This window comes from Coregonus clupeaformis, unplaced genomic scaffold (genome assembly GCF_020615455.1).
Source record: "Coregonus clupeaformis isolate EN_2021a unplaced genomic scaffold, ASM2061545v1 scaf0411, whole genome shotgun sequence".
In the NCBI taxonomy this organism is placed as follows: domain Eukaryota; kingdom Metazoa; phylum Chordata; class Actinopteri; order Salmoniformes; family Salmonidae; genus Coregonus; species Coregonus clupeaformis.
The window spans coordinates 245,001-370,000 of NW_025533866.1; the positions used below are offsets into that span (position 1 = coordinate 245,001).

Below are 125,000 nucleotides of genomic sequence, written 5' to 3' on the forward strand. Positions count from 1 at the left end.
ACGGTGGCTGGCTAAGCCAACGCAGAAACACGTCATCTGGTCTAATGGTCGTCTCGCACCGAACTGTGCATGTGCAGGCCTTCAAAATCAAAAGCACTCCTTCGATATAAAGTTTTTTTTGACAAAAATGAAAACGTATCAGTTTGTCACTTTCACGAGGCTGTAGTAACGACGTGTTCAACTAATGAAGACATTGGCTCTAATCTGTGCTGTGCCTTTACATTTTGAGAAGATTAACAACTAATGAAGAACCTTTCACTTCTCTCATAGACTTCTCAAACCCCGGCCTGGTCTGTTTGGTCTCTTTTCTCGATGTTGCGCCTCTGGGGTTAGAAACTCTGTGCTTACAGTGTATTTGGAAAGTATTCAGACCCCTTGACTTTTTCAACATTTTGTTACGTTACAGCCTTATTCTAAAATGTATTAAATAAATAAAAATCCTCATCAATCTACACACAATACCCCATAATGACAAAGTGAAAAGTTTTTTTTTTTGTGCAAATTTATTCAAAATAAAAAACAGAAATATTTAGACCCTTTGCTATGAGACTAGACATTGAGCTCAGGTGCATCCTGTTTCGATTGATCATTCTTGAGATGTTTCTATAACTTGATTGGAGTCCACCTGTGGTAAATTCAGTTGATTGGACATGATTTGGAAAGGCACACACCTGTGTAGATAAGGTCCCAACAGTTGACAGTGCATATCAGAGCAAAAAACCAAGCCATGAGGTCGAAGGAATTGTCCGTGAGAGCTCCGAGACAGGATTGTGTCGAGGCACAGATATGGGGAAGGGCACCAAAACATTTCTGAAGCATTGAAGGTCCCCAAGAACACAGTGGCCTCCATCATTCTTAAATGGAAGAAGTTTGGAAACACCCAGACTCTTCCTAGAGCTGGCGGTCCGGCCAAACTGAGCAATCGGGGAGAAGGGCCTTGGTCAGGGAGGTGACCAAGAACCCGATGGTCACTCTGACAGAGCTCCAGAGTTTCTCTGTGGAGATTGGAGAACCTTCCAGAAGGACAACCATCTCTGCAGCACTCCACCAATCAGGCCTTTATGGTAGAGAGGCCAGACGGAAGCCCCTCCTCAGTAAAAGGCACATGAAAGCCCGCTGGAGTTTGCCAAAAGGCACCTAAAGACTCTCAGACCATGAGAAACAAGATTATCTGGTCTGTTGAAACCAAGATTGAACTCTTTGTCCTGAATGCCAAGCGTCACGTCTGGAGGAATCCTGGCACCATCCCTATGGTGAAGCATGGTGGTGGCAGCATCATGCTGTGGGGATGTTTTTCAGCAGCAGGGACTGGGAGACTAGTCAGGATTGAGGGAAAGATGAACGGAGAAAAGTACAGAGAGATCCTTGATGAAAACCTGCTCCAGAGCGCTCAGGACCTCATTCTGGGGGCGTGCGAAGGTTCACCTTCCAACAGGACAACAACCCTAAGCACACAGCCAAGACAACGCAGGAGTGGCTTCGGGACAAGTCTCTGAATGTCCTTGAGTGACCCAGCCAGACTATTTAATCCATTTTAGAATAAGGGAGAAAAAAAATTATTGTAGCCTCATACCCAAGAATACTCAAGGCTGTAAATGTGATATTTCCGTTTTTTTTTTATAAAGTAGCAAACATTTCTAAAAACCTGTTTTTGCTTTGTCATTATGGGGTATTGTGTGTAGATTGTTGATGGGGGGGGACTATTTAATCCATTTTAGAATAAGGCTGTAAAGTAACAAAATGTGGAGAAAAAAAAATCAAGGGGTCTGAATACTTTCCGACTGCACTGTAAATATGTTTTTGGGGGGATGCCACTTCTTGCCACTGGGGGGCAGTAATACATAAGGTAATGCATCAGGCGATAGGTCAGGTTAGGTTTAAATTATACATTGGTTAATGGACCAATAACAAACCTCTCTACCAATGGAGAGCAATAGTAATAGTGTATTTCTGTAGGTACTAACTCCGCCATGGTTCATTGGACAAAGCCTATGGGGAAATGAATGGAATTGATGTAGTGTGGTTGGATAAAAGGCTGTCAATAAGGTCTGTGGTAAACACAGGCTTAGAAGATCTTATACGTTTTGTTCTATGAGATCATCTTCATCAGCTAACGCCATTTTGTGAAATTTGAAGCATTTATGTAATCAGACTTATTTTTTTAATTATTTTTTAAACACAAAGGCTTCATAATTCATAAAGGTCATGTTAACTGATTTATATCTCATAGAACAAGACATATCAAACTGCATTGTTGGTTAAGGGGCTTGTTAGTAAGCATTTCACTGTAAGGTCAACAACCTGATGTATTCGGCGCATGCGGCAAATAACATTTGATTTGATCTACAAAGCCTTTGTTAACCTCTGACCATATTTTCAGCGTTTATCCCAAAAACCCTATTATTTCCCATTCATTTTCCCCATAGGGAAATATACCATAGTCTGGCCAATATAATGGATAATCTGATAGAGCAGCCACCAGTGGCGGCTCCTGAAAAAATTCTCAGGAGGGGCAATTTTTCTGATGATTTAGGTGACCTACACACATTTAAAAAAAGATATGTCCAGCAACAACATGAAGACAGGGGCAGCATATAAGTCAATACCAGAAGCATTTATTGACTGATCTCAAAAGTGTTGGCTTACCAGGGTTGGTGGAGCCCTCAGTTTCATCTTTGCCTCGCAAAGCTAACTCAAACACTCCGCAAAACTTCACACACTGGATTAGCCGGGCTGAGGATGTGGCGGTTCTTGCTAATGTCGTAGTAAATATATTTGTTATAGTGAATATGGAATATGATATGTTGAGTAAAATGTTGTGCTAAGATCTATTTAGGTCAGGAGCTGGTTATAAGTTCTGTTCCTATCCAATAACAATGGACAAAAGGGTCCTATCTTGTCAGCCTTGTCAGCAGGTGGCCAAGGACAACACCCACGCCATAGGCCTCTCAGTTCTTCCAACTCACGAGTTCTTGCTCTGAGGAACACACACACACACAAAACACACACACACACATCATCACTGTTAAACACACACACACACACATCATCACTGTTAAACACACACACACACACACACACAAAAATCCCCTCTCTTAGGCTGAACATTTGAAGACAGAGAACCCGACTCAGAGCCAATGCAACAGTGACAGTAGCCTGCAGGGGACCTCGCCCAACTCATCAGGACCAATCAGAAGATCAGAACTACTAGATTGAACCTACTTCATTTATTGCATAAAATGTCTGCACACAATGTTTCGGGGCTCTCTTCAGATAATAATAATAATAATAATAATAATATGCCATTTAGCAGACGCTTTTATCCAAAGCGACTTACAGTCATGCGTGCATACATTTTTGTGTATGGGTGGTCCCGGGGATCGAACCCACTACCTTGGCGTTACAAGCACCATGCTCTACCAGCTGAGCTACAGAAAGTGGATACTCATGGATGCGCATTGCAATTGTAAAATGTCAACACAATTGGAGACACCACGTCATTTTTGGAGACATGTTATTGACAGTAAACTATTGTAGATGCGACTGCTAACTAAATAAAACATTTTAGCTGGCTAGCTAATCATCTTAGCTAAATGTGGGGCAAACAATTCAGTTATTTACCGTTAATTTGAGGGATTGGGGTGAAAGAAATCGAGTTACATAGTGATACTTTACGATATACTGTATTGACAATATCGCAATATTTTAGCGCTAGTTGGCTGTACCTGCACCAAAACACCATTATTGTTCCTTCATAGCTTGTTCTCAATCTTTTCACATTGGGAGCAAATTTGTTTTCAGCACTTTTATTTCCATGACTGATCAAAACTCGTTCTCATGGCTTTCTGATCCCTCTGCAACAGACATATGGTGCGCAATAAAATCACAGTATCGAATCGCAATACGTATAGAATCATGAGACTCGCAATGCTGATGCATATATCTTATCGTGAGGTTCCTGGCAATTCCCAGCCCAAGTTCATTTGCCACAACAAATCTCTTCGCTAGCAAACGCGACATGTCTTCTCCAAAACGGCAATGTGTCTCCAGCAATGTTTACTTTTTTGACGTTCTATGGCATCTCCACTTTCCAAGCATATATGACCACATGTAATATTTTGGTAAGTGATGCAAATAGTGAACTATGTAGGGCCAGGATGTAAAATATATGTAGCTGCAGCAATTTCTCTTATCTGATATGGTAAGTAATGGGGCTTAATTTATAGCTCCCTAAGAGTTTGACGAACGGGTCCGTGAACGCGATTCCAGATATATTTACCTCTGAATAAACTGCCTTTATTACACCATATCCACATCCAGTAAACTTGTGATTATCAACACTAACCTCATCGTTGTGGCGGCGGACAGCTAGCCTGTATCCCTCGTCATCCAGTTGAGTGAGTGGCAATGTCTTTTTTCGTTCGTACCAATTTTTGGAAAATCCTCGGGTGTAGGACTTTCCGCCTTTAGTAGAAACCTGTTGAATTATTAAATTTGGTCTGGGAGGTCCTAATTGTTTCGTTGCCAATTTATCTCCATTTGTTCGACGACAAAAAGGAACTTCTTTCAAACAATCCACTATTTTCTCAGTTACGTTCATGGTTACGTAACGTATGACGTAAAGCGCGTAAGTGCAAGCCCACAGACACCCATTGAGATTGTATTGAAGGCTCTGAAATTTGAAAAAAATAGATTTTACATGGGAGTCTATTACAGACTTCTGGGCGATTTTCAACCTGACTGAAATCGCCCCAAAAAGGGGGGAGCCATTTGAAGCACGACTTTAGCCTGATTCGACATTTAGTGGCAGTGTGGCACTGTGGCAGATCAGACGTATAGATTACAACACTGATAACTACTGTTGCCGTGATATAATTGATTAGAAAAAAAATCCCTTCCTTTTCCCGTTTGGCAGTGCGTCGCCCATATCGCCCTATTGAACAGGCCGCCCCTGGCAGCCACTATAGTACCTGGTCAATATAATGGATAATCTGAGAGCAGCCAGTATAGTACCTGGTCAATATAATGGATAATCTGATAGAGCAGCCACTATAGTACCTGGTCAATATAATGGATAATCTGAGAGCAGCCACTATAGTACCTGGTCAATATAATGGATAATCTGATAGAGCAGCCACTATAGTACCTGGCCAATATAATGGATAATCTGATAGAGAAGCCACTATAGTACCTGGCCAATATAATGGATAATCTGAGAGCAGCCACTATAGTACCTGGTCATTATAATGGATAATCTGATAGAGCAGCCACTAGAGTACCTGGCCAATATAATGGATAATCTGATAGAGCAGCCACTATAGTACCTGGTCAATATAATGGATAATCTGAGAGCAGCCACTATAGTACCTGGTCAATATAATGGATAATCTGATAGAGCAGCCACTATAGTACCTGGCCAATATAATGGATAATCTGTGCACTAGGGCAACGAGCGGATATAGCGGTGACGCGTCCCATTTCCGACTCCTTCTCTCTGTCATATATTATCTATGATATTGACAACGTGGCAGGTTAGGATAGTTAAACGTTAGCAGGTTAGAAGGAGAACTAACACAGCAGGTTAGGAGGAGAACTAACACAGAAGGTTAGGAGGAGAACTAACACAGCAGGTTAGGAGGAGAACTAACACAGCAGGTTAGGAGGAGAACTAACACAGCAGGTTAGGAGGAGAACTAACACAGCAGGTTAGGAGGATAACTAACACAGCAGATTAGGAGAACTAACACAGCAGGTTAGGAGAACTAACACAGCAGGTTAGGAGGAGAACTAACACAGCAGGTTAGGAGGAGAACTAACACAGCAGGTTAGGAGGAGAACTAACACAGCAGGTTAGGAGGAGAACTAACACAGCAGGTTAGAGAACTAACACAGCAGGTTAGGAGAACTAACACAGCAGGTTAGGAGGAGAACTAACACAGCAGGTTAGGAGGAGAACTAACACAGCAGGTTAGGAGAACTAACACAGCAGGTTAGGGAGGAGAACTAACACAGCAGGTTAGGAGGAGAACTAACACAGCAGGTTAGGAGGAGAACTAACACATCAGGTTAGGAGGAGAACTAACACAGCAGGTTAGGGGAGGAAAACTAACACAGCAGGTTAGGAGAACTAACACAGCAGGTTAGGAGAACTAACACAGCAGGTTAGGAGGAGAACTAACACAGCAGGTTAGGAGGAGAACTAACACAGCAGGTTAGGAGAACTAACACAGCAGGTTAGGAGAACTAACACAGCAGGTTAGGAGGAGAACTAACACAGCAGGTTAGGAGGACTAACACAGCAGGTTAGGAGAACTAACACAGCAGGTTAGGAGAACTAACACAGCAGGTTAGGAGAACTAACACAGCAGGTTAGGAGGAGAACTAACACAGCAGGTTAGGAGAACTAACACAGCAGGTTAGGAGGAGAACTAACACAGCAGGTTAGGGAGGAGAACCAACACAGCAGGTTAGGAGGAGAACTAACACAGCAGGTTAGGAGAACTAACACAGCAGGTTAGGAGAACTAACACAGCAGGTTAGGAGGAGAACTAACACAGCAGGTTAGGAGAACTAACACAGCAGGTTAGGAGAACTAACACAGCAGGTTAGGAGAAGTAACACAACAGGTTAGGAGAACTAACACAGCAGGTTAGAAGAACTAACACAGCAGGTTAGGATGAGAACTATCACAGCAGGTTAGGAGAACTAACACAGCAGGTTAGGAGAACTAACACAGCAGGTTATGATAACTATTACAGCAGGTTAGGAGAACTAACACAGCAAGTTAGGAGGAGAACTAACACAGCAGGTTAGGAGAAGTAACACAGCAGGTTAGGAGACTGAGGTTAAGGTTAGGAAAAGGGTTAGGCTTAGCTAAAATGCTACATTTGTCAACAACTGTTGTCCCCAACGCAACCACTAGACAGAGCTGTAGGCCTACTCCATCTAGCCACAACGGTAGAAATGTAAACAAACCATCGGAGTTGTGCCTGTTGCCATAGAAATAGAGGACTCATCAGGGATATAACCAGTTTTAGCATGGACATTGCGCTTGAGGCCTTCCACCATTTTAAAGTAGTCAACTGGATGGGGATTCCTGTGAGTTGGGGAGCAATCAGCCAATGAAGAAGAAGAAAATGTACTACTTTAAAATGGAGATAGCCTGAATGGCTCTGCCCATGCTGTCCCAGATGCTATAATGGCACAGATACAAAGATGAGTCCCTTTATCTCTATGGCCTGTTGTTCACACACATATCTGCCCTCTCATTGGCTAGATGGTCCCATCGAAAATGTATGCATAATCTTTAAGATGGAAAATGGTTGAAAAATGTATCTATGCCTTCTGATTTCCCTAAAACACAGACTCTTAGCTTTCATTTGATACCCAATTTGATATTCTCCTATGAACTTCACATGGTGCTCATGGGTCCTTTTACATGGAAATTACCTCATGCAGAAAAATGTCCAATGATGGAAAAGTTTGTTTGTCTGGCAAGTGCATTTGATAGTGCCGTTAGTGAACACCGTACCAAACCGTAGCAAAATGTTTAAACAACAAGACTTTCTATTGGACAAATTCTGGTAGGTCCCTAGTGGTGGGATGGGCAACTTTGATGTGGGTGGGTGCCACAAAAAAAAACAGAACTCATCATGGGGTGCCGCAGTGTCTCTGCGTACCCACATCCATAATAGTTTTCATGTTCATTTCCTGCAATTCTACACATTTCGCCATGAGGGCGGAGAGAATATTTCGCAATTTTCTAACTCATTTCCTGCAATTCTACACATTTCGCCATGAGGGCGGAGAGAATATTTCGCAATTTTCTAACTAATTTCATGCAATTCTACACATTTTGCCAAAGGGTGGAGGCAAATGTTTGCCGTTTTTAATATGATAACTGACGATCAATGGTCCCCACCCGCGGTCTGTAATTCAGTAACTTACCAATCTAAAAACAAATGTAGCTGACATGGGCTAATTGAGTGACTGCTGAGGCACAACCACATTTCGAAATTGCACCTCGTGTGTTCTATTATTCTACCGGTCAACAGCAAGTTGAGACCCAGACTGAGTTCCAAAACAACGTCTTTTATTATTGGTCCGCGGGACTACAAAAGGTGGGTCGCGGCCCGCCAGTTGCCCATCCCTGGTTTAGTGAATACACCCATGCAGCGCTTGAGTTCCCTTGAGGTGCGATCAGTTTATCTCGCCCGGGGCACCGGGGTTTTGCATTCAGAGAAAAGGTGTGCTGCCGATTCAACCTGTGGTTAACAATGCGCGTACGTGAGCCGGTAAATTATATCGAGCGCACCTGCTCATAACGGACCACCGCCTTTCTGTTCTGTCACCAGAAAGGTTTAAACTTAAAATTTGATTTAGCCCTACATTTAAATAGTTCATATGCACATTGTTGCACGTCACTTTTACTTGACGAGACATACTATTTTATTTAGTGGACAGCTTTACATAATTCCGATGCACGTCTTCTTTCAGAAAGTGAAAGTGCGCAGTTTCCACAGTCTTTCACGCGGATAATTATCACGATAATGTGCTGTCAATCGCCTATAACAATAATACCCATAATCATAGCCCTGTAGCCTTTCACATCACATTCGATCTTATCGATTAGGCTGATCACTAACACCAATGTTAATTAGCCTAAATTATCATTCATGAAAGCTGAAATCAATATTGTAATAACTTGGCGGATGTCTTATCCCCCTAAATCATCTCTCTCTTTATGATAGCATAACTTCTCAATAAATAATAGTCTACATTAAATTGTACAAGAACGCCACAAACCTCTTAAACATGTTTCCTCGACGACAACGTCCTTTACTTCCTTATACATGTATTTCCTATTTCAAACTAGAGATGGGTCGTTCGCGAAAGAACGGCTCTTTGTGAACGGATCTTTTTTGGTGAATGTCGGGAATCGAATTGCATCGGTGAAAGAGCCGTTAATTTGGTCTCCCTGATTTACATGCAGCTAGGAGGTGCTTTTTGAGCTCAAAACAACGATCACCCGCAGATAAGTTACACAATAATTATCTAAAGAGGGTGAATCCTTACTGAAGAAACAATAAATAGTGGGGAGAGCGCGTCATTCTGCTCCAGGCTTATGTTTGTAGTGCGTTAAAAATAAACTTATTTTTTAAGCAGGTGATCTAATAATTTATCCAGGTAAAAATGTATTTGAACGCGCATTTCACTATCTGACGTAATGGTAGTCTACCTTTTGACCTTTATATTGTAGATTTGCAATTAAGCATTTTAAATGAAGAGCCATTTGGGAGCCAAATGGTGGCTCTCTTATGTGAACGGAGTCAAATGAACCGGCTCACCAAAAATACTCATAGGTTTATAGCCTATTATATATTGATATTTAGGTCATGTAAAGTCTTCATACACTTAAGGCAAGTATCCAGCCGATACGTTCATATTCTATCTAGTAAAAGTCTATTTATATTTTGTATTTCATGATTTAATTAAATTAGGGAGTGGTCGAAATGCACGCAATTGTTCACAATGGGGGAGGGTCATGATCTTTCGCTTGGTCTCAATCACATGATCCATGGCCTCTACTGTAGGCCTAAGGCTATAGGAAGAGAATGCTCAGAGAAGAACAGCGCCAAGTTCTATTTCTAAGAAAATGTACTTCCTTTTCCGAGTTTTTGCACTGCTGCTGGGATGGTGTATACAGTGTTACACAGTGCAATGGATAGGTTATCCCAATCATGAGCCCTGTCCTACCCTGCTCTTGCTGATGTAAACCCTGGTGTGCTTCCTAATCAATGGATGTGCTGTGTACCGTGTGTCACGGTTTCGGCCGAGGCTGCCTCTCTCCCTTGTTCGGGCAGGTTTCGGCGTTCGTCGTCTCCGGAATTCTAGCTGCCACCGTTATATGTTCCATGTTTCCTGTTTGATTAGTTTTGTCTGTTAGCCACACCTGTCTTGTGTTAAGTCTCATTTAGCACCCCTATTTAGTTTCCTTGTTGTTAGTGTTGTGTTGTGTGTAATTGTTTCGTGTCAGGTGTTTGTGCGTTACCCGTGTTTCGGTACGCCAGTTACTATTTGCTTCCTCCTCGGTAGAGGAGAGTTTTTGCGCCCTGTGTTTGTGCGCTCGTGTTTGACGCCTGTGTGCGTCTGTTTGGCCTCAGGCCGTTTTTGGGATTATTTCGCTCACTAGTAAAGTCTTGTTGGACTGTACATCTGCTTCTGCGCTTGATTCCACACCACACCATTTAACCACCGTGACAGAATTACACACCCGACATGGAATCAGCAGGAACCGAAGCAGCCCCGACGAGACTGGAGGTCCAGGTTCGGGAACAACAGGACCAGATACAGCAGATGGGGACCGCCCTGCAGGAGGTGATCACCACGCTCCGAGGCTGGGGAGCGCCTCCACCACCTCCCTCACTGCCAGCACCATCGGCCAGCCCGCCCATTCCAGCGCCAGAACCCCGAGGAATCCGACTCTCTCTCCCGAGGGCCTACGACGGAACCGCGGCTGGGTGTCAGGGATTCCTCCTCCAGGTGGAGCTGTACCTGGCCACCGTACACCCGGCACCCTCGGGGCATGAGAGCGTGTCCGCCTGATCTCCTGCCTGTCCGGGAAGGCGTTGGAATGGGCCAACGCGGAGTGGAGGAAGATCGACGCCGGAGACGATCACCTACAACGAGTTCTCCCGCCGCTTCAAGGCGGTGTTTGACCATCCCCGGAGGGGAGAGCGGCGGGGGAGCGTCTGGTCTTCCTCCGGCAGGGGAGAAGGAGTGCCCAAGAATTCGCTCTTGAATTCCGTACTCTGGCGGCAGATGCAGGGTGGAATGAGCGGGCCCTCGTCGATCTATACCGATGCCAGCCTACGAGAGGACGTCCGTCGGGAGCTGGCTTGTAGGGACACCAGTCTCTCTTTCGACCAGCTGGTCGACATGTCCATCAGACTGGATAACCTATTGGCCACCGCGGGACGTCCTGAGGCGGGTCCGTCCATTTCACCCTCCAGCGCCTCCGAGCCGTGTCCTATGGAGCTCGGGGGCGCTGGCGCTAGAGAGAGGAGGAGTCGGTTGGTTAGGGGGTCCATCCACTGCACCAACTGTGGTCGGGGAGGACACACCGCGGCTAGGTGCTGGGGATGGCCTCCTAGGGGGGATGACGACGGGTCCCGCACTGGGGATTCCCTCCAGATGAGTAGGCGCCCCACTCACCCAGAGCTCACTGTTGCCCATTTTTGGATGCCTGTGCGTTTCCCACAGGTAGAACCTCATTCCCAGCATAAGGCGCTGGTAGATTCAGGCGCGGCTGGGAATTTTATTGATAAAAAGTTTTGTTTAGCGTTAGGGATTCCCCTTATTCCTGTTGATGTTCCTTTCCCCGTTCATGCCCTAGATAGTCGTCCGTTGGAGTACGGGCTTAATCAGGGAGGTCACGGCGCCACTTAGGATGTGTGCGCAGGGGGGTCATCAGGAGATGATTCAGCTGTTCCTGATTGACTCTCCTGCGTATCCGGTGGTGCTGGGCATGCCCTGGTTGAGTACCCATAACCCAGCTATTTCGTGGCAGGAGAGGGCTCTGATGGAGTGGTCTGCTCAGTGTGTGGGTAGATGTTTGGGCGTTTCCGTAGGGGCTACCTCGGTGGAGAGTCCAAACCAGGTGCCCGCATTGCACGTTCCCCCTGAGTATGGGGGATTTGGCTATTGCGTTTAGTAAGGCGAGGGCGACGTGGTTGCCACCCCATAGGCAGGGAGATTGTGCGATAGACCTCCAGGCAGGAGCTGCGCTCCCACGGAGCCATGTGTATCCTCTGTCTCAGGAGGAGAAGAAAGCTATGGAGATTTACATAGACGAATCTCTGAGACAAGGATACATACGGCCTTCCACTTCCCCTGCGTCCTCGAGTTTCTTTTTGTGAAGAAAAAGGATGGTGGTTTGCGCCCGTGCATCGATTACCGTGGTCTCAATCAGATTACGGTGAAGTATAGTTATCCACTCCGCTGATTGCGACCATGACTGAGTCGTTGCATGGGGCGCGTTTCTTCACGAAATTAGATCTCAGGAGCGCGTACAACTTGGTGCGCATCAGGGAGGGTGATGAATGGAAGACAGCCTTTAGTACCACCTCGGGCCATTACGAGTATTTGGTCATGCCATACGGGTTGATGAACGCTCCGTCAGTTTTCCAATCATTCGTGGATGAGATCTTCAGGGACATGCAGGGGCAGGGGGTGGTTGTGTACATTGATGACATTCTCGTGTACTCGCCTACCCGTGTCGAGCATGTGGCCCTGGTGCGTAGAGTGTTGCGGAGGCTGGTGGAGCACGACCTGTATGTGAAGGCAGAGAAGTGTCTGTTTTTCCAGGAGTCGGTCTCCTTTTTGGGTTATCAGTTGTCTGCGTCAGGGGGTGAAGATGGAGGTAGACCGGGTGATCGGCCGTGCGTAATTGGCAAACACCAACCACTGTGAAGGAGGTGCAGCAGTTTTTGGGGTTTGCAAATTACTACAGGAGGTTTATCCTGGGTTTTGGACAGGTGGCAGCTCCCATCACGTCTCTGTTGAAGGGGGTCCGGTGCGTCTGCAGTGGTCGGCCGAGGCGGACAGGGCGTTTGGGAGGCTGAAGGACCTGTTTACCTCGGCCCCGGTGCTGGCGCATCCGGATCCCTCTTTGCCGTTCCAGGTAGAGGTGGACGCGTCAGAGGCCGGTTTAGGAGCCGTGCTTTCACAACGGTCTGGCGCGCCACCTAAACTCCGCCCCCTGTGCTTTTTATTCTAAGAAGCTCAGTCCGGCGGAGCGGAACTATGACGTAGGGGACAGGGAGCTGTTAGCCGTGGTACAGGCTCTAAAGGTGTGGAGGCACTGGCTTGAGGGGGCTCAACACCCTTTCCTCATTTTGACGGACCACCGTAACCTGGAGTACATCCGGGCGGCGAGGAGGCTGAACCCTCGCCAGGCAAGATGGAGTATGTTCTTGACCAGGTTTACTTTTAAAATCACGTACATCCCTGGGTCACAGAATGGCAAGGCAGATGCGCTGTCTCGGCGGTATGACACGGAGGAGAGGTCCGTGGAGCCCACTCCCATACTGCCTGAGTCGTGTCTGGTGGCACCGGTAGTGTGGGAGGTCGATACTGAACTCGAGCGGGCGTTACGCACCGACCCTAGTCCACCACAGTGCCCGGAGGGTCGGAAGTACGTTCCGCTCGAGGTTCGGGATCGATTGATCTATTGGGCTCACACGTCACCCTCTTCTGGACATCCGGGTATCGGCCGGACAGTGCACTGTCTTAGTGCCAAGTACTGGTGGCCCACGTTAGCAAGGGATGTGAGGGTTTATGTTTCCTCCTGCTCGGTGTGCGCCCAGTGTAAGGCGCCTAGACATCTGCCTAGGGGTAAGTTGCTGCCCCTGCCCGTTCCACAACGACCATGGTCCCATCTCTCGGTGGACTTTATAACAGACCTTCCCCTCTCCCAAGGGAATACTACTATCCTGGTCGTTGTGGACCGGTTCTCTAAGGCCTGTCGTTTGCTCCCCATGCCGGGTCTTCCTACGGCCCTACAAACTGCCGAGGCACTGTTCACCCATGTGTTCCGGCACTACGGGGTACCCGAGGACATTGTGGCTGATCGGGGTCCCCAATTCACCTCCAGAGTCTGGAGAGCGTTTATGGAGCGGTTGGGGGTCTCGGTGAGCCTCACCTCGGGGTACCACCCGGAGAGTAATGGGCAGGTGGAACGCGTAAACCAGGATGTGGGTAGGTTTCTCAGAACATACTGCCAGGACCGGCCGGAGGAGTGGTCAAGGTACGTTCCCTGGGCCGAGATGGCCCAGAATTCCCTACGCCATTCCTCCACTAACCTAACTCCATTTCAATGTGTGTTAGGTTACCAGCCGGTTCTGGCACCCTGGCAGCAGAGCCAGATCGAGGCTCCTGCGGTGGATGAGTGGGCGCGGCGCTCGGAGGAGACTTGGAACGCTGCACACGTCCACCTGCAGCGGGCCCTCCGACGTCAGAAGGCGAGCGCTGACCTCCACCGCAGTGAGGCACCGGTGTACGCACCTGGTGATCGAGTCTGGCTCTCTACCAGAAACCTGCCCCTCCGCCTGCCCTGTCGGAAACTGGGTCGGCGGTTTGTAGGGGCCATTTAAAGTCCTGAGAAGGTTGAACGAGGTATGTTATAGATTACAGCTACCTGTGGAGTATAAGTGTATTAACCCCTCGTTCCATGTGTCCCTTCTCAGGCCGGTGGTAAGGGCCCGCTCCAAGAAAATGAGATAGGGGAGACTCCCCCGCCCCATTGGACATCGAGGGGCACCGGCGTACTCCGTGAGGTCCATCTTGGATTCGAGACGTCGGATGGGGGTCTCCAGTATCTAGTGGAGTGGGAGGGGTACGGTCCGGAGGAGCGGTGCTGGGTGCCGAGGAGAGACATTTTGGACCCGTCGCTCCTGACGGAATTCCATCGGGGTATCCGACGCGCCCTGCTCCACGTCCTCCGGGTCGTCCCCAAGGCCGGAGTCGGCGCACGTCTGGAGCAGCGCGTCAAGGGGGGGGTACTGTCACGGTTTCGGCCGAGGCTGCCTCTCTCCCTTGTTCGGGCAGGTTTCGGCGTTCGTCGTCTCCGGAATTCTAGCTGCCACCGTTATATGTTCCATGTTTCCTGTTTGATTAGTTTTGTCTGTTAGCCACACCTGTCTTGTGTTAAGTCTCATTTAGCACCCTATTTAGTTTCCTTGTTGTTAGTGTTGTGTTGTGTGTAATTGTTTCGTGTCAGGTGTTTGTGCGTTACCCGTGTTTCGGTACGCCAGTTAGGCAGTTACTATTTGCTTCCTCCTCGGTAGAGGAGAGTTTTTGCGCCCTGTGTTTGTGCGCTCGTGTTTGACGCCTGTGTGCGTCTGTTTGGCCTCAGGCCGTTTTTTGGATTATTTCGCTCACTAGTAAAGTCTTGTTGGACTGTACATCTGCTTCTGCGCTTGATTCCACACCACACCATTTAACCACCGTGACACCGTGGGACTTCAGGAGGCGAGTCAAAGGCTTCTAACGAAAAAATTAATTTAAAAAAAATGCAATATCTGTGTGTGCGGACTAGTCTTACTTACTTCCTGTTCAGTTTGAGAGGGAGTAGGTGAACAGGAGAAGGAAAACAGGAGGTAAACTTGCTACTGATGTAATTTATATGAATAAAAACAATATGTTTTGTTGCCCCATAATGAAGCTATTTATCAGAGTTATTGACCTCTCTTTACCATTTATATAAATACTACTGGTCTATGTATTAAATCCTGTAATATTCTTCTATATGCAGACTATACGGTTATGCGCCGACTGTTGACAAAGCTATGTTAGAGCTGCAATCTGATTTAGTTACATTACAGGAAGCCCTTGTTGATTTAAAACTCGTACTTATTGCGGGCAAAACTAAATATGTTGTTCTCATATTCACTGAATAAACTGTCTCCGATGGGCTACATATTCACTCATTGGAATAAATGGTGAAGCATTTGTGACACGCTACAGGCTGGCAGGAGCGCATTTCAACAACAACACTTCAACATCATGCCTATACAGTTAGCATTTATGCAATATAAAATTAAATCAAACAAATATCACTTAAAAATGCCTTATTAGGCTATACAGTCATTCTACACAGCCTTTAAATTCACTTTTAGAAACATGAGTTTGGCCAGTGTTTGGTTTGAGAATCATGTGGTTAGCTAGGTATGCCTAATTTGTTAATTTAGCCTAGCAGATGCTTTATTGTTCCCATGCGCTAATCACAGTCAACACAACTCTATTTCGTAACAACAATATCATGGAATAAATTAGAAAATGATAGTTTCCCAAATGAAAGAAAGTTCCAAGTGCATAAAGGCCAACCTCATGATACGCGGCTGCTGTGTTAAACAACAAATTGGTTTGTTTTTTTGCACATTCATTGATGATCAAATAGTTCAGTTGTAACTGGTTCTGTTGCACTTAATTTTTTACAGTTGGAATACAACTTTAGCACTGTTCCAAAACTTAAGACTATCCTCTTTCTTAACAACAGCCTGAATAGAAATCAAAACGTCTCCGGTGAACAGCCTGTATAGAAATCAAAACGTCTCCGGTGAACAGCCTGTATAGAAATCAAAACGTCTCCGGTGAACAGCCTGAATAGAAATCAAAACGTCTCCGGTGAACAGCCTGTATAGAAATCAAAACGTCTCCGGTGAACAGCCTGTATAGAAATCAAAACGTCTCCGGTGAACAGCCTGTATAGAAATCAAAACGTCTCCGGTGCTGCAGCGTGCGCTCATTCGTTGTCATGCTCTGTTGTGGTATTAAAATAGATTTCTGCTTGTCTCCAGTCATGTAAAATGACAAAGAATTGCATGAAATGCCTTTTATAAAAGCTATCTTTTCTTCACCCCTACCATTGTCCGTGGTGGTCTGCGAATCCACAACCTTCTGGCTACTTTGCCATGTAATGGTTACAAAACAACGAACAGTTTCTAAAACTCCATATCTAAAGGCTGTGGTCTGTCCTAGGAGTGAGGGTAATTTGGGGTATAGGGGAGGGTCACTTATTTTTTCCTCATGTTTTACAAATTCACATACACAGATAGACAGACACATAGATACATTCCATTCCTTTTAATTTAATCTATGAAATGTATTTGACAGGGATACTGCACATCAATCAACATTTCAGTAAAGGTGTCAGATTTAGCCAGCTAGCTAGTTTTCAACTGTAGTCCCTGGGCAGGTAGATACAAAATAAAATTGCCCTAGCACTAACACACCCGATACAAAAAATCAAGGGCTTGATGATAAAATTAATTAGTTGAATCTAAGGTGTTAGTTCTAGGACCAAAAACTAAAACATGCACCTCCTGGGGGCCCTGGAGGAGAGCTTTGAAAAAGGATGAGCCAGAATAACGTCATTCAAATGAAGTCATTATTTGTTAATGAACTAACTGACACGTTGTAGTCCTACATCAGTTGTACAACTTCAGTGTGGACTTTACAGGTCCCTATGGCTGTGTTTACACAGGCTGAACAATTCTGGGTTCTTTTCTTTCACTCATTGGCTTTTGACCAATCAGATCAGCTTATTTTGCCAATGAACAGGAAAAATATCAGAATTGGGCTTCCCGTGTAAAACGCAGGTGATATTCTGGGTTCTGATGGGGTACGACAGTTGAACTGAGCTCATGAGGCATTTATAAGTTAGATTCTGGGTTCTGATGGGGTATGACAGTTGAACTGAGCTCATGAGGCATTTATAAGTTAGATTCTAGGTTCTGATGGGGTATGACAGTTGAACTGAGCTCATGAGGCATTTATAAGTTAGATTCTGGGTTCTGATGGGGTATGACAGTTGAACTGAGCTCATGAGGCATTTATAAGTTAGATTCTGGGTTCTGATGGGGTATGACAGTTGAACTGAGCTCATGAGGCATTTATAAGTTAGATTCTGGGTTCTGATGGGGTATGACAGTTGAACTGAGCTCATGAGGCATTTATAAGTTAGATTCTGGGTTCTGAGTGTGGTATGACAGTTGAACTGAGCTCATGAGGCATTTATAAGTTAGATTCTGGGTTCTGATGGGGTATGACAGTTGAACTGAGCTCATGAGGCATTTATAAGTTAGATTCTGGGTTCTGATGGGGTATGACAGTTGAACTGAGCTCATGAGGCATTTATAAGTTAGATTCTGGGTTCTGATGGGGTGTGACAGTTGAACTGAGCTCATGAGGCATTTATAAGTTAGATTCTGGGTTCTGATGGGGTATGACAGTTGAACTGAGCTCATGAGGCATTTATAAGTTAGATTCTGGGTTCTGATGGGGTATGACAGTTGAACTGAGCTCATGAGGCATTTATAAGTTAGATTCTGGGTTCTGATGGGGTATGACAGTTGAACTGAGCTCATGAGCTCAAAAGTTAGATTCTTCAAGAATCAATGGGTACATACTGTATCATTAATCTATAAGTCAAAAAATTGATTTAGCAACTGCCGATTTACAGTGAGGGAAAAAAGTATTTGATCCCCTGCTGATTTTGTACGTTTGCCCACTGACAAAGAAATTATCAGTCTATAATTTTAATGGGAGGTTTATTTGAACAGTGAGAGACAGAATAACAACAAAAAAATCCAGAAAAAGGCATTTCTAAAATGTTATAAATTGATTTGCATTTTAATGAGGGATATAAAGTATTTGACCCCCTCTCAATCAGATAGATTTCTGGCTCCCAGGTGTATTTTATACAGGTAACGAGCTGAGATTAGGAGCACACTCTTAAAGGGAGTGCTCCTAATCTCAGTTTGTTACCTGTATAAAAGACACCTGTCCACAGAAGCAATAGATCAATCAGATTCCAAACTCTTCACCATGGCCAAGAACAAAGAGCTCTCCAAGGATGTCAGGGACAAGATTGTAGACCTACACAAGGCCGGAATGGGCTACAAGACCATCGCCAAGCAGCTTGGTGAGAAGGTGACAACAGTTGGTGCGATTATTCGCAAATGGAAGAAACACAAAATAACTGTCAATCTCCCTCGGCCTGGGGCTCCATGCAAGATCTCACCTCGTGTAGTTGCAATGATGATGAGAACGGTGATGAATCAGCCCAGAACTACACGGGAGGATCTTGTCAATGATCTCAAGGCAGCTGGGACCATAGTCACCAAGAAAACAATTGGTAACACACTACGCCGTGAAGGACTGAAATCCTGCAGCGCCTGCAAGGTCCCCCTGCTCAAGAAAGCACATATACAGGGCCGTCTGAAGTTTGCCAATGAACATCTGAATGATTCAGAGGAGAACTGGGTGAAAGTGTTGTGGTCAGATGAGACCAAAATCGAGCTCTTTGGCATCAACTCAACTCGCCGTGTTTGGAGGAGGAGGAATGATGCCTATGACCCCAAGAACACCATCCCCACCGTCAAACATGGAGGTGGGAAACATTATGCTTTGGGGGTGTTTTTCTGCTAAGGTGACAGGACAACTTCACCGCATCAAAGGGACGATGGACAGGGCCATGTACCATCAAATCTTGGGTGAGAACCTCCTTCCCTCAGCCAGGGCATTGAAAATGGGTCGTGGATGGGTATTCCAGCATGACAATGACCCAAAACACACGGCCAAGGCAACAAAGGAGTGGCTCAAGAAGAAGCACATTAAGGCCCTGGAGTGGCCTAGCCAGTCTCCAGATCTTAATCCCATAGAAAATCTGTGGAGGGAGCTGAAGGTTCGAGTTGCCAAACGTCAGCCTCAAAACCTTAATGACTTGGAGAAGATCTGCAAAGAGGATTGGAACAAAATCCCTCCTGAGATGTGTGCAAACCTTGTGGCCAACTACAAGATACGTCTGACCTCTGTGATTGCCAACAAGGGTTTTGCCACCAAGTACTAAGTCATGTTTTGCAGAGGGGTCAAATACTTATTTCCCTCATTAAAATGCAAATCAATTAATAACATTTTTGACATGCGTTTTTCTGGATTTTTGTTTTGTTATTCTGTCTCTCACTGTTCAAATAAACCTACCATTAAAATTATAGACTGATCATTTCTTTGTCAGTGGGCAAACGTACAAAATCAGCAGGGGATCAAATACTTTTTTCCCTCACTGTATGTACATGGTTTGAGTCAATTTCATTTTAATTCCAGTTAATTCAGAAAGTTAACCAAATTCCAATGCCAAATTGTCTTAATTGAAAAGCATTGAGGAGAATTGGAATTAGATTTTCAGTCTACTTCCTGAATTGACTGACATTTTAATGGAATTGACCCCAACCCTGACTATGTATTGGTTTACCAACCTTTCTCAATATATTTTTCAATGATGAATTCTCACACACAGGGGCCATTTTGAGGCAGAACCATTCTGTGTCAGTTTTGAGCCACAGCACTTGTCAGTTGCACTGCAGAGACTGGGTTAAGATGTCAACAAACCTGTCTTGGGGTTGATGAACATGGCAGGTGGCATGTTGAGATAGTCAACCTGTCTCTTAAAGTCGTCCAGTTCAGCAGTGGTGAGCTCCCTTCACTTACCTGGAACATTAAGTCAATATAGTGAATACACATGACTTCATTTAGTGAATTACATGACTCATTTCTTTATTTTATTCAGTTCAATCCAATTAAACTGAATCCAATCCAATTCAATTCAACAGAGTCCAATCAATTCAATTCCAATCCATTCAATATGATTCAATTCAGTTGTTACTGGCGATTTCCAGAGAGGTGTAGGTGTGTCCATGGATGGTGGTTGTAGTCTGGGTCAGATAACAGTCTGGACAGGTAGACAGGAAGATGGTGGTGGAAGAGACAACAAACACTGTGGAGACAGACAGACAGACAGACAGACAGGCAGGCAGGCCTAAAGTAGTGCACTATAAAGGGAATAGGGTTCCAGGTCTAAAGTAGTGCACTATAAAGGGAATAGGGTTCCAGGTCTAAAGTAGTGCACTATAAAGGGAATAGGGTTCCAGGTCTAAAGTAGTACTATAAAAGGGAATAGGGTTCCAGGTCTAAAGTAGTGCACTATAAAGGGAATAGGGTTCCAGGTCTAAAGTAGTGCACTATAAAGGGAATAGGGTTCCAGGTCTAAAGTAGTGCACTATAAAGGGAATAGGGTTCCAGGTCTAAAGTAGTGCACTATAAAGGGAATAGGGTTCCAGGTCTAAAGTAGTGCACTATAAAGGGAATAGGGTTCCAGGTCTAAAGTAGTGCACTATAAAGGGAATAGGGTTCCATTTGGGACAACATGTTCTACTAACTCCAGCTTAGCATGTGGTCTTCCAGAGTCAGGGGGAGGTTGTTACTACAACATCTGGAGCCCTGTCTAAAGGGGGGAGGAGGAGGAGGAGGAGGGAGGAGGAGGAGGAGGAGGAGGAGGAGGAGGGAGGAGGAGGAGGAGTCTGAGCAGGAGGAGGAGGAGTCTGAGCAGGAGTAGGAAGAGAACGAAAAGAGGTTAGTTCAATACCTGCTGGCGTCCAGAAAGAAAACAAATATTATTTCGGTAAGGTCTGGCAAACACACGTCCAAAACACACACGTATGTAAATACCAACACAGCGTGTATCCGCAAAATCATCACACACAGGCAAGTCGATTAGTATTTTGTGTAAATGGAGAATATGATGGACAAGCTTATTCATAACAATAAAAAGGTTAATAACAAGATGCAATCATTTGCCGTTAGATAATTACAAATAGACTGATATTTCCTAGGCTATTATTTATTTCGTTTCCATGATCATTGCATAATAAATTCCTCACCTTTTCTGTGATGGTTTCATACTCACGTGGTAGCATATAGAACTACAACAAGGTTACTGTTCCAACCATCTCTAGTTTAATTGCAAGTATTTTGCTCTATAATACCAGGGGTCTCATTTATAAACGTTGCCTACACACAAAATATGCCACAAAACATGCATGTGCCACTTTTCACGGAACTTGACCTGAGAATTTGCTAATCCTCCTGCAAACTTTAGACCATGCGTGCGCACAGTTTCTAGTGGTTGAAGTCTTGCATATTAAGAAGGCAAAAGTAGCCTAGTAAATTTTTGTGCAAATAGGGAATATATGACGAGACTCTTATTCATAACAAAACAACTGGTAGGCCTAGCTAAATACAATAACAAGATGCAATCATTTGCCCCTAGTGAAAATCCATTTATCTTTACATTCTAAAATAATTAGAAATAGGCATACATTGCCTGTTATTGCAGAACAAAGCCTATACTCGCCAAATAGCCTATAGGCCTACAACAAGTTAGGATTGGCTACCATTCGTCCCATCTCTCATTTAATAGGACCAACTTCACAGTAGTAAATAGATCAGCTACAGTATTTCCAGCAGCCTATTTTGCTCTATGCGATCCGATCCGAAGCGCAGTTTAACGTTAGAACAGACGATTCACCTTTTCCCTTGACGTTTGTAGGCGACTGAATGATGTAATGTGACATTTCTTGCGTAGAAAATATTTCATTTACAAACATAATACATTATCATAGCATAATAAATTACTCACCTTTTCTGGCCATGATGAGTTCATATTCCCGATGTAGCCATACAACAAATTACCATGCGCATTTCTCATTTAATTGGGCCTATTTACATTTACATTTACGTCATTTAGCTGACGCTCTTATCCAGAGCGACTTACATTATTATTTTCATACTGGCCCCCCGTGGGAAACGAACCCACAACCCTGGCGTTGCAAACACCATGCTCTATCAACTGAGCTACCTCCCTGCCTGCCATTCCCTCCCCTACCCTGGACGACGCTGGGCCAATTGTGCGCCGCCCCATTGGTCTCCCGGTTGCGGCCGGCTACAGCAGAGCCTGGATTCGAGCCAGGATCTCTAGTGGCACAGCTAGCACTGCGATGCAGTGCCTTAGACCACTGCGCCACTCGGGAGACACTATTAAAACATTACTGCATTCAAACGATCTGTTTACAGGTCCACAACAATTTGCAATTGTTTTTGTCTTTCAGAAACGGTCAGATAGACCTACAGCAAATGTCACTGTAAAATAAAAGATTCTGCCAACATCTTCAAAGACATTTGATCAAGTTCGCCATGGATATTTCCTTTAGATATACTGTCTGGGCCTAATTCCAATCCTTCCAAAGTATACAGCAAATAAGGGCGTTATTGTCACCATAAAAGATTGATGATGGGTGTATTTCATAACGCTAGTTCATGCAGGCACCGTTTTACAACAGGTCTGATTTATAACTGCAAACATGAATGCGCCAAGTTTATACATCTCAATGCTTTTGTGCACATTTATCAATTTATAAATATTGTGTAGAAACTAACCTAAAATACTACTTATAAACGCTATTTTAAATGTTGGTATGCATACAAAAAGTGTGATGTATCAACCAATCCTATGACGCAAACGTAGGAGGTCGCCATTGATAAATACCAGTTGTTCTCAGCCTCAGTTCTTGTGTATTACTTTGGCTATTTAGCATTTAGAAACGCCCCTAATTAACCAGATATGGTCAAAATCATCCCTTTAAAGCCCGTGGGGAATGTACAAAGCCGTACAATGAAATGAAACAACAAAAGCTACGAAAAAACTTTTCCTAGACTGAAATAGAGGTGCTAGTGTCGATATTTAATACAACCAAAAGTTTCTGCTGAATGAACAAGTCGCTCAACAGACTCTTACCCTGCCCCCACCACCCAACAGACTCTTACCCTGCCCCCACCACCCAACAGACTCTTACCCTGCCCCCACCACCCAACAGACTCTTACCCTGCCCCCACCAGCCAAGCCAACGGACTCTTACCCTGCCCCCACCAGCCAAGCCAACGGACTCTTACCCTGCCCCCACCACCCAACAGACTCTTACCCTGCCCCCACCACCCAACAGACTCTTACCCTGCCCCCACCACCCAACAGACTCTTACCCTGCCCCCCACCACCCAACAGACTCTTACCCTGCCCCCACCACCCAACAGACTCTTACCCTGCCCCCACCACCCAACAGACTCTTACCCTGCCCCCACCACCCAACAGACAATTACCCTGCCCCCACCACCCAACGGACTCTTACCCTGCCCCCACCACCCAACGGACTCTTACCCTGCCCCCCACCACCCAACGGACTCTTACCCTGCTTCCCACCACCCAACAGACTCTTACCCTGCCCCCACCACCCAACAGACTCTTACCCTGCCCCCACCACCCAACAGACTCTTACCCTGCCCCCACCACCCAACAGACTCTTACCCTGCCCCCCACCACCCAACAGACTCTTACCCTGCCCCCACCACCCAACAGACTCTTACCCTGCCCCCACCACCCAACAGACTCTTACCCCTGCCCCCACCACCCAACAGACTCTTACCCTGCCCCCACCACCCAACATACTCTTACCCTGCCCCCACCACCCAACAGACTCTTACCCTGCCCCCACCAGCCAAGCCAACGGACTCTTACCCTGCCCCCACCAGCCAAGCCAACGGACTCTTACCCTGCCCCCACCACCCAACAGACTCTTACCCTGCCCCCACCACCCAACAGACTCTTACCCTGCCCCCACCACCCAACAGACTCTTACCCTGCCCCCCACCACCCAACGGACTCTTACCCTGCCCCCCACCACCCAACGGACTCTTACCCTGCCCCCACCACCCAACGGACTCTTACCCTGCCCCCACCACCCAACGGACTCTTACCCTGCCCCCACCACCCAACAGACTCTTACCCTGCCCCCACCACCCAACAGACTCTTACCCTGCCCCCACCACCCAACAGACTCTTACCCTGCCCCACCACCCAGTTGTAAATGTCTACATATTATTATCATCTTTAGATTGTCTCATTCACTTCTCTTGATTTGATTTGATTTATTTTGACCTGCGCTGTTGGAGCCCAGAGCACAAGATTTTGCGTCCCTCTCCATGTGACTAATAAACTCATCTAATCTAATTAACGATGGGATTTTAAAGTGTTTTCTAAAATTGATTATTATAATATTATTATTATTATTAATAGTAGCATCATAAATAATGTTATTTGTATTACTGCTGTTACCATGACAACTGTCTAGTAATCATTACTTTCAATGCTGTTAACAAATGTCAGTGCTATAATATTATTTGTGCTATAAAGGCGGTTGACTTTATTGCTTTTTTCCATATTGTTAAACAACATTCTAAGTCACAATACATTCCTTTTAATTGACATGTACAACATGTATTTGACAGGGATACTGCACATCAATCAACATTTCTGTAAATGTGCCAGATTTAACTGTAGTCCCTGGGCAGGTAGATATACATAGAAAAATACAACGTTATAAAACATTTAGTAAAACATTGTGTATAGATGGGGGCTGATTGGTCCTTCAGCCACTCTCAAGTCATTGGTAAAGGGGAGAGAGGTTGAACAGCTCCTTATATGTCCTTCAGCCACTCTCAAGTCATTGGTAAAGGGAGAGAGGTTGAACAGCTCCTTATATGTCCTTCAGCCACTCTCAAGTCATTGGTAAAGGGGTGAGAGGTTGAACAGCTCCTTATATGCCCTTCAGCCACTCTCAAGTCATTGGTAAAGGGGAGAGAGGTTGAACAGCTCCTTATATGTCCTTCAGGCACTCTCAAGTCATTGGTAAAGGGGTGAGAGGTTGAACAGCTCCTTATATGTCCTTCAGCCACTCTCAAGTCATTGGTAAAGGGGAGAGAGGTTGAACAGCTCCTTATATGTCCTTCAGCCACTCTCAAGTCATTGGTAAAGGGGGTGAGAGGTTGAACAGCTCCTTATATGTCCTTCAGCCACTCTCAAGTCATTGGTAAAGGGGAGAGAGGTTGAACAGCTCCTTATATGTCCTTCAGCCACTCTCAAGTCATTGGTAAAGGGGTGAGAGGTTGAACAGCTCCTTATATGTCCTTCAGCCACTCTCAAGTCATTGGTAAAGGGGGTGAGAGGTTGAGCAGCTCCTTATGTCTGTCAATGGTCAATGTGCTCTCACTGAGAAAACTGCTGATAGACTGAGGTGGTTGTGTTGATATCCAGCCCCTCTCATTAACCTCTATCAGGCCAACACTGTACAATATATTCATAAAATACATTTCTGTGGTTTTAAGTTGAATGCCAAATTCTCAGAGCCATTTTCCCGGACACATTCACAGTGAGTATGCAAATATAGTAAGTAAATTCCAATAACATCACAATGCATGCTTACAATGCGTATACAATGAAATTTTAAATCTAAAGTTTAAAATACACAGACATCAGGTAGGTAGGTGTGTTGGTGTGAGAGAGAGACAGAGTTGTATCAACATGTTCTGCTAGATAGGGGTCCAGCTAGGTACCTAGTGGAGGACTAACTGATCCTCCTGCTAGATAGGGGTCCATACCTAGGTACCTAGTGGAGGACTAACTGACCCTCCTGCTAGATAGGGGGTCCATACCTAGGTACCTAGTGGAGGACTAACTGACCCTCCTGCTAGATAGGGGTCCAGCTAGGTACCTAGTGGAGGACTAACTGACCCTCCTGCTAGATAGGGGTCCAGCTAGGTACCTAGTGGAGGACTAACTGACCCTCCTGCTAGATAGGGGTCCAGCTAGGTACCTAGTGGAGGACTAACTGACCCTCCTGCTAGATAGGGGGTCCAGCTAGGTACGTAGTGGAGGACTAACTGACCCTCCTGCTAGATAGGGGTCCATACCTAGGTACCTAGTGGAGGACTAACTGACCCTCCTGCTAGATAGGGGTCCATACCTAGGTACCTAGTGGAGGACTAACTGACCCTCCTGCTAGATAGGGGTCCAGCTAGGTACCTAGTGGAGGACTAACTGACCCTCCTGCTAGATAGGGGTCCAGCTAGGTACCTAGTGGAGGACTAACTGACCCTCCTGCTAGAAAGGAGTCCAGCTAGGTACCTAGTGGAGGACTCACTGACCCTCCTGCTAGATAGGGGTCCAGCTAGGTACCTAGTGGAGGACTAACTGATCCTCCTGCTAGATAGGGGTCCAGCTAGGTACCTAGTGAAGGACTAACTGATCCTCCTGCTAGATAGGGGTCCAGCTAGGTACCTAGTGGAGGACTAACTGATCCTCCTGCTAGATAGGGGTCCATACCTAGGTACCTAGTGGAGGACTAACTGACCCTCCTGCTAGATAGGGGTCCAGCTAGGTACCTAGTGGAGGACTAACTGATCCTCCTGCTAGAAGATCCACACCTCCAGGAGGCTGCAGAAGGAGAGAGGCTGTGTGGCTGGACCTTTGGTTAGTTTATTGCTATTATAGTGGTCATGTTTGATTGACATTTTCTGTACATTTTTAGAAGCCTGAATTAAAGCAACAGACAACAAGACCATGTTGAACCACCCTGCCTGTCTATTCTGCCTGGTTTCCCCACACCCAGGGGTTGGCTACAACTTTAGATCTGAAGCTGTGACCAAAGATAGGGGTCCAGCTCCCCAAGAAGGTTGATCATCCTGGAACATGACTCAGTTCCTTTTCTCAACACCATGTCGATGATGTCACGTGCCTTCTCTGCCCTCTCAGCTATCACCTTTACTGACTCCATTTCCTCCTGGTTGATGACTGTGTGTTGCAGGAGTCCGTCCAGCAGACCATCCAGGACAGGTCCTGACACTCGTCTCACAAACTCTGTCCGTACAGAACGCAGCTGCTGCTCTGCAGAACCAGTCAGACTGCTCTCAGCCGGACGCCCTATCCCCAACACAGCACCTGAGAGAGGCAGGTTACAAAATAACTACATTTGTTAATTCACATTTACATTTCAGACATTTAGAAACAGACTTCTTTCAGAGTGACCTACAGTAAAAGTCTTCATTGTATTATTAATCTTTGCATTAAGAACACATTCTGTAACAATAACAACCTGCATCAATGAACACATCACACCACTACTGTTTCATTCATATTTAGGGTCGGTTTTCACAGACGTAGAAAAAGATGCTGGGGCATTCAGAACCAGGCTAATCTACATCACGTCCTGGAGGAGATGTCATTCAGAACCAGGCTAATCTACATCAAGTCCTGGAGGAGATGTCATTGGGGCATTCAGAACCAGGCTAATCTACATCACGTCCTGGAGGAGATGTCATTCAGAACCAGGCTAATCTACATCAAGTCCTGGAGGAGATGTCATTGGGGCATTCAGAACCAGGCTAATGTACATCAAGTCCTGGAGGAGATGTAATTGGGGCATTCAGAACCAGGCTAATCTACATCAAGTCCTGGAGGAGATGTCATTCAGAACCAGGCTAATCTACATCAAGTCCTGGAGGAGATGTCATTGGGGCATTCAGAACCAGGCTAATGTACATCAAGTCCTGGAGGAGATGTCATTCAGAACCAGGCTACTGTACATCAAATCCTGGAGGAGATGTCATTGGAGCATTCAGAACCAGGCGAATCTACATCAAGTCCTGGAGGAGATGTCATTGTTCTTGAAGACAGCCTTTTATAATCAGGACTAGTCCAACAGTAAACCATGTCGACTGGCCCTCAAGCCATTGGTTTGTACAGTGCATTTGGAAAGTATTCAGACCCCTTAACTTTTTCCACATTTTGTTACGTTACAGCCTTATTTTAAAATGGATTAACTACATGTTTTTCCTCATCAATCTACACACAATACCCCATAATGACAAAGCGAAAACAGGTTTTTGTAAATGTTTACAAATGTATTAAAAATAAAAAGACAGAAATACCTTATTTACATAAGTATTCAGACCCTTTGCTATGAGACTCGAAATTGAGCTCAGGTGCATCCTGTTTCCATTGATCATCCTTGAGATGTTTCTACAACTTGATTGGAGTCCACCTGTGGTAAATTCAATTGATTGGACATGATTTGGAAAGGCACACACCTGTCTATATAAGGTCCCACAGTTGACAGTGCATGTCAGAGCAAAACCAAGCAATGAGGTCGAAGGATTATGTCAAGGCCCAGATCTGGGGAAGGGGTACCGAAAAAGTTATGCAGCATTGAAGGTCCCCAAGAACACAGTGGCCTCCATCATTCTTAAATGGAAGAAGTTCGGAACCACCAAGACTCTTCCTAGAGCTGGCCGCCCGGACAAACTGAGCAAGCGGGGGAGAAGGGCCTTGGTCAGGGAGGTGACTAAGAACCCGATGGTCACTCTGACAGAGCTCCAGAGTTCCTCTGTGGAGATGGGAGAACCTTCCAGAAAGACAACCATCTCTGCAGAACTCCACCAATCAGGCCTTTATGGTAGAGTGGCCAGACGGAAGCCACTCCTCAGTAAAAGGCACATGACAGCCCGCTGGAGTTTGCCAAAAGGCACCTAAGGGCTCTCAGACCATGAGAAACAAGATTCTCTGGTCTGATGAAACTAAGATTGAACTCTTTGGCCTGAATGCCAAGCGTCACATCTGGAAGAACCCTGGCACCATCCCTACGGTGAAGCATGGTGGTGGCAGCATCATGCTGTAGGGATGTTTTTCAGAAGCAGGGACTAGGAGACTAGTCAGGATCGAGGGAAAGATGAACTCAGCAAAGTACAGAGAGATCCTTGATGAAAACCTGCTCTAGAGCGCTCAGGACCGCAGACTGGGGCCAAGGTTCACCTTCCAACGGGACAACTACCCTAAGCACATAGACAAGACAACGCAGAGAGTGGCTTCGGGACAAGTCTCTGAATGTCCTTGAGTGGCCCAGCCAGAGCCCGGACTTGAACACGATCGAACATCTCTGGAGAGACCTGAAAATAGCTGTGCAGCGACGCTCCCCATCCAACCTGACAGAGCTTCGAGAAGAATGGGAGAAACTCCCAAATACAGGTGTGCCAAGCTTGTAGCGTCATACCCAAGAAGACTCAAGGCTGTAATCGCTCCAAAGGTGCTTCAACAAAGTTCTGAGTAAAGGGTCTGAATACTTATGTAAATGTGATATTTCAGGTTTTTTTATATATACATTTGCAACAATGTCTAAAAACCTGTTTTTGCTTTGTCATTATGGGGTATTTTGTGCAGATTGATGAGGGGGAAAAACGATTTAATCCATTTTATAATAAGGCTGTAACGTAACAAAATGTGGAAAAAGTCAAGGGGTCTGAATACTTTCTGAATGCACTGTAACTCATGTTTACTTACTTGTTGAATGGGTGGCAGTGATGTATTCATCTGAAAGATAAACAAAATGAGGTTATATCACTCTAAATAGCATCTGTTACAAAAGTACAAAGTTATGATTGACATATGCTCCTACCTTGTGATACCACTTCTTTCCATGCAATCCTCTCATCATCACCCGAATAACTCCATCTCAATGTCAACCCCTGTCATTTTCAAAACCGCCTGAAAAAGCTTGGTGTGGAGTCTCTATGTATGAGATGAATCTTCTGGAGAGAGATGGAGAGAGCGAGAGAGAGATTGCTTGCAATGTAAACATATGTTTCCCATGCCAATAAAGCCATTTGAATTGAGAGCCATCGAGCGAGAGAGAGCAATGGATAGAAATGTGACTTAAATGTCAGATTCATGTTCTTAGTCTACTAAAACTGTACCGGTGGATTGATGTAGGTAGAACAGGGAATGTTCAGTCTGAAGTAACTATTCAGTTTGAAGGCCTGCTCTGGTCTTGAGATGAGAACCCTTGAAGACCCTTCAGACTTTTCCTGTTGTTCCACAGCCTGCGAAACGAGGCATGAAATACACAGCCAGTCAATGTATAGTCTTATTCAAACATTATTCAGAAAACTAGCAACACACTATTATCTTCATGTTATGAGTGTCAACATAAACCGTACCACTGCTTAGTTAAGGTCACCTCTAAAAGAATGGTACCTCACCTGTATTTGGCTGGGGTTACTGGGGAACAGGTATAGACGTGGAATTAGTGTTTGCTTTTTCACTGACAGATAGAGCATCAGCTCACAGTGGACATCTATGTTCCGCGTAAAGATATGGCTCAGTATAACAGAGATAACTGAGAACTTGGGATGGAGAATTTTGGCATGGAATCTGGTGACCTCATGCACTTCCTCAACAGACACTCCATGTTCCTCTACATTAAGAATCTTCATCTCATTCCTCAGGGAAGGGTTGGTCCCTGAACAACACAATAAAAAGAGACAGAAAGACAAATATTGTATTATTCATCCAACTAAAACACAAAGAATATGCAGTATCAGATCACAGTAAACAAACTCCCAGAATATTCATTCAGGAAGTGAAACTCAGTTACATGGAAATGTATTTCTGAATACTATGTCTATATGGTTTTACCTAAACAGACAAAGTGTGGCAGATGAACTTCCTCCAGTTCACCTAACTCCATAGTGATGTCCAGCAATGGACCACCTTGTCCGTACTGCATGTCTATCAGAAGGTGACTGTAGGGATACCAGTTCCTGAAGAGATACTTCAGAATGACATCTCTCTCACACACCCAGCGGAGCCCAGACACTGTGCACTCATAACGCCCTTTGGGTGACCTGTGCCTGAGGGCAACAACAAGATATGGTAGAGAGGGTCAATCGTCAAATGGAGAGGTTGGATTAGAAGACTATTCCCAAAGGTAATGGGGAAATACACTAGCAAGTGGAATGAAATGTTAAAAGTAGTTATTTTACCTGAACATTGTCACTCCCTGGACAGTGGAAGTCAAGGGTTCAATCTGAAGCCAGTGTGTGGAGTCCTGAACAAGGACAAGCATGTCAGTTATACATATGGGGCAGTTTCCTGGACAAAGATTGAGTCTAGTGCTGGATTTAAAGCATGATCAATGGAAGTTTCAATAGAAAGTTATTTAAGGTCCAGGACTAGGCTTAATCTGTGTCCGGGAAATGGCCCATTAACCAAAGTAACTAATCTAATGTATTTATTCAATGTTACATGGAATGCTGGTATGACAACAGCTAAAATCCTGCATTCCTACAAGCAGAACACAGGACTGTCTATATCCCAGTATGAATGGTTGGTCAGTACACACCTGGCTTTCAGGACTGTGTTTATATTACTAAAGCAGAACACAGGACTGTCTATATCCCAGTATGAATGGTTGGTCAGTACACACCTGGCTTTCAGACTGTGTTTATATTACTAAAGCAGAACACAGGACTGTCTATATCCCAGTATGAATGGTTGGTCAGTACACACCTGGCTTTCAGACTGTGTTTATATTACTAAAGCAGAACACAGGACTGTCTATATCCCAGTATGAATGGTTGGTCAGTACACACCTGGCTTTCAGACTGTGCCTGACTCCTGCAGGTATGTAAAAGTGAGAATTGACATTATGACTTACCTCAACATGGTCACAAGTCTTACAGCTCTGAGGAATCCCCTGAAGTCAAAAGTAGTTGTTATTTAAAACGGATAATCTCATGTAATAATGAATTAATAAATATTAAACAGACTTGTAATAAAAATGAATGTAAGTGAGCAACTGTCTCCAGAATGTACACTCATTATCATACCATAATCTGACATTAGTGTTATATTAATGAATGTTTGTGGAAGCAGGAAACAACATGGTTCTGGTCCATGTTTTGTAGATGTTGGGGGCCTGATTTCTGGTAGATCCCAGGATGAGAGCTTAAAGGTAGAGTCAGCTAAATGATGTTGTACGAGCAGCACCGCCAGATATTGTGATGAGCAAGATGCCTGACTTCTCTCTCACACAGTATCTGCCCATGTGCACGGGTTCTCTTCACTCTTACAGCGTGGTAGCCACGGGACCAAAACAGAGAAGTTTAGCATCGCGCTCCAATGCCCTTAGTTGTTGTAGAAGTTTACCCACTATGATGTTTACTTTGTGCATCTACATCCATATTGCTGACTCTACCTTTTAAGTTTGTTTTGACCAAATAGATCATGATTGTGTTCCTTGCCTGGGACTCCAAGTATAATGAACGCTTTAAAGTATTTTGATTGAAAAACAATTAAATCAGTTAACGCTCACATTTCTCAGGTCCAGGCTTGATACAACACTCTCCACCATGGTCTCTGGTGTTGGGAAAGCAGATGGATAGACTGTGATTAAACTAAATACAACTTATAAAGGCTTTATATAGCATACATACAGTCTTCATAAGCAATACAAAGGGTGTATAAAGGGTGACAGAACACTATGTGCATTGCCAAATGTGACATAACACTATGTCAACTTCCATGAAGTCAATACTGATGGTGACATTACAGGTGACATTGCTTATCTTGATGAAAGCCCTTAGAGATGTGATGTCACCCGGTATCATGAGTTACTGTCTGTAGGTCCAACAGAACACATTAAAACACACCACTACTACTAATCTAACTGTCTGTAGGATTCCAACAGAACACATTAAAACACACCAACAACAAATAATAATGTCTGTAGGTCCAACAGAACACATTAAAACACACCACCACTACTAATCTAACTGTCTGTAGGTCCAACAGAACACATTAAAACACACCACTACTACTAATCTAACTGTCTGTAGGTCCAACAGAACACATTAAAACACACCACTACTAATCTAATTGTAGGAATGATTCCAGAGGAAAACACATGATAAAACATTGCTACGACTAACCTTTGAATGTGTTGGTCATCTATCTGACACAGGGTCACTGAGGAGGAGGAATAAACCCCAAACCCAGGATGAGGGGTTCAGTGAATGTGGTGTGTTCTGTGTAATGGTGTGTCAGTGTACCAGAGGAGGACACACTATAGAAGGACAAAGTACCAGCTGGCCAGTCCAGATACACTCCAACTCTGTTAGAAACAGGACCAGGGATGGATATGCTACGGACTCCCCGCATGGAAAAAGTGATAACCTCCGTCATAGCGAGAATAAACCCCAGGACTTCCTATTGGCTCCAATCCAACTGTCATATTTCTTTCCCTTCCTCTTCATTCCTCTGTACGCCACACCAATGTTACCATCATAACCACCCCTCCACCTCCCAGTAGTAACGAGATCCAGATAAGACTTCTCTGCAGAGAACTTGGGGATGATGGTCAAATCTGTCTGGATGGTCTTCATAATGCTGCTTCTCCTCCACCCGTGTCACCTTCCTGTTCCTCTCAGACAGTATCAGGTTTGGGTTTGCTGTATTTGGGTCCAGGGTGAGATGACAGGCATCTGTAGACAAAAGGAGAGTTTAATCAAACCACATCTTCATATAAAATGTAGTTTTTGTAGGTACAGAACAAGTATTGATTAGTTACTATGTTACTGTAGTTCTGAATATGCAGTTAATTAGGATTGAAGAGACTTACATTTCCTCAGCCCTGATTTCAGCCTGAACTCTCCACCATGATCCACACTGTAGGAGAAACAGGTTATTGACTGACAAAGACCTAATGAAGCAGTCAACATTTAAACCATATTGTTGTGTTCTGGTGCACTATCCAAGTTCATTACTAGAGAAATACAGGTATTCTATCCTACCTACTGCATACAGAACAGAGTACAACAGAGTACATCGTATGTGGTCCTCTGTAGCTCAGCTGGTAGAGCACGGGCGCTTGTAACGCCAAGGTAGTGGGTTCGATCCCCGGGACCACCCATACACAAAAATGTATGCACGCACGACTGTAAGTCGCTTTGGATAAAAGCGTCTGCTAAATGGCATATTATTATTATTATTATTATTATTATTATTATATTATTACAATTCATTACTAGAGACATACAGGTATTCTATCCTACCTACTGCATACAGAACAGAGTACAATTCATTACTAGAGACATACAGGTATTCTATCCTACCTACTGCATACAGAACAGAGTACAATTCATTACTAGAGAAATACAGGTATTCTATCCTACCGACTGCATACAGAACAGAGTACAATTCATTACTAGAGACATACAGGTATTCTATCCTACCTACTGCATACAGAACAGAGTACAATTCATTACTAGAGACATACAGGTATTCTACCCAACCTACTGCATACAGAACAGAGTACAATTATTTACTAGAGACATACAGGTATTCTACCCAACCTACTGCATACAGAACAGAGTACAATTCATTACTAGAGACATACAGGTATTCTATCCTACCTACTGCATACAGAACAGAGTACAATTCCAACAGGATATCAGAGATGCAGAAGAAGAGTATTCATGTGGTGATGATGTATGCTGTGTTGGAGTGCTAAGCCTGCTGGGTAAACGTCTCCTGTATTCTACCATCATGTCCTCATGTTACTGAACCTACTACACTTCATAGGACACAACCACTGCTCACACTATTAGGACATCTATTCTGACTTACTTCAGCTTCATCAGTTTATCTGTGGGATCCACCAGAGCAGCTGAAAGCAGTCCCCTGCAGAGTCTCCTGGGTGATTGTAGCTCAGGTCCAGCTCTTTCAGGTGGGAGGGGTTTGACCTCAGAGCTGAAGACAGAGCAGCACAGCCCTCCTCTGTGACCAGACAGCCAGACAGCCTACAGAGAGACACAACAGCTCTCTAGGTTGGTGGACTGGTGTCAATCATCTTGTAGGACACCCATATATTTGTCAATGACACAAACATTGTGATGAAACATCAGATGTTCAGAGTATTTGTTTTACTAAGCTCAGTACCGACCTGACTGAAACAGCTGTACTTACCCCAGTGTGTGTAGTTTAAAGTCTGGATCCTCCAGTCCAGCAGAGGGCAGTGTAACTCAGCTCAGTACCGACCTGACTGAAACAGCTGTACTTACCCCAGTGTGTGTAGTTTAAAGTCTGGATCCTCCAGTCCAGCAGAGGGCAGTGTAACTCAGCTCAGTACCGACCTGACTGAAACAGCTGTACTTACCCCAGTGTGTGTAGTTTACAGTCTGGATCCTCCAGTCCAGCAGACAGCAGTGTAACTCCTGAGTCCTGCAGGTCATTGTCTCTCAGCTCCAGTTGTTTCAGTTGTGAGTTGGGTGAACTCAGGACTGAGGCCAGATCTGAACAGCAACCCTCTGTCAGACCACACTGACCTAGACTAGAGGACAGAAGAGCACATGATTAACAAATGTTTAAAACATCCACATAATAACTCATACTGAAGAAAGTTAACTCACACTAGTGTCTGTATGTTGCAGAGTGGACTGGTTAGTCCAACACAGAGCAGCTTCACTCCTCTGTCTCCCAGGTCATTGTAGCTGAGGTCCAGTTCTCTCAGGGGGGAGTTTGGTGTCTGCAGAGCTGAAGCCAGAGTCTCACAGGATTCATATGTGAGTTTACAGCCAGCCAGTCTGGAGAGAGGAGATATAGTGATACACTGATAAATATGCAAAGCTTTAAGAATAATGAGATGCATTAAGACAATAACAGAAGGACACATGATTAACCAATGTTAAAAACATACTAACTCACTCAAGATATTTACCTTAGTTTTATATATGTTATGTATGTTTCTGGATATGTCCCAAAAATGTTAAAATAATGTTAAAAACATACACATACTAACTATACTGAACAGAAATATAAACGCAACATGTAAAGTGTTGGTTCCACGAGCTGTTGCTAGAGAATTTAATGTTAATTTCTCTACCATAAACCGCCTCCAACATCATTTTAAAGAATTTGGCAGTACATCCAACCGGCCTCACAACCACAGACCACTTGTAACCACGCCAGCCCAGGACCTCCACATCCGACTTCTTCACCTGCAGGATGGTCTGAGACAAGCCACCAGGACAGCTGATTTAACTGTGGGTTTTCACAACCGAATAATTTCTGCACAAACTGTCAGAAACCGTCTCAGGGAAGCTCATCTGCGTGCTCGTCATCCTCACCAGGGTCTTGACCTGACTGCAGTTCGGCGTCGTAACCCGACTTCAGTGGGCAAATGCTCACCTTCGATGGCCACTGGCACACTGGAGAAGTGTGCTCTTCACGGATGAATCCCGGTTTCAACTGTACCGGGAAGATGGCAGAAAGAGTGTATGGCGTCGTGATGGCATTGTGTGGGCGGCGGTTTGCTGATGTCAATGTGGTTAACAGAGTGCCCCATGGTGGCGGTGGGGTTATGGTATGGGCAGGCATAAGCTACGGACAATGAACACAATCACATTTTATCGATGGCAATTTGAATGCACAGAGATACCGTGACGAGATCCTGAGGCCCATTGACGTGCCATTCATCTGCTGCCATCACCTCATGTTTCCAGCATGATAATGCACGGCCCCATGTCGCAAGGATCTGTACACAATTCCTGGAAGCTGAAAATGTCCCAGTTCTTCCATGGACTGCATACTCACCAGACATGCATGTTTGGGAGGCTCTGGATCGACGTGTACGACAGCGTCTTCCAGTTCCCCGGCAGTTTTCAGCAACCGCACAGCCATTGAAGAGGAGTGGGACAACATTCCACAGGCCACAATCAACAGCCTGATCAACTCTATGTGAAGGAGATGTGTCGCGCTGCATGAGGCAAATGGTGGTCACACCAGATACGGACTGGTTTTCTGATACACACCCATACTTATTTTTTTAAGGTATCTGTGACCAACAGATGCATATCTGAATTCCCATTTATGTGAAATCCATAGATTAGGGCCTAATGAATTTATTTCAATTGACTGATTTCCTCATATGAACTGTAACTCAGTAAAACCTTTCAAATTGTTATATGTTGCATTTATATTTTTGTTCAGTATACAGTACATACATAATATATAAACACTCACAGTGGATACTGAAGATATTTAACTCACACTAGTGTCTGTATGTTGCAGAGTGGACTGGTTAGTCCCACACAGAGCAGCTCCACTCCTCTGTCTCCCAGGTCATTGTAGCTGAGGTCCAGTTCTCTCAGGGGGGAGTTTGGTGTCTGCAGAGCTGAAGCCAGAGTCTCACAGGATTCATATGTGAGTTTACAGCCAGACAGTCTGGAGAGAGGAGATATGTTGATACACTGTTAAATATGCAAAGCTTTAATAACAATGAGATGCATTAATACAATAACAGAAGGACACATGATTAACCAATGTTAAAAACATACTAACTCACTCAAGATATTTACCTTAGTTTTATATATGTTATGTATGTTTCTGGATATGTCCCAAAATGTTAAAATAATTTTAAAAACATACACATACTAACTATACTGAACAAAAATATAAACCCAACATGTAAAGTGTAGGACCCACGTTTCATGAGCTGAAATAAAAGATCCCAGAAATGTTCCATACGCACAAAAGCATATTTCTCTCAAATGTTGTGCATAAATTTGTTTAGATCCCTGTTAGTGAGCATTTCTCCTTTGTTAAGATAATCCATCCACCTGACAGGTGTGGTATATCAAGAAGGTGATTAAACAGCATGATCATTACACAGGTGCACCTTGTGCTGGGGACGATAAAAGGCCACTCTAAAATGTGCAGTTTTGTCACACAACACAATGCCACAGATGTGTCAAGTTTTGAGGGAGCGTGCAATTGGCATGATGACTGCAGGAATGTCCACCAGAGCTGTTGCTAGAGAATTGAATGTTAATTTCTCTACCATAAACCCCCTCCAACATCGTTTTAGAGAATTTGGCTGTACATCCAACCGGCCTCACAACCGCAGACCACTTGTAACCACGCCAGCCCAGGACCTCCACATCCGACTTCTTCACCTGCAGGATGGTCTGAGACAAGCCACCAGGACAGCCGATTTAACTGTGGGTTTTCACGAACAAATAATTTCTGCACAAACTGTCAGAAACCGTCTCAGGGAAGCTCATCTGCGTGCTTCGTCATCCTCACCAGGGTCTTGACCTGACTGCAGTTCAGCGTCATAACCGACTTCTGTGGGCAAATGCTCACCTTCGATGGCCACTGGCACACTGGAGGAGTGTGCTCTTCACGGATGAATCCCGGTTTCAACTGTACCGGGAAGATGGCAGAAAGAGTGTATGGCGTCAGTGATGGCATTGTGTGGGCGAGCGGTTTGCTGATGTCAACGTTGTGAACAGAGTGCCCCATGGTGGCGGTGGGGTTATGGTATGGGCAGGCATAAGCTACGGACAATGAACACAATCACATTTTATCGATGGCAATTTGAATGCACAGAGATACCGTGGCGAGATCCTGAGGCCCATTCAACCGCCGCCATCACCTCATGTTTCAGCATGATAATGCACGGCCCCATGTCGCAAGGATCTGTACACAATTCCTGGAAGCTGAAATTGTCCCAGTTCTTCCATGGACTGCATACTCACCAGACATGCATGTTTGGGATGCTCTGGATCGGCGTGTACGACAGCGTCTTCCAGTTCCCGGCAGTTTCCAGCAACTTCGCACAGCCATTGAAGAGGAGTGGGACAACATTCCACAGGCCACAATCAACAGCCTGATCAACTCTATGTGAAGGAGATGTGTCGCGCTGCATGAGGCAAATGGTGGTCACACCAGATACGGACTGGTTTTCTGATACACACCCATACTTATTTTTAAGGTATCTGTGACCAACAGATGCATATCTGAATTCCCATTTATGTGAAATCCATAGATTAGGGCCTAATGAATTTATTTCAATTGACTGATTTCCTCATGAACTGTAACTCAGTAAAACCTTTGAAATTGTTGCATGTTGCATTTATATTTTTGTTCAGTATACAGTACATACATAATATATAAACACTCACTGTGGATACTGAAGATAGTTAACTCACACTAGTGTCTGTATGTTGCAGAGTGCACTGGTTAGTCCAACACAGAGCAGCTCCACTCCTCTGTCTCCCAGGTCATTGTAGCTGAGGTCCAGTTCTCTCAGGGGGGAGTTTGGTGTCTGCAGAGCTGAGGCCAGAGTCTCACAGGATTTATATGTGAGTTTACAGCAATCCAGTCTGGAGAGAGGAGATAATCTGTTAGATATACAAATCCTTCAGAATAATGATACTGTATGCATCAACTCAATAGCAGAACTTACAGTGCTCTCTTGCAGGTTTTCACTACCGGGAGCAACCTCTGATAACCTGTCTCTGATGTGGTGTATGTCTTCAGGTCAAACTCCTCCAGCACCTCCTCTGACATCAGTAACAGGTAGGCCAGGGCTGAACATTGTTGAGGTTCTAGCTCTGTTTCTGAAAGAGTTCCTGATCGCAGGGAGGTTTGCATTTCTTCAACTAGAGAGTTGGCACCAAGTTCATTCAGACAGTGGAACAAGTTGATGATCCTTTCTGGTGAGGATTCCCATTCGATGTTGTCTGAAAGGTACCTGACTGTTCTCTCAACTGTTTCCTCATTGCTCTGTGTTGTACTTCCTGTCTGTGTCAGAAGGCCTTGTAACCGATTCTGATTGGACTCCAGTGAGAGACCCAGAAGGAAGCGGAGGAACAGGTCCAGGTGTCCATTCTCACTCTTCAAGGCCTGGTCCACTGCTCTCCTGTGTAAGTCAAACAACTGGATTGACTCCTCCTCTTCATCCTCACTAGTGGGGGAAAAAACATGTTCCTTCTTGTCCAGACATGATTCTAAAGCATGCACTGCTGCTAGAAACTCCTGAATGCTCAGATGCACAAAGCTGTAGACCTTCTCTTGGTTCAGCCCAGATTCTTCTTTAAAGATCTCTGTACACAATGCTGAGTACTCTGATGCCTCTGTGACATCAAGGCCACACTCTCTCAGGTCCTCCTCATCAGAAGATCAGGTTGCCCTTCTGCAGCTGTTGGAAAGCCAGCTTTGCCAGTTTCAGGATCATCTCTTTGTCTGACTGAGACAGTTCCTTTGGGTTTGTCTCTGTGGCTTTGTTGTACTTCCTGTTCTTCACAATGAATTGGATGAGCGTGAAGTGTGTGTACATCTGGGTCTGAGTTTTGGGGACTTCATCCTTCTCTGCCTCTTTCAGCATCATCTCAAGGACAGTGGCTGATATCCAACAGAAGACTGGCATGTGGCACATGATGTGGAGGCTCCTTGATGTCTTCATGTGTTTGATGATTTCATTGGCCAGATTCTGATCTGTGATTTTCTTCCTGAAGTACTCCTCCTTCTGTGGATCATTGAACCCTCGTACCTCTGTCACCTGGTCAACACACTCAGGTGGGATCTGATTGGCTGCTGCAGGCCGTGAGGTTATCCAGAGGAGAGCAGAGGGAAGCAGATTCCCCTTGATGAGGTTTGTCAGCAGCACGTCCACTGAGGTTGGCTTCGTGACATCACAGCACTTCTCATTGTTTTTGAAGTCTAGAGGAAGTCGACACTCATCCAGACCATCAAAAATAAAAACAGTTTTGGTTTCACCATCTTCAATGCTGTCAATCTCTTTCAGCTCTGAGAAGTAGTGGGAAAGAAGTTGCATCAGACTGTATTGGTCCTTTTTCAGGTTCAGATCACGGAAAGGAAGAGGAAACATGAAATTAACGTCCTGATTTGCTTTTCCCTCTGCCCAGTCAAGGATGACCTTCTGCACAGAGACTGTTTTTCCAATGCCAGCGATTCCTTTTGTCAGCACAGTTCTGATAGGTTTGTCTTGTCCAGGTAAAGGCTTGAAGATGTCGTTGCATTTGATTGGTGTCTCTTGTGTGGTTTGTTTCTTGGATGCCATCTCTATCTGTCTCACCTCATGTTCATTATTGACCCCTCCACTTCCACCCTCTGTGATGTAGAGCTCTGTGTAGATGTCCTTTAACAGACTTCCATGGTGTCCAATTCCTTCAGATATGTGTTGATACTTGTGTTTCAGTTTAGCCTTAATGTCTTGTTGGACTGTCAGAAGAGTTTGACCTGTAGGAAAACAATGAGATTGATATTAATCCCATAAAACTAGAAGATTAACTTTTGAAAGTTAAAACTGATCAACATGATCTAATATTAAAGAAGTGATTTGATCAATAGAGAAAGATGTAAGGTGTGGACGGGAGGGCTGTTGTAACTCCCAGTCTTACTCATACCCAGAGGGTTGTGTGTGAACATTACAGCACCCTCGCTGACAATCCCCTCCATCGTCTCAACTGAATCCTGAACGTTTTCATAGTCCAACTGGTAGTCAGAGCTTTTCATCTGTTGTTCAGACATTTTGCCACGTCTCAGAGGTTCCCGGCTGGGTGTAGGTGACTCTGCTCTGGGCTTCTGGACACTTTCAACAAAACAGGGAGACAGATCACTTCATCAATAGTGCATCAATATCACATCAACAACTGCATAGCTGAACTCAAGTCCTGATGTTTCTTTGAAATGAGGGGCTGCTGTTCTGAAGCCTTTTCCAGATTGCAAAAAATCTGAAGCATGTATGGGATTCTCTACTTTACGTAGTCTCTACTCTACTCATTCACTATGGGATTCTCTACTTTACACACAGTCTCTACTCTACTCATTCACTATGGGATTCTCTACTTTACGTAGTCTCTACTCTACTCATTCACTGTATGGGATTCTCTACTTTACGTAGTCTCTACTCTACTCATTCACTGTATGGGATTCTCTACATTACGTAGTCTCTACTCTACTCATTCACTGCCCAGAGAACAGACTACTCTGGCCATTTCAGTGATGAATGGAGAATGGTGCTTGTTTAAAAAAGCTACATCAATCAATGTCTGCAAGATCACATACTGATAGTATTCTACAGAACCCAATATAATAGCATAGTATAAAGTTACTGGAAGACAAAACATTTCTTATGAGATGTTAAGATGACTGTGCGAATTGGTCAAATTTCTCTCTCATGTGGTTAAAACCCAACAGAGTGCCACTAGGCAAAATATGTGCTGTGATTGAAACAAAACACAGGTATGCTGCAGTTTGTTAACATCATCTGCTCTACAATTCACTCACTGTACTTCATTCAAAACACAAAACAGCACTGTACAAAACTCAACTGATTGAGATCAAATGGTTGACTTGCAGAGATGCTTCATGGTCGTTTCACAGGTAAAACTTGAAGAATTTCCAAGACCGGCCTGATTGAAACAGCAAATTTGTCGGCAAACTTTCCAAAATGTCGACAAAACAAAATACGCGGTGGGATCTTTTGTGTTTGTAAAATGTATTATGCGAAAAATGGCGGTGGAAACGCATGTATCCGCAAATATTGATATAATAACCATCATATGGAAGTAAAGTTGGAGTCACGAGATGACATGCTGTGTGGTCCTCCCACTACGACTCAGGAAAGCATGTCGTTTATTAGACTACAGATGAAATAAGTTCTGATGAACTTCACAGGGTGGTGAAAGGGCCCGGTGACAAGCTTGATGCTCCTTTCAATAAATATCCAGGGTCTTATTCTGGTGGGTTCTGTCATCATTACAATCCAGATGATGATCTATGGGGTTATAATGATGACAGAACCCTGACAGTTTGTATTTTGAATTTCATGGTCGCACATTGAGATTCATGGTTGTAAGTACGGTTCCTCTTCAAGCCTCTTCCTGAGATTTGATTGATGGAACAATCTGGCCAATGGTTGCAACAATAGGCAGCTGTGGTTTTGGCTGATTGGTCAGGAGTAAAAAGGTCATGCCCCCAAAGCTGCTGAAACCATTTTTTTTCACATACGAATCTCTTTCTACAACAGGGGGGCGGAAGGGCGGCGGAAGAGGGCGGTTACCTTCTTTTAAAGCTACAGTTTGCTATTTTTATGTATGTTTAAAAAAAATACACTGCCGATTTTGCAGGTTTTCCTACTTACAAAGCATGTTGAGGTCTGTAATTTTTATCATAGGTACACTTCAACTGTGAGAGATGGAATCTAAAACAAAAATCCAGAAAATCACATTGTATGATTTTTAAGTAATTAATTTGCATTTTATTGCATGACATAAGTATTTGATCACCTACCAACCAGTAAGAATTCCGGCTCTCACAGACTTGTTAGTTTTTCTTTCAAGCCCTCCTGTTCTCCACTCATTACCTGTATTAACTGCACCTGTTTGAACTCGTTACCTGTATAAAAGACACCTGTCCACACACTCAATCAAACAGACTCCAACCTCTCCACAATGGCCAAGACCATAGAGCTGTGTAAGGACATCAGGGATACAATTGTAGACCTGCACAAGGCTGGGATGGGCTACAGGACAATAGGCAAGCAGCTTGGTGAGAAGGCAACAACTGTTGGCGCAATTATTAAAAATGGAAGAAGTTCAAGATGACGGTCAATCACCCTCAGTCTGGGGCTCCATGCAAGATCTCACCTCGTGGGGCATCAATGATCATGAGGAAGGTGAGGGATCAGCCCAGAACTACACGTCAGGACCTGGTCAATGACCTGAAGAGAGCTGGGACCACAGTCTCATCGAAAACCATTAGTAACACACTACGCCGTCATGGATTAAAATCCTGCAACGCACGCAAGGTCCCCCTGCTCAAGCCAGCGCATGTCCAGGCCCATCTGAAGTTTGCCAATGACCATCTGGATGATCCAGAGGAGGAATGGGAGAAGGGCATGTGGTCTGATGAGACAAAAATAGAGCTTTTTGGTCTAAACTCCACTCGCCGTGTTTGGAGGAAGAAGAAGGATGAGTACAACCCCAAGAACACCATCCCAACCGTGAAGCATGGAAGTGGAAACATCATTCTTTGGGGATGCTTTTCTGCAAAGGGGACAGGACGACTGCACCGTATTGAGGGGAGGATGGATGGGGCCATGTATCGTGAGATCTTGGCCAACAACCTCCTTCCCTCAGTAAGAGCATTGAAGATGAGTCGTGGCTGGGTCTTTCAGCATGACAACCGACCTGAAACACACAGCCAGGGCAACTAAGGAGTGGCTCCGTAAGAAGCATCTCAAGGTCCTGGAGTGGCCTAGCCAGTCTCCAGACCTGAACCCAATAGAACATCTTTGGGAGGGAGCTGAAAGTCCGTATTGCCCAGCGACAGCCCCCGAAACCTGAAGGATCTGGAGAAGGTCTGTATGGAGGAGTGGGCCAAAATCCCTGCTGCAGTGTGTGCAAACCTGGTCAAGACCTACAGGAAACGTATGATCTCTGTAATTGCAAACAAAGGTTTCTGTACCAAATATTAAGTTCTGCTTTTCTGATGTATCAAATACTTATGTCATGCAATAAAATGCAAATGAATTACTTAAAAATCATACAATGTGATTTTCTGGATTTTTGTTTTAGATTCCGTCTCTCACAGTTGAAGTGTACCTATGATAAAAATTACAGACCTCTACATGCTTTGGGAGTAGGAAAACCTGCAAAATCGGCAGTGTATCAAATACTTGTTCTCCCCACTGTGTATATATATATATATATAACTCCTTTTTTCTCCCCAATTTCGTGGTGTCCAATTGGTAGTTAAAGTCTTGTCCCATCGCTGCAACTCCCGTATGGACTTGGGAGAGGCGAAGGTCGAGGGCCGTGCGTCCTCCGAAACACAACCCAGCCGAGCCGCACTGCTTCTTGACACAATGCCCGCTTAACCTGGAAGCCAGCTGGGTTAAATGTGCACCTGGCAACCGTGTCAGCGTGAACTGCGCCAGGGAGTCGCTAGTGCGCGATGGGACAAGAACATCCCTGCTGGCCAAACCCCCCCCCTAACCTGGACGACACTGGGCCAATTGTGCGCCGCCCCATGGGTCTCCCGGTCGCGGCCGGCTGCGACAGAGCCTGGACTCAAACCAGGATCTCTAGTGGTACAGCTAGCACTGCGATGCAGTGCCTTAGACCACTGCCCCAGGGAGGCCCGCTGGTCAAAGGATTTTTGGAAACACTTCTCTTAAATTAGTTGTATATCTTTAAAATAACTAAATTTACAATTGATCTCTTACCTCTTAGAACTGGTGTCTTGAGTCAGACTCTTTTTAGAGGCAGTGGTCCCCTCCTCTCTCTCAGAATACTCCCTCTTAGAGGCAGTGCCTCTCTCCTCTCTCGCCCCAGACAGACTCGTTTTAGAGGCAGTGGTCCCCTCCTCTCTCTCCCCAGAGAGACTCATTTTAGAGGCAGTGGTCCCCTCCTCTCTCTCCCCAGAGAGACTCATTTTAGAGGCAGTGGTCCCCTCCTCTCTCTCCCCAGAGAGACTCATTTTAGAGGCAGTGGTCCCCTCCTCTCTCTCCCCAGAGAGACTCTTTTTAGAGGCAGTGGTCCCCTCCTCTCTCTCCCCCAGAGAGACTCATTTTAGAGGCAGTGGTCCCCTCCTCTCTCTCCCCCAGAGACTCATTTTAGAGGCAGTGGTCCCCTCCTCTCTCTCCCCAGAGAGACACATTTTAGAGGCAGTGGTCCCCTCCTCTCTCTCCCCAGAGAGACTCTTTTTAGAGGCAGTGGTCCCCTCCTCTCTCTCCCCAGAGACTCATTTTAGAGGCAGTGGTCCCCTCCTCTCTCCCCAGAGAGACTCATTTTAGAGGCAGTGGTCCCCTCCTCTCTCTCCCCAGAGAGACTCATTTTAGAGTCACAGCTCACTCAGCTACAATAAGAAATAACAGAACAGTCAATATTTCTGAACATTGTTGAAGTAGCATTAACATTGACAAGACTTTTACAGAGTTCACACAACAACGTCACCTGCTAAATTAAATTACCTCAATAACAGCATGTCAGTTAAATATAACAACCAGAACCGTTGTTTTTTTTTTGTTCACTGTTCAGACCAGCAAAATTAAGTTCTGAACCGGTTCAAACCCAAAAAAAGTAACGGTTTATATTGTTCATATCTGTTCATTTCTTAAACCTCTGAAATCTCTCTATTTTTATTTAATTTAGCTCAACATTAAATGACTTGACCAATCAGCGCTGATAGAACAGCTTGCTGTGGAGCGGGCAAGCTATTTAAATGCATTGGACAGTGTAGTGACATTTAGCGTGAGGGGAAAGAGTGAGAGGAGGTTGGAGGAGGAGGCTTGGCATCTTGTTGTTATGACATGCATTACCTGAATTACGTCTACAGAATTATTTATACGGTGGACCGGCGTCTATGAAGGAACTTTTAATGTCTTTGAACTTCAGAGATTTGGTTTAACTAATGTTGGACCAGCGCTAGCTAGCTAGTTTCTGTGTGCAGAGCGACACCAGAATAAAAATTAATAAAAGTCACCTTTTTGTAGTTAATAAATCCAATGTAAAACTTAATAACCATAGTATCCTTAACTAGCATTGAAAAAGTTAATTAATTCATTTTCCTGTAATAAATTCTCTCTCCCTAATTTCTGAATCACGCTACAGTAGACTATGCACACTGGCAAAGACTTTCAGCTGGCAGGCAGACACTGGAATACGACACTGGGGAACAAAATGCCTGGAACGCAAAATAACGTTACTAAATGGTTCCCGTGCTTTGAAAATAAAATAACGGTTTCGTTCTAATTCTGTCCCTCGAAGAATTGAAATTATTATTCCCTGAACCGGTTCCAATCATTGTTGGTAACAACAAAACACTATTTATATATTTTTTTTAAAGCAATATATTAATATCAGTGGAGGCTGCTGAGGGGAGGACGGCTCATAATAATGTCTGGAATGGAGTAAATGGAATGGTATCAAACACATGGTTTTCACTTGGTTATGAACACAGCATGATGTCCGATGTCCACCAGATGCATATGAGGTTTTGTTTTGCCGGATGTCTAGCCAGTATTTTCCATACATGACGCACGTGCTTCACTTTTAAACTCGCTAAAAGCTAAAAGCTAGTTGGAGTCTGTGTGTGTACTTCCATTTGTACCGCCGCACGGTAAAGCAACGCACAAGTTGAAAATATTTAATGCATGCAGAACGCAGCACAGCCTCGTGCGCCATCCCCCAACGTAGCGTTGCGGAACGCAAAGAGTTTGATCCATCTTGTGGACATGAGGCAAGTACGTTTGATTGTGCCTGAGCTGGGGTGTTTTCATTAGTGCACACTGTAGAAAACTGTAGCAAAACATTTTGCAACAAAAACTAGAGTTTCTATTAGACAAATTCAGGTAGGTCCCTCTCCGTTTTGGTCCGTTTACTGAAAAGGCCGACACCCACTGCTTGAGTTCACTTGAGGTGCGGTACCGGTTATCTCAATCTGTACACTGGCTGGCGGGGTTTTCATCAAGACAGATGGTGTGTGCTGATGTAACAGTTCTGCTTCCGTCCCTCTCCGAGCCTCTACCTGGGCTCGAACCAGGGACCCTCTGCACACAATGACAACAGTCAACCTCGAAGCATCGTTACCTATCGCTCCACAAAAGCCGCGGCCCTTGCAAAGCAAAGGGAAACAACTACTTCAAGGTCTCAGAGCGAGTGACGTTACCGATTGAAACGCTACTAAGCGCGCACCGCTAACTAGCTAGCCGTTTAGCACCGTTACACTGACAATCATTGAACCCATTGGTTCACGTTAAATCATGTGCACCTGAAGTGAGCCAAACGGACCACAGCCTTTCCGATCTGTGTAACCAGAAAGCTGCTCTCAACCTAAACTAAATACATTTTATTTAGCCCTACATTTAAACTACTGCCTTTCCGATCTGTGTAACCAGAAAGCTGCTCTCAATCTAAACTAAATACATTTTATTTAGCCCTACATTTAACTACTGCCTTTCCGATCTGTGTAACCAGAAAGCTGCTCTCAATCTAAACTAAATACATTTTATTTAGCCCTACATTTAAACTACTGGTAGTTCATTTTCCTTTTGTTGCATATCACTTTTACTTAGCCAACGTGACAAGATACTTTTTTTATTTTACTGTCCATAGTCACAAACAATTAAGACAGCCCAATCTGTTATTTGATTTTAAAAGGATCCCCATTAGCTGACTCCATAACAACAGCTAGTCTACCTGGTTGGATCCCCATTAGCTGACTCCATAACAACAGCTAGTCTACCTGGTTGGATCCCCATTAGCTGACTCCATAATAACAGCTAGTCTACCTGGTTGGATCCCCATTAGCTGACTCCATAACAACAGCTAGTCTCCCTGGTTGGATCCCCATTAGCTGACTCCATAACAACAGCTAGTCTACCTGGTTGGATCCCCATTAGCTGACTCCATAACAACAGCTAGTCTACCTGGTTGGATCCCCATTAGCTGACTCCATAATAACAGCTAGTCTAACTGGTTGGATCCCCATTAGCTGACTCCATAACAACAGCTAGTCTACCTGGTTGGATCCCCATTAACTGACTCCATAACAACAGCTAGTCTACCTGGTTGGATCCCCATTAGCTGACTCCATAACAACAGCTAGTCTACCTGGTTGGATCCCCATTAGCTGACTCCATAATAACAGCTAGTCTAACTGGTTGGATCCCCATTAGCTGACTCCATAATAACAGCTAGTCTAACTGGTTGGATCCCCATTAGCTGACTCCATAACAACAGCTAGTCTACCTGGTTGGATCCCCATTAGCTGACTCCATAACAACAGCTAGTCTACCTGGTTGGATCCCCATTAGCTGACTCCATAACAACAGCTAGTCTACCTGGTTGGATCCCCATTAGCTGACTCCATAACAACAGCTAGTCTACCTGGTTGGATCCCCATTAGCTGACTCCATAACAACAGCTAGTCTCCCTGGTTGGATCCCCATTAGCTGACTCCATAACAACAGCTAGTCTCCCTGGTTGGATCCCCATTAGCTGACTCCATAACAACAGCTAGTCTCCTGGTTGGATCCCCATTAGCTGACTCCATAACAACAGCTAGTCTACCTGGTTGGATCCCCATTAGCTGACTCCATAACAACAGCTCGTCTACCTGGTTGGATCCCGATTAGCTGACTCCATAACAACAGCTAGTCTCCCTGGTTGGATCCCCATTAGCTGACTCCATAACAACAGCTAGTCTACCTGGTTGGATCCCCATTAGCTGACTCCATAACAACAGCTAGTCTACCTGGTTGGATCCCCATTAGCTGACTCCCATAACAACAGCTAGTCTACCTGGTTGGATCCCCATTAGCTGACTCCCATAACAACAGCTAGTCTACCTGGTTGGATCCCCATTAGCTGACTCCATAACAACAGCTAGTCTACCTGGTTGGATCCCCATTAGCTGACTCCATAACAACAGCTAGTCTACCTGGTTGGATCTCCATTAGCTGACTCCATAACAACAGCTAGTCTACCTGGTTGGATCCCCATTAGCTGACTCCATAACAACAGCTAGTCTACCTGGTTGGATCCCCATTAGCTGACTCCATAACAACAGCTAGTCTACCTGGTTGGATCCCTGACTCCATAACAACAGCTAGTCTACCTGGTTGGATCCCCATTAGCTGACTCCATAACAACAGCTAGTCTCCCTGGTTGGATCCCCATTAGCTGACTCCATAACAACAGCTAGTCTCCCTGGTTGGATCCCCATTAGCTGACTCCATAACAACAGCTAGTCTACCTGGTTGGATCCCCATTAGCTGACTCCATAACAACAGCTCGTCTACCTGGTTGGATCCCGATTAGCTGACTCCATAACAGCAGCTAGTCTCCCTGGTTGGATCCCCATTAGCTGACTCCATAACAACAGCTAGTCTACCTGGTTGGATCCCCATTAGCTGACTCCATAACAACAGCTAGTCTACCTGGTTGGATCCCCATTAGCTGACTCCATAACAACAGCTAGTCTACCTGGTTGGATCCCCATTAGCTGACTCCATAACAACAGCTAGTCTACCTGGTTGGATCCCCATTAGCTGACTCCATAACAACAGCTAGTCTACCTGGTTGGATCTCCATTAGCTGACTCCATAACAACAGCTAGTCTACCTGGTTGGATCCCCATTAGCTGACTCCATAACAACAGCTAGTCTACCTGGTTGGATCCCCATTAGCTGACTCCATAACAACAGCTAGTCTACCTGGTTGGATCCCCTGACTCCATAACAACAGCTAGTCTACCTGGTTGGATCCCCATTAGCTGACTCCATAACAACAGCTAGTCTACCTGGTTGGATCCCCTGACTCCATAACAACAGCTAGTCTACCTGGTTGGATCCCCATTAGCTGACTCCATAACAACAGCTAGTCTACCTGGTTGGATCCCCATTAGCTGACTCCATAACAACAGCTAGTCTCCCTGGTTGGATCCCCATTAGCTGACTCCATAACAACAGCTAGTCTCCCTGGTTGGATCCCCATTAGCTGACTCCATAACAACAGCTAGTCTCCCTGGTTGGATCCCCATTAGCTGACTCCATAACAACAGCTAGTCTACCTGGTTGGATCCCCATTAGCTGACTCCATAACAACAGCTAGTCTCCTGGTTGGATCCCCATTAGCTGACTCCCATAACAACAGCTAGTCTCCTGGTTGGATCCCCATTAGCTGACTCCATAACAACAGTTAGTCTACCTGGTTGGATCCCCATTAGCTGACTCCATAACAACAGCTAGTCTACCTGGTTGGATCCCCATTAGCTGACTCCATAACAACAGCTAGTCTACCTGGTTGGATCCCCTGACTCCATAACAACAGCTAATCTACCTGGTTGGATCCCCCATTAGCGGACTCCATAACACCTGGGGTCCAAACACAACTAACTAAAAAAGATATTACAGACATCAACTTTACAGTTGACATTGAAAGACGGTAGTAGACATTATAAAACATTTACCAAGTAGACATTGCAGACAGTTAAAATAGCTGACAGGTATTTCTTCCTAACCCTTTAAGAGAATACAGGCTACACACCACTGTTTCTTGTTCTGATTTAGTAGTAGCCTACAAGGTGACATTGCTTTGTTATGCAGGATAAGTTCAAATTATGGAAAAATTGGTTTGTCTGGCAAGTACATTTGATTGAGCCTAGTTGTACTCATTAGTGCACACCTTCTGAAACCGTACCAACATGTTTGATTGAACCTGGTTGTACTCCCAAACCGTACCAAAACATTTCGCAACAGAAAAGGTTTTGGAACGACAGGAACGACAGCGAGGAACAAATGTAGGTAGCTCCCAACCCGTATCGTTTAGTAACCCGTATCGTTTAGTAATCCGTATGGTTTAGTAACCCGTATCGTTTAGTAACCCGTATGGTTTAGTAACCCGTATGGTTTAGTAACCCGTATCGTTTAGTAACCCGTATGGTTTAGTAACCCGTATGGTTTAGTAACCCGTATCGTTTAGTTTTTATGCCCATAGTTGCACGTGACTTTTACTTGACCAGACGGACTAGTTTCTTTAGCGACAGCTTTACCAAGAAATCCGATGCACGTCTTCCTTCAGGAAGTTAAAGAAATTAAAGTTTTGACCGTCTTGGGGATCATGCGTAATCATGATAATGTGCTGTCAATCGCTTATAACAATAATACCCTACTAGTCTATCACATCATATTGATTAGGCTAACCAATATAGTAATCAAAATATGTCTAAAATGATCATTCTTGAAAGTTGATATCAGTATTGTATAACTTTACAATTCTGCGGATGCTTTACCCCCTAAATCAACTCTCTATAATAGTCTAACTTCTCAAAAACACTTTTCTATATTAAATTGTAAATGAACGTTACAAACCTCAAAACATTTTTCTTCAACCATACTTCCTTATAAATGTACTTCCTATTTCAGTCGTCTGCGGCAGAGGAGGCTGGTGGGAGGAGCTATAGGTGGATGGGCTCATTCTAATGGCTGGAATGGAATTAATGGAATGGAGTCAAACGTTTGGTTTCCATATGTTTGATACCGTTCCTCTGATTCCATTCCAGCCATTAGAATGAGCCCTTCCTCCTATAGCTCCTCCCACCAGCATCTGGTCAGCAGGTTCAACACTTGTAGGTTTATATTATATGTTGATATTTATGTCATGTAAAGTCTTCGTACACTTCATGCAAGGCAAGTATTCAGCCCATAAATTCATATTCCATCTGGTAAAAGTGGATTTTTATCATTTTATTTGATTGTGATGTTTTGCAGTGCTACCAAGAGAGGGCAGTGTGACAACACCCAGGTTTGGCAGAAGGACGCTAGACGGTCATATCTGTGTGGTAACATGATAGGATGGGTAACCAATGATATACAATGATTCTGCAAACCCCCAAAAATATTTATTATAATGTATAGCATATGAATTTAAAAATTGACTATTTATAATGTGAAGTTACATTGAATTAATCACACTTATCAAATACACATTCACACACACAGATCGACCGAAACACATTCACAGAAACACACACACATAAATGCATTCCATTCCTTTTAATTTCATTTATTGAACATGTAATTGACAGTGATACTTCACATCAATCAACATTTCTGTGAATGTGCCAGATTTAGCCAGCTAGCTAGTTTTCAACTGTAGTCCCTGGGCAGGTAGATAAACATTTTAATAAATACTAAATACATGTTTTTTGCCCTAGCACTAACACATCTGATTCTACTCATCAAAGGCTTGATGATAATTAGTTCATTAGTTGAATCAAGTGTGTTACTTCTAGGCAAAATCAACTAATGTGATCCTTAGGGATCCCAGAGGAGAGGTTGGAATACACTGACCTAGAATAATGTGATCCTTAGGGATCCCAGAGGAGAGGTTGGAATACACTGGCCTAGAATAATGTGATCCTTAGGGATCCCAGAGGAGAGGTTGGAATACACTGACCTAGAGTAATGTGATCCTTAGGGATCCCAGAGGAGAGGTTGGAATACACTGACCTAGAATAATGTGATCCTTAGGGATCCCAGAGGAGAGGTTGGAATACACTGACCTAGAGTAATGTGATCAAATCAAATCAAATTTTATTGGTCACATGTGCCGAATACAACAAGTGCAGACATTACAGTGAAATGCTTGCTTACAGCCCTTAACCAACAGTGCGTTTATTTTAAACAAAAAAGTAAGAATAAAACAACAACAAAAAAAGTGTTGAGAAAAACAAAGAGCAGAAGTAAAATAAAGTGACAGTAGGGAGGCTATATATACAGGGGGGTAACGGTGCAGAGTCAATGTGCGGGGGCACCGGCTAGTTGAGGTAGTTGAGGTAATATGTACATGTGGGTAGAGTTAAAGTGACTATGCATAAATACTTAACAGAGTAGCAGCAGCGTAAAAGGATGGGGTGGGGGGCAGTGCAAATAGTCCGGGTAGCCATGATTAGCTGTTCAGGAGTCTTATGGCTTGTGGGTAGAAGCTGTTGAGAAGTCTTTTGGACCTAGACTTGGCACTCGGTACCGCTTGCCGTGCGGTAGCAGAGAGAACAGTCTATGACTAGGGTGGCTGGAGTCTTTGACAATTTTGAGGGCCTTCCTCTGACACCGCCTGGTATAGAGGTCTTGGATGGCAGGGCTTTGCCCCAGTGATGTACTGGGCCGTACGCACTACCCTCTGTAGTGCCTTGCGGTCAGAGGCCAAGCAGTTGCCATACCAGGCGGTGATGCAACCAGTCAGGATGCTCTCGATGGTGCAGCTGTAGAATTTTTGAGGATCTGAGGACCCATGCCAAATCTTTTTAGTCTCCTGAGGGGAATAGGCTTTGTCGTGCCCTCTTCACGACTGTCTTGGTGTGCTTGGACCATGATAGTTCGTTGGTGATGTGGACACCAAGGAACTTGAAGCTCTCAACCTGTTCCACTACAGCCCCGTCGATGAGAATGGGGGCGTGCTCAGTCCTCTTTTTTTTTCCTGTAGTCCACAATCATCTCCTTTGTCTTGGTCACGTTGAGGGAGAGGTTGTTGTCCTGGCACCACACGGCCAGATCTCTGACCTCCTCCCTATAGGCTGTCTCATCGTTGTCGGTGATCAGGCCTACCACTGTTGTGTCGTCGGCAAACTTAATGATGGTGTTGGAGTCGTGCCTGGCCATGCAGTCATGGGTGAACAGAGAGTACAGGAGGGGACTGAGCACGCACCCCTGAGGGGGCCCCCGTGTTGAGGATCAGTGTGGCAGATGTGTTGTTACCTACCCTTACCACCTGGGGCGGCCCGTCCAGGAAGTCCAGGATCCAGTTGCAGAGGGAGGTGTTTAGTCCCAGGATCCTTAGCTTAGTGATGAGCTTAGAGGGCACTATGGTGTTGAATGCTGAGCTGTAGTCAATGAATAGCATTCTCACGTAGGTGTTCCTCTTGTCCAGGTGGGAAAGGGCAGTGTGGAGTGCGATAGAGATTGCATCATCTGTGGATCTGTTGGGGCGGTATGCAAATTGGAGTGGGTCTAGGGTTTCTGGGATTATACTGTTGATGTGAGCCATGACCAGTCTTTCAAAGCACTTCATGGCTACAGACGTCAGTGCCACGGGTCGGTAGTCATTTAGGCAGGTTATCTTAGAGTTCTTGGGCACGGGGACTATGGTGGTCTGCTTGAAACATGTTGGTATTACAGACTCGGTCGGGGACATGTTGAAAATGTCAGTGAAGACACTTGCCAGTTGGTCAGCACATGCTCGGAGTACACGCCCTGGTAATCCGTCTGGCCCAGCGGCCTTGTGAATGTTGACTTGCTTAAAAAGTCTTACTCACATCGGCTACGGAGAGCGTGATCACATAGTCGTCCGGAACAGCTGGTGCTCTCATGCATGCTTCAGTGTTGCTTGCCTCGGCGAGCATAGAAGTGGTTTAGCTCGTCTGGTAGGCTTGTGTCACTGGGCAGCTCGCGGCTGTGCTTCCCTTTGTAGTCTGTAATAGTTTTCAAGCCCTGCCACATCCGACGAGCGTCAGAGCCAGGTGTAGTATGATTCAATCTTAGACCTGTATTGACTCTTTGCCTGTTTGATGGTTCGTCGGAGGTCATAGCGGGATTTCTTATAAGCTTCGGGTTAGAGTCCCGTTCCTTGAAAGCGGCAGCTCTACCCTTTAGCTCAGTGCGGATGTTGCCTGTAATCCATGGCTTCTGGTTGGGGTATGTACGTACGGTCACTGTGGGGACGACATCATCGATGCACTTATTGATGAAGCCAGTGACTGATGTGGTGTACTCCTCAATGCTGTCTGAAGAATCCCGGAACATGTTCCAGTCTGTGCTAGCAAAACAGTCCTGTAGCTTGGCATCTGCGTCATCTGACCACTTTTTTATTAACCGAATCACTGGTGCTTCCTGCTTCAGTTTTTGCTTATAAGCAGGAATCAGGAGGATAGAGTTATGGTCAGATTTGCCAAATGGAGGGGGAGCGAGGGAGAGCTTTGTATGCGTCTCTGTGTGTGGAGTAAAGGTGGTCTAGAGTTTTTTTCCCTCTGGTTGCACATTTGACATGCTGGTAGAAATTAGGTAGAACGGATTTAAGTTTCCCTGCATTAAAGTCCCCGGCCACTAGGAGCGCTGCATCTGGATGAGCGTTTTCCTGTTGATTAATGGCCTTGTACAACTCATTCAGTGCAATCTTAATGCCAGCATTGGTTTGTGGTGGTAAATAGACAGCTATGAAAAATATAGCTGAAAATCTCTCTTGGTAAATAGTGTGGTCTACAGCTTATCATAAGATACTCTACCTCAGGCGAGCAAAACCTCGAGACTTCCTTAGTATTTGATTTTGTACACCAGCTGTTGTTTACAAATATACAGAGACCGCCACCCTTTGTCTTACCGGAGCCAGCCGTTCTGTCCTGCCGATGTAGCGTGTAGCCTGCTAGCTGAATGGTATCATTGTTGTCGTTCAGCCACGACTCCGTGAAACATAAGATATTACAGTTTTTAATGTCCCGTTGGTAGGATAACCGTAATCTTAAATCGTCAATTTTATTCTCAAAAGATTGAACGTTGGCTAATAGTATTGATGGGAGAGGCAGTTTACTCGCTCGCCGTCGGATCCTTACAAGGCACTCCCGACCTACGTCCACGATATCTCCGTCTCTTCCTCAGGCGAATGACGGGGATCTGGGCCTTGCCGGGTGTCTGTAGAATATCCTTCGCGTCCGACTCGTTGAAGAAAAAGTCTTCGTCCAATGCGAGGTGAGTAATCGCTGTCCTGATATCCAGAAGCTCTTTTTGGTTATAAGAGACGATGGCATAAACATTATGTACAAAATAAATTACAAATAACGCGGAAAAACACACATAATAGTACAATTGGTTAGAGGGCTGTAAAACGGCAGCCATCTTCTCCGGCGCCGTGAGTTCAAGTCCTTAGGGATCCTGGAGGAGAGGTTGGAATACACTGACCTAGAATAATGTGATCCTTAGGGATCCCAGAGGAGAGGTTGGAATACACTGGCCTAGAGTAATGTGATCCTTAGGGATCCCAGAGGAGAGGTTGGAATACACTGACCTAGAATAATGTGATCCTTAGGGATCCCAGAGGAGAGGTTGGAATACACTGACCTAGAATAATGAGATACAAATTAACTCATTATTTATTCATTATCTCACCAATTCTCTCTCTCACACACACACACACACACTAAAGCATATACACAAACACAGACACACACAGAGAGATTAAAACACTACAGGATAAAAAACACAATATTTCACTTTTACTAAAAATATCATTAAGGTCTATATTTTCATAGTGACTATGTACATGGTTGGGGTCACTTCCATTTTAATTCCAGTCCAGTCAGAATGGAAACCAAATTCCAAATCCAAATTGTCTTCATTGAAAAGCATTGAGGAGAATTGGAATTAGAATGTCAGTCTACTTCCTGAATTTACTGGAATTTAAATGAAATTGACCCCAACCCTGACTATGTATTGGTTTACCAACGTTTCTCAATATATTTTTCAATAATGAATTCTCACACCCAGGGGCCATTTAAATCAAATCAAATTTTATTGGTCACATACACATATTTAGCAGATGTTATTGTGGGTGTAGTGAAATGCTTGGGTTCCTAGCTCCAACAGTGCAGTAGTATCTAACAATACACAACAATACACACAAATCTAAAAGTAGAAGAATGGAATTAAGAAATATAGAAATATGTGAAGACACACAGACAGACAGACAGACACACAGACAGACAGACAGACAGACAGACAGACAGACAGACATAAGACAGACAGACAGACACTCTCACCTTCCCGCTAACTTTAGACCATGCGTATTCACAGTTTCTAGCGGTTGAAGTATTGCGTTGCAAGAAGGCAAGTAGATTAGTATTTAGTGTAAATGTGGGATATGATGGACACGTTTATTCATAACAATAAAAAGGTTAATAACAAGATGCAATCATTTGCCTTTAGTGAAAATCAATTCATCTTTACATTCTAAAATAATTAGAAATAGGCATATAATATTGCAGAACAAAGCATATACTCGCGAAATAGCCTATAGGCCTACAACAAGTTAGGATTGGCTACCATTCGTCCCATCTCTCATTTAATAGGACCCACTTCACAGTAGTAAATAGATCAGCTACGGTATTTCCAGCAGCCTATTTTGCTCTATGCGATCCGATCCGAAGCGCAGTTTAACGTTAGAACAGACGATTCACCTTTTCCATTGACGTTTGTAGGCGACGTCTGAATGATGTAAAGTGACATTTCTTGCGTAGACAATATTTCATTTATAATTATAAAACATTATCATAAACATTGCATAATAAATTCCTCCCCTTTTCTGGCCATGATGAGTTCATATTCCCGATGTAGCCATACAACAAATTACCATGCGCATTTCTCATTTAATTGGGCCTATCAGAGAGGCTATTATTTAAAGTGTTTGCTCTATGCAGATGACAGGGTGCGCGGCGCGGTTTATAACATACAGCAGAATGTAACAGGTGAACAGACAGATTATCTTTTGTATTGAAGTGTGTAGGCTACCAATAAACTCTAGTTTATTTTTATTTTTTCGAGTAGACAATGTTTCAGAATTTGTGGGCAGTGAAGCATATTTAGTTTCGGGAAAAAGTGAATGCAAAACATTACTGCATTCAAACGATCTGTTTACAGGTCCACAACAATTTGCAAGTGTTTTTGTCTTTCAGAAACGGTCAGATAGACCGACAGCAAATGTCACTGTAAAATAAAACATTCTGCCAACACCTCCAAATACATTTGAAGTTCGCCAGGGATATGTTCTTTAGATATACTGTCTGGGCCTAATTCCAATACTTCCCAACTATACAGCAAATAAGGGCGTTATTGTCACCATGAAGGGTGAATGATGGGCGTATTTCACGTGGAGTTATAACGCTCATTGTTACTCATCAAACCACAACTGAATGAGACAAATAAAACCTTTTGGTTGAATTCAATATCTGACACTAGCAGTAGGCAATACTCACCAATACGCCATCCATCCTCAACAGCTCCCCCTGTAGGCGGATCGGCAACATTGCTGTTCTGCAGAATGAACAAGTCGTGCTTTCCACCTGGCCACTAAATTCAGTAGCGTCTTTTGCACCTAACATCACCTATCACCTGCTCATTAAGAGTATAAGCCTTCTCTGTTCACATAGCCTAGTTGAACTCGTTTTGGGATGGTGCTTTTATGGCGATGTGGGGGCCGTCTATTTCTCCGTTCGTATTTGGGAACCCATTGATGGCAAAGAAACCGCTCTTAACCTGTTGCGCGATGGTGGAAATTGTATGTTACAGTACGTTTTGCTGATGATTGCATCCAAAACATTGGCTCATCGAGGGATGTGAGATGCCGCTGGCCGATCAGCAAGCTCCGGCTGAAAAGTGTCCGTTGCCAAAAACCTGAGGATGGATAACACTTTGACGTGCACCCGAATGGCATGGGTTTGCCTTTCTAAAGTAGGTCTTAAATCCTCTCAAAGATCCTATAAGATTGGTTTTGGGAAACGATATCTGATGAGCCAATCTGTACTTTCTGCTAAAAAGTCCCACCTGTCTCTAAAAACGTGCTCTCTGTGAAATGCTGCTTTGCCAGATCTTCCAACAGAGCAGATCAGCCATCTCTCATTGGATTTCCATTATCTCAGTCTTTTATAGGATTTACACAATAGTTTCACTTTCACACGTACCTCTAATTTAACAAATGACTGTACTTTATATGGATTATTATCGTTACAAATGCACTGATGTGGTCAAAATATATAGCCTGTCAAGACATGTTGCATGAATTCACAATGTCTATATAATTACATAAAACAATGTCATTATTACTCTCACAATTTCACACATTTTCAACATACAGTATATTTTGGGGCGGCAGGTCGCCTGGCGGGTAGGAGCGTTGGGCCAGTAACCGAAAGGTTGCTGGATCGAATCCCCAAACTGACCAGGTAAAAATCTGTCGTTCTGCCCCTGAACAGTTAACCCACTGTTCCCCGGGCGCCGATGACGTGGATGTCGATTAAGGCAGATCCAGCACCTCTCTGATTCAGAGGGGTTAAATACGGAAGACACATTTCATTTGAATTCATTCATTCAGTTGTACAACCTACTATGTATCTCCCTTCCCCATTCTACGCTTGACAAGCAGTTCCCTTATTCCACCACTTGGCACTGTACGTAAGCATGGTCATGGGGCTGAACACTCTCAAACTAACATTTATATTGATAAATCTCAGACTTTGCGTGGAAATGATCCCTTGCATGGTTTATGTACAGATTAGCGCCTATGTATGATGTAATGAATAGTAATAATAATCATTATTTTGAAACCAAGAATAATCTCAAAGTGCATAAAATAAACTAGAAAATAAAAGTTTAACAAACAACACATTAGTATTTTTGGGAAGTTTGTACCAGAATTGTATTTTAGAACACAACAGGACAAAAACAAAACTATGATAAGAGGGGAGAAAAATGTAAAGTAAATAAAACCACACCTGGTTTGTTGTTACTGATGGCACCATGGATCACTTCCTCATTTACCCTAGCCACACCCCCCAATGGAGTAAATATCTACATATTATTCTGCTTTATTATTGTTTCATTCACATATCACTCCCCCCTGCTGCTCCCCCTGTGGGCATTCCCCAACGGACTCTTACCCTGCCCCCACCAACCAACAGACTCTTACCCTGCCCCCACCACCACCAACCAACAGACTCTTACCCTGCCCCCCCCACCACCACCCAACAGACTCTTACCCTGCCCCCACCACCACCACCCAACAGACTCTTACCCTGCCCCCACCACCACCACCCAACAGACTCTTACCCTGCCCCCCCCCCACCACCACCCAACAGACTCTTACCCTGCCCCCACCACCACCACCCAACAGACTCTTACCCTGCCCCCACCACCACCACCCAATAGACTCTTACCCTGCCCCCACCACCACCACCACCCAACATACTCTTACCCTGCCCCCACCACCACCACCCAACAGACTCTTACCCTGCCCCCACCACCACCACCACCCAACAGACTCTTACCCTGCCCCCACCACCACCACCACCCAACAGACTCTTACCCTGCCCCCACCACCACCACCACCCAACAGACTCTTACCCTGCCCCCACCACCACCACCCAACAGACTCTTACCCTGCCCCCACCACCACCCAACAGACTCTTACCCTGCCCCCACCACCACCACCACCACCCAACACTCTTACCCTGCCCCCACCACCACCACCACCCAACATACTCTTACCCTGCCCCTACCACCACCACCACCCAACATACTCTTACCCTGCCCCTACCACCACCCAACAGACTCTTACCCTGCCCCCACCACCACCACCACCCAACAGACTCTTACCCTGCCCCCACCACCACCACCACCACCACCCAACAGACTCTTACCCTGCCCCCACCACCCAACAGACTCTTACCCTGCCCCCACCACCACCCAACAGACTCTTAACCTGCCCCCACCACCACCACCACCACCACCCAACAGACTCTTACCCTGCCCCCACCACCACCACCACCACCACCACCCAACAGACTCTTACCCTGCCCCCACCACCACCACCACCACCACCACCCAACAGACTCTTACCCTGCCCCCCACCACCACCACCACCCAACAGACTCTTACCCTACCCCCACCACCACCACCACCCAACAGACTCTTACCCTGCCCCCACCACCACCACCCAACAGACTCTTACCCTGCCCCCCACCACCACCACCCAACAGACTCTTACCCTACCCCCCACCACCACCACCACCCAACAGACTCTTACCCTGCCCCCCACCACCACCACCACCACCACCCAACAGACTCTTACCCTGCCCCCACCACCACCACCACCACCACCCAACAGACTCTTACCCTGCCCCCCACCACCACCACCACCACCCAACAGACTCTTACCCTGCCCCCCACCACCACCACCCCCAACAGACTCTTACCCTGCCCCCACCACCACCACCACCCAACAGACTCTTACCCTGCCCCCACCACCACCACCCAACAGACTCTTACCCTGCCCCCACCACCACCACCACCACCACCACCCAACAGACTCTTACCCTGCCCCCACCACCCTAGAGACTCTTACCCTGCCCCCACCACCCAACAGACTCTTACCCTGCCCCCACCACCCAACAGACTCTTACCCTGCCCCCACCACCCAACAGACTCTTACCCTGTCCCCACCACCCAACAGACTCTTACCCTGCCCCCACCACCCAACAGACTCTTACCCTGCCCCCACCACCCAACAGACTCTTACCTGCCCCCACCACCCAACAGACTCTTACCCTGCCCCCCACCACCCAACAGACTCTTACCCTGCCCCCACCACCCAACAGACTCTTACCCTGCCCCCACCACCCAACAGATTCTTACCCTGCCCCCACCTGCGCTGTTGGAGCCCAGAGCACAAGATTTTGCGTCCCTCTCCATGTGACTAATAAACTAATCTAATTAACGATGGGATTTTAAAGTGTTTTCTAAAATTGATTATTATAATAATATTATTATTATTATTAATAGTAGCATCATAAATAATGTTATTTGTATTACTGCTGTTACCATGACAACTGTCTAGTAATCATTACTTTCAATGCTGTTAACAAATGTCAGTGCTATAATATTATTTGTGCTATAAAGGCGGTTGACTTTATTGCTTTTTTCCATATTGTTAAACAACATTCTAAGTCACAATACATTCCTTTAATTGACATTTACTACTTGTATTTGACAGGGATACTGCACATCAATCAACATTTCTGTAAATGTGCCAGATTTAGCTGTAGTCCCTGGGCAGGTAGATACACATAGAAAAATACAACGTTATAAAACATTTAGTAAAACATTGTGTATAGATGGGGGCTGATTGGTCCTTCAGCCACTCTCAAGTCATTGGTAAAGGGGTGAGAGGTTGAACAGCTCCTTATATGTCCTTCAGCCACTCTCAAGTCATTGGTAAAGGGGTGAGAGGTTGAACAGCTCCTTATATGTCCTTCAGCCACTCTCAAGTCATTGGTAAAGAGGTGAGAGGTTGAACAGCTCCTTATATGTCCTTCAGCCACCCTCAAGTCATTGGTAAAGGGGTGAGAGGTTGAACAGCTCCTTATATGTCCTTCAGCCACTCTCAAGTCATTGGTAAAGGGGTGAGAGGTTGAACAGCTCCTTATATGTCCTTCAGCCACTCTCAAGTCATTGGTAAAGGGGTGAGAGGTTGAACAGCTCCTTATATGTCCTTCAGCCACTCTCAAGTCATTGGTAAAGGGGAGAGAGGTTGAACAGCTCCTTATGTCTGTCAATGGTCAATGTGCTCTCACTGAGAAAACTGCTGATAGACTGAGGTGGTTGTGTTGATATCCAGCCCCTCTCATTAACCTCTATCAGGCCAACACTGTACAATATATTCATAAAATACATTTCTGTGGTTTTAAGTTGAATGCCAAATTCTCAGAGCCATTTTCCCGGACACATTCACAGTGAGTATGCAAATACAGTAAGTAAATTCCAATAACATCACAATACATGTTTACAATGCGTATACAATGACATTTAAAATCTAAAGTTTAAAATACACAGACATCAGGTAGGAAGGTGTGTTGGTGTGAGAGAGAGACAGAGTTGTATCAACATGTTCTGCTAGATAGGGGTCCCGCTAGGTACCTAGTGGAGGACTAACTGACCCTCCTGCTAGATAGGGGTCCAGCTAGGTACCTAGTGGAGGACTAACTGACCCTCCTGCTAGATAGGGGTCCAACTAGGTACCTAGTGGAGGACTAACTGACCCTCCTGCTAGATAGGGGTCCAGCTAGGTACCTAGTGGAGGACTAACTGACCCTCCTGCTAGATAGGGGTCCAGCTAGGTACCTAGTGGAGGACTAACTGACCCTCCTGCTAGATAGGGGTACAGCTAGGTACCTAGTGGAGGACTAACTGACCCTCCTGCTAGATAGGGGTCCATACCTAGGTACCTAGTGGAGGACTAACTGACCCTCCTGCTAGATAGGGGTCCAGCTAGGTACCTAGGCACCTAGCTGTGACCAAAGATAGGGATCCAGCTCCCCAAGAAGGTTGATCATCCTGGAACATGACTCAGTTCCTTTTCTCAACACCATGTCGATGATGTCACGTGCCTTCTCTGCCCTCTCAGCTATCACCTTTACTGACTCCATTTCCTCCTGGTTGATGACTGTGTGTTGCAGGAGTCCGTCCAGCAGACCTTCCAGGACAGGTCCTGACACTCGTCTCACAAACTCTGTCCGTACAGAACGCAGCTGCTGCTCTGTAGAACCAGTCAGACTGCTCTCAGCCGGACGCCCTGCCCCTAACACAGCACCTGAGAGAGGCAGGTTACAAAATAACTACATTTGTTCATTCACATTTCAGACATTTAGAAACAGACGTCTTTCAGAGTGACCTACAGTAAAAGTCTTCATTGTATGGTTAATCTTTGCATTAAGAACACATTCTGTAACAATAACAACCTGCATCAATGAACACATCACACCACTACTGTTTCATTCATATTTAGGGTCGGTTTTCACAGACGTAGAAAAAGATGCTGGGGCATTCAGAACCAGGCTAATCTACATCACGTCCTGGAGGAGATGTCATTGGGGAATTCAGAACCAGGCTAATCTACATCACGTCCTGGAGGAGATGTCATTGGGGAATTCAGAACCAGGCTAATCTACATCACGTCCTGGAGGAGATGTCATTCAGAACCAGGCTAATCTACATCACGTCCTGGAGGAGATGTCATTGGGGCATTCAGAACCAGGCTAATCTACATCAAGTCCTGGAGGAGATGTCATTGGGGCATTCAGAACCAGGCTAATCTACATCAAGTCCTGGAGGAGATGTCATTGATCTTGAAGACAGCCTTTTATAATCAGGACTAGTCCAACAGTAAACCATGTCGACTGGCACTCAAGCCATTGGTTTGTACAGTGCATTTGGAAAGTATTCAGACCCCTTGACTTTTTCCACATTTTGTTACGTTACAGCCTTATTTTAAAATGGATTAACTACATGTTTTTCCTCATCAATCTACACACAATACCCCATAATGACAAAGCGAAAACAGGTTTTTGTAAATGTTTACAAATGTATTAAAAATAAAGACAGAAATACCTTATTTACATAAGTATTCAGACCCTTTGCTATGAGACTCGAAATTGAGCTCAGGTGCATCCTGTTTCCATTGATCATCCTTGAGATGTTTCTACAACTTGATTGGAGTCCACCTGTGGTAAATTCAATTGATTGGACATGATTTGGAAAGGCACACACCTGTCTATATAAGGTCCCACAGTTGACAGTGCATGTCAGAGCAAAAACCAAGCAATGAGGTCGAAGGATTATGTCAAGGCCCAGATCTGGGGAAGGGTACCGAAAAAGTTATGCAGGATTGAAGGTCCCCAAGAACACAGTGGCCTCCATCATTCTTAAATGGAAGAAGTTCGGAACCACCAAGACTCTTCCTAGAGCTGGCCGCCCGGCCAAACTGAGAAATCGGGGGAGAAGGGCCTTGGTCAGGGAGGTGACCAAGAACCAGATGGTCACTCTGAAAGAGCTCCAGAGCTCCTCTGTGGAGATGGGAGAACCTTCCAGAAGGACAACCATCTCTGCAGCACTCCACCAATCAGGCCTTTATGGTAGAGTGGCCAGACGGAAGCCACTCCTCAGTAAAAGGCACATGACAGCCCGCTTGGAGTTTGCCAAAAGGCACCTAAAGGACTCTCAGACCATGAGAAACAAGATTCTCTGGTCTGATGAAACAAAGATTGAACTCTTTGGCCTGAATGCCAAGCGTCACATCTGGAAGAACCCTGGCACCATCCCTACGGTGAAGCATGGTGGTGGCAGCATCATACTGTGGGGATGTTTTTCAGCAGCAGGGACTAGGAGACTAGTCAGGATCGAGGGAAAGATGAACTCAGCAAAGTACAGAGATCCTTAATGAAAACCTGGTCTAGAGCGCTCAGGACCTCAGACTGGGGCGAAGGTTCACCTTCCAACGGGACAACTACCCTAAGGTCATAGACAAGACAACGCAGGAGTGGCTTCGGGACAAGTCTCTGAATTTCCTTGAGTGGCCCAACCAGAGCCCGGACTTGAACCCGATCTAACATCTCTGGAGAGACCTGAAAATAGCTGTGCAGCGACGCTCCCCATCCAACCTGACAGAGCTTCTGCAGAGAAGAATCGGAGAAACTCCCCAAATACAGGTGTGCCAAGCTTGTAGCGTCATACCCAAGAAGAATCGAGGCTGTAATCGCTGCCAAAAGGTGCTTCAACAAAGTACTGAGTAAAGGGTCTGAATACTTATGTAAATGTGATATTTCATTATTTATTTAGTTTTTATAAATTTGCTTTTTTTTGCTTTGTCATTATGGGGTATTGTGGGTAGATTGATGAGGGGGAAAAAACGATTTAATCCATTTTATAATAAGGCTTTAACGAAACAAAATGTGGAAAAAGTCAAGGGGTCTGAATACTTTCTGAATGCACTGTAACTCATGTTTACTTACTTGTTGAATGGGTGGCAGTGATGTATTCATCTGAAAGATAAACAAAATTAGGTTATATCACTCTAAATAGCATCTGTTACAAAAGTACAAAGTTATGATTGACATATGCTCCTACCTTGTGATACCACTTCTTTCCATGCAATCCTCTCATCATCACCCAATAACTCCATCTCAATGTCAACCCCTGTCATTTTCAAAACCGCCTTGAAAAAGCTTGGTGTGGAGTCTCTATGTATGAGATGAATATTCTGGAGAGAGATGGAGAGAGCGAGAGAGAGATTGCTTGCAATGTAAACATATGTTTCCCATGCCAATAAAGCCATTTGAATTGAGAGCCATCGAGCGAGAGAGAGCAATGGATAGAAATGTGACTTAAATGTCAGATTCATGTTCTTAGTCTACTAAAACTGTACCTGTGGATTGATGTAGGTAGAACAGGGAATGTTCAGTCTGAAGAAACTATTCAGTTTGAAGGCCTGCTCTGGTCTTGTGATGAGAACCCTTGAAGACCCTTGAGACTTTTCCTGTTGTTCCACAGCCTGCAAACGAGGCATGAAATACACAGCCAGTCAATGTATAGTCTTATTCAAACATTATTCAGAAAACTAGCAACAAACTATTATCTTCATGTTATGAGTGTCAACATAAACCGTACCACTGCTTAGTTAAGGTCACCTCTAAAAGAATGGTACCTCACCTGTATTTGGCTGGGGTTACTGGGGAACAGGTATAGGCGTGGAATTAGTGTTTCCTTTTTCACTGTCAGATAGAGCATCAGCTCACAGTGGACATCTATGTTCCACGAAAAGATATAGCTCAGTATAACAGAGATAAGTGAGAACTTGGGATGGAGAATCTTAGCATGGAATCTGGTGACCTCATGCACTTCCTCAACAGACACTCCATGTTCCTCTACATGAAAAATCTTCATCTCATTCCTCAGGGAATCGTTGGTCCCTGAACAACACAATAAAAAGGAGACAGAAAGACAAATATTGTATTATTCATCCAACTAAAACACAAAGAATATGCGGTACCAGATCACAGTAAACTCAAACTCCCAGAATATTCATTCATTCATTCAGGAAGTGAAACTCAGTTACATGGAAATGTCTTTCTGAATACTATGTCTATATGGTTTTACCTAAACAGACAAAGTGTGGCAGATGAACTTCCTCCAGTTCACCTAACTCCATAGTGATGTCCAGCAATGGACCACCTTGTCCGTACTGCATGTCTTTCAGAAGTTGACTGTAGGGTTCCCAGTTCCTGAAGTGATACTTCAGAATGACATCTCTCTCACACACCCAGCGGAGCCCAGACACTGTGCACTCATAACGCCCTTTGGGTGTCCTGTGCCTGAGGGCAACAACAAGATATGGTAGAGAGGGTCAATCGTCAAATGGAGAGGTTGGATTAGAAGCCTATTCCCAAAGGTAATGGGGAAATACACTAGCAAGCGGAATGAAATGTTAAAAGTAGTTATTTTACCTGAACATTGTCACTCCCTGGACAGTGGAAGTCAAGGGTTCAATCTGAAGCCAGTGTGTGGAGTCCTGAACAAGGACAAGCATGTCAGTTATACATATGGGGCCAGTTTCCTGGACACAGATTGAGTCTAGTGCTGGACTTAAAGCATGATCAATGGAAGTTTCAATAGAAAGTTCTTTAAGGTCCAGGACTAGGCTTAATCTGTGTCCGGGAAACTGGGCCATTAACCAAAGTAACTAATCTAATGTATTTATTCAATGTTACATGGAATGCTGGTGATTTATCCAATTAAACTGTCTAATGACAAAATATGACAACAGCTAAAATCCTGCATTCCTACAAGCAGAACACAGGACTGTCTATATCCCAGTATGAATGGTTGGTCAGTACACACCTGGCTTTCAGACTGTGTTTATATTACTAAAGCAGAACACAGGACTGTCTATATCCCAGTATGAATGGTTGGTCAGTACACACCTGGCTTTCAGACTGTGTATATATTACTAAAGCAGAACACAGGACTGTCTATATCCCAGTATGAATGGTTGGTCAGTACACACCTGGCTTTCAGACTGTGCCTGACTCCTGAAGGTATGTAAAAGTGAGAATTGACATTATGACTTACCTCAACATGGTCACAAGTCTTACAGCTCTGAGGAATCCCTGAAGTCAAAAGTAGTTATTTAAAATGGACAATCTCATGTAATAATGAATTAATAATTATTAAATAGACTTGTAATAAAAATGTATATAAGTGAGCAACAGTCTCATTAGCACACATTAGTGTTATATTAATGAATGTTTGTGGAAGCAGGAAACAACATGGTTCTGGTCCATGTTTTGGAGATGTTGGGGCCTGATTTCTGGTAGATCCCAGGATGAGAGCTTAAAGGTAGAGTCAGCTAAATGATGTTGTACGAGCAGCACCGCAGATATTGTGATGAGCAAGATGCCTGACTTCTCTCTCACACAGTATCTGCCCATGTGCACGGGTTCTCTTCACTCTTACAGCGTGGTAGCCACGGGACCAAAACAGAGGAGTTTAGCATCGCGCTCCAACACTCTTAGTTGTTGTAGAAGTTTACCCACTATGATGTTTACTTTGTGCATCTACATCATATTGCTGACTCTACCTTTAAGTTTGTTTTGACCAAATAGATCATGATTGTGTTCCTTGCCTGGGACTCAAGAACGCTTTAATCGTATTTTGATTTTAAAACAATTATCAGTTAACACTCACATATCTGGTCTCTGGTGTTCTCAGGTCCAGGCTTGATACAACACTCTCCACCATGGTCTCTGCTGTTGGGAAAGCAGATGGATAGACTGTGATTAAACTAAATACAACTTATAAAGGCTTTATATAGCATACATACAGTCTTCATAAGCAATACAAAGGGTGTATAAAGGGTGACAGAACAGCTCCCTATGTAGGGTGCATTGCCAAATGTGACATAACACTATGTCAACTTCTAAATGTGGTCTCATGTAGTTCAGTTGGTAGAGCATGGTGCTTTGAATGTTAGGGTTATGGGTTCGATTCCCTTGGGGGACCAGTAAAAAAAATATATATATATGAAAAATATATGCCCTCACATTACATTTACATTTTAGTCATTTAGCAGACGCTCTTATCCAGAGCGACTTACAGTTTAAAATAATTTTTTTTATTTTCCATACTGGCCCCCTGTGGGAATCGAACCCACAACCTTGGCGTTGCAAACGCCATGCTCTACCAACTGAGCTACATCCCTGCTGGCCATTCCCTCCCCTACCCTGGGCCAATTGTGCGCCGCCCTATTGGTCTCCCGGTCGCGGCCGGCTACGACAGAGCCTGGATTCGAACCAGGATCTCTAATGGCACAGCTAGCACTGCGATGCAGCGCCTTAGACCACTGCGCCACTCGGGCTCACTACTTTAAGTCACTCTGGATAAAAGTGTCTGCTAAATGACGTAAATGTGACATAACCCTCTATGATAAAGTCAATACTGATGGTGACATTACAGGTGACATTGCTTACCTTGAGGAAAGCCCCTAGATATGTGATGTTCCAGGCACCATGAGTTACATACCCTGCCAGACAAGCACACACTTTCTAAAACCCTGCTCTGGTGACACACACATTGAGTGGCTGGTGTTCCAGGTTTATATGTGCTGAGTGCAATTGGCCTGGGAACGAGGTTAGTCATGTAGTTTCAGCCATATTGAAATAACATTATGAACATGACAAAACACACCACTACTACTAATCTAACTGTCTGTAGGTCCAACAGAACACATTAAAACACACCACTACTACTAATCTAACTGTCTGTAGGTCCAACAGAACACATTAAAACACACCACTACTACTAATCTAACTGTCTGTAGGTCCAACAGAACACATTAAAACACACCACTACTACTAATCTAATTGTCTGTAGGTCCAACAGAACACATTAAAACACACCACTACCACTAATCTAACTGTCTGTAGGTCCAACAGAACACATTAAAACACACCACTACTACTAATCTAACTGTAGGAATGATTCCAGAGGAAAACACATGATAAAACATTGCTATGACTCACCTTTGAATGTGTTGGTCATCTATCTGACACAGGGTCATTGAGAAGGAGGAAACCCAAAACCCAGGATAGAGGGGTTCAGTGAATGTGGTGTGTTCTGTGTAAAGGTGTGTCAGTGTACCAGAGGAGGACACACTATAGAAGGACAGAGTACCAGCTGGCCAGTCCAGATACACTCCAACTCTGTTAGGAACAGTATCAGGGATGGATCTTCTGCTACGGACTCCCGCATGGTAAAAGAGATAACCACTGTCATAGCAGACTAAACTCCAGGACTTCCTATTGGCTCCAATCCAACTGTCCTCCTTCTCTCCCTTCCTCTTCATTCCTTTGTACACCACACCAATGTTAGCCATGGCACCATCCCGCTCCACCTCCCAGTAATAACGAGATCCAGATAAGCCTTCTCTGCAGAGAACTTGGGGACCAAAGTAAAATCTGTCTGGATGGTCTTCAGAATGCTGCTCCTCTTCCAAAAATGTCACCTTCCTATTCCCCTCAGACAGCATCAGGTTTTGGTTTGCTGTATTTGGGTCCAGGGTGAGATGACAGGCATCTGTAGACAAAAGGAGAGTTTAATCAAACCACATCTTCATATAAAATGTAGTTTTTGTAGGTACAGAACAAGTATTGATTAGTTACTATGTTACCATAGTTTTGAATATGTAGTTAATTAGGATTGAAGAGACTTACATTTCCTCAGCCCTGGGTTCAGCCTGAACTCTCCACCATGATCCACACTGTAGGAGAAACAGGTTATTGACTGACAAAGACTTAATAAAGCAGTCAACATTTAAACCATATTGTTGTGTTCTGGTGCACTATCCAAGTTCATTACTAGAGACATACAGGTATTCTATCCTACCTACTGCATACAGAACAGAGTACAATTCATTACTAGAGACATACAGGTATTCTATCCTACCTACTGGCATACAGAACAGAGTACAATTCATTACTAGAGACATACAGGTATTCTATCCTACCTACTGCATACAGAACAGAGTACAATTCATTACTAGAGACATACAGGTATTCTATCCTACCTACTGCATACAGAACAGAGTACAATTCATTACTAGAGACATACAGGTATTCTATCCTACCTACTGCATACAGAACAGAGTACAATTCATTACTAGAGACATACAGGTATTCTATCCTACCTACTGAATACAGAACAGAGTACAATTCATTACTAGAGACATACAGGTATTCTATCCTACCTACTGCATACAGAACAGAGTACAATTCATTACTAGAGACATACAGGAATTCTATCCTACATACTGCATACAGAACAATTCATTACTAGAGACATACAGGTATTCTATCCTACCTACTGCATACAGAACAGAGTACAATTCATTACTAGAGACATACAGGTATTCTATCCTACCTACTGCATACAGAACAGAGTACAATTCATTACTAGAGACATACAGGTATTCTATCCTACCTACTGCATACAGAACAGAGTACAATTCATTACTAGAGACATACAGGTATTCTATCCTACCTACTGCATACAGAACGGAGTACAATTCCAACAGGATATCAGAGATGCAGAAGAAGAGTATTCATGTGATGATGATGTATGCTGTGTTGGAGTGCTAAGCCTGCTGGGTAAACTTCCCCTGTATTCTACCATCATGTCCTCATGTTACTGAACCTACTACACTACATAGGACACAACCACTGCTCACACTATTAGGACATCTATTCTGACTTACTTCAGCTTCATCAGTTTATCTGTGGGATCCACCAGAGCAGCTGAAAGCAGTCCCCCTGCAGAGTCTCCTGGGTGATTGTAGCTCAGGTCCAGCTCTTTCAGGTGGGAGGGGTTTGACCTCAGAGCTGAAGACAGAGCAGCACAGCCCTCCTCTGTGACCAGACAGCCAGACAGCCTACAGAGAGACACAACAGCTGTCTATGTTGATGGACTGGTGTCAATCATCTTGTAGGACACCCATATATTTGTCCATGACACAAACATTGTGATGAAACATCAGATGTTCAGAGTATTTGTTTTACTAAGCTGAGTACCGACCTGACTGAAACAGCTGTACTTACCCCAGTGTGTGTAGTTTACAGTCTGGATCCTCCAGTCCAGCAGACAGCAGTGTAACTCAGCTCAGTACCGACCTGACTGAAACAGCTGTACTTACCCCAGTGTGTGTAGTTTACAGTCTGGATCCTCCAGTCCAGCAGAGGGCAGTGTAACTCAGCTCAGTACCGACCTGACTGAAACAGCTGTACTTACCCCAGTGTGTGTAGTTTACAGTCTGGATCCTCCAGTCCAGCAGAGGGCAGTGTAACTCAGCTCAGTACCGACCTGACTGAAACAGCTGTACATACCCCAGTGTGTGTAGTTTACAGTCTGGATCCTCCAGTCCAGCAGACAGCTGTGTAACTCCTGTGTCCTGCAGGTCATTGTCTCTCAGCTCCAGTTGTTTCAGTTGTGAGTTGGGTGAACTCAGGACTGAGGCCAGATCTGAACAGCAACCCTCTGTCAGACCACACTGACCTAGACTAGAGGGCAGAAGAGCACATGATTAACAAATGTCTAAAACATCCACATAATAAGTCATACTGAAGAAAGTTAACTCACACTAGTGTCTGTATGTTGCAGAGTGGACTGGTTAGTCCAACACAGAGCAGCTCCACTCCTCTGTCTCCCAGGTCATTGTATCTGAGGTCCATTTCTGTCAGGGGGGAGTTTGGTGTCTGCAGAGCTGAAGCCAGAGTCCCACAGGATTCATATGTGAGTTTACAGCCAGACAGTCTGGAGAGAGGAAATATGTCGATACACTGTTAAATATGCAAAGCTTTAAGAATAATGAGATACATTAAGACAATAACAGAAGGACACATGATTAACCAATGTTAAAAACATACTAACTCACTCAAGATATTTACCTTAGTTTGATATATTCATCACATTTTACAGTGGCAAGAAAAAGTATGTGAACCCTTTGGAATTACCTTGATTTCTGCATAAATAGGTCATAAAAATTGATCTGATCTTCATCTAAGTCTCAACAATAGAAAAACACAGTGTGCTTAAACTAATGACACACAAACAATTATACGTTTTCATGTCTTTATTGAACACACCGTGTAAACATTCACAGTGCAGGGTGGGAAAAGTATGTGAACCCTCCTTTGGCAGCAATAAACTCAACCAACCGTTTTCTGTAGTTGCGGATCAGACCTGACTGGGCCAGGAGGTCAGGACTCTGACTGGGCCAGGAGGTCAGGACTCTGACTGGGCCAGGAGGTCAGGACTCTGACTGGGCCAGGAGGTCAGGACTCTGACTGGGCCACTCCAGAATGGGTATTTTCTTCTGTTGAAGCCATTCTGTTGTTGATTTACTTCTGTGTTTTGGGTCGTTGTCCTGTTGCATCACCCAACTTCTGTTGAGCTTAAATTGGCAGACAGATAGCCTTACATCTTCCTGCAAAATGTCTTCATAAACTTGGGAATCCATTTTTCCGTCGATGATAGCAAGCTGTCCAGGCCCTGAGGCAGCAAAGCAGCCCCAAACCATGACGCTCCCTCCACCATACTTTACAGTTGGGATGAGGTTTTGATGTTGGTGTGCTGTGCCTTTTTTTCTCCACACATAGTGTTGTGTTCCTTCCTTCCTTCCAAACAACTCCACTTTAGTTTCATCTGTCCACACAATATTTTGCCAGTAGCGCAGTGGAACATCCAGGTGCTCTTTTGCGAACTTCAGACGTGCAGCAATGGTTTTTTTTGGACAGCAGTGGCTTCTTCCGTGGTGTCCTCCCATGAACACCATTCTTGTTTAGTGTTTTACGTATTGTAGACTCGTCAACAGAGATGTTAGCATGTTCCAGAGATTTCTGTCTTTAGCTGACAAGACACTCTAGGATTCTTCTTAACCTCATTGAGCATTCTGCGCTGTGCTCTTGCCATCATCTTTGCAGGACGGACGCTCCTAGGGAGACTAGCAACAGTGCTGAACTTTCTCCATTTATAGACAATTTGTTTTACTGTGGACTGATGAACATCAAGGCTTTTAGAGATACATTTGTAACCCTTTCCAGCTTTATGAAGTCAACAATTCTTAATCTTAGGTCTTCTGAGATGTATTTTGTTCGAGGCATGGTTCACATCAGGCAGTGCAGCATCTTGTGAATAGCGTACTCACATTCTGTGAGTGTTTTTTATAGGGCAGCTCTAACCAACATCTCCAATCTCGTCTCATTGATTGGACTCCAGGTTAGCTGACTCCTGACTCCAATTAGCTTTTGGAGAAGTCATTAGCCTACGGGTTCACATACTTTTTCTTGCCACTGTGTGTGTGTGTATATATATATCTTTCTATATCTTTACCAAGATGTTCAAATAATGTTAAAAACATAGACATACATAATTCTGTATTTAAACACTCACAGTGGATACTGAAGATAGTTAACTCACACTAGTGTCTGTATGTTGCAGAGTGGACTGGTTAGTCCAACACAGAGCAGCTCCACTCCTCTGTCTCCCAGGTCATTGTAGCGGAGGACCAGTTCTCTCAGGGGGGAGTTTGGTGTCTGCAGAGCTGAAGCCAGAGTCTCACAGGATTCATATGTGAGTTTACAGCCAGCCAGTCTGGAGAGAGGAGATATAGTGATACACTGTTAAATATGCAAAGCTTTAAGAATAATGAGATGCATTAAGACAATAACAGAAGGACACATGATTAACCAATGTTAAAAACATACTAAAATCACTCAAGATATTTACCTTAGTTTTATATATTTATCACATTTTATAGATCTTTCTGCATATTTACCAAGATGTTCAAATAATGTTAAAAACATAAACATACTAACAGCATACAGTGCCTTGCAAAAGTATTCATCCCCCTTGGCGTTTTTCCTATTTTGTTGCATTACAACCTGTAATTTAAATGGATTTTTATTTGGATTTCATGTAATGTACATACACAAAATAGTCCAAATTGGTGAAGTGAAATTCTAAAAAATAAATAACAGAAAAGTGGTGCGTGCATATGTATTCACCCCCTTTGCTATGAAGCCCCTAAATAAGATCTGGTGCAACCAATTACCTTCAGAAGTCACATAATTAGTTAAATAAAGTCCACCTGTGTGCAATCTAAGTGTCACATGATCTTAGTATATATATATATATATATATATATATATATATATATATATATATATATATACACCCACACACACACCTGTTCTGAAAGACCCCAGAGTCTGCAACACCACTATGCAAGGGGCACCACCAAGCAAGCGGCACCATGAAGACCAAGGAGCTCTCCAAACAGGTCAAGGACAAAGTTGTGGAGAACTACAGATCAGGGTTGGGTTATAAAAAAATATCAGAAACTTTGAACATCCCACGGAGCACCATTAAATCTATTATTAGAAAATTGAAAGAATATGGCATCACAACAATCCTGCCAAGAGAGGGCCGCCCACCAAAACTCACAGACCAGGCAAGGAGGGCATTAATCAGAGAGGCAACTAAGAGACCAAGGGTAACCCTGAAGGAGCTGCAAAGCTCCACAGCGGAGATTGGAGTATCTGTCCATAGGACCACTTTAAGCCGTACACTCCACAGAGCTGGGCTTTACGGAAGAGTGGGCAAAAAAAAGCCATTGCTTAAAGAAAAAAATAAGCAAACATGTTTGGTGTTCGCCAAAAGGCATGTGGGAGACTCCCCAAACATATGGAAGAAGGTACTCTGGTCAGATGAGACTAAAATTGAGCTTTTTGGCCATCAAGGAAAACGCTATGTCTGGCGCAAACCCAACACCTCTCATCACCCCGAGAACACCATCCCCACAGTGAAGCATGGTGGTGGCAGCATCATGCTGTGGGGATGTTTTTCCATCGGCAGGGACAGGGAAACTGGTCAGAATTGAAGGAATGATGGATGGCGCTAAATACAGGGAAATTCTTGAGGGAAACCTGTTTCAGTCTTCCAGAGATTTGAGACTGGGACGGAGGTTCACCTTCCAGCAGGACAATGACCCTAAGCATACTGCTAAATCAACACTCGAGTGGTTTAAGGGGAAACATTAAAATGTCTTGGAATGGCCTAGTCAAACCCCAGACCTAAATCCAATTGAGAATCTGTGGTATGACTTAAAGATTGCTGTACACCAGCGGAACCCATCCAACTTGAAGGAGCTGGAGCAGTTTTGCCTTGAAGAATGGGCAAAAATCCCAGTGGCTAGATGTGCCAAGCTTATAGAGACATACCCCAAGAGACTTGCAGCTGTAATTGCTGCAAAAGGTGTCTCTACAAAGTATTGACTTTGGGGGGGTGAATAGTTATGCATGCTCAAGTGTTCCGTTTTTTTGTCTTATTTCTTGTTTGTTTCACAAAAAAAATTATTTTGCATCTTCAAAGTGGTAGGCATGTTGTGTAAATCAAATGATACAAACCCCAAAAAAATAATTTCGCAAGCCACTGTACATAACAAATAAACTCACAGTGGATACTGAAGATAGTTAACTCACACAAGTGTCTGTATGTTGGTTAGTCCAACACAGAGCAGCTCCACTCCGCTGTCTCCCAGGTCATTGTAGCTGAGGTCCAGTTCTCTCAGGGGGGAGTTTGGGGTCTGCAGAGCTGAGGCCAGAGTCTCACAGGATTCATATGTGAGTTTACAGCCAGACAGTCTGGAGAGAGGAGATCATCTGTTAGATATACAAATTCTTCAGAATAATGATAATGTATACATCAACTCAATAACAGAACTTACAGTGCTCTCTTGCAGGTTTTCACTACCGGCAGCAACCTCTGATAACCTTCCTCTGATGTGGTGTATGTCTTCAGGTCAAACTCCTCCAGCACCTCCTCTGACATCAGTAACAGGTAGGCCAGGGCTGAACATTGTTGAGGTTCTAGCTCGGTTTCTGAAAGAGTTCCTGATCGCAGGGAGGTTTGCATGTCTTCAACTAGAGAGTTGGCACCAAGTTCATTCAGACAGTGGAACAAGTTGATGATCCTTTCTGGTGAACGTTCCTCCTCTATCTTGTCTGAAATGTACCTGACTGTTTCCTCAACTGTTTCCTCATTGCTCTGTGTTGTACTTCCTGTCTGTGTCAGAAGGCCTCGTAACAGATTCTGATTGGACTCCAGTGAGAGACCCAGAAGGAAGCGGAGGAACAGGTCCAGGTGTCCATTCTCACTCTTCAAGGCCTGGTCCACTGCTCTCCTGTATAAGTCAGACAACAGGATTGGCTCCTCCTCTTCCTCCTCATCCTTCTCTTCTTCATCATCATCCTTCTCTTCATAGTCATCATCCTCATCATCATCCTTCTCCTCATCATCCTTCTCCTCATCATCCTTCTCCTCATCATCATCCTTCTCCTCATCATCCTTCTCCTCCTCATCATCATCATCCTTCTCATCATCATCATCATCATCCTTCTCCTCATCATCCTCCTTCTCCTCCTCATCATCATCATCCTTCTCCTCCTCATCATCATCATCCTTCTCTTCATCATCATCATCATCCTTCTCTTCTTCATCATCATCCTTCTCTTCATAGTCATCCTTCTCCTCATCATCATCCTTCTCCTCATCATCCTCATCCTTCTCTTCATCATCATCATCCTTCTCTTCTTCATCATCATCCTTCTCCTCCTCATCATCATCATCATCCTTCTCTTCATCATCATCATCCTTCTCTTCATAGTCATCATCCTCATCATCATCCTTCTCCTCATCATCCTCATCATCATCCTTCTCCTCATCTTCATCATAGTCATCATCTTCGTCATCATTCTTCTCCTCGTCATCATCATCACTAGTGACTGCTTTGGGGGGGAAAACATTTTCCTTCTTGTCCAGACATGATTCTAAAGCATGCACTGCTGCTAGAAACTCCTGAATGCTCAGATGCACAAAGCTGTAGACCTTCTCTTGGTTCAGCCCAGATTCTTCTTTAAAGATCTCTGTACACAATGCTGAGTACTCTGATGCCTCTGTGACATCAAGGCCACACTCTCTCAGGTCCTCCTCATAGAAGATCAGGTTGCCCTTCTGCAGCTGTTGGAAAGCCAGCTTTGCCAGTTTCAGGATCATCTCTTTGTCTGACTGAGACAGTTCCTTTGGGTTTGTCTCTGTGGCTTTGTTGTACTTTCTGTTCTTCACAATGATTTGGATGAGCGTGAAGTGTGAGTACATCTGGGTCAGAGTTTTGAGGACTTCATCCTTCTCTGTCTCTTTCAGCATCATCTCAAGGACAGTGGCTGATATCCAACAGAAGACTGGCATGTGGCACATGATGTGGAGGCTCCTTGATGTCTTCATGTGTTTGATGATTTCATTGGCCAGATTCTGATCTGTGATTTTCTTCCTGAAGTACTCCTCCTTCTGTGGATCATTGAACCCTCGTACCTCTGTCACCTGGTCAACACACTCAGGAGGGATCTGATTGGCTGCTGCAGGTCGTGTGGTTATCCAGAGGAGAGCAGAGGGAAGCAGATTCCCCTTGATGAGGTTTGTCAGCAGCACGTCCACTGAGGTTGGCTTCGTGACATCACAGCACCTCTCATTGTTTTTGAAGTCTAGAGGAAGTCGACACTCATCCAGACCATCAAAAATGAAAACAGTTTTGGTTTCACCATCTTCAATGTTGTCAATCTCTTTCAGCTCTGAGAAGTAGTGGGAAAGAAGTTGCATCAGACTGTATTGGTCCTTTTTCAGGTTCAGATCACGGAAAGGAAGAGGAAACATGAAATGAACGTCCTGATTTGCTTTTCCCTCTGCCCAGTCAAGGATGACCTTCTGCACAGAGACTGTTTTTCCAATGCCAGCGATTCCTTTTGTCAGCACAGTTCTGATAGGTTTGTCTTGTCCAGCTAAAGGCTTGAAGATGTCGTTGCATTTGATTGGTGTCTCTTGTGCGGTTTGTTTCTTGGATGCCATCTCTATCTGTCTCACCTCATGTTCATTATTGACCGCTCCACTTCCACCCTCTGTGATGTAGAGCTCTGTGTAGACGTCCTTTAACAGACTTTGGTTTCCATGGTGTCCAATTCCTTCAGATATGTGTTGATACTTGTGTTTCAGTTTAGCCTTAATGTCTTGTTGGACTGTCAGAAGAGTTTGACCTGTAGGAAAAACATGAGATTTGATATTAATACCATAAAACTAGAAGATTAACTTTTGAAAGTTAAAACCGATCAACATGATCTAATATTAAAGCAGTAATTTGATCAATAGAGAAAGATGTAAGGTGTGGACGGGAGGGCTGTTGTAACTCCCAGTCTTACTCCTCATACCCAGAGGGTTGTGTGTGAACATTACAGCACCCTCGCTGACAATCCCCTCCATCGTCTCAACTGGATCCTGAACGTTTTCATAGTCCAACTGGTAGTCAGAGCTTTTCATCTGTTGTTCAGACATTTTGCCAAGTCTCAGAGTTTCCTGGCTGGGTGTAGGTGACTCTGCTCTGGGCTTCTGGACACTTTCAACAAAACAGGGAGACAGATCACTTCATCAATACTGCATCAATATCACATCAATATCTGCATAGCTGAACTCAAGTCCTGATGTTTCTTTGAAATGAGGGGCTGCTGTTCTGAAGCCTTTTCCAGATTGCAAAAAATCTGAAGCATGTATGGGATTCTCTACTTTACACACAGTCTCTACTCTACTCATTCACTGTATGGGATTCTCTACTTTACACAGTCTCTACTCTACTCATTCACTGTATGGGATTCTCTACTTTACGTAGTCTCTACTCTACTCATTCACTGTATGGGATTCTCTACTTTACACAGTCTCTACTCTACTCATTCATTGCCCAGAGAACAGACTACTCTGGCCATTTCAGTGATGAATGGAGAATGGTACTTGTTTAATAAAGCTACATCAATCAATGTCTGCAAGATCACATCCTGATAGTATTCTACAGAACCCAATATAATAGCATAGTATAAAGTTACTGGAAGACAAAAAACACCACATTTCTTATGAGATTTTAAGATGACTGTGCGAATGGTCAAATTTCTCTCTCATGTGGCCAAAACCCAACAGAGTGCCACTAGGCAAAATATGTGCTGTGATTGAAACAAAACACAGGTATGCTGCAGTTTGTTAACATCATCTGCTCTACAATTCACTCACTGTACTTCATTCAAAACACAAAACAGCACTGTACAAAACTCAACTGATTGAGATCAAATGGTTGACTTGCAGAGATGCTTCATGGACGTTTCACAGGTAAAACTTGAAGAATTTCCAAGACCGGCCTGATTGAAACAGCAAATTTGTCGGCAAACTTTCCAAAATGTCGACAAAACAAAATACGCGGTGGGATCTTTTGTGTTTGTAAAATGTATTATGCGAAAAATGGCGATGGAAACGCATGTATCTGCAAATATTGATATAATAACCATCATATGGAAGTAAAGTTGGAGTCACGAGATGACATGGTGTGTGGTCCTCCCACTACGACTCAGGAAAGCATGTCGTTTATTAGGCTACAGATGAAATAAGTTCTGATGAACTTCACAGGGTGGTGAAAGTGCACGGTGACAAGCTTGATGCTCCTTTCAATAAATATCCAGGGTCTTATTCTGGTGACATGTGGGTTCTGTCATCATTACAATCCAGATGATGATCTATGGGGTTATAATGATGACAGAACCCTGCGAGTTTGTATTTTGAATTTCATGGTCGCACATTGAGATTCATGGTTGCAAGTACGGTTCCTCTTCAAGCTTCTTCCTGAGATTTGATTGATGGAACAATCTGGCCAATGGTTGCAACAATAGGCAGCTGTGGTTTTGGCTGATTGGTCAGGAGTAAAAAGGTCATGCCCCCAAAGCTGCTGAAACCATTTTTTTTCACATGCGAATCTCTTTCTACAACAGGGGGGCGGAAGGGCGGAGGAAGAGGGCGGTTACCTTCTTTTGAAGCTACAGTTTGCAATTTATTTCTGTATGTTTAAAAAATATATATACACTGCTCAAAAAAATTAAGGGAACACTAAAATAACACATCCTAGATCTGAATGAATGAAATAATCTTATTAAATACTTTTTTCTTTACATAGTTGAATGTGCTGACAACAAAATCACACAAAAATTATCAATGGAAATCAAATTTATCAACCCATGGAGGTCTGGATTTGGAGTCACCCTCAAAATTAAAGTGGAAAACCACACTACAGGCTGATCCAACTTTGATGTAATGTCCTTAAAACAAGTCAAAATGAGGCTCAGTAGTGTGTGTGGCCTCCACGTGCCTGTATGACCTCCCCTACAAAGCCTGGGCATGCTCCTGATGAGGTGGCGGATGGTCTCCTGAGGGATCTCCTCCCAGACCTGAACTAAAGCATCCGCCAACTCCTGGACAGTCTGTGGTGCAACGTGGCGTTGGTGGATGGAACGAGACATGATGTCCCAGATGTGCTCAATTGGATTCAGGTCTGGGGAACGGGCGGGCCAGTCCATAGCATCAATGCCTTCCTCTTGCAGGAACTGCTGACACACTCCAGCCACATGAGGTCTAGCATTGTCTTGCATTAGGAGGAACCCAGGGCCAACCGCACCAGCATATGTCTCACAAGGGGTCTGAGGATCTCATCTCGGTACCTAATGGCAGTCAGGCTACCTCTGGCGAGCACATGGAGGGCTGTGCGGCCCCCCAAAGAAATGCCACCCCACACCATGACTGACCCACCACCAAAACGGTCATGCTGGAGGATGTTGCAGGCAGCAGAACGTTCTCCACGGCATCTCCAGACTCTGTCACGTCTGTCACATGCTCAGTGTGAACCTGCTTTCATCTGTGAAGAGCACAGGGCGCCAGTGGTGAATTTGCCAATCTTGGTGTTCTCTGGCAAATGCCAAACGTCCTGCACTGTGTTAGGCTGTAAGCACAACCCCCACCTGTGGACGTCAGGCCCTCATACCACCCTCATGGAGTCTGTTTCTGACCGTTTGAGCAGACATATGCACATTTGTGGCCTGCTGGAGGTCATTTTGCAGGGCTCTGGCAGTGCTCCTCCTTGCACAAAGGCGGAGGTAGCGGTCCTGCTGCTGGGTTGTTGCCCTCCTACGGCCTCCTCCACGTCTCCTGATGTACTGGCCTGTCTCCTGGTAGCGCCTCCATGCTCTGGACACTACGCTGACAGACACAGCAAACCTTCTTGCCACAGCTCGCATTGATGTGCCATCCTGGATGAGCTGCACTACCTGAGCCACTTGTGTGGGTTGTAGACTCCGTCTCATGCTACCACTAGAGTGAAAGCACCGCCAGCATTCAAAAGTGACCAAAACATCAGCCAGGAAGCATAGGAACTGAGAAGTGGTCTGTGGTCACCACCTGCAAAACCAGTCCTTTATTGTGGGTGTCTTGCTAATTGCCTATAATTTCCACCTGTTGTCTATTCCATTTGCACAACAGCATGTGAAATGTATTGTCAATCAGTGTTGCTTCCTAAGTGGACAGTTTGATTTCACAGAAGTGTGATTGACTTGGAGTTACATTGTGTTGTTTAAGTGTTCCCTTTATTTTTTTGAGCAGTGTATTACTAATTTTTTCTCCCCAATTTGGTAGTTACAGTCTTGTCCCATCGCTGCAACTCGGGAGAGGCGAAGGTCGAGGGCTGTGCGTCCTCCGAAACACAACCCAGCTGCACTGCTTCTTGACACAATGCCCTCTTAACCTGGAAGCCAGCTGGGTTAAGCGTACACCTGGCGACCGTGTCAGCGTGCATTGGGCCCGGCCCGCCACAGGAGTCGCTAGTGCGCAATGGGACAAGAACATCCCTGCTGGCCAAACCCTCCCCTAACCTGGACGACACTGGGACAATTGTGCGCCGCCCCATGGGTCTCCCGGTCGCGGCCGGCTGTGACAGAGCCTGGACTCATACCAGGATCTCTAGTGGAAGGCACAGCTAGCACTGCGATGCAGAGCCTTAGACCACTGCGCCACTCGGGAGGCCCCCTGGTCAAAGGATTTTTGGAAACACTTCTCTTAAATTAGTTGTATATCTTTCAAATAAGCATATTTACAACTGATCTCTTACCTCTTAGAACTGGTGTCTTGAGTCAGACTCTTTTTAGAGGCAGTGGCCCCCTCCTCTCTCTCAGAATACTTCCTCTTAGAGGCAGTGCCTCTCTCCTCTCTCGCCCCAGACAGACTCGTTTTAGAGGCAGTGGTCCCCTCCTCTCTCTCCCCAGAGAGACTCATTTTAGAGGCAGTGTTCCCCTCCTCTCTCTCCCCAGAGAGACTCATTTTAGAGGCAGTGGTCCCCTCCTCTCTCTCCCCAGAGAGACTCGTTTTAGAGGCAGTGGGCTCCTCCTCTCTCTCCCCAGAGTGACTCATTTTAGAGACACAGCTCACTCAGCTACAATAAGAAATAACAGAACAGTCAATATTTCTGAACAATGTTGAAGTATCATTAATAATGACAAGACTTTTACAGAGTTCACACAACAACGTCACCTGCTAAATGAAATTACCTCAATAACAGCATGTCAGTTAAATATAACAACCAGAACCGTTGTTTTTTTTTGTTCACTGTTCAGACCAGCAAATTTAAGTTCTGAACCGGTTCAAACCCCAAAAAAGTAACGGTTCATATTGTTCATTGCTGTTCCTTTTTTAAACCTCTGAAATCGATTTTTTCCTATTTTATTTAGCTCAACATTAAATGACTTGACCAATCAGCGCTGATAGAACAGCTTGCTGTGGAGCGGGCAAGCTATTTAAATGCATTGGACAGTGTAGTGACATTTAGCGTGAGGGGAAAGAGTGAGAGGAGGTTGGAGGAGGAGGCTTGGCATCTTGTTGTTATGACATGCATTATCTGAATTACGTCTACAGAATTATACCTACATTGGACCGGCGTCTATGAAGGAACTTTGAAGGTCTTTGAACTTCAGAGATTTGGTTTAACTAATGTTGGACCAGCGCTAGCTAGCTAGTTTCTGTGTGCAGAGCGACACCAGAATAAATTTAAAAAAAAGTCACCTTTTTGTAGTTAATAAATCCAATGTAAAACTTAATAACCATAGTATCCTTAACTAGCATTGAAAAAGTGAATTCATTTTCCTGTAATGAATTCTCTCTCCCTAATTTTTGAATCACGCTACAGTAGACTATGCACACTGGCATAGTTGCACACTGGCAAAGTTTTTCAGCTGGCAGGCAGACACTGGTAAAAAAATGCCTGGAATGCAAAATAACGTTACTAACTGGTTCCCGTGCTTTGAAAATAACGGTTTCGTTCTAATTCTGTTCCTCGAAGAATTGAAATTATTATTCCCTGAACCGGTTCCAACCGTTGTTGGTAACAACAAAACACTATTTATTTAAAAAAAAACAATATATTAATATCAGTGGTGGATCACTGGGGAACAAAATGCTGAGGGGAGGACGGCTCATAATAATGTCTGGAATGGAGTAAATGGAATGGCATCATGGTTTTCATCTGTTTGATTCCATCCATTGTACTCCATTCCATCCATTGTACTCCATTCCATCCATTGTAATCCATTCCATCCATTGTACTCCATTCCATCCATTGTACTCCATTCCATCCATTGTACTCCATTCCATCCATTGTACTCCATTCCATCCATTGTACTCCATTCCATCCATTGTACTCCATTCCATCCATTGTACTCCATTCCATCCATTATTATGACCAGTCCTCCCCTCAGCAGCCTCCACTGATGAATATGGTTTTTGAACACTAGAATTTGTTTACAAGCACAACTGATAATAACTACCTTCCCACTTGGTTATGAACACAGCATGATGTCCGATGTCCACCAGATGCATATGAGGTTTTGTTTTGCCGGATGTCAGCATTTTCCATACATGACGCACGTGCTTCGCTTTTAAACTCGCTAAAAGCTAGCTAGTTGGAGTCTGTGTGTGTACTTCCATTTGTACCACCGCACGGTAAAGCAACGCACAAGTTGAAAATATTTAATGCATGCAGAACGCAGCACAGCCTCGTGCGCCATCCCCAACGTAGCGTTACAGAACGCACCACAGCCTAGTGGGGCATCCCCAACGTAGCGTTACAGAACGCACCACAGCCTAGTGGGGCATCCCCAACGTAGCGTTACAGAACGCACCACAGCCTAGTGGGGCATCCCCAACATAGCGTTACAGAACGCACCACAGCCTAGTGGGGCATCCCCAACGTAGCGTTACAGAACGCACCACAGCCTAGTGGGGCATCCCCAACGTAGCGTTGTAGAACGCACCACAGCCTAGTGGGGCATCCCCAACGTAGCGTTACAGAACGCACCACAGCCTAGTGGGGCATCCCCAACGTAGCGTTACAGAACGCACCACAGCCTAGTGGGGCATCCCCAACGTAGCATTACAGAACGCACCACAGCCTAGTGGGGCATCCCCAACGTAGCGTTACAGAACGCACCACAGCCTAGTGGGGCATCCCCAACGTAGCGTTACAGAACGCACCACAGCCTAGTGGGGCATCCCCAACGTAGCGTTACAGAACGCACCACAGCCTAGTGGGGCATCCCCAACGTAGCGTTGCAGAACGCACCACAGCCTAGTGGGGCATCCCCAACGTAGCGTTACAGAACGCACCACAGCCTAGTGGGGCATCCCCAACGTAGCGTTACAGAACGCACCACAGCCTAGTGGGGCATCCCCAACGTAGCGTTACAGAACGCACCACAGCCTAGTGGGGCATCCCCAACGTAGCGTTACAGAACGCACCACAGCCTAGTGGGGCATCCCCAACGTAGCGTTACAGAACGGCCCACAGCCTAGTGGGGCATCCCCAACGTAGCGTTACAGAACGCACCACAGCCTAGTGGGGCATCCCCAACGTAGCGTTACAGAACGCACCACAGCCTAGTGGGGCATCCCCAACGTAGCGTTACAGAACGCACCACAGCCTAGTGGGGCATCCCCAACGTAGCGTTACAGAACGCAGCACAGCCTAGTGCGGCATCCCCAACGTAGCGTTACGGAAACGCACCACAGCCTAGTGGGGCATCCCCAACGTAGCGTTACGGAACGCACCACAGCCTAGTGGGGCATCCCCAACGTAGCGTTACAGAACGCACTACAGCCTAGTGGGGCATCCCCAACGTAGCGTTACAGAACGGCCCACAGCCTAGTGGGGCATCCCCAACGTAGCGTTACAGAACGCACCACAGCCTAGTGGGGCATCCCCAACGTAGCGTTACAGAACGCACCACAGCCTAGTGGGGGCATCCCCAACGTAGCGTTGCAGAACGCACCACAGCCTAGTGGGGCATCCCCAACGTAGCGTTACAGAACGCACCACAGCCTAGTGGGGCATCCCCAACGTAGTCGTTACAGAACGCACCACAGCCTAGTGGGGCATCCCCAACGTAGCGTTACAGAACGCACCACAGCCTAGTGGGGCATCCCCAACGTAGCGTTGCAGAACGCACCACAGCCTAGTGGGGCATCCCCAACGTAGCGTTACAGAACGCACCACAGCCTAGTGGGGCATCCCCAACGTAGCGTTACAGAACGCACCACAGCCTAGTGGGGCATCCCCAACGTAGCGTTACAGAACGGCCCACAGCCTAGTGGGGCATCCCCAACGTAGCGTTACAGAACGCACCACAGCCTAGTGGGGCATCCCCAACGTAGCGTTACAGAACGCACCACAGCCTAGTGGGGCATCCCCAACGTAGCGTTACAGAACGCACCACAGCCTAGTGGGGCATCCCCAACGTAGCGTTACAGAACGCAGCACAGCCTAGTGCGGCATCCCCAACGTAGCGTTACGGAACGCACCACAGCCTAGTGGGGCATCCCCAACGTAGCGTTACGGAACGCACCACAGCCTAGTGGGGCATCCCCAACGTAGCGTTACAGAACGCACCACAGCCTAGTGGGGCATCCCCAACGTAGCGTTACAGAACGCACCACAGCCTAGTGGGGCATCCCCAACGTAGCGTTACAGAACGCACCACAGCCTAGTGGGGCATCCCCAACGTAGCGTTACAGAACGCACCACAGCCTAGTGGGGCATCCCCAACGTAGCGTTACAGAACGCACCACAGCCTAGTGGGGCATCCCCAACGTAGCGTTACAGAACGCACCAGAGCCTAGTGGGGCATCCCCAACGTAGCGTTGCGAAACGCAAAGAGTTTGATCCATCTGGTGGACATGAGGCAAGTACGTTTGATTGTGGCTGAGCTGGGTCGTTTTCATTAGTGCACACTGTAGAAAACCGTGGCAAAACATTTTGCAACAAAAACTAGAGTTTCTATTAGACAAATTCAGGTAGGTCCCTCTCCGTTTTGGTCCGTTTACTGAAAAGGCCGACACCCACTGCTTGAGTTCACTTGAGGTGCGGTCAGATTATCTCAACCTGTACACTGGCTGGCGGGGTTTTCATCAAGACAAATGGTGTGTGCTGATGTAACAGTTCTGCTTCAGTCCCTCTCCGAGCCTCTACCTGGGCTCGAACCAGGGACCTTCTGCACACAATGACAACAGTCACCCTCGAAGCATCGTTACCCATCGCTCCACAAAAGCCGCGGCCCTTGCAGAGCAAAGGGAAACAACTACTTCAAGGTCTCAGAGCGAGTGACGTTACCGATTGAAAACGCTACTAGCGTGCACCGCTAACTAGCTAGCCGTTTAGCACCGGTTACACTGACAATCATTGAACCCATTGGCTCACGTTAAATCATGTGCACATGAAGTGAGCAAAAACGGACCACAGCCTTTCCGATCTGTGTAACCAGAAAGCTGCTCTCAACCTAAACTAAATACATTTTATTTAGCCCTACATTTAAACTACTGGTAGTTCATTTCCCTTTTGTTGCATATCACTTTTACTTTGCCAACGTGACAAGAGACTTTATTTTATTTTACTGTCCATAGTCACAAACAATTAAGACCGCCCAATCTGTTATTTGATTTTAAAAGGATACCCCTTAACTGACTCCATAACAACAGCTAGTCTACCTGGTTGGATCCCCATTAGCTGACTCCATAACAACAGCTAGTCTACCTGGTTGGATCCCCATTAGCTGACTCCATAACAACAGCTAGTCTACCTGGTTGGATCCCCATTAGCTGACTCCATAATAACAGCTAGTCTACCTGGTTGGATCCCCATTAGCTGACTCCATAACAACAGCTAGTCTACCTGGTTGGATCCCCATTAGCTGACTCCATAACAACAGCTAGTCTACCTGGTTGGATCCCCATTAGCTGACTCCATAACAACAGCTAGTCTACCTGGTTGGATCCCCATTAGCTGACTCCATAACAACAGCTAGTCTACCTGGTTGGATCCCCATTAACTGACTCCATAACAACAGCTAGTCTACCTGGTTGGATCCCCATTAGCTGACTTCATAACAACAGCTAGTCAACCTGGGGTCCACACACGACTAAAAATACCTTTCAGACCAACAGCTTTACAGTTTACATTTAACCCTCCCGTTGTCCTAGGGTCAAAATGACCCGCCACTGTGTTGAACCAACTTTATTTAATTTTTATATTTTTTGGATCATTTGTGAGAAGGAGGCAGTGATACATATTCTTTAAAGTCTCACTGCCTCCTTCTCACAAATGATCCCCAAAATATAAAAATTAAATAAAGTTGGTTCAACACAGTGGCGGGTCATTTTGACCCTAGGACAACGGGAGGGTTAAGACAGTAGGCATTACAAACATGTAACAATTAGACATTACAGACAGTTAAAATAGCTGACAGGTATTTATTCCTAAATAATCCAACCCTTTAAGAGAATGCAGCATACACACCATGTTTCTTATTCTGTCTTAGAAATAGCCTACAAGGGCTACGTTTAGACAGACCAATCAGGTCAGCACGGAAAAAGATCTGATGTGATTGGTCAAAAGATCAGAAGAATTGGGCAGCCAAGGTGAAACACATTTCTTTGTTATGCAGGAAAATGTCCAATGGTGATAATAATATTGTACGTTTAATTTGTTAAAATATTGAACCTGAGCTTGGGTGTATTCATTAGTACACACTGTAGCCAACCGTAGCAAAACGTTTTGCAAAGAAAACAAGCGTTTCTATTTGTTTCGTTCCATTTAGTGAATAGACCCATGCAGTGCTAACACTGACCGAGCTTCAGTTCACTTGGTTTATCTTGCCCGTCGCACCGGGGTTTGCATTAAGAGGAAACGTGTTCTGACAATCATTGAACCCGTGGCTCACGATGCGCAACAGAGCACCGGCTAAGTTAAATCAAGCGCACCTGAAGGGTCGTCACTAGTTACCACAGCCACAAAGCCTCCAATCAGATGAGTGTTATGACGCGTATGCGGACCGACTTGCAGGGGCAGACGAGAGACATGCATTTCTTTAATCCCGTGATCCATAATTTATTTTATTTTATTAGCTGTAATAAAACCAACCGTTCTAAATGTAAAGTGGTAATCGGATGTCTTATTCAAACTCAGCTTGCAAGCTTACGATGATGTTTGCCCTCACTCATAGTTACTTGTCTTCACCCAAAATAGGTTTACTCCAATATCTGCATTGTTTTTAAAACGGCACGTAGACAAACAAATTGACACACCTTGATTTCAGATTTTTATTTTCAAAATTCACAAGTAAAACGTGCACAGTTTCACGGAAATTTCAAGTTTTGAAATTGGCTGATTTTTTTGGCTGATTTAAGACTTTGACTTCAACACTGTTACTTTATTTGGCACTACCTATACCAATTTATTCATTTTATATATTTAACATCTTGAGTTGAGAAAACATGTTTTTATTAAGTTGAACTCTTTGACAGAATGTTAACATTAGGTGGAGTAAAGGTTACACTCCTCAAAAAGGTCCTCAATTGGTGGAACAACCATCACAGGCTATCCTCCTCCCTTCTTCCCTAGGGTCCCTGATAAGGTACACAAATATCTATATACACATAAAAATATGTGAACACCCCTTCAAATTAGTGGATTCGTCCATTTCAGCAACACAATCTCCATAGACAAACATTGGTAGTAGAATGGCCTTACTGAAGAGCTCAGTGACTTTCAACGTGGCACCATCATAGGATGCCACCTTTCCAACAAGTCAGTTTCAGCCCTGCTAGAGCTGCCCCTTTCAACTGTAAGTGCTGTAATTGTTAAGTGGATAACGTCTAGGAGCAACAACGGCTCAGCCGCGAAGTGGTAGGCCACACAAGCTCACAGAACAGGGCCGCCGATTGCTGTAGCGCGTAAAGATTGTCTGTCCTCGGTTGCAACACTCACTACCGAGTTCCAAACTGCCTCTGGAAGCAATGTCAGCACAATAACTGTTAGTCGGGAGCTTAATGAAATGGGTTTCCATGCCCGAGCAGCCGCACACAATCCTAAGATCACCATGCGCAATGCCAAGCATCGGCTGGAGTGGTGTAAAGCTCACCGCCATTGGACTCTGGAGCAGTAAAAAAATGTACTCTGGAGTGATGAATCACGCTTCCCCATCTGGCAGTCCGACGGACTAATCTGTGTTTGGCAGATGCCATGAGAACGCTACCTGCCCGATTGCATAGTGCCAACTGTAAAGATTGGTGGAGGAGGAACAATGGTCTGGGGCTGTTTTTCATGGTTCGGCTAGGCCCCTTAGTTCCAGTGAAGGGAAATCTTAACGCTACAGCATACAATGACATTCTAGAAAATTCTGTGCTTTCAACTTTATGGCAACAGTTTGGGGAAGGCCCTTTCCTGTTTCAGCATGACAGTGCCCCTGTGCACAAAGCGAGGTACATACAGAAATGGTTTGTCGAGATCAGTGTGGAAGAACTTGACCGGCCTGCACAGAGCCCTGACCTCAACCCCATCGAACAACTTTGGGATGAATTGGAACGCCGACTGCAAGCCAGGCCTAATCGCCCAACATCAGTGCCCGACCTCACTAATGCTTGTGGCTGAATGGAAGCAAGTCCCTGCAGCAATGTTCCAACATCTAGTGGAAAGCCTTCCCAGAAGAGTGGAGGCTGTTATAGCAGCCAAGGGGGGACCAAATCCATATTAATGCCCATGATTTTGGAATGAGATGTTCGACAAACAAGTGTCCACATACTTTTGGTCATGGTCAAAATACTAAAATGGCGCCGACAGATATGGCATCTCTGTTTCTAGCTACTAAGCAACTTTGCAGTATTTTGTTTTTTTGTGTGTTCTTTTTTACATTATAGCCCAGAAAACGTTGTCTTGTTACATACAGCCAGAAATAACTTTTGGATATCAGAGCAGCGGTAACTCACCGGCATTACGACCAGGAATATGATTTTCCCGAATTTGGTCCTTTGTTCCTACCCCCCAGGGCAATTGAACTGATTATAGAGGCTGATCCAAAACGCCGCCGGCGGAGAAGAGGTATTTGGAGTGGACTTCTAGTCCGACTCAGGAGGCGTGCACATTATCCACAGCTTCCGAGTATATTACTCGCTAAATGTGAGGGCGAGAATCTCCTTCCAGAGAGACATCAGGGACTGTAACATACTCTGTTTCACAGAAACATGTCTCTCTCGGGATATACGGTCTTCGTCCATACAGCCAGCTGGGTTCTCAGTTCATCGCGCAGACAGGAATAAAGAACTCTCCGGGAAGAAGAAAAGCGGGGGTGTATGTTTCATGATTAACTACTCATGGTGTGATTGTGATAATGAACAGAAACTCAAGTCCATTTGTTCACCCGACCTAGAATACCTCACAATCAAATGCAGACAGTATTCCCTCCCAAGAGAATTCTCTTCGGTTATAGTGACAGCCGTGTATATTCCCCCTCAAGCCGATAACACAACGGCCCTCAAGGAACTACACTGAACTCTATGCAAATTGGAAACCACACATTTATTGTAGCTGGGGATTTTAACAAAGCAAATTTGAGGAAAACGCTACCGAAGTTCTACCAACACATTGACTGTATTACTCACTCTGAGAAAACATTGGACCATTGCTATTCAACCTTTCGAAATGCCTACAAGGCCCTCCCCCGCCCTCCTTTCGGCCATTCTGATCACGACTCCATTTTGCTCCTCCCTTACTATAGGCAGAAACTCAAACAGGAAATACCCGTGCTAAGGTCTATTCAACACTGGTCTAACCAATCGGAATCCATGCTTCAAGATTGTTTTGATCACGAGGACTGGGATATGTTCCGGGTAGCCTCCGAGAATAACATAGACAAATACAAGGATACGGTGACTGAGTTCATCAGGAAGTGTATAGGTGATGTTGTACCCACCGTGACTATTAAAACCTACCCAAACCAGAAAACGTGGATAGATGGCAGCAAGACTGAAAGCGCGAACCACCACATTTAACCATGGCAAGGTGACTGGGAATATAGCTGAATACAAACAGTGTAGTTATTACCTCCGTAAGGCAATCAAACAGGCAAAACGTCAGTACAGAGACAAAGTGGCGTTACAATTCAACGGCTCAGACACAAGACGTATGTGGCAGGGTCTACAGACAATCACAGACTACAAAGGGAAAACCAGCCACGTCGCGGACACCAACGTCTTGCTTCCGGACAAGCTAAACACCTTCTTCGCCTGCTTTGAGGATAACACAGTGCCACCGATACGGCCTGCTACCAAGGACTGTGGGCTCTCCTTCTCCGTGGCCAATGTGAGTAAGACATTTAAGCGTATTAACCCTCGCAAGGCGGCTGGCCCAGACGGCATCCCTAGCCGCATCATCAGAGCATGCGCAGACCAGCTGGCTGGAGGCATATTCAATCTCTCCCTATCCCAGTCTGCTGTCTCCACTTGCTTCAAGATGTCCACTATTGTTCCTGTACCCAAGAAAGCAAAGGTAACTGAACTAAATTACTGTCGCCCCGTAGCACTCACTTCTGTCATCATGAAGTATTTTGAGAGGCTAGTTAAGGATCATATCACCTCTACCTGACACCCTAGACCAGGCCTGGGCAATTATTTTCCATGGAGGGCCACATTAGAATATATTTTTGCCAGAATCATATTACAGGATTATACATCATGTGTATGACTGTGTTGACAGATATATCTACTGTAAATCGCATCCAGATATGCTACTTATTTTACTTTTTAACATGCACAGAAATAAACCACATCCATGTTCTCCTTTTGGTAGGTATTTTCATTATTAAACATGTAATGAACTACACTGTGCATTCAGTACCACGGACAGAACTCTTGTTAACGGGAATGCACAAAAACACAAGAAAGAGAGAGAGCTCAACATTACATTTAAACTACTCAATCAGTGTGAGGAGTGAAGTCTCTGATGGGCATTGACTAGAGCAGTGAAGTCAGGTACAGTTTGACGTCGCTATGCGCAGGATTGCTGATAGGTGGGAGTCAGTAAGAGATGATCTGTGCCTTGACTTGTTATATTTCATCACTGAAAATGTCTGTTCACATACACCACCGTTCAAAAGTTTGGGGTCACTTAGAAATTCTTGTTTTCGACAGAAAAGCGATTTTTTTGTCCATTAAAATAACATCAAATTTATCAGAAATACAGTGTAGACATTGTTAATGTTGTAAATGGCTATTGTAGCTGGAAACGGCTGATTTTTAATGGAATATCTACATAGGCCCATTATCAGCAACCATCCGTCCTGTGTTCCAATTGCACGTTGTGTTTGCTAATCCAAGTTTATCATTTTAAAAGGCTAATTGATCATTACAAAACCCTTTTGCAATTATATTAGCAAAGAAGCAATAAAACGGGCCTTCTTGAGACTAGTTGAGTATCTGGAGCATCAGAAATTGTGGGTTCGATTACAGGCTCAAAATGGCCAGAAACAAATAACTTTCTTCTGAAACTCGACAGTCTATTCTTGTTCTGAGAAATGAAGGATATTCCATGTGAGACATTGCCAAGAAACTGAAGATCTCGTACAACACTGTGTACTACTTCCTTCACAGAACAGCGCAAACTGTCTCTAACCAGAATAGAAAGAGGAGTGGGAGGCCCCGGTGCACAACTGAGCAAGAGGATAAATACATTAGAGTGTCTAGTTTGAGAAACAGACACCTCACAGGTCCTCAACTGGCAGATTCATTAAATAGTACCCGCAAAACACCAGTCTCAACTACAAACAGTGAAGAGGCGACTCCGGGATGCTAACCTTCTAGGCTTTTCTTTTTATTGGCCAGTCTGAGATATGGCTTTTTCTTTGCAACTCTGCCTAGAAGGTAAGCATCCCGGAGTCGCCTCTTCACTGTTGACGTTGAGACTGGTGTTTTGCGGGTACTATTTAATGAAGCTGCCAGTTGAGGACCTGTGAAGCGTCTGTTTCTCAAACTAGACACTCTAATATATTTGTCCTCTTGCTCAGTTGTGCACCGGGGCCTCCCACTCCTCTTTCTATTCTGGCCAGTTTGCGCTGTTCTGTGAAAGGAGTAGTACACAGCGTTGTACGAGATCTTCAGTTTCTTGACAATTTCTCACATGGAATAGCCTTCATTTCTCAAAACAAGAATAGACTGACTAGTTTCAGAAGAAAGTTATTTGTTTCTGGCCATTCATGAGGGCCATGATGTCCACTGTGAAGGTAAAATCAGCCAACCATTCTTTATCTTGCAGTTGAGGGAAATTTGCATTTGCAAATAACTCAGGTCCCACACCCTTTTAAGCACCTTCCCCAAACTCAGCCATCTCACGTTTGTGTGGTAGGGGAGATCTGCATGACCCGACTCTGTCTCTTCCAACAGGGAGACAAACTGCCTGTGGTTTAAAGATTTTGCTCTTATGAAGTTTACCACTTTAGTGACTGTATCCACAACATGGCTCATTTTGCAATGCAATGCAGGAAAATAATTTTCTGATCTGGGTTCAGCTCAGCTACTTGATCTTGTATCCTTTTCAAAGGGCCAACATTTTTTCCTGTCAAGTTTGGGCACCCATCAGTGGTCACACTGGATAACTTTTCAAAACTTAGTCCCAGCTTTGCCACACACTTATTAACCTCCTCCAATAAATATTTCCCTGTGGTTGTGACTGCACTGAAGCAAGCTCCTCTGTAATTTCAAAGTCTGGAGTTATGCCTCGTAAGAATATCCACGACTGCGCCGGGTCACGGGCATCACTGCTCTCATCCAGGGCCAAGGAGAAATAGGTGAAATCCTTTACCTTGTCTTTCAAATGTTGTTCCATATTCTCTGCGATGTCCTCAACACGCCGTGTCACTGTTCGTCTTGACTGGGAAACATTTTCAAACAGCTCTTTCTTGTCGGGGCAAAGTATTGCTGCAGAGGCAATTAAACATTCTTTAAGGAATTCTCCCTCAGCGAATGGCTTGCTATGTTTAGCTATTTTGTGGGACAGTACATAGCTAGCTCTCGCAATTCCGTCGTTTGCTGAATGCAGTTTTGTGAAAAGTCCTTGCTGCTTTTGCAACTGAGAAAGCAACTCTTTCAATGCACTTGCCCTCTGCTCAGAAGACATATTCCTATATTTCTCTGCATGCTTCGTCTGGAAATGTCGGGACAAGTTGTAGTCTTTCAAGACAGCGATGCTCTCTTTGCACACAGCTTTCCCTGATACCTCAATAAAGAAATATTTCGATGTCCACTCTCGCTGGAACACCCTACATTCATTGTCTACCTACCTTTTCTTTGAAAAACTAATTTTTGCACAATTTCTAGCTAGCTACTATTTGTAACTGTGACGTGTGTGTCAGCCTGTCAGTCACTGTCTTTCCTCGTGCTGTTATTTATACGTGCCTTCAAAATAAAATGTCCCACTAGCGGTGGGAGTTAAATCATTACAAAGGCGAGTATTCATTGGGCTTTTAATTTGAATAACAAATACGATTTTCTAAACTTTACTATCGCAAATTCTTCATGTGATCTAAGCATGAATCCATGGGGCCATATTGAACCAGGCCTGCCCTAGACACACTTCAATTTGCTTACCGCCCCAATAGATCCACAGACGATGCAATCGCCATCGCACTGCACACTGTCCTATCCCATCTGGACAAGAGGAATACCTATGTAAGAATGCTGTTCATTCACTATAGCTCAGCATTCAACACCACAGTACCCTCCAAGCTCATCATTAAGCTCGGGCCCTGAGTCTGAACCCCGCCCTGTGCAACTGGGTCCTGGACTTCCTGACGGACCACCCCATGGTGGTGAACGTAGGAAACAACACCTCCACTTTGCTGATCCTCAACACAGGGGCCCCACAAGGGTGAGCACTCAGCCCCCTCCTGTTCTCCCTGTTCACCCACAACTGCGTGGCCACGCACGCCTCCGACTCAATCATCAAGTTTGCTGACGACACAACAGTAGTAGGCCTGATTAACAACAATGACGAGACAGCCTACAGGGAAGAGGTGAGGGCTCTGGGAGTGTGGTGCCAGGAAAATAACCTCTCACTCAACTTCAACAAAAAACAAAGGAGCTGATCGTGGACTTCAGGAAAAAGCAGAGGGAGCACGCCCCTATCCACTTCGACGGGGCCGCAGTGGAGAAGGTGGGAAGCTTAAAGTTCCTTTGCGTACACATCACTGACCATCTGAAATGGTCCACCCACACAGACAGTGTGGTGAAGAAGGCGCAATAGCCTCAGGAGGCTCAAGAAATTTGGCTTGGCACCCAAGACCCTCACAAACTTTTACAATTGAGAGCATCCTGTCGGGCTGTATCACCGCCTGGTACGGCAACTCCACCGCCCGCAACCGCAGGTCTGCCCAACGCATCACCGGGGGCAAACTACCTGCCCTCCAGGACACCTACAGCACCCGATGTCACAGGAAGGCCCAAAAGATCATCAAGGACATCAACCACCCGAGCCACGGCCTGTTCACCCTGCTATCATCCAGAAGGCGAGGTCAGTACAGGTGCATCAAAATTGGGACCGAGAGACTGAAAAACTGCTTCTATCTCAAGGCCATCAGACAGTTAAACAGCCATCACTAGGCAACCCTGCACCTTAGAGGGGTTGCGTAACATTTTATTTAACTTTTGTTTTACTAGGCAAGTCAGTTAAGAACAAATTCTTATTTACAATGACGGCCTATCGCAGCCAAACCCTCCTCTAACCCGGATGACACTGGGCCAATTGTGCGCCCCCCTATAGGACTCCCGATCATGGCCGGATGCGATGCAGCCCGGGATCGAACCAGGGTCTGTAGTGACGCCTCTAGCACTGAGATGCAGTGCCTTAGAACACTAGCCACTTTAATAATGTTTACATATTTTGCATTACTCATCTCATATGTATATACTGTATTATATTCTATTGTATTTTAGTCTATGCCACTCCGACATTGCTCGTCCTAATATATATGTGTTAATACTATTGTAATTATTTTGCACTATAGCCTATTTATTGCCTTACCTCCATAACTTGCTACATTTGCACACACTGTATATATATTTTCTGTTGTATTTTTGACTTTATGTTTTTTACCCCATATGTAACTCTGTGTTGTTTTTATTGCACTGCTTTGCTTTATCTTGGCCAGGTCGCAGTTGTAAATGAGAACCTGTTCTCAACTGGCTTACCTGGTTAAATAAAGGTGAAATAAATAAAAATAAAAAAAATATATATATATATTTCTTAATTCCGTTCTTCTACTTTTAGATTTGTGTGTATTGTTGTGAATTGTTAGATACTACTGCACTGTTGGAGATAGAAACACAAGCATTTCGCTACACCCGCAATAGCATCTGCTAAATATGTGTACGTGACCAATAAAATTTGATGTAGTGTATCTCACGCCACACTATGTTTGGCAAACAGTTTTTCGCATGCAGTCCGTCCTTACCTGTGAAAGAGTGCGACGACCTTTTGGTCCATGGCCTTCTCAGTTTCTCTCTTCCTTGGAAAAACGTACTTACTTAGTTCTTGTCTTTACCCTGGTGGCATTCAATGTCTTCCTGCCCACAACTTGAAAGAGAGACGTGTACTCTCTCAACTGAGTTTTTTCCCCTGCCAAAGGCTGTTGAATATCAAGAATATGATATGACTATTAGAATGAAAGGATTGTTGGGAAACACGTTAATCTATCAAATAGAATAACTCCTCTGTGCTTGGAATGGAATCCATTATGCTAGCTAGCTCATGTTAGATGAGAATAGCAAAAGTTAAATACTAGTTATCTAAAAAAGAAAAACGTCAACTTACCCTTTTGCCCAAAACTGTAGTATTTTCCTAATGTTATGAATTTTAGTGACGTTGCCAATTGTTGTTCCCGAATGTATTTCGTTTTTTGGTCCTCAAAACTTGAACTCGAGATATACCAGTTGGAGAACGCAGCGTTTCCCGCCACTATATGTTTGGTCGGGTGAGCGGGCTTTCTGCGCCAGCATACGCGTCATCACACTCCCTCATTTGATTGGTCGAGTAAGTGGATAATTGCCACGTGTTGCGTAGGCCGCCCAGAGTGGCTCGCTTGTGGGCGTGCTGGCAGCATATAGCAGCATGTTCGATTGTGCGTCAAGAATTCAGCATAGCAAGTTTGTATGAAGGTGTGGTTATTAAATAGGTAAATAGTAGTAGTATGCTCTAAAACGCTTTGGTGACAAACTGAACTTTGCTGCCCTGTTTCCAATCGTCCACATGGCTGGGAGAATCTATTCAAGTAAGTAAATACATTTCGAAAATGTAAAAAAAAAAACGATGAATTATTAGCTAACTAGCTAAATTACAGTACAGGCTAACTCAAATGAGCTGCTAACGTAGCTAGCTAGTTATCTAGCCAACTTACATACTGTATATTTTTTACATTTTTAGTCATTTAGCAGACGCTCTTATCCAGAGCGACTTACAGTTAGTGAATACATTTTTTTTTTTATACTGGCCCCCCGTGGGAATCAAACCCACAACCCTGGCGTTGCAAACGCCATGCTCTACCAACTGAGCTACATCCCTGCCGGCCGTTCCCTCCCCTACCCTGGACGACGCTGGACCAATTGTGCGCCGCCCATGAGTCTCCCGGTCGCGGCCGGCTGCGACAGAGCCTGGATTCGAACCAGGATCTCTAGTGGCACAGTTAGACCACTGCGCCACTCAGGAGTATAGATAGGTAGCTGGTGATATTTAATTCACTTAGTTAGCTAACTTCAAATTAGCTAGCTTCCTTGATGCAACAGCCATGGAGGTGGGTGAAAGCATAGCAGCCCCATCTGTCAAAGTGAGAGAGTAGGCTGTTCTGGAGAGGGCAGGTTCTGTTGTGTAGTTCCAGTCCCTAGAAGTGAGGACGGAGATAATAGTAACATAATATTTAGTGCGGTCTAATTTTAGTATAGTGAAGTCTGTTTCTTGTGAGGTTTTCTGTCCTCAGGTACAGAGAGCAGTGAAAGCCTGTCTGCAGATGAAGAGGTCCCGATGAAGAGCAGTGGTTCTCTGTCGTGGTCCTGGGGACTCGAAGGGGGTGCACGTTTTTTGCCTTAGCACTACACAGCTGGTTCAAATGATCAACTCATCATCAAGCTTCAAGTGGTATTTATTTATTCATTTGTGATGCTATCCTTGATATGATCCTGCTATTCTCACGTTACACATGCATCTATCAATCCAATGTTATTATGATTTGTTATAAGGGATATGATACTTTAGTAATCCACAATGACCTGGTGATGTAAAAAGTATAATAATGGCATTATCTTCCATATTCCTACAGATAACTTGTAACTGGAGATTCCTTCAAAACGATTGCCTACAGTTACTGTGTAGGGCACTGCAAGGTTGGGTGACCAGGGCCAACTGGGACTGCCTCCTGGGGGAATTCAGGCCTGTGTGTGAAGGCTTCCTGTGTCCTGCATAACTTTCATGAGGATGGACGCGAGGACCAGGAGGGGGTCTGCAGCTCGCCACCGTGTGCCAGAGGAGAGGTCTGCTGCTCTGCAGGATGTTTCCAGGATGGGGGCCAACAACGCAGCATGAGAGGCAATCCGTGTGCGGGAGATCTTCACCTCCTACTTCTTCGAAGGGTGCTGTTCCCTGGCAACACCATAGACTACACTATGCACAACCAAAGGCTCTTTTAAGAGCCATCCACATTGCAATAAGAGTATTCTTCCATTTACTTAGCTTCGTTAACTGCAGTTATTCAATTCCCAGTTTCTCTCCAGTTGATTTCTACTTCTCAGGTGAGGGTGCTGTTTAGGTAAGGGTGTGACGTCTGTACAAAAACAAAACAGCCTATTTTAAGTCCCCCATATTGAAAGAATTTAGAACAATTAGACACCCTATAACCCACACACTCATGTATCAATTTGATTGATGGATTGTGTTGTGCAGTAAGCAGGCTCAGGTGTATAACTGTGGCTCCTTCCACCTTCAAAGAATCGCAAAAGAGGACCAACCATGGCGAATTTATATAACTGCGCTATATTGTTTGTCCTCGTGTGTCTGTGAATGTTTTCCAGTATAAAGTACTCTGCAGCCACTTAGTGTGGACACCAGGTGAGGCCACACACAGAGATTCCTGTTGAACATTGTCTCTTTAACTACCTTATTTTCTCAATAAGTCTCTCTCCTTCACTTCATCCTTCTCCCCCCTTCTCCCTAAATCCTCTAGGTTATATCAGCTGTGTTGGTGAACCCCTCCCGCATCTGAACTGGCTGACACAGAGGGCACAGCATGATCAGAGGTGGGAGGTCACTTGGTCGGGTCAACAGGAAGTATTATTAAAGAGATGCTTTACATTGAAATAGAGATATAGATGTAGTAGTCCCAGAGTTAATGATACAAGGTCAGTTATGCATTTCACCTCCTGATGATTAAAGATGACGGTGTTAGAATAAAATTTTAAAAACACAAGGCGTAAACATGCTATCTCTCTCTCCATCTGTCTCTCGTCTGCAGGTATGTTTTGATGTGAGAGAGGATCCCAACCCCTAGTCCCGTCATCGCCACCTCACCCGCTCTTAAGATCACCTTCTGGCCGACTGGGGGCCCAAGGCTGTTAGGAGACACCGCTAGAGACACTATTATGGAATTGTGATGAACTGAGAGAATATTAGCACTGTAATTCATTAATCATATGCTGTCTTCCCTAGTAGCACTGTAATTCATTAATCATATGCTGTCTTCCCTAGTAGCACTGTAATTCATTAATCATATGCTGTCTTCCCTAGTAGCACTGTAATTCATTAATCATATGCTGTCTTCCCTAGTAGCACTGTAATTCATTAATCATATGCTGTCTTCCCTAGTAGCACTGTAGTTCATTAATCATATGCTGTCTTCCCTAGTAGCACTGTAATTCATTAATCATATGCTGTCTTCCCTAGTAGCACTGTAATTCATTAATCATAAGCTGTCTTCCCTAGTAGCACTGTAATTCATTAATCATATGCTGTCTTCCCTAGTAGCACTGTAATTCATTAATCATATGCTGTCTTCCCTAGTAGCACTGTAATTCATTAATCATATGCTGTCTTCCCTAGTAGCACTGTAATTCATTAATCATATGCTGTCTTCCCTAGTAGCACTGTGATTCATTAATCATATGCTGTCTTCCCTAGTAGCACTGTAATTCATTAATCATATGCTGTCTTCCCTAGTAGCACTGTAGTTCATTAATCATATGCTGTCTTCCCTATTAGCACTGTAATTCATTAATCAGTGTCTTCCCTAGTAGCACTGTAATCCTGGGGGAATTCAGGCCTGTGTGTGAAGGCTTCCTGTGTCCTGCATAACTTTCATGAGGATGGACGCGAGGACCAGGAGGGGGTCTGCAGCTCGCCACCGTGTGCCAGAGGAGAGGTCTGCTGCTCTGCAGGATGTTTCCAGGATGGGGGCCAACAACGCAGCATGAGAGGCAATCCGTGTGCGGGAGATCTTCACCTCCTACTTCTTCGAAGGGTGCTGTTCCCTGGCAACACCATAGACTACACTATGCACAACCAAAGGCTCTTTTAAGAGCCATCCACATTGCAATAAGAGTATTCTTCCATTTACTTAGCTTCGTTAACTGCAGTTATTCAATTCCCAGTTTCTCTCCAGTTGATTTCTACTTCTCAGGTGAGGGTGCTGTTTAGGTAAGGGTGTGACGTCTGTACAAAAACAAAACAGCCTATTTTAAGTCCCCCATATTGAAAGAATTTAGAACAATTAGACACCCTATAACCCACACACTCATGTATCAATTTGATTGATGGATTGTGTTGTGCAGTAAGCAGGCTCAGGTGTATAACTGTGGCTCCTTCCACCTTCAAAGAATCGCAAAAGAGGACCAACCATGGCGAATTTATATAACTGCGCTATATTGTTTGTCCTCGTGTGTCTGTGAATGTTTTCCAGTATAAAGTACTCTGCAGCCACTTAGTGTGGACACCAGGTGAGGCCACACACAGAGATTCCTGTTGAACATTGTCTCTTTAACTACCTTATTTTCTCAATAAGTCTCTCTCCTTCACTTCATCCTTCTCCCCCTTCTCCCTAAATCCTCTAGGTTATATCAGCTGTGTTAGGAACCCCTCCCGCATCTGAACTGGCTGACACAGAGGGCACAGCATGATCAGAGGTGGGAGGTCACTTGGTCGGGTCAACAGGAAGTATTATTAAAGAGATGCTTTACATTGAAATAGAGATATAGATGTAGTAGTCCCAGAGTTAATGATACAAGGTCAGTTATGCATTTCACCTCCTGATGATTAAAGATGACGGTGTTAGAATAAAATTTTAAAAACACAAGGCGTAAACATGCTATCTCTCTCTCCATCTGTCTCTCGTCTGCAGGTATGTTTTGATGTGAGAGAGGATCCCAACCCCTAGTCCCGTCATCGCCACCTCACCCGCTCTTAAGATCACCTTCTGGCCGACTGGGGCCCAAGGCTGTTAGGAGACACCGCTAGAGACACTATTATGGAATTGTGATGAACTGAGAGAATATTAGCACTGTAATTCATTAATCATATGCTGTCTTCCCTAGTAGCACTGTAATTCATTAATCATATGCTGTCTTCCCTAGTAGCACTGTAATTCATTAATCATATGCTGTCTTCCCTAGTAGCACTGTAATTCATTAATCATATGCTGTCTTCCCTAGTAGCACTGTAATTCATTAATCATATGCTGTCTTCCCTAGTAGCACTGTAGTTCATTAATCATATGCTGTCTTCCCTAGTAGCACTGTAATTCATTAATCATATGCTGTCTTCCCTAGTAGCACTGTAATTCATTAATCATAAGCTGTCTTCCCTAGTAGCACTGTAATTCATTAATCATATGCTGTCTTCCCTAGTAGCACTGTAATTCATTAATCATATGCTGTCTTCCCTAGTAGCACTGTAATTCATTAATCATATGCTGTCTTCCCTAGTAGCACTGTAATTCATTAATCATATGCTGTCTTCCCTAGTAGCACTGTAATTCATTAATCATATGCTGTCTTCCCTAGTAGCACTGTAATTCATTAATCATATGCTGTCTCCCCTAGTAGCACTGTAATTCATTAATCATATGCTGTCTTCCCTAGTAGCACTGTAATTCATTAATCATATGCTGTCTCCCCTAGTAGCACTGTAGTTCATTAATCATATGCTGTCTTCCCTAGTAGCACTGTAGTTCATTAATCATATGCTGTCTTCCCTAGTAGCACTGTAATTCATTAATCATATGCTGTCTTCCCTAGTAGCACTGTAGTTCATTAATCATATGCTGTCTTCCCTAGTAGCACTGTAATTCATTAATCATATGCTGTCTCCCCTAGTAGCACTGTAATTCATTAATCATATGCTGTCTTCCCTAGTAGCACTGTAATTCATTAATCATATGCTGTCTTCCCTAGTAGCACTGTAATTCATTAATCATATGCTGTCTTCCCTAGTAGCACTGTAATTCATTAATCATATGCTGTCTTCCCTAGTAGCACTGTAATTCATTAATCATATGCTGTCTTCCCTAGTAGCACTGTAATTCATTAATCATATGCTGTCTCCCCTAGTAGCACTGTAATTCATTAATCATATGCTGTCTTCCCTAGTAGCACTGTAATTCATTAATCATATGCTGTCTTCCCTAGTAGCACTGTAATTCATTAATCATATGCTGTCTTCCCTAGTAGCACTGTAATTCATTAATCATATGCTGTCTTCCCTAGTAGCACTGTAATTCATTAATCATATGCTGTCTTCCCCTAGTAGCACTGTAGTTCATTAATCATATGCTGTCTTCCCTAGTAGCACTGTAATTCATTAATCATATGCTGTCTTCCCTAGTAGCACTGTAATTCATTAATCATATGCTGTCTTCCCTAGTAGCACTGTAATTCATTAATCATATGCTGTCTCCCCACCTCCTCTTTCTTCCTCTGTTTTTATAGTGCACACCAGATGTGCATTGAAGTACAGATTGAACTTGTATTTATAATATTGTATTAATAATATTACAATTATAATATTTATAATGCATGTATTATGTATTTATAACACTTGGATAATGAACTTCTTTAAATCAAGCGTTTCACATTCTCTACTGGTTGAAATTAAGTCTCTCATTTGATGAAATACTACAGCTATCCTGTGTTCATCAGATCAATGCAGATGAAGGAAATTTAGATATTGAGATGAACCGGTTTTAGAGTATTTACATGATGCATAGGAAGTGTAGTGTACTGTTTAAAAAAATATATATTTCTGTATATATGAATTACAAATCAGTCTTTAACTAGTTAAATCATGTTTCTAGTCTATTGCATAGTTAATGTGACCATTGATGTCTCAGGACCAAGATTGGTAAACACTGTTGCCGTGTATAATTGTAATACATGCAGTTGAGGTCAGAAGTTTACATACACCTTAGCCAAATACATTTAAACTCAGTTTCCCACAATTCCTGACATTTAATCCTAGTAAAAATTATCTGTCTTAGGTCAGTTAGGATCACCACTTAATTTTAAGAATGTGTAATGTCAGAATAATAGTAGAGAATTATTTATTTAAGCTTTTATTGCTTTCATCACATTCCCAGTGGGTCAGAAGTTTACATACACTCAATTAGTATTTGGTAGCGTTGCCTTTAAATTGTTTAACTTGGGTCAAACGTTTCGGGTAGCCTTCCACAAGCCCACAATAAGTTGGGTGAATTTTGGCCCATTCCTCCGGACAGAGCTGGTCAGGTTTGTAGGCCTCCTTGCCCGCACACGCTTTTTCAGTTCTGCCCACAAATGTTCTATAGGATTGAGGTCAGGGCTTTGTGATGGCCACTCCAATACCTTGACTTTTTGTCCTTAAGCCATTTTGCCACAACTTTGGAAGTATGCTTGGGGTCATTGTCCATTTGGAAGAACCATTTGCGACCAAGCTTTAACTTTCTGACTGATGTCTTGAGATGTTGCTTCAATATATCCACATAATTTTCCTTCCTCATGATGCCATCTATTTTGTGAAGTGCACCAGTCCCTCCTGCAACAAAGCACCCCCACAGCATGATGCTGCCACCCCCGTGCTTCACGGTTGGGATGGTGTTCTTCGGCTTGCAAGCATTCCCCTTTTTCCTCCAAACATAACGATGGTCATTATGGCCAAACAGTTCTATTTTTGTTTCATCAGACCAGAGGACATTTCTCCAAAAAGTACGATCTTTGTCCCCATGTGCAGTTGCAAACCGTAGTCTGGATTTTTTTATGGCGGTTTTAGAGCAGTGGCTTCTTCCTTGCTAAGCGGCCTTTCAGGTTATGTCGATATAGGACTCGTTTTACTGTGGATATAGATACTTTTGTACCTGTTTCCTCCAGCATCTTCACAAGGTCCTTTGCTGTTGTTCTGGGATTGATTTGCACTTTTCGCACCAAAGTACGTTCATCTCTAGGAGACTGACCGTGTCTCCTTCCTGAGCAGTATGACGGCTGCGTGGTCCCATGGTGTTTATACTTGCGTACTATTGTTTGTACAGATGAACATGGTACCTTCAGGCGTTTGGAAATTGCTCCCAAGGATGAAGCAGACTTGTGGAGATCTACAATTTTATTCTGAGGTCTTGGCTGATTTCTTTTGATTTTTCCATGATGTCAAGCTAAGAGGCACTGAGTTTAAAGGTAGGCCTTGAAATACATCCACAGGTACACCTCCAATTGACTCGAATGATGTCAATTAGCCTATCAGAATCTTCTAAAGCCATGACATCAGTTTCTGGAATTTCCAAGCTGTTTAAAGGCACAGTCAACTTAGTGTATGTAAACTTCTGACCCACTGGAATTGTGATACAGTGAAATAATCTGTCTGTAAACAATTGTTGGAAAAATTACTTGTGTCATGCACAAAGTAGATGTCCTAACCGACTTGCCAAAACTATAGTTTGTTAACAAGACATTTGTGGTTGAAAAACTAGTTTTAATGACTCCAACCTAAGTGTATGTAAACTTCCGACTTCAACTGTAGTCTATGTATTCCTTATGTCTTTTAATGTAGTCTATGTAATCCTTATGGCTTCTAATGTAGTCTATGTATCCCTTATGTCTTCTAATGTAGTCTATGTATCCCTTATGTCTTCTAATGTAGTCTATGTATCCCTTATGGCTTCTAATGTAGTCTATGTATTCCTTATGGCTTCTAATGTAGTCTATGTATCCCTTATGGCTTCTAATGTAGTCTATGTATTCCTTATGGCTTCTAATGTAGTCTATGTATCCCTTATGTCTTCTAATGTAGTCTATGTATCCCTTATGGCTTCTAATGTAGTCTATGTATCCCTTATGGCTTCTAATGTAGTCTATGTATCCCTTATGGCTTCTAATGTAGTCTATGTATTCCTTATGGCTTCTAATGTAGTCTATGTATCCCTTATGGCTTCTAATGTAGTCTATGTATCCCTTATGGCTTCTAATGTAGTATATGTAATCCTTATGGCTTCTAATGTAGTCTGTCTTCTAATGTAGTCTATGTATTCCTTATGGCTTCTAATGTAGTCTATGTAATCCTTATGGCTTCTAATGTAGTCTATGTATCCCTTATGGCTTCTAATGTAGTCTATGTATCCCTTATGGCTTCTAATGTAGTCTATGTCTTCTAATGTAGTCTATGTATCCCTTATGGCTTCTAATGTAGTCTATGTAATCCTTATGGCTTCTAATGTAGTCTATGTATTCCTTATGGCTTCTAATGTAGTCTATGTATCTCTTATGGCTTCTAATGTAGTATATGTATTCCTTATGTCTTCTAATGTAGTCTATGTATCCCTTATGGCTTCTAATGTAGTCTATGTATCCCTTATGGCTTCTAATGTAGTCTATGTATTCCTTATGGCTTCTAATGTAGTCTATGTATCCCTTATGGCTTTAATGTAGTCTATGTCTTCTAAGTATCCCTTATGGCTTCTAATGTAGTCTATGTATTCCTTATGTCTTCTAATGTAGTCTATGTATTCCTTATGTCTTCTAATGTAGTCTATGTATCCCTTATGTCTTCTAATGTAGTCTATGTATTCCTTATGTCTTCTAATGTAGTCTATGTATTCCTTATGGCTTCTAATGTAGTCTATGTATCCCTTATGGCTTCTAATGTAGTCTGTCTTCTAATGTAGTCTATGTATCCCTTATGGCTTCTAATGTAGTCTATGTATTCCTTATGGCTTCTAATGTAGTCTGTCTTCTAATGTAGTCTATGTATCCCTTATGGCTTCTAATGTAGTCTATGTAATCCTTATGGCTTCTAATGTAGTCTATGTATCCCTTATGGCTTCTAATGTAGTCTATGTATCCCTTATGGCTTCTAATGTAGTCTATGTATCCCTTACTGCTTCTAATGTAGTCTATGTATCCCTTATGGCTTCTAATGTAGTATATTTATTCCTTATGGCTTCTAATGTAGTCTATGTCTTCTAATGTAGTCTCTATGTATCCCTTATGGCTTCTAATGTAGTCTCTATGTATTATGTTTGTGTCTGACTGTCTGACTAACACCTGGCCCAAGTACCTGGTCTCACTATGTCTCCTTATGTAGTCTCTATGTCGTCTCTATGCCTTCCTATGTCAGTTACTAACACTGGTGTCAGGGCAGGGGAGAACAGCTACAGTCTATACCCTCTCAGATTTACCCCCTCTCATCCCCTTCACATCCCTCCAATCACTCTCCTCCCTCCTCTCCCCATCTCTCCAATCACTCCCCTCCCTCCCTCCTTCCTCTCCCCATCTATCCAATCACTCTCCTCCCTCCTCTCGCCCTCCAATCACTCCCCTCCCTCCCTTCACCTCTCCTCCAATCACTCTCCTCCCTCCCTTCGCCTCCCCTCCCCATCCTAAACATGACAGGAAATCTCCACTATTCCCATTAAGGTAATTTCTGTTTGAACCGACATTTGCAGCGTTCACCTTGAACGCAGACTCCGCGAGCACGGGAACATTCCCTTTAAAAGCTGCATTGCCTATAACCTGCGATCGGACTGAATCCCGGCCTCAACCAGATCCGCCTTAACCGACAAACTGCATTAGCATATAATTGTTTGCGTTTAGACGTCGGAAGTGTACTGCGTTGGAGCTGTCAAATCGGCGAGCGTCTGCTCTTGTGGTCATGTCATGAAGCCACACCCACCCGCGTTGGAAGTTCAGAACGAGGAAGTGTAGGCTATATAGAAATAATGACAGTCAGATTGTAAATCATTAGCTGCAGTAAGGATTTCTATCAGCCTAATAGAGCTGTAGAATAAAACACAGTGTTCCAACTGGTGAAAAGGCTGCATGGGATTTTTTACTAGTGAGACTGGTGCAGCCAATGGCAATGTCCGCGATAGGTATAATGCAGGGAGACGCTTGCCGATGTGACAGCTCCAACGCAGTTACACCGCCGACATTGACCTAAACAAAAACAATGATATGCTAAGCAGTTGTTGTAAGCAGAACTGATTGAATCTAGAGCCTTGTGCTACACAATGAACTCCGTCACATAGAAATAGAAACTGTAGAGAATTGATCCCTTCTACACGTTTGAATTATATGGTTGAACGTACAGACAACAGAAACAGAACAGCGTGCTACTGAATGTGTGTGTATGTGTATAGACTATAGGTCAAGGTCTCTGAGATCCTGGTGTGTGCCAAAAAATTGACAGCCGTGCCATATAGATTGCAAAATAGTTGTGAATTGATTTCCGATATACCGGTTCTATGGCACATGGTTTATGAACTGATACGCAAAACAGCCCCGATTCAAAACTTAGCATTTTTCAATTTAAAATGATTATACAAAATTATTGTAACCAATCAAATGTTATATATATGGGGTATACAATCAACCCAGCTCTGCAGATTCTGCTGCTAAGAGACCGAATCATTAGATAATTTGTTTTGGTACTGTCCATATGTAGCTTGTTTTTGAACGTAGGTCCAGGAATGGTTGAAGAAGTGCAACACTTACCTCTGCAGATAGCACTACTGGGTGATCTAAAGTGTCATAGTCAATCAATCAATAATATAATCATAATACTTTTAGGAAAAAAAGTATCTTTAATTTACAATCTGTAGAAACTATGAGAATAGAAAGGTTCAGAACTTTTGTGAAACATCACAGCACAGTTGAAAAGTATATGGCAAATAGAGAAAAAAAAAATGGATGGTCTTCAGCTTTAGATGGGAGGGATTGATGGTAGCTGAAGGATGGGATTAAAAACAAACAAAAGATAACTATTGTAAAATACATTGTGTCCGTAAAAATGCATATAGTATGTATAAACTGGAAGTGTTGTTGTTCATTAGTTTTTACTCCAATTAGGGGAGGGATGGTAGGGTTAGGGGAAAATAATATAAAAAAATAAAAAACAGTTTTGTTTCTGTTGTCTGATAGAATTCTAAGGTGTAGAAGGGACCAATTCTTATACAGTTATTTCACCACCCAACATGGCAGCACTGTAATTAACCCTCTATCAGTCTAGTTAACCCACAAGCCCCTGAGCAGCACTGTAATTAACCCTCTATCAGTCTAGTTAACCCACAAGCCCCTGGGCAGCACTGTAATTAACCATCTATCAGTCTAGTTAACCCACAAGCCCCTGAGCAGCGCTGTAATTAACCCTCTATCAGTCTAGTTAACCCACAAGCCCCTGGGCAGCACTGTAATTAACCCTCTATCAGTCTAGTTAACCCACAAGCCCCTGGGCAGGGCTGTAATTAACCCTCTATCAGTCTAGTTAACCCACAAGCCCCTGGGCAGCACTGTAATTAACCCTCTATCAGTCTAGTTAACCCACAAGCCCCTGGGCAGCACTGTAATTAACCCTCTATCAGTCAGTGGAAGTAAGAGCAAAGACACACTCCACCCAGCCACACACTCCACCCAGCCACACACTCCACCCAGCCACACACTCCACCCAGCCACACTCCACCCAGCCACACACTCCACCCAGCCACACACTCCACCCAGCCACACTCCCACCCAGCCACACACTCCACCCAGCCACACTCCACCCAGCCACACACTCCACCCAGCCACACACTCCACCCAGCCACACACTCCACCCAGCCACACTCCACCCAGCCACACACTCCACCCAGCCACACACTCCACCCAGCCACACACTCCACCCAGCCACACACTCCACCCAGCCACACACTCCACCCAGCCACACTCCCACCCAGCCACACCTCCCACCCAGCCACACACCCACCCAGCCACACACCCACCCAGCCACACACTCCACCCAGCCACACTCCACCCAGCCACACTCCACCCAGCCACACACTCCACCCAGCCACACACTCCACCCAGCCACACACTGACCACCCAACACACAGAAGTTATCAAAAGCTTGTTTTTTTATTCAACAATTTGACATCTTTCAGCGAGGTGTTTAGTAAAGAAACAAGATGGACGAAAATAAATGACAGAAGAAGATGAGGGTCGTTTATGATCGTCATGACTACGAAGGGAACAGGTAAACAACAACAATCTCTGAGCATGATCAACTACAGCAGTGCTCTGAGGGAGGGATGGAGAGAGGAAGAGATGTATAGAGGGAGAGAGAGAGAGATGAAGAGAGACAGAGGGGAGGAGGGTGTTCTCTCCATCACTCCATGGTGTCCTGGTTCTCCTGGCCTCCTCCCAGGTAGACAGAGATAGAGAGATGAAGAGAGACAGAGGGGAGGAGGGTGTTCTCTCCATCACTCCATCACTCCATGGTGTCCTGGTTCTCCTGGTCTCCTCCCAGGTAGACAGAGATAGAGAGATGAAGAGAGACAGAGGGGAGGAGGGTGTTCTCTCCATCACTCCATGGTGTCCTGGTTCTCCTGGTCTCCTCCCAGGTCATCACCAGGTTCTTTGCCCTCCTTGCTTCTCTTGCTCTTCTTGTGTTTGTGTCTCCTGTGACCGTCTCCTTCTTCACTATCATGTCTCCTCCTGCTGCTACTGCTCAGAGAGAGGGAGAGGGAGGGGAGGGGGGAAAGAGGAGAGAGGGAGGAGGAGAGAGAGAGAGAGAGGGAGGGAGGGGGAGAGAGAGAGAGAGGGAGAGAGAGAGAGAGAGGGAGGGGAGAGAGAGAGGGAGGGAGAGAGAGAGAGGGGGAGGGAGAGAGAGAGAGGGAGGGAGAGAGAGAGGGAGAGAGAGAGAGAGGGAGGGAGGGAGAGAGAGAGAGAGGGAGGGAGAGAGAGAGAGAGGGAGGAGGGAGAGAGGGAGGATGAGAGAGAGGGGGAGAGGGAGGATGAGAGAGAGGGGGGAGAGGGAGGGATGAGAGAGAGGGGGGAGAGGGAGGGATGAGAGAGAGGGGGGAGAGGGAGGGAGAGAGAGAGGGAGGGATGAGAGAGAGGGGGGGAGAGGGAGGGAGGAGAGAGAGACAGGAGAGAGGGGGAGGAGAGAGAGACAGGAGAGAGGGGGAGGAGAGAGAGAGGGGGGAGGAAAGGAAGACAGTTGTTATTCTGATTCAGAGAGACAACAAAGAGGTGAAATAGTGTGTGTGTGTGTGTGTAACGTACCTGCGTGATGACTTGTGTCTCCCCTCCTCTTTCTCTCTGTGTCTTCTCTCTCTGTGTCTCTCCTCCTTCTCACGGCTCGACCTCTCTCTGTGACGCTCTCCCCCTCCGCCACCACTGCCACGGTCGCGCCTCCACGGTCACCGCCGCGTGTCAACGCCTCCACGGTCACGCCTCCACGGTCACCGCCGCCACGGTCACCGCTGCTATAGCCACGCTCCGCCCTGGTACTCACGGTAACCGCGGTACCGCTCCTCGTCACTATGGAGACCAGACATGATTATAAAAATCGGCTTTTCTTGATTGAAACAACTCATCTCACTGTTCAATCTGTTGGTCGGTTAAACAGATGTTGTTCTCTCATGGTAGAGAATATGTGAAACTGGAAGAGATAGTGTGTGACCATGCATGCGTCTGAATGTGTGTTTGTGTGTTAACGTGTACATGTGTAACGTAGGGTCCGTGAAAATCAGTTTCTTCTCATATTCTGTGTTCTCCGTTCTGTTCTGTTTTTCCAGGTTTCAGTTTACCTCAGATTCAGGTTCTCTCAAAAACCACACTTTAATAGAAAAACAACTCAATTGGATTGTTCTAAGTCCACAACAATGCTTAAACCACATCAGGAGAGCACGTTTCAGGTCTGGTCATGTTTTTCTATTGTATTTTTTTGGGTTGTAGTTATCCTTTAATTCCATTGCCCACCTAGCAAGAGGCTGTTGTTAGCTGTGTTTTTGTAGCGACCATGTGATAGTAGAGTTTGCTAAACAAATCGCCACTGGATTGATGCAAATAAATCATGATATGATTCTGCCAGGTTACTTTTGTAGCTAACATTTAATTGAGAGGTTTTTGGGAGAAACTTTCCAACTACCAGAATATTTTTAATTAGCATCATGGCTAACGGCTACATAAAGTGGTAGCTGCATGCACCTATAATAATAATAATAATAATAATAATAATAATAATAATAATAAGCCATTTAGCAGACGCTTTTATCCAAAGCGACTTACAGTCATGTGTGCATACATTTTTACGTATGCACCTCACACACAGACAGAGAATTCTCATTGCCTCTTCAGACAGTTGAAATACGAATCACTGATGCACTCCGCTAATATCTTCTGATAAACTTGGGCTAATTAATTTAATGTTCAATATATTTAGCAGAATACATTTTTTTAAATTGTTGAATTCAGTTTTATTGTCTGGATTCTGTGATCCCGTCTGCGGTCTCCAGATTTTATAGGGCCCTTGTAACGGAGTTAAGAACGTGCCGTGAGCGCAATCCACAGCTAGCAATCAAATTCAATATTTTTCTATAGCTCAGCTGGTTTGTGCGTTGTCAAGGAATGCGGTCACTTGTGTTTGCGAGCAGAGGACCACTGGTTGGAGCCCGGTATGGGGACAGGGACAGTGGGGGAAGATATACAGTTAGCAGAACACTGACCTTGGTTTCATGTCTCACAGTGTCCTTGACTAACCCGTAGTCACTGTGTCCTTGACTAACCCGTAGTCCCTGTGTCCTTGACTAACCCGTAGTCCCTGTGTTCTTGACTAACCTGTAGTCCCTGTTTCCTTGACTAACCCGTAGTCCCTGTGTCCTTGACTAACCCGTAGTCCCTGTGTCCTTGACTAACCCGTAGTCCCTGTGTCCTTGACTAACCCGTAGTCACTGTGTCCTTGACTAACCCGTAGTCCCTGTGTCCTTGACTAACCCCGTAGTCCCTCGTCCCTGACTAACCTGTAGTCCCTGTGTCCTTGACTAACCCGTAGTCCCTGTGTCCTTGACTAACCCGTAGTCCCCGCGTCCTTGACTAACCCGTAGCCACTGTGTCCTTGACTAACCCGTAGTCACTGTGTCCTTGACTAACCCGTAGTCCCTGTGTCCTTGACTAACCCAGAGTCCCTGTGTCCTTGACTAACCCGTAGTCCCGGTGTCCTTGACTAACCCGTAGTCCCTGTGTCCTTGACTAACCCGTAGTCCCTGTGTCCTTGACTAACCCGTAGTCCCTGTGTCCTTGACTAACCTGTAGCCACTGTGTCCTTGACTAACCCGTAGTCACTGTGTCCTTGACTAACCCGTAGTCCCTGTGTCCTTGACTAACCTGTAGTCCCTGTGTCCTTGACTAACCCGTAGTCCCTGTGTCCTTGACTAACCCGTAGTCCATGTGTCCTTGACTTACCCGTAGTCCCAGTGTCCTTGACTAACCCGTAGTCCCAGTGTCCTTGACTAACCCGTAGTCCCTGTGTCCTTGACTAACCCGTAGTCCCTGTGTCCTTGACTAACCCGTAGTCCCTGTGTCCTTGACTAACCCGTAGTCCCTGTGTCCTTGACTAACCCGTAGTCCCTGTGTCCTTGACTAACCCGTAGTCACTGTGTCCTTGACTAACCCGTAGTCACTGTGTCATTGACTAACCCGTAGTCCCTGTGTCCTTGACCAACCCGTAGTCCCTGTGTCCTTGACTAACCCGTAGTCCCTGTGTCCTTGACTAACCCGTAGTCCCTGTGTCCTTGACTAACCCGTAGTCCCCGCGTCCTTGACTAACCCGTAGCCACTGTGTCCTTGACTAACCCGTAGTCACTGTGTCCTTGACTAACCCGTAGTCACTGTGTCCTTGACTAACCCGTAGTCCCCGTGTCCTTGACTAACCCGTAGTCCCCGTGTCCTTGACTAACCCGTAGTCCCTGTGTCCTTGACTAACCCGTAGTCCCTGTGTCCTTGACTAACCCGTAGTCCCTGTGTCCTTGACTAACCCGTAGTCACTGTGTCCTTGACTAACCCGTAGTCCATGTGTCCTTGACTAACCCGTAGCCCCTGTGTCCTTGACTAACCCGTAGTCCCTGTGTCCTTGACTAACCCGTAGTCCATGTGTCCTTGACTTACCCGTAGTCCCAGTGTCCTTGACTAACCCGTAGTCCCTGTGTCCTTGACTAACCCGTAGTCCCTGTGTCCTTGACTAACCCGTAGTCCCTGTGTCCTTGACTAACCTGTTGTAAGCCATAGCGGAGGGGCTGTGCTCTCTCTCCCTCTCCCTCTCATGTGGTCTCTCCCTGGGTCTCTCTCTCCCCTTCTCCCTCTTGTCCTCCAGTCTGGGTCCTGGTCCTGGTCCTGGTGGGAATTAGTAGAGGAAAGAACATCAGGTCAGACTGATTGATTGGTTATTGATTGATTGATTATTGGTCACTAGTAAAAAAAACAACATTAGCTGACAGGTGCTGACTAACAGAGAGTAAGGCTGGGATTCAATCTGATCACGCTTTGTCGGCTATGACCCTTTTAAAGGCAATGTTCCTGTGTTTACAGAGACCACATTCACGGTAACCGCTGCATATGTCAGCTCAATCAGATCTGCTATTACACAGATCTACCGCTGATCACATTAAAGTAATACATTGTCTATACACGCTCCTGTTTAGGTTTACCTGGAGGGGAGTAGTCCCACTGTTTAGACTGGTTTACCTTGAGGGGAGTAGTCCCACTGTTTAGACTGGTTTAGCTGGAGGGGATTAGTCCTACTGTTTAGACTGGTTTACCTGGAGGGGAGTAGTCCCACTGTTTAGACTGGTTTACCTTGAGGGGAGTAGTCCCACTGTTTAGACTGGTTTACCTGGAGGGGATTAGTCCTACTGTTTAGACTGGTTTACCTGGAGGGGAGTAGTCCCACTGTTTAGACTGGTTTACCTAGAGGGGAGTAGTCCCACTGTTTAGACTGGTTTACCTGGAGGGGAGTAGTCCCACTGTTTAGACTGGTTTACCTGGAGGGGAGTAGTCCCACAGTTTAGACTGGTTTACCTGGAGGGGAATAGTCCCACAGTTTAGACTGGTTTACCTGGAGGGGAGTAATCCTACTGTTTAGACTGGTTTACCTGGAGGGGAGAAATCCTACTGTTTAGACTGGTTTACCTGGAGGGGAGTAATCCTACTGTTTAGACTGGTTTACCTGGAGGGTAGTAGTCTCACTGTTTAGACTGGTTTACCTGGAGGGGAGTAATCCTACTGTTTAGACTGGTTTACCTGGAAGGTAGTAGTCCCACTGTTTAGACTGGTTTACCTGGAGGGGAGTAGTCCTACTGTTTAGACTGGTTTACCTGGAGGGGAGTAATCCCACTGTTTAGACTGGTTTACCTGGAGGGTAGTAATCCTACTGTTTAGACTGGTTTACCTGGAGGGTAGTAGTCCCACTGTTTAGATTGGTTTACCTGGAGGGTAGTAGTCCCACTGTTTAGACTGGTTTACCTGGAGGGTAGTAGTCCCACTGTTTAGACTGGTTTACCTGGAGGGTAGTAATCCTACTGTTTAGACTGGTTTACCTGGAGGGTAGTAGTCCCACTGTTTAGACTGGTTTACCTGGAGGGGAGTAATCCTACTGTTTAGACTGGTTTACCTGGAGGGAGTAGTCCTACTGTTTGGACTGGTTTACCTGGAGGAGTAGTCCCAACTGTTTAGACTGGTTTACCTGGAGGGGAGTAATCCTACTGTTTAGACTGGTTTACCTGGAGGGTGTAGTCCCACTGTTTAGACTGGTTTACCTGGAGGAGTAATCCTACTGTTTAGACTGGTTTACCTGGAGGGTAGTAGTCCCACTGTTTAGATTGGTCCATCATAGGAGGCCATGGAGACACTGCACCTGGCATAGGAGGAGGGTAACCACCTGGAGACAGAGACAGACGTTATAGTAGTGTGGAAGGATTTTTCTGTGTGGAGAATATACTGTAGTGAGGAGGAGGAGGATATACTGTAGTGAGGAGGAGGAGGATATACTGTAGTGAGGAGGAGGAGGATATACTGTAGTGAGGAGGAGGAGGATATACTGTAGTGAGGAGGAGGAGGAGGATATACTGTAGTGAGGAGGGAGGAAGGAGGATATACTGTAGTGAGGAGGAGGAGGAGGATATACTGTAGTGAGGGAGGAGGAGGAGGATATACTGTAGTGAGGGAGGAGGAGGATATACTGTAGTGAGGAGGAGGAGGATATACTGTAGTGAGGGAGGAGGAGGAGGATATACTGTAGTGAGGAGGAGTGGAGGAGGATATACTGTGAGGAGGAGGAGGGAGGGATATACTGTAGTGAGGAGGAGGAGGAGGATATACTGTAGTGAGGAGGAGGATATACTGTAGTGAGGAGGAGGAGGAGATATACTGTAGTGATGGATGGATATACTGTAGTGAGGAGGGAGGGAGGATATACTGTAGTGAGGAGGAGAGGAGGAGGATATACTGTAGTGAGGAGGAGGAGGGATATACTGTAGTGAGGAGGATATACTGTAGTGAGGAGGATATACTGTAGTAGAGGAGGAGGAGGATATACTGTAGTGAGGAGGATATACTGTGTAGTGAGGAGGAGGAGGATATACTGTAGTGAGGAGGAGGAGGATATACTGTAGTGAGGAGGAGGAGGAGGATGTAGTGAGGAGGAGGAGGATATACTGTAGTGAGGAGGAGGAGGATATACTGTAGTGAGGAGGAGGAGGATGTAGTGAGGAGGAGGAGGATATACTGTAGTGAGGAGGATATACTGTAGTGAGGAGGATATACTGTAGTGAGGAGGATATACTGTAGTGAGGAGGATATACTGTAGTGAGGAGGAGGAGGATATACTGTAGTGAGGAGGAGGAGGATATACTGTAGTGAGGAGGAGGAGGAGGATATACTGTAGTGAGGAGGATATACTGTAGTGAGGAGGAGGAGGATATACTGTAGTGAGGAGGATATACTGTAGTGAGGAGGAGGAGGATATACTGTAGTGAGGAGGGAGGAGGATATACTGTAGTGAGGAGGAGGAGGATATACTGTAGTGAGGAGGAGGAGGATATACTGTAGTAGGAGGAGGAGGAGGATATACTGTAGTGAGGAGGAGGAGGATATACTGTAGTGAGGGAGGAGGAGGATATACTGTAGTGAGAGGAGGGATATACTGTGGTGGAGGAGGATATACTGTAGTGAGGAGGAGGAGGATATACTGTAGTGAGGGAGGATATACTGTAGTGAGGGGAGGAGGATGATATGCTGTAGTGAGGAGGAGGAGGAGGATATACTGTAGTGAGGAGGAGGAGGAGGATATACTGTAGTGAGGGGAGGAGGAGGAGGATATACTGTAGTGAGGAGGGAGGAGGAGGATATACTGTAGTGAGAGGGAGGAGGAGGATATACTGTAGTGAGGAGGAGGAGGAGGATATACTGTAGTGAGGAGGAGGAGGAGGATATACTGTAGTGAGGAGGAGGAGGGAGGATGTAGTGAGGAGGAGGAGGAGGATGTAGTGAGGAGGAGGAGGATATACTGTAGTGAGGAGGAGGAGGGATATACTGTAGTGAGGAGAGAGGAGGGATGTAGTGAGGAGGAGGAGGATATACTGTGAGTGAGGGAAGGATATACTGTGGTGAGGAGGATATACTGTAGTGAGGAGGATATACTGTAGTGAGGAGGAGGAGGATATACTGTGTGAGGGGGGAGGAGGATATACTGTAGTGAGGAGGAGGAGGATATACTGTAGTGAGGAGGAGGAGGATATACTGTAGGAGGAGGAGGAGGATATACTGTAGTGGAGGAGGATATACTGTAGTGAGGGGGAGGATATACTGTAGTGAGGAGGAGGATATACTGTAGTGAGGAGGAGGATGATATACTGTGAGGAGGAGGATGATATGACTGTAGTGGGAGGAGGAGGAGGATATACTGTAGTGAGGAGAGAGGATATACTGTAGTAGAGGAGGGAGGAGGATATACTGTAGTGAGAGGAGGAGGGAGGATATACTGTAGTGAGGGAGGAGGAGGATATACTGTAGTGAGAGGAGGAGGATATACTGTAGTGAGGAGGAGGATATACATAGTAAAGTGAGGGAGGAGGATATACTGTAGTGAGGAGGAGGGATATACTGTAGTGAGGAGGAGGATATACTGTAGTGGAGGAGGATATACTGTAGTGAGGGAGGAGGATATACTGTAGTGAGGGAGGAGGAGGAGGATATACTGTAGTGAGGAGGGAGGGAGGAGGATATACTGTAGTGAGGAGGAGGAGGAGGATATACTGTAGTGAGGAGGAGGAGGGAGGATATACTGTAGGTGAGGAGGAGGAGGATATACTGTAGTGAGGAGGAGGATATACTGTAGTGAGGAGGAGGATATACTGTAGTGAGGAGGAGGATATACTGTAGTGAGGAGGAGGATATACTGTAGTAGGAGGGAGGAGGATATACTGTAGTGAGGGAGGAGGAGGAGGATATACTGTAGTGAGGGAGGAGGATATACTGTAGTGAGGAGGAGGATATACTGTAGTGAGGGAGGATATACTGTAGTGGAGGAGGATATACTGTAGTGAGGAGGAGGAGGATATACTGTAGTGAGGGGAGGAGGAGGATATACTGTAGTGAGGGAGAGGGAGGATATACTGTAGTGAGGAGGAGGAGGATATACTGTAGTGAGGAGGAGTGGAGGATATACTGTAGTGAGGAGGAGGAGGATATACTGTAGTGAGGAGGGAGGAGGAGGATATACTGTAGTGAGGAGGAGGAGGATATACTGTAGTGAGGAGGATATACCAGAGTGAGGAGGAGGAGGATATCTGTAGGAGGATATACGGAGGAGGAGGAGGGAGGAGATATACTGTAGTGAGGAGGAGGAGGAGGATATACTGTAGTAGAGGAGGGGAGGAGGATATACTGTAGTGAGGAGGAGGAGGATATACTGTAGTGAGGGGGGAGGAGGATATACTGTAGTGAGGAGGAGGAGGATATACTGTAGTGAGGAGGAGGAGGAGGAGGATATACTGCAGTGAGGGGAGGAGGAGGAGGATATACTGTAGTGAGGAGGAGGAGGAGGATATACTGTAGTGAGGAGGAGGAGGAGGGATATACTGTAGTGAGGGAGGGGAGGAGGAGGATGTAGTGGAGGAGGATATACTGTAGTGGAGGAGGAGGAGGATATACTGTAGTGGAGGAGGAGGAGGATATACTGTAGTGAGGAGGAGGAGGAGGAGGATATACTGTAGTGAGGGGAGGAGGATATACTGTAGTGAGGAGGAGGAGGATGTAGTGAGGGAGGAGGAGGATATACTGTAGTGAGGAGGAGGAGGATATACTGTAGTGAGGAGGAAGGAGGAGGTATACTGTAGTGAGGAGGAGGGGATAATACTGTAGTGAGAGGGAGGAGGATATACTGTAGTGAGGATGGGAGGAGGAGGAGGATATACTGTAGAGGAGGAGGAGGGATATACTGTAGTGAGGAGGAGGAGGAGGATATACTGTAGTGAGGAGGAGGAGGAGGATATACTGAGGAGGAGGAGGATATACTGTAGTGAGGAGGAGGAGGAGGATATACTGTAGTGAGGAGGAGGAGGATATACTGTAGTGAGGAGGAGGAGGATATACTGTAGTGGGAGGAGGAGGAGGATATACTGTAGTGAGTGAGGAGGATATACTGTAGTGAGGAGGAGGAGGGATATACTGTAGTGAGAGGAGGAGGATATACTGTAGTGAGGAGGAGGATATACTGTAGTGAGGAGGGGGGAGGGGAGGATTATACTGTAGTGAGGAGAGAGGAGGAGGATATACTGTAGTGAGGAGGAGGATATACTGCAGTGAGGAGGAGGAGGATATACTGTAGTGAGGAGAGGGAGGAGGAGGATATACTGTAGTGAGAGGAGGAGGAGGGATATACTGAGTGAGGAGGAGGGGGAGAGGAGGATATACTGTAAGTGAGGAGGAGAGGAGGAGGATATACTGTAGTGAGGAGGAGGAGGAGGATATATGATAGAGAAGGAGAGGGAGGAGGAGGATATACTGTAGAGTGAGGGAGGAGGATATGCTGAGAGGAGGGAGGAGGAGGAGGATATGCTGCAGTGAGGAGGAGGAGGATATACTGTGTGAGGGAGGAGAGGATATACTGTAGTGAGGAGGAGGAGGATATACTGTAGTGAGGGAGGGAGGAGGAGGATATACTGTAGTGAGGAGGATATACTGTAGTGAGGAAGATATACTGTAGTGAGGAGGAGGAGGAGGATATACTGTAGTGAGGAGGAGGAGGAGGATATACTGTAGTGAGGAGGAGGAGGATATACTGTATTGAGGAGGAGGAGGATATACTGTAGTGAGGAGGAGGAGGATATACTGTAGTGAGGAGGAGGAGGATATACTGTAGTGAGGAGGAGGAGGAGGAGGATATACTGTAGTGAGGAGGAGGATATACTGTAGTGAGGAGGAGGAGGATGTAGTGAGGAGGAGGAGGAGGATATACTGTAGTGAGGAGGAGGAGGAGGATATACTGTAGTGAGGAGGAGGAGGAGGATATACTGTAGTGAGGGGAGGAGGAGGATGATATACTGTAGTGAGGAGAGGAGGAGGATATACTGTAGTGAGGAGGGAGAGGAGGATATACTGAGGAGGGGAGGAGATATACTGTAGTGAGGGAGGAGGAGGATATACTGTAGTGAGGGAGGGAGGAGGATATACTGAGGAGAGGAGAGGATATACTGTAGTGAGGGAGGAGGAGGAGGATATACTGTAGTGAGGAGGAGGATATACTGTAGTGAGGGAGGAGGAGGGATATACTGTAGTGAGGAGGAGGAGGATATACTGTAGTGAGGGGAGGAGGATATACTGTAGTGAGGAGGAGGAGGAGGGATATACTGTAGTGAGGAGGAGGAGGAGGAGATATACTGTGTGAAGAGGAGGAGGATATACTGTAGTGAGGAGGAGGAGGATATACTGTATGTGAGGAGGAGGAGGAGGATATACTGTAGCTATGAGGAGGATATACGTAGTGAGAGGAGGAGGATATACTGTAGTGAGGAGGAGGAGGAGGATGATACTGTAGTGAGGAGGGAGGAGGAGGATATACTGTAGTGAGGAGGAGGGAGGAGGATATACTGTAGTGAGGAGGAGGAGGAGGATATACTGTAGTGAGGAGGAGGGGAGGAGGATATACTGTAGTGAGGAGGAGGATATACTGCAGTGAGGAGGAGGAGGAGGATATACTGTAGTGAGGAGGAGGAGGGGATATACTGTAGTGAGGGAGGAGGAGGATATACTGTAGTGAGGAGGAGGGAGGGATATACTGTAGTGAGGAGGAGGAGGAGGATGATAATTGTAGTGAGGAGGATATACTGTAGTGAGGAAGATATACTGTGAGTGAGGGAGGAGGAGGAGGATATACTGTAGTGAGGAGGAGGAGGAGGATATACTGTAGTGAGGAGGGAGGGAGGATATACTGTATTGAGGAGGAGGAGGATATACTGTAGTGAGGAGGAGGAGGATATACTGTAGTGAGGAGGAGGAGGATATACTGCAGTGAGGAGGAGGAGGATATACTGTAGTGAGGAGGAGGAGGGATATACTGTAGTGAGGAGGAGGAGGAGGATATACTGTAGTGAGAGAGGAGGGATATACTGTAGTGAGGAGGAGGAGGAGGATATACTGTGAGAGAGGAGGAGGAGGGAGGAGGAGGAGGATGATACTGTAGTGAGGAGGAAGAGGATATACCTGTAGTGAGGGAGGGAGGAGGGATATACTGTAGTGAGGAAGGAGGAGGGAGGATATACTGTAGTGAGGAGGGAGGATATACTGTAGTGAGGAGGGAGGAGAGGAGGATATACTGTAGTGAGGAGGAGGAGGATGGATATACTGTAGTGAGGAGGAGGATATACTGTAGTGAGGAGGAGGAGGAGGATATACTGTAGTGAGGAGGAGGAGGAGGATATACTGTAGTAAGGAGGAGGAGGATATACTGCAGTGAGGAGGAGGAGGAGGAGGATATACTGCAGTGAGGAGGAGGAGGATATACTGTAGTGAGGAGGAGGAGGAGGAAGGGAGGAGGATATACTGTAGTAGAGAGAGGAAGAGGATATACTGTAGTGAGGAGGAGGAGGATATACTGTAGTGAGGGGGAGGAGGAGGATATACTGTAGTGAGGAGGAGGATATACTGTAGTGAGTGGGAGGAGGAGGAGGATATACTGTAGTGAGGAGGAAGGGATATACTGTAGTGGAGGAGGGAGGAGGAGGAGGAGGATATACTGCAGTGAGGAGGAGGAGGATATACTGTAGTGAGGAGGAGGAGGATATACTGTAGTGAGGAGGAGGAGGAGGATATACTGTAGTGAGGGAGGAGGATATACTGTAGTGAGGAGGAGAGGAGGAGATACTGTAGTGAGAGGGAGGAGGAGTATCTGTAGTGAGGAGGAGGATATACTGTAGTGAGGAGAGGAGGAGGATATACTGTAGTGAGGAGGAGGAGAGATATACTGTGTAGGAGGGAGGAGGATATACTGCAGTGAGGAGGAGGAGGAGGAGGATATACTGCAGTGAGGAGGAGGAGGATATACTGTAGTGAGGAGGAGGATATACCTGTCATAGGAGGAGGGAAGCCACCTGAGGGACAATAAACAATGATGGGATTATTACAATATTGTGTGTGTACATTTCAGTGTGTGTGTGTGTGTGCATATCAGTGTGTACATTTCAGTGTGTGTGTGTGTGTGTGTGTGTGTGTGTGTGTGTGTGTACATTTCAGTGTGTGTGTGTGTGTGTGTGTGTGTGTGTGTGTGTGTGTGTGTGTGTGTGTGCATATCAGTGTGTGTGTGTGTGTGTGTGTGTGTGTGTGTGTGTGTGTGTGTGTGTGCATATCAGTGTGTGTACCCACCTAAAAACCTTACCCATGGAATTACAATACTTCCCATATCAATTAGGGCCGGGACGATACCAGTATCGTAATATTTTTTCCATAGCAAAAACAGGAAGTAGACTAAACTGTTTGGTCCTTTAACAACCCGCTGGATGTAAAATATTGAGCTTTAGCTTAGAAAATAAATAAATGTGACTCTGGATGACAACATGATGTTTGTTTCCAACATCAGGGCTGTTTTCCTAAAGAAGTTAAAACCGCTTCGTGTTCGGTTTCCTTGCCACGGTACTAACGAGTATTGCGATACTGGTACCGTCCCGGCCCTAATATCAATAAAACGTTGCTTCCCAAATGGCAACCTATTCCCTATATAGTACTACTTTTTGACCACAGGTCTAAGGGCCCTGCTTAAAACAAGTACATTGTATAGGCCAGGATAGGGGTCCCGTTTAGTACTCAGTCTATATGTTTCTAAATGAGGCAAATGGATTGATTTAATACAATTTAATATAATAACAACATATGTTAATTGAAAGTGATTGAGAGTGAGGCTTCATCCGAAAATGGCGCCCAATTCCCATAGGACCCTAGTCAACAGTAGTGCACTACATAGGGAATAGGTGCCATTTTGGAGCAGATTTATATAATATAATATTAAATGAAAATGATAGGTGTGTTGCTTCGCCTCTACCTGTGGGGGGAGGGGGCATGGTGGAACGGGACGTCCATCATATCCACCTGGATAGCCACTGCTAAAAAAAAAAAAAACTTTCAATATATCAAAGTCCTCATTATCATATCATCCTATACTTTAGATCGACAATTACATATTGATCCAATCAATCATATTAAATTGATATTTCGGGATTTTGATCTACTTTATCTACTTCCCCAGAGTCTGATGAACTCGTCGATACCATTTTTATGTCTCTGTGTCCAATATGAAGGAAGTTAAAGGTCGTTTTCGTGAGCCAATGTTAAATAGCATTAGCATGCTAGCAGATACCCATAGACTTCCAGTCAATGAGCCAATGTTAAATAGCATTAGCATGCTAGCAGATACCCATAGACTTCCAGTCAATGAGCCAATGTTAAATAGCATTAGCATGCTAGCAGATACCCATAGACTTCCAGTCAATGTAGCGAATGCTATTTAACAGATCAGCTTTTGTTAGTTGTAAATAATTGGTTAACAGATCAGAATTGGGCTGCCTGGTGTGAAACCGCCTTAGATCTCTACAAAGTACATAGAGGGGAGAGGCTAGGGTCAATCTAAGGGTCATGTCTACAAGGTGGAGCTGTGAGCGGTCTTACCTGTCCAAAGTGGGGATGAGAGAGGGAGGGGGCCGCTGGGAGGAGGAAACCTGCAGACACACACAGTGTTACCATCAAGACAAACACACAATCACCACACTGATACATTGTAACTGCTTGAGTCTATACCCCATCACTTGAATATGAGTATCA

At 44.8% G+C, this 125,000-nt stretch overlaps 2 protein-coding genes, 4 long non-coding RNA genes, 1 other non-coding gene and 1 pseudogene across 7 annotated transcripts; 1 reads left to right on the forward strand and 7 right to left on the reverse strand.

Moving 5' to 3' along the window:
• Positions 1-26,611: 26,611 nt before the first annotated feature.
• LOC121560145 lies at positions 26,612-33,107 on the reverse strand. The gene is made up of 10 exons (XR_006658646.1): positions 33,046-33,107; positions 32,430-32,473; positions 31,773-31,810; positions 31,099-31,163; positions 30,752-30,966; positions 30,316-30,575; positions 30,031-30,156; positions 29,733-29,865; positions 29,618-29,647; positions 26,612-27,223 (listed from the first exon to the last, which is right to left on the reverse strand). It is a non-coding gene; the product is annotated as an NACHT, LRR and PYD domains-containing protein 1 homolog (transcript).
• On the reverse strand, positions 33,080-40,425 carry LOC123484695 (annotated as a pseudogene).
• Positions 40,426-63,445: 23,020 nt separating this feature from the next.
• Positions 63,446-83,250, reverse strand: LOC121562232. Its single transcript, XM_045215260.1, has 17 exons — positions 83,137-83,250; positions 79,370-79,563; positions 77,814-79,207; positions 76,849-77,474; positions 76,738-76,765; positions 71,824-71,957; positions 70,784-70,830; positions 70,094-70,646; positions 68,760-68,821; positions 68,145-68,182; positions 67,520-67,584; positions 67,173-67,387; positions 66,726-66,985; positions 66,442-66,567; positions 66,144-66,276; positions 66,029-66,058; positions 63,446-63,831 (listed from the first exon to the last, which is right to left on the reverse strand). The coding sequence occupies exons 2-17, from the start codon at positions 79,500-79,502 to the stop codon at positions 63,518-63,520; spliced, it is 4,158 nt and encodes a 1,385-aa protein (XP_045071195.1). The 5' UTR covers positions 79,503-79,563; positions 83,137-83,250; the 3' UTR covers positions 63,446-63,517.
• LOC123484701 lies at positions 71,960-74,584 on the reverse strand. The gene is made up of 3 exons (XR_006658648.1): positions 74,541-74,584; positions 72,449-72,622; positions 71,960-71,997 (listed from the first exon to the last, which is right to left on the reverse strand). It is a non-coding gene; the product is annotated as an uncharacterized LOC123484701 (long non-coding RNA).
• A 103-nt stretch (positions 83,251-83,353) lies between the features above and the next one.
• Positions 83,354-98,335, reverse strand: LOC121560595. The gene is made up of 3 exons (XR_005999029.2): positions 98,203-98,335; positions 97,844-98,017; positions 83,354-83,457 (listed from the first exon to the last, which is right to left on the reverse strand). It is a non-coding gene; the product is annotated as an uncharacterized LOC121560595 (long non-coding RNA).
• A 730-nt stretch (positions 98,336-99,065) lies between these two features.
• On the forward strand, positions 99,066-101,060 carry LOC121560589. The gene is made up of 3 exons (XR_005999027.2): positions 99,066-99,519; positions 99,701-100,673; positions 100,889-101,060. It is a non-coding gene; the product is annotated as an uncharacterized LOC121560589 (long non-coding RNA).
• Positions 101,061-110,752: 9,692 nt separating this feature from the next.
• Positions 110,753-112,061, reverse strand: LOC123484697. Its single transcript, XR_006658645.1, has 2 exons — positions 111,921-112,061; positions 110,753-111,359 (listed from the first exon to the last, which is right to left on the reverse strand). It is a non-coding gene; the product is annotated as an uncharacterized LOC123484697 (long non-coding RNA).
• A 33-nt stretch (positions 112,062-112,094) lies between these two features.
• LOC123484702 (pre-mRNA 3'-end-processing factor FIP1-like) lies at positions 112,095-123,342 on the reverse strand. The gene is made up of 4 exons (XM_045215267.1): positions 123,257-123,342; positions 116,485-116,571; positions 114,908-115,028; positions 112,095-112,178 (listed from the first exon to the last, which is right to left on the reverse strand). Exons 1-4 carry the CDS (start codon positions 123,261-123,263, stop codon positions 112,124-112,126), a joined length of 270 nt encoding a protein of 89 aa, XP_045071202.1. The 5' UTR covers positions 123,264-123,342; the 3' UTR covers positions 112,095-112,123.
• Positions 123,343-125,000: the final 1,658 nt, after the last annotated feature.

Coding starts and splice junctions, on each gene's coding strand:
- LOC121562232 (XM_045215260.1), bottom strand. CDS start 79,502: ATGTCTGAACAACAGATGAAAAGCTCTGACTACCAGTTGGACTATGAA. Junction 77,475..77,813: donor ATGATGATGAGGATGATGAG/GAGAAGGATGAT, acceptor GATGATGAGGAG/GAGAAGGATGATGAGGAGAA. Junction 68,822..70,093: donor GATGACCAACACATTCAAAG/GTGAGTCATAGC, acceptor CTTTCCCAACAG/CAGAGACCATGGTGGAGAGT.
- LOC123484702 (XM_045215267.1), bottom strand. Junction 115,029..116,484: donor GTGGGACTACTACCCTCCAG/GTAAACCAGTCT, acceptor AATTCCCACCAG/GACCAGGACCAGGACCCAGA. Junction 112,179..114,907: donor TCCGCTATGGCTTACAACAG/GTTAGTCAAGGA, acceptor TGGTCTCCATAG/TGACGAGGAGCGGTACCGCG.